This window comes from Tinamus guttatus, unplaced genomic scaffold (genome assembly GCF_059628265.1).
Source record: "Tinamus guttatus ecotype Peru unplaced genomic scaffold, ASM5962826v1 Tinamus_guttatus_pri_ptg000211l, whole genome shotgun sequence".
NCBI classification, from domain to species: Eukaryota; Metazoa; Chordata; class Aves; order Tinamiformes; family Tinamidae; genus Tinamus; species Tinamus guttatus.
Window position 1 is genome coordinate 9439280 of NW_028288745.1, and position 128221 is coordinate 9567500.

The 128221-nt window shown below is 37.9% G+C and overlaps 5 protein-coding genes across 6 annotated transcripts; 1 reads left to right on the top strand and 4 right to left on the bottom strand.

The window, feature by feature from the left end:
- Positions 1–6346: 6346 nt before the first annotated feature.
- On the bottom strand, positions 6347–14908 carry LOC148594742 (uncharacterized). The gene is made up of 5 exons (XM_088524546.1): positions 14807–14908; positions 12655–12826; positions 8951–9128; positions 8073–8596; positions 6347–6537 (listed from the first exon to the last, which is right to left on the bottom strand). The coding sequence occupies exons 1-5, from the start codon at positions 14906–14908 to the stop codon at positions 6347–6349; spliced, it is 1167 nt and encodes a 388-aa protein (XP_088380672.1).
- Positions 14909–25648: 10740 nt separating this feature from the next.
- RPAP2 (RNA polymerase II associated protein 2) lies at positions 25649–61276 on the bottom strand. Its single transcript, XM_088524557.1, has 13 exons — positions 61187–61276; positions 59663–60252; positions 58679–58832; positions 57259–57357; positions 56240–56305; positions 54927–55015; positions 52905–52940; positions 51023–51965; positions 50130–50224; positions 49296–49376; positions 43654–43722; positions 26314–26463; positions 25649–25718 (listed from the first exon to the last, which is right to left on the bottom strand). Coding segments are annotated over exons 1-13 (2463 nt in total). The 3' UTR covers positions 25649–25717.
- Positions 61277–61570: 294 nt separating this feature from the next.
- Positions 61571–78091, top strand: GLMN (glomulin, FKBP associated protein). The gene is made up of 18 exons (XM_088524535.1): positions 61571–61644; positions 62153–62278; positions 63193–63312; positions 63871–63979; positions 64251–64497; positions 64977–65076; positions 66979–67166; positions 67623–67676; positions 68684–68714; positions 69065–69154; positions 70614–70655; positions 70738–70811; positions 71106–71190; positions 72815–72921; positions 74239–74302; positions 76129–76252; positions 77731–77813; positions 77944–78091. Exons 1-18 carry the CDS (start codon positions 61579–61581, stop codon positions 78037–78039), a joined length of 1806 nt encoding a protein of 601 aa, XP_088380661.1. The 5' UTR covers positions 61571–61578; the 3' UTR covers positions 78040–78091.
- A 1012-nt stretch (positions 78092–79103) lies between these two features.
- Positions 79104–85973, bottom strand: CUNH1orf146 (chromosome unknown C1orf146 homolog). Its single transcript, XM_010222892.2, has 5 exons — positions 85905–85973; positions 83974–84067; positions 83313–83481; positions 80448–80526; positions 79104–79241 (listed from the first exon to the last, which is right to left on the bottom strand). Exons 1-5 carry the CDS (start codon positions 85971–85973, stop codon positions 79122–79124), a joined length of 531 nt encoding a protein of 176 aa, XP_010221194.2. The 3' UTR covers positions 79104–79121.
- Positions 85974–97597: 11624 nt separating this feature from the next.
- On the bottom strand, positions 97598–120595 carry BTBD8 (BTB domain containing 8). 2 transcript variants are annotated; one of them, XM_088524537.1, is made up of 15 exons: positions 120457–120595; positions 117372–117461; positions 115112–115192; positions 114021–114117; positions 113285–113373; positions 112968–113070; positions 110899–111081; positions 110075–110212; positions 108906–109035; positions 106382–106443; positions 104680–105316; positions 104233–104320; positions 103506–103645; positions 99851–102199; positions 97598–98522 (listed from the first exon to the last, which is right to left on the bottom strand). In XM_088524537.1, the coding sequence occupies exons 1-15, from the start codon at positions 120528–120530 to the stop codon at positions 98053–98055; spliced, it is 4731 nt and encodes a 1576-aa protein (XP_088380663.1). In that variant the 5' UTR covers positions 120531–120595; the 3' UTR covers positions 97598–98052. The 2 variants fall into 2 exon arrangements, with proteins under 2 accessions (XP_088380663.1, XP_010221195.2); XM_010222893.2 differs by lacking the exon at positions 120457–120595 and having other exon boundaries at positions 114021–114097; positions 117372–117428.
- Between the last annotated feature and the right edge of the window lie 7626 nt (positions 120596–128221).

Consider the following 128221-nt stretch of genomic DNA (forward strand, 5'->3'; position numbering starts at 1 on the left):
TGCTATTGCTTTGTGCAATTAAAAATGCATCATGCATATTGCGTGACTCATTATTCATGGAGCGGCGCCCGCACCTTTTGTCTGCCACGTAACAGTAGAAAGGGAAAGGAGAGACTCTGAGCGCACCTTTGTCTCTGTCCCTAAATTTTTAATAGCGCCTCTAGCTAGCCAGTTGGTGAAGCTCAGTTCCTGCATAAAGGCAGAAAGGCAGAGCCACCAAAAAGACGACTAAGCCCTTCAGGAGCTAATTTGAGCTTGTGTTCATCCGCACCAGCCATGATTAAATTACCTATCGAGTGTGCAGAGCTATCAGGATTCAGGGCATTGAAAAACAAGGTGAATTTATCTGATTGATTTAAAAGACACGGATGGAACAAGTGGGTTAAAAATAAGTAAATAAAGTCTGTCCTGTCTAGATATTATAGAAGTATTTCTTCTGGCAAGTAACTGAACTTGTGAGTTGACCGCAAGAAGTGGTCGTGCTTGCGCAGAAAGCAAAGGTGTTAATTGGAGTCAAAATGTTCCATCCAAATCAGTTAGCAGGCTGGGTTAATGCAGGAGGCAGAAACAGAAGAACTTACTAGGTTCCATCCTTATGGACAGCAGAGATGCTTAAAATTAAAATATGCAAACATCATCTGTGCTTTCTATACGGGCAGTTTCCAAAAGCAGATAGTGACACTCAGATTGGATATTGCAACACAAGCGAGCGACCAGCTCTGCCAGGTCTTGCTCCTTCCTCAAGTAAAACTTTTGTTGCAGTTGCCGGGGAGGGAGGAAGAGGTTTCTAGAATAACCCTGGAGCACACGATTGCAAGACGCGTGCAACTGCATAGCCGCAAGCTGCACCGCTGGTGTGTGTTGATAACGCACTGCTCCATCTTCTACCTTCCCTTCCTTAAGGGGGACGGTGGGGAAACAAAACAGGTCAGTTGTGTCAAATTCCTCTCCAGCAAAACCCCGATCACATGAAGAATAGATTTGGCCTTTATTTATGATTTGGGTCGTACTTGAAATGGAAGGATGAAAGATAGCTCAGCATATTGCCCTTTGAGGGAGTTCTGATTTGGAAAAGCACTGAAATATGTATGGGAGTTGGTGAAGTGCTGCTCTGCTGGGGGCCCTGCGTGCGAGGGAGCTGCCAGCAGTTAAAACCCCAGATATTTCCCTACATAGACCTCGCGCCGCTGCCCGGACGCACCCGGCCGGACAACACCTCGTCACCTGTGGTGGCCGTGTCTCTGAGCGTGCTGGGGTAGCTTTTATCTTCTAAAGGACAAGAGAATAGTGGTTGCTTCAGGTGTATTCTTCGCTAAGTAATACAGCGGTCTAGATGGATTTAAGCCATGTAGATGTCTGTAATGCGTTATATGGGATGCAAAGTGAGGCAACCAGATTTAAAAAGAGATGTAGGCATCTAAAGCCTCAGCAATTTCTGAAAACACACTGGATTCCTGCCCATGTCTTTGGCTGCCCGGGTAGTCCAAATAATAATAAAAATGACATACAAGTTCCAGGTAGTCTCCCGAGCCTGTATTACACCAGCTGGCAATACACACAATATATGGACTACAAATAGAAGGAGCTCATAAATCTGGCAGAAAATGTTTAGTAGATTATAAAAATGCTGGCCACACATTGTTAGAGTAATATTGCCTAACAGACTAGCCTGGAGCGTATGATAAATCTTTCAAATAAGATGAAAGCAAAGCACTTCAGTGTGGTTGCCCCTATATTCTTCTTCTCATCTGTTTTTTTTTTTTTTTAAGTAGAGATAATATGACAGAAGCATACTGAGTAATACAATCGTAGAAAGAAAATCAGGTAATAGATTTTCCACCTGCTCGAGCCCCAGGGTGGACGAGTGTCAGCCAGGTCACTCATGGGGCTGCTGCACAACAAGTGGCCACACTCTTTGCTTCGCCTGATTTTTGTTAGTGTAAACAGCTGGTGTTAGATGGAAATGGAAATCCTCTAGGATGACAGACATTTCCATGAGATGTATCTACTTATGTTTTGTACTTTTTTTCCCACTATGAATAATACATTCCCAAAACTCACCAATAAGGTTGACGGGCAAGTTCAAAAGGGGAGAAAGGTATCAATGCAAGAAGCTGAATTCCCCAGTTAGTTCAAAAGAGAGCATTTATCGACCAGCAAACAGATAAAATAGGTGTTTTCAGTTTTCTATAGGAAAGTTTAAGTATTGCTGTACAGAGTCACAACACATTACTTATGTTTGATCAGATGGTTGTCCAGAAGAGGTTAGATATGCACTTGATCTAACTTTTATTCTCCATGGCTAGTGCTAGCAATCAGCTTACACTGATTTAAGCAAAGGGAAGGTTTGAGCATATGTTATCTGCTAAACCTGCTAAATTTCCAGTTTCAGAAACTGTCAACTGCCTCTGCTGTCGCTTTTGCCTCTCTGAATCACAGCAATGTAAATGGGTGGCTGGAGGGGTGGCCCCTCTCTTCTCCATCCCCCAAGTTAAGGGAATCGGTGAAAACAGTTGTCTTTATGCAGCTGATCCTGCCCTTGGAGCTGCAGCACTAGCCAAGGTGAGTGGTGTGGGCAGCCTGTACCCTAACAGCTCGACCTGCTGGACCCGAGCGCACTGCTGTCGCTGAATGACGCTCACAACAAATCAGGGCGCTGGCGCCTGCAAGTGAGATCACTTGCTCGAGAGCAAAGAGCTGGGTCTTCCTGTGCATCTGTGCTAGGCTTTGCACTAGCACGCGCTGACATTTGCTGAGCTTGGCCATCGTGGTCAGGTGGTTTTGGAATTATTTGCATTTTCAATTGTTTAAACTATCATTAATGCTGATTTATAAGTGCTGGGCCTGACTTTTTCAATTTCTGATTAGCATCAAGAAATGTCTCCTTCCTGTGTGACCTTTCCACGGTGGTGGAGGTGTGCTGGGGATCAGTTAAACCTGCTCCTGCTCCTGGCCGCTCCTCGAGCTGGGCCCGGCTCTGAGACGCCTGTTGATGTTGCTTCCTATGGGGTTTGGCAACCTCTGGATTGATTTTTGTGGCTAGTCGAGATAGCGAGACCGTTTGGTGCCTCTCCTCTGATCCCAGGCAAGCGGGGAGATGTTCCAGCGCGTGCTTCCTTCCCAGCTTCCCATTGCATCACCAGCCCTTGCAGAGGCTGGGAAGGAACGGTTGCCTTCATGGCAGGAAGGGGCCTTGTGCACGCAGATGCGCTCTGTCCTCTGCTTGTCCTCAGAGACTTCTGGACACTGCTGTGCCTTAAAACCTTTTGTGCAGCTACAGTGGGGATGGAGGCCAGGCAGGGAGCCCTGGAGGAGCACGTGCCTCTTGGGGTGTGAAGTGCCTCCAACTGCTGAGCATCGAGCAATTTCAGAGGGGCAGGCGCCACACTATTACTTCTCTCTTTTGAGCCTGCTGTGGTTTGGTTTTAACTGTGGCTTTCTCTACTTGCCATTTGGATGTCCGTTTTGTTTCTCTGCATGTTCGGTTGCTGAAATCTTATGTTTGAGCAATGTTTTGTAGGGCTCTGTGTGATAGAGAAGGCTGTGGTCACCATCGTTACTGATATTCTGGTCAGGTTAGCAACATCGGGTCACTCTCTTTGCCAGCAGTTTGGGTCTTGGCAGTGTCCAGAGAGCCAAGGATTTCTCTGTGAAATGCTAGATGTTGTAAGGAGATGTGAGTCTCAACTGCATAGGCTAGTTGTATCGTAAGGATTCCATGCAGCAATGGGTAGCTCTTATGGATAACTGCTCTGCCTGGGCTGGGTTCAGCTGTTGGTCTGAGTCAGATGAAAGGTTACAATTAATTAGCAAGACTAAGGCAGTAGCACAATTACAGTGAGGTTGTCTCATGCCGCTGGTAGCGGGTTCTCATACGTGTTTCTGCTCTGTTAACTGAGCACTAGCGATGTGCCGGCAGCATGAACTCCTGGCAGGGGCAAGTGAGTCGGGTCTGCTGTGTGGCTGCTGCTGCTTACAAAGAGCCTGGGATGCTCCAGGCCCTGTGGGCTCTGTTCCAGGCATAAAAGGCAAATAAAACCATGTTCTCTTACGCTTTAAATTTTCCAACAATCTGTAGAAGCCAACAGATGCCCAGCGCTCTTTTCCCGCCCCAAAAACTGTTTCATGGCCTTTCCTTAGCCACACCACATGTTGCTGTGGCCGTTCTCTGCTCTTGGCTGTCCTTCTGGGGTGACTCAGGGCTGCGCCATCATCGTCACCCCTTATCTGATGCGGTGTGAGGCAGGGGTTACTCGTGTTGCTGCATGAGACTGAGGCAGTGTTTCTGTGAGGGCTGGTGGCAGATGCCCCTGCTAAGAGCTGGCTCCTGCAGGGCAGCCCAGGGCCTAGGCAGAGCAGCTGGAGGGCCAGGCCTGTAGCCCCGCTCCTGGCCTGCTGTGTGTCCAGCCTGGGCTTTGGGCAGGATTCCCGTGACCATGAGCCTGGCTCACAGCTTTATTCAATGCCCAGAAGACTGGAGTCTGCTTCTGTGGTCAAAAACAAATGGAAATGTCCCTTTGTGTGAAGGCTTGTGGGGGCTAAGGAATTGGGGCTGTAAGGAAGATGGTGGCAATATTAAAAAAATGGGGGTCAGAGGAAAGCATGTTTAATTGCACACACCCATGGCATGAGAAACCTGCAGGGATGCTGAACTGGGAGTGCGCATGTGTCTGCCCTTCTATAAACCCAAAGGAGAAATTTCAAGTGGGGTAATTGCACATCTTGCTAACTGCGGTGCCAGGCTGTGTGTTGTAACGCTGATTGGCAAAGAGATGGAGGAAGCTCCGCGCTGGTACCTCAGAGAGACCGCTGTGTAGCAAGGGCTGCTCTCATCTGGCCTGGGCTACTGGCCAAGTGGCCAGGCGAGTCTGGCCGAGGATTCCCATGGAGATCCAGTTCCTCCAAAGGAAAGCCCCAGCACCATGCCAGCGAGTGCCTGGGGAAACTGGGTATTTAAATACATACTTGTATCCCAAGGCAAGAAAACCTAGACTGAACTCAAATGGCACCCAGTGCTAGGACCGTGCTGGACATCACGAATTAGCTTTTAGTTGGCAGAGGGAAGGGAAACGCTGTTGGTGAAGGCTGGCAATGTGCAAATATGAGGCATGTTGACTCTTAATGTGCCTTTAAAGAGTTTTCTTGGTGGGGGGAGCCTCAAAGTGGCTCTTCTGGATTTACAGTTGCACTACAGGCTTCTGGGATACTGTCTGGGATGCTGATGAAGCCCAGAAGCTAACTAACTGCTTCATCGCTGCTACGGAAAAGTGCCTTTCTAAGGGCTTCTCCTATGTGATGATCAGGACAGCTCCAAACCCCCAGATTTTAGGTGGGATGTGGAGGAAGCCCGTTACGGTAGCGGATGGCATCCTGCCCATCTGTGTGCTCCAGGCAATACCTGGCGACTGCTCCAAGGGCACTGGAGCCTTAGCTATTGGTGCGTGCTGGTGCCACATGCAGAGATTCACCAGAGGGAGAAGACTCAGCGAAACCTATGTCTTGTTCTCAAGTGCTGGCTGGGATGTGCTGTGTACACGCAAGATTATATTAAGAGGAGCGATCAAAGAGTGCTGCTGTATATTTACAGCCCAACAGTTCTAAACAATAATTCTGTTCTGTACAAACTTCTGCCTGTTATTTTCCTTTCACCCAGGGTATGTCTTAGTTGTTGCAAAAATATAAGCCCTTCTCCAGGGTTCTTCCTGTGAATACACCAAACAATTTTGACTTTCTGCTTCTATGTTTGTTTAGCAAGTATGAAAAAGAGTGTCTTTTAATGCTTCTGTGCCGTATAACAGCCCCAAACCCAAATCCCATCCGCTCCCCCAATTTCACTGTTGGACAGGAGGAACCTCCTGAGGTTCTTGAAATGTTGCTGAAGTGCTTTTGCTCTAGTTCCCAGGCTGCTTTCTCTCCTCCACTTCCCATAACATGAGCTCGACAACTGCTGAAACCGCGCTTGAACGATGGTTTTGGTGGGGGAGAGGGAGTAGATGCACAGGGCAGTCAACATGCGAAGAGGAAAATGTCCCCAAGCACTGGAAAACTGAAACAACTTGGACCTCTCAAGCCCCCTCTCCATTAACTTTGGACTTCTGACCTGAGCTGTTCCTATGCTCAGATATGTGTTTTTTTTACCAGAATTCGGTCCTCTCCCTAACAAAGGGAATGAGAGAAGTGAGGCAGGAGCGGTCCATGCCTTACCTTGCTGCTGGAGTAGTGTTAGTGTTTCTAAGAGCTGGGTACTCACCAGCTCCCAGCAGGGCGCTAGGGAATCAGAGCTGAGCTCCCAGTACTCGGGGGCACTCAGCCTTAGTGTAGAGCTGAGAAATTCCCTCTGCCTCTCTCAGAGCTTCTTGGGGCAGGAAGCTTTGGCCTCACAGACGTGCCCGCCGCCAGCCTCCAGCCCCAGTTGCCGTGTGGGAGCGCACGTGCGCGCCCGCGGTTGTGCCGTCGCTGCAGCCTGCGCGACCGGCTTTCTTCCTGTGGTTAAGACCTTTGCTCGCTTCTCAGGATCCGAGCGCTGCGCGAGCGACCCTGTGAGGCAAACACCCTGGGCACCTACAAATCTTACTTTCCCAAACATTCCTTCAGCTCGTGTTTCAAAGATGGATGTATGTGTGTATATGAGTGTAGCACATCTGGTGCAAGCCAAATATTTTCAGTCCCTTGGATCTCGAAGTCAATATTTGCCCAAGGTATTAAAAAGAGAGCCACAGAGCCCTCAGTTAAACAGAAAAGTGCCCATGTTGAGCACTGGAAGTGAAGCAACGTGTGGCAAAGGGAGGTTCACCCAAGCTTGGTGGCAAGGTGCTGGACACTGCCACTTGGGCTGTGCTGCTGTTGGGGCTGGACTGAGGCTGCCTCTCGCTTGTGCAGGCAGGTCTGACTCACCCGCGGTGCAGCGAGGGCCACGCGCCCTCCTTGCAGGTCCTGGGCATTCCCCGCAGGCAGCGAGGCGCAGGGAGGTTCTCACTGCAGAGTTGCCCACACTGGGGCGGAGGCAGTAAATAAATCAGTGCTTGCTATCATGCTCTAGGCTTTTGCACCAAACTGCTCATTTCGTGTGACTTGTGGGTGCCTTGTGCTGCTGTAAGTTTTGTGTGGGCTTCCTGGTGACACACACGCGGTGCTGGCAGTCGCGCTGTGGCGGCTGGCCTAATTCAGAGCTGATTCACTCCTAGAAGTCTGATTAAACTCTGGCTTGCCTTTGGGTCAGCAGAGAATTGCTTGGGCAAAAAAGGTCAAATCTTTTGTTTCTTTTTTTTGCTATTTACGCAGTTCTGTATATATGCAAACTCAGAGCATTTAGGAAAAGACTTGAGTTGCTTGTAACAGATTTTTTTTATTTTAACTGAAATCCGATAGCAACAAGCTGACTGATGAATGACCTACATCTGATCCATCATCCTTAGGGGGTACCTGAGTGCTCTGTGCTCTAAACGGAGTTGAAGCTCACTGTACCTTGCCGAGGCCCACCCCGCGAGACGGAATGAACGACACTTCAATGTGAAGCAGGTTCAATTCGTTTACTATTCTCTACGGTGTAGCTTTATACAATTCTATCACCTGTAAGCGTACACACGCGCTAAGCAACAGCATTCTCATTGGTTAAGCTATAGTGTCCATGCATAACTAGCTTGCAGCTGGCTGACATTCCTTTCCGATGCTCTATTGCTGGTCCTCCCGGATGCTTATCTGGCTATGGCCGGCCTAGTTCATTAAAAAGTTGCTAACGAGCGTTATCTTCTCCGGGTGGCCTTGGTTCCCATCGCTTCAGTTCCCGGTTCTCACCGCCTCAGCTCCTCGGTTCTCATCACTTCAGCTCCTCAGTTCTCATCACTTCAGCTCCTCGTATTCCTGTAAAAGTGCTAAGGCCCCAACATTTCCCTCTCTTTTTTCAAAAACAGAATTAGCGGTATTATGCATCAAGCGTTGCAAGTATTGGCAAAAGCAAGGTAACATAATCACAAGCACGAGTATAACCATCCCGATCACGCACAAGTGGTACAACATTTCTGTAATCCATGGTCCTAAGCCTAACGATCTGAGCCAATCTTCTAATCCCCAACTTTCTTCCTTCAACTTGCGCAGCCCTTCTTTCAAGAGTGCAATCTTTTTATGGATAGACTCTGAATGATCGGATAAGTTTAAACAACACATACCTTCAAAATCCTCACACCCATGCCCATGTGCTAAAAGCAGAAAATCTACTGCGGCTCTATTCTGCAATACTACATGATTTACACTAGCTACATCTTGCGATAGCTGATCTAAAATGTCTGATGTTAAATTTAATTCATTCCTTGTCCAGCATGCTAGCTGTTTCAAGGAAGTCATTGCTCGTGCGGCAGTGCTCCCTGGGATAAGCAGGGACACGAAGATAGTTTTGACCCTTGACCAAAATCTTGGATCCCCAACTTTTGTACAATCTAACTCATGTATCGATCGTTTCTTCCTTTTGGATACAAAGGTCACCACTTGAGATATATTAGGGTGAAACAAACTCAGTCTCCCCAGATAACACGGACCTCCTTGTGGATTGGACGGTACTCCGTTCCATGCCCGGTCTCCGCATATTAAAAACACTCCTGGTGGTAGCCGTTTTGCAGAGAAGCTCGTTAATTTACATTGGGTATATGTGTGAAGATAAACATCATTAATTTTCAGCCCCGAGTTAACTGTTGCCCATTGCGATGTACTTTCTTCAAGTGCACCTTTGCTATGCAGTTCAAAACTAACCCATCCACCGTTTCGGGTGGTATTTGTGGCATTCAGACTTCCCAACAAGTCTAATTCCTCCGGCGGGGAAGTCAGAGTGCCATTCAGACTTTTAATGATTTCACACTGCCAGCACCCGTCTAACTGTTCTGCCGTTCGCTTTGATCGGTAAGAGCACATAGTAGTATTTAATAGAGTATCATTAAGCACAGCAAAATTAGCTACGTACCCATTGAATTCTTGAGGTTGCCAAACAGGGACACCTATCAAACAAGTACGAAAAGGGTCTCCTGGACGTTCCAAGCTAAGACAGAAGGCACTTTGGCCTGTCTGATTAGCTATGGTGACCCAAATGTTCTCCCTCTGCTGAATTTCTGTCTGCCATTTCCCCTGCACTATTCCTGTCACTGTTATCAAGATGATTACCAAACAGCTGAACCTGGTCCATTCTGACATCCTGGTCCATTGAGTGTTCCTGTCTGTTCCGCAACCACGGTCGTACCCACTTGGCTGGTACCCAGGTCGCTCCATCTCCTGCAAGTACACAAGCATAACCCCGTCCCCACGTAATTAACTCGACTGGACCTTCCCAGATCTGTTTCTGCGGCCAGAAAACTTCTACCTGCACCTTCTTCCCTGAAAGATCAGCTGGGTTTTTAGAAAAATGGGTGAAAATAGGTATACTATCATCATTTCGAGGGTTAAGCCAATTTAAAACATAACATGCTTTACTGATTAACTCGTAGGGACTCTTCTCCCCCTCTTTTTTCAAAGCAAACAATAATCATAAGGGATACCTGTCTGATGGGTTATATCTGCTGTCCCACAAAGGCAAGAACTCTTAATTTGGGTATAATTAACAATATGCCTAAGAAGCATGACATATCCATTAAAAGCAGTATCAGCTCCTATAATAGCATTAAAAGCAACATTACCTCCTAAAAGACACAATATACAGCTAATAATGACAGTAACACTTCTTCCTCCCATGTTGTTCTTCCGCAGCCTCACGCCTTCCACAGTTAGGGTACCAGCTGCTTGTCTGCTACGTCTGATGTATGCAAGTTTGCTTCCAGCCAAGGTCTCACCCATCTTGCTGGCACCCATCTGGTTCCAGTATCTGTAACAACACAAGCATACCCTTTTCCCCAGGTTATCAAGTCCAAAGGTCCCGTCCATTTTCTGCTTTCAAACAATTCTTCCACAAACACTTCTTCCACATTATCCACCCTGTGACTATAGTCACTCAAGCTTCGCATGAAATTGTTGAGGTGTTAATATTACATGCCCTAAACATGATGCAGGTAGGCGAGTGATTGCACATTGGTACATTAGACGGAGGAAGTTACAGAAAAGGAAGGGAGTCTAGTTCTACAAGAATATATATACAGAAAATATTGCAGTTACAATAGTAAGTAATTGAGTATAACAAACTTTGTATCCACCCCGTGACTCCAGTTACCATTGTATATTGAAATTTAGTCTCAAATTAGAGTCTTAGTACCTGGGACATCAATTGGGTCATCCACCTGTAAAGGGGTATAAGCGGTGAACTGAATCATCTTTACGTTAATAGCTTTCATTATAGTAGATTTTATACAGGATATTGCTATACTTAGGACAATTATCATCACAACGAACATCACCACATATTCTATCAAACTGAATCCAACCAGTGACACCAAATCCAAACCAACTAAACACCTTCGCCAGCCAGCTAGTGATTCTCAGAGTTCATGGGTGTCTTTTGCCACCTGTCGCATCTTCTCTGATTGGATATCCAGGTCCTGTGTAACATTAGGGATATAAATGCTGCAGTCGGTACTGGAGAGGTTTAGGTAGCCACAAAGTCCATTTTAGCATAACAGCATCAAGTCCAGTTCTGAAGAGCCATTGTTGATGTGGCTTGTAATTGTCGATCGAGCAACTGTATACTAGTATCGGTGGCATTAGCTAATTTTTCTACTTGATAGGCTAGCTTACTTAACCATAATCGCATTTGTAAGACCAAATCCAAAAAAAAAAAAATCCTTCCATCTAAGACAGATCTTGGGAAGTACGGCAATCATTACGAGGCACAAAGTCTTCACTTACTGATTTATATTTTATGCTGCGATTATGGCACAGCCTATTTTTAGGGAAATGTAAACTCGCCAATAGTGTCTGACCCAATTGTGTTGTTCCCAATTGGAGCAATTTATCACATTTTAGCAATACCACAACACTGGCTTGTTTGATACTGAACCGAAATATGTTCCACTATGTCATGGTCCTCAGGATGCAATAGTATGGTGAAAAATTTTGAAAGGTTCTCTGTTTCCATTTCTATTTATGTTTGCATAGCTTCAATTTGGTTTCCTCTCTGTCCAAGGATACAAGTCAGAGTACAGCTCACAGTCCTCCACCGGTGGGGTGGGTGGGCGGGGGAGGTGGGGGGGGGAACACCATAGTCTGAGTTATTCCTGACTTTACCGTTTTCAAATTCTGGACTTACTTGTTGTGATTATTCAGCCCTCTCTGCTGATATATATGTTACACAATAAAGATCTAAAGACCACAGACACAAACAGCACAAACACAATTTCTGTCCAGTGGCACGACCTCACATAGCTGTGCACTCCACTAGTGAGTTCCACTGGTTATCGGCAGGACACTGAGACTGAACATTCTCTCGATTTGGCAGATTAGAGGGTTGCCGATAGGCTCCTAACTCGGCGGGCGTCCCCGCAGAGACAACGTGGGTCTCAGTGTTAGGAGTCTCACCCCTCCTTTCTCTCTGCTCTGTCTGTTTATGCCCGGTGCATCCTGCCACGTAGGGCCAGTACGTGCCAGCAGGCAGACCAGGGGGCGGACAAACTCCGCCTTCAGTCACATAATCTTCCCTCCTGGGTGCACAAGTGCGCATGCCAGTAAGTGGTCCCAGCTGTCAGTCTGAGGGTCCTGCCTTTCTCATCTCCCTCCCTCTCGGGTGTTTGACCTTCAAATTAATTTAGAGGATGTTTGCAGTTAAGTTGGCTACAAGCCCGGTCGAGCAGCCACCTTCAACTGCTTTTCTGAGGAGGTCGGCTGTGAGCCTGGCTAAGCAGCCGCCTCCACGCTCCTTATCTCTCAGCCTGGGCAGGCAAACATCTTTCTCAGGGTCTTGGATTCTATTTTGCACAATAGTTTTATGACTCTACGGATCATACAAATTTCCAGCCTTCAACCATACCTCGTGTCAGCATCAATATACAAAGGATACAACACATAATAGAGATGAACATAGCAAATAGAAATAATAGCCCTAATAACGGTTTCTATCCTCACTTAAAGCATTACAGTTCTTCAACCCCCACTTTTAAAGATAGATCAAATTCCTCTGCACCTCCCCCTTGGCTGTTGTCAAGCCCTCAGCAACATAAGTTTCCTTGATCTCATTCGCCTTCTCTTCCCCAGCCCCCCTTCTCGTTTTTTCAAGGCAATCTAACAAGTCCTGGACCCAGCCGGGCCGTTCTTCAGGTGCGACGGTGTGGGGGGGGGCGGGTGGATGCGGGGGCAGACGGTGCAGGCGCCGCAGGTGCAGGCACAGAGGCAGGCACGGGCGGGGGGGTTGTGATGGATCTCCAAACACCAGCGGTTTTCAGTGGCGTGGCGGTCCCGGTCCTGAAGTGCTCGCAAAGGCTGCCGTGGCTCCGATGGCCACTTTGCTTTTGGCTTTCACATCGGATTTGAATACTAGGTGGGGCTCAGCTTTGAACCCATTCTCTCTGCACCAGATCGAAAGCTTGCAGAGGGTCTGTTCATCAGTAGCTTGCTCCAGGGATTGCACGAGCCTATTCACCAAATTTCCGTAGGACTCCCGCAATCCCTGCTTCACCATCGTAAATGATGGGGTCTTTCGTTCTGACGGCACTAAAAACAGCGCCTGCTTCACAGCATCCACGGCTGCGTTACGCTCACTGCCTCTATTCTCCAACTTCCCTGAACTTTCTGCCGACTTTCTCGCCACTCTGGCCCTTTCCTCAGCCCCCGTCGGTGGTCCTGTCTCCTCCCCTTTCCCTCCGCGGATTGCTTTCCGCAGAGCGGCAGCGACTTGGGCCTCCCCGTGCAATTGTTCAAGCATTAGCTGCACGGGACGATATATTTTCGCAAGTCGACAAGCTTCCTTTGAACCTACTTGCACACCATCCCACAGTTCTTTTCCCACTCGCTCCCAGGACTCGAGCTTATATACCTGAGAAGTTTCTTCTATGAGTTTTTTCTGCTTACAAAACAGCAGCAAGTCAATTAAATCGTCTTTTGAGATCTCAGTTTCAGTCTTTTGAGCGAGCTTTAACAAACTTTCTATAATAGCACGCTCCGTTGCTGATGCAGCAATTTCCATCCTAGTTGCTGATGCAGCAATCCCCATCCTGCCCCTGACTCACCAGGTCAGTCCTGACTCACTAGGTCAGCCGTGGCCACGATCCGCCTCTCCCGGGCGCCCAGCTACTTCTCCGCTGGCTGCAGGATCCCTCGCGTTCTCGGCTCCACTCTACCCACGGTCGTATCACGTCGGGGTCACCAGATGCCGAGGCCCACCCCGCGAGACGGAATGAACGACACTTCAATGTGAAGCAGGTTCAATTCGTTTACTATTCTCTACGGTGTAGCTTTATACAATTCTATCACCTGTAAGCGTACACACGCGCTAAGCAACAGCATTCTCATTGGTTAAGCTATAGTGTCCATGCATAACTAGCTTGCAGCTGGCTGACATTCCTTTCCGATGCTCTATTGCTGGTCCTCCCGGATGCTTATCTGGCTATGGCCGGCCTAGTTCATTAAAAAGTTGCTAACGAGCGTTATCTTCTCCGGGTGGCCTTGGTTCCCATCGCTTCAGTTCCCGGTTCTCACCGCCTCAGCTCCTCGGTTCTCATCACTTCAGCTCCTCAGTTCTCATCACTTCAGCTCCTCGTATTCCTGTAAAAGTGCTAAGGCCCCAACAGTACCTCAAGGCCCCAGCAAATATATGTGCTAAATCCAACTGGCATAATGAGAGCCATACAGGGAATCTTGCTGATGCTGGTGGAGCATCTCTGCTGACTTAATTTGACAGAGATTGGTCTACTGGAGTAACAATGGTTGTCCCTTGGTCAGTGCTGACTGCTGGAAAGGGTAGGTCAGTAAGCGCTGCTCTTCCCTCAGCACTTCCTCTGCAGCTCAGCACGTGCTGCGCTTGTGCTTAGGGCAGCAGCTGCTTTTTCATGCTGCTCTTGCTCCAGGCTGGGAACTAGGGAAACACTACAAACTGCTCTTGCAGCCCCACTGGAGAAAGAACGGGCCTTTAATGACAGCGTGCCAAACTACGGTCAGTCCAAAACTCATTATATTCAGCAAGGAATAGAAAAGCTGACACATAGTATTTAACCTGGGGTGAGGGATTAAGCCCTCCATCATGATCAGGGATTAAGCCCTCCATGATGATCAGAAACTGAACTGGGCAGAAAGGGAAGGTGATGGCGTGGCCGGAGCCAGCTGGCAGTGGGATTTTGGCGTGCCTAGAGGCTCTGTGGTGCAGGTTGTCCCATGTAGCACAGGACACATTGCATAGCCGGGAGATTTTCCCTCCTTCTTTTAGGAGAATTGCTCGGTGCCCCCTTTATTTCTCACACGTGACTCAGCAGTTGCATGCTGAGAGGAGTTACTCATGGAGACCATGCTGTGTTCAGGCCATAGGAGATCCCTCCATATTTAAAAGCTGCTTAAATGACCCTGTTCTCATTTGTCTACAGTTCAGTTAGGCTGGCAGGAGAGGTCCCTTGTGCTGGTGCTTGAACTTTGATGTCGGTGTTTGCTTGGGTTTCAGGCAGTTGCTGTGGTTGAGCGGCCTCCGTGAAGCAGGCTGCGGGGAAACGCTGCCGTGGCTCTGTGCCCTGCTCTTTGTGTCGCTGCAGTTCCCCCTCGTGGCACCCACATGGGATGTCTCCTTTCTCCCCGCTGCCCTTGGCAGGTCCCCACAGGAGCGCGCTGCCCTCGGAGTTCGCCCTGCTTGGTTTGCTGTTGTGCTCTGCGCGCGTTGTTAGCTCTTCGCCTCAGGGCGTGTGGCGGGAAAAGTGGGACTCACGCCAGGGAGAGCAGGTGTGAGGTGCTGGGGTGAGGCAGCGTGGGGTTTCCCTTCGTGACCCTTGGGCTGGACATCCGTTTCCTCATGGGGTGTTGTCATCATGGTCCCTCTCCCAAAAGTGACAATATTTCTAATAATAGCAATAATAATACATGACATCTACATGTGAGCAGCATGAGGACAGTGAGAAGCAGTGTTAGCCATCTGAGAAGACCACCATTTAGCTCTGCATGTGCTGAAGGGAGGATGGATACCTTTCTGTGGGAAAACTATTTGATAAAGTTTCCTATGTTAGGAATTACAAGTGAGTTATTGTATTAGTCCTGTTAGAACTGGAAAGTTGTAATTTAAAAAGTTGTAGTTAAAAAATGGTACAAATTTCTATAGATCTAGTGAGTTTGTGTGATGGAATATGGCTGAATGAAGGGCCTGAGGTATGTCTACTCTGTACTGTGGAAATGACAAATGTCAGGCAGCAATATCCATAACTGCAGATCTGTAGAACTCTGGGTTTTGGAGAATATTTCCATCTAGATGTAAATATCCCTGATAAATCTGAGCTAAGAGTGACTTTTGAGTTGTGAATTGTGCTGTTCTGAACAAGGCATCAAGTTCTCTCTCAGTATGTTTCATTCTTAGAGGAATACTTTGCATAAACTAGAAAAAGTCATTATCAGTTAAAAAAATCCTAAAGCACTAAATAACTATGCTTTAGGATAGTTATTAGCCAGAACCTCATCAGAATTTTGCATATTGACAGCAATACTGCTCTGTCAGTCCATTAGGAGTTTGAGGAGATTTTCTTGTGCCTGCACTCAGACTTGCACCTCACTGTGGTTTTAGGAAGCCTAATGTAACAGAAAGATTAAGTGCTTTCTTGCCTGTGGCTATTTTGCTGGAAAGCCTGGTAATGAATACCCCAGAATAAGCATTCGTGTCAGAAAAGCATGTTTTCAGAGATTCCACCCTGGAAAGGGATGAAGTCAAGGTCTGCATTTCTCTGGTATTATTGTTTATTGCAGCTCTCACTAGAGGATACAGCACAAAGTGTGTGTGTCCTGTGATGCCAAATGTAACCTCTGTGTAAACTGCCTGGAGTTCAGAAAGCTCGTGAGTGGGCTGCTGTGATTGAATCGCGTATTGTGGAAATAGTTAATTCCTGCACGGCACTTCCTTTCATCATCTGCACCATGGCTTGGATCTGTAACGGTTGCACACATCTGGGATACCTGTGCTGATTTCCTGGAGATTCTCCTATTATAGTTAAAAGTTACAGAAGTGTTTGTGCTAAAAAGATGTTGATGCTAAAAATACAATTGTGGCATTTGTAGTGAGGGTTCAAGTGGAAATGGTTATTTAGACCGACTCCTCATCCTCGCCTCCTCATCTCAACCCTTGCTTTCACAATGGATCCAATTGATCAGTGATTGAGACAAGAGCATTCTTATTTTTGTTGCTTTTTTTGGGATCAAAATGATTGTCATGTTATGGCACGTCTGCATGCACTAAGGGTGAGTGGTTCACCACTTCAGCACTTATGTAAAAAGATTATCAGTTGGTAGTTTCAGCATCAATTTCAAAGCTTTTTCCAAAGATGGGTATCCCCTTTTCACAGAAAAGAAAAGTGAAAGGGTAGTGGAGTGACTCAGCTAGGCACGTGGACTATGTCAGCAGCAGAGCCAGAAATAGCATCTCAGCTCCCAGCACCCTAGGCACTGGCCTTTCACTGACACCAACAGCCAACACCTCACTGTTTTGCAAAGGAAAAATCCATTTGAGGTAGAATTTGCATTTTAAGCTCAATGCATAAGTTTGCATTCTTGGTGATGGGTGCTGTTGGACTCCCCTCACACTTTTGTCTAATTTAAATTAGCTGTAGAGTGGACTGAAATAATCTCCATCCTACCCAGAGCTGCAAGAAAAAGGAGTTGCTATACCACATTTTTCCACATTGATTGCTGAATATCTTTGCCTTGGTGTTGCTGATGCTATAAACCTACCCCACGCCAAATAAAAGTGCTAGGCTGAATTGGGCCAGCTTTTCCTAAGTGTTCCCCACCAGATTTGGGTCTTGTTTATAGATGTGCCCATTGTAACCTTTAGACTTAGCCTTTAGACTTGGTTTTCAAAATGATTAAATGTGTTGAGGGCGAGCACTTCAAAGTAAGAGAGACTATAACGAGTCATTTGCTCTGACCTCAATTGTGAATGATGAAATCTTTGAGCTATCTGGACCATTTTTGTGTATGTTGTTGCCTGCCAATAGCTTTTTTGATGTATGGAAAGGTTCAGGTGAGGCAACAGATGCAGGGAGGGGAGCGACTAGGTAAGACGGTGAGATGGGAGATGATCAGGCTCTGCAGACCTTTGAGGCAGCAGCAGAGCAGGGACAGAGGGTCTGAGTCCCTGGCTGAGCACGGCTGGTGGTGGCCACCAAACCACAAGCTAGTGAAAGAAAAGCTGGAGGAATCTTTAAAGGTGGCTGGTAGTTGGCAACAGACACCAAAGGGCACGGGGCAGTGAGCTGGTGAGGAGGGAAGGTCAGTGTTTCACGGTGATCCAAATAGCGTGGTTGCAAACTACATTTAAATATAGCCATTGCATTGCGTTACTTTCGAAATATTGTAATACTATTAACAAAAAATACATTTGCGTGTTCACATAACCTAAACCTACAGCAAAGAGACTTTAGTTGTTCTTTCTCCTGTCCAGTCTGTGAAGAAAAGTGAAAATACAAACCTCTGCTAGAAAAACTAGTAAGTAGACTAAAATATGCTAAAATGTCAGGAAAGCAGTTCAGTTGAAATTTAACTCACATTAAAATGAAAAGTCACTTTAAACTTTTTTTTTTTTTATTTAGAAATGTGAAGTGAGGCATACTGACAACTTAGTTACTTTTCCAAGTTGAGAAATTGATCAAAACCAACCTTTTCCTGCAAAGGTTTCATTTTCAACCAAGCAGGCCTCTTCTGAATAAAGAAATAGCACAAAAATTTATTAAGCGGCTCTGCACATGGCACTGCTTTAGCTGCTGGGTGATTCATAGCTGCTTTAGAAACAAGCTTCGCTCTTGGCTGCGGCTGGACGGGTCCCTAGATGAGCGCTGCTCGCGGTGCCAGCGAGCCGCGAGGGCAGCCTCAAGGCGGGCGCTCCTCGCCTCAGTGGCGAGCGGCCTGCAGCGGCGAGCGGCCTGCAGCAACGAGACGCTGCGGCCCCTAGTGAGGAGCTGCGCAAGGGGCGGCTGATCCGCTGTCTGCTCCCCTGTGCTACCCAACGAGCCGCCTTGGGAAGTAGCCGAGGTTTGGAAGAAGAGGGAAGAGGCAGGAGCCAAGTATGAAGAGGAACCAGGGTGGGGTGACTGGGAGGCCACAGTGCAGCCTTGAAAGTTGTGGTACGTTGCTGTGAGTTTGTAATGAAAGGCTTTCAGTTGCACTAGGTGTAGGAAAAACCTGACAAGGTAAAAGTATCTGTGAAATACTGAAATCAGTACTTCTAAAAACCTGTGGCTCTTGGAAATTGCACGTCTATCTTCGCTAGCTCTCAGGCTATAAACGAGAGGCTGTTCCTGGGCTAACCTGAGGGGAACTTCCTTCCTCCAATCTGTAAAGGAAATAGGGATGTAAAGATAGATATCTTTTCTGTTGCAGTTTCCCCCCAACCCAACCCACACTTCTTAGTACTGGTGGCTTTATCAGCTTTGCTTCAGGCACCATCACTTTCGAAACACGACTTTATCGGATAGAGATGAGCTAGGAAAAAAGCCAGCTTTTGACTTAGCCCCCTTAAAATATAAATGATGTAACACAGAACCCAGTATTACTCTCACAGATCTTTACAGAAGATCAGTGGTCAAGTACCAAAACTGGAGGTCAATCTTTTACCTTTGAATCACCAGGTAAAAATGAGGATAGCTCTTTGAGTGAACCTGCATGGCGATGTCATCATGCAGTGGTATATTGGCAGAGAGCCTTCAAGGCTGCTAAATATGTATATTTGTAGCTGTGCTTTTAAATTTTAGTCATTCTGATTTTTTTTCTATATGCGATGACAAATTATGAGCCGTAGAGATAAGGTGACAGCATCCTGCAAAGTGCGCTCAGTTCCACATTGAAACTGGACACCCAATGAATTAAGAAACCAGCTAGCTGGTCTTGCGCGTCTTTTCAGCATGAAAATTACTGTCCCTGCTGCTTCTGCATGCCACTTTTTGCCCAACACCACTGTGGATCCTTCTACATAACTAACAGCATTACTGCCAAGCCGACTTACTAGTATTTGGCACCTTAATGTCAGACCTTTGTGGCCCCAATCTCGTCCCCATCAACCCCACAGTGCGGGCCTTGCAGCACAGACCTAGAGGTGGAAGAGCTGTGGGTCCTTCCATAGCCTGTCCGTGAAGCCAAGGACAAGTTACTTCGATGCCCTGCACTCAAATCCCTTTCCTCAAAGCAGGGACACTAACGTCCTCTTGCCTTGGAGAGGACTGGGGAAGCGCTGGGATCCAGCAGCCCAGCTTCGCTGCTGCCCCGCTGGCCGGCACTCTTGTGGAGCAATGTGTGGGCTTCGAGACGCGCTGGCCCTGTGGGCCCTAGGAAGAAGTCCAGCCTACCTGCTGGGTAGCTTTGCAGCAAGCACAGAGCCCTGTGTCAGTGCTAGAGCAAGGCCCAATGTAGTTCAAAGAGATGGATTTAACCCTAAGCAAATACAGCGAGTTGTTCAAATTCATCTCCTCTTTCAGTGGGCAACCTCTGCTTACACATGCAGTAAATAAGCATAAAAAATAGGCTATTAAATGTTATGTGATTTCTTAGTGAGAATGGCTGCTCCGAGTTGAATGTGTTCCAGATTCATTCTTTGGAAACAATTTGTGTGATTTCTGTTTTTCTTCAGCACTGCTTGCTGCTTGGGGTGTGTGGTTTGACACTGAGCCTGTCAGTTTAGCATTTTGAGATTGTGAGTTTTTGAAGAGGGCACAGCTGTGGTTATAGAAGAAAAACAAGAAGCATCAGAAGTTCAGCGTACAAAAAAGCAGAGCTTGGGAGGATCTCAGAAGAGAACAGCTAGCAGCGATGACACGTATTTGACCTAGAGCCACTGAAGGTTAATGTATCTGCAGAATTATTTGCAAAGTTTTCAAATGACTTTTGGAAAAAATAATCTTGATAAGGAAGAAATTTTTTAGTTGCATTTCTACTTTTGAAACTTCATTATAAGCCGTAATCTTAAGGATCAAAAATATCTACCTTTTTTCTTTTTTTTTTTAGGTGGCAGCCTGCAGTTCAGAAATTGAAGTTGTCATAAAAGAATGAAGGGCTTTCAAGTGAAGGGCACCTCTTCACAAAATGAGAGATCAAGATCCCTAGACAAAGTATATAATTATTAGGATAAAGTTTACTCTTGTTTGTGTCAATATGAACTTTGTAATTTTTCCTTGAGCAGTAAAACTACTGTCCTTTGCAGGCTGGAAGAAAACACAGGGACTGCAGCTTCATGCCTCATCTTGCTCCTTCGAACTATTCCCATGCTGCAGCAGGGGCTGAGGAATATTTAAGACAGATGGGTCTATGACCAGTCCTTGTCTGCCTAAGTATCAAACCAAGAAGGATTGACATAAGATGGCAGGAGGTAAACTGCTCAGGCAGCTTTGTGTGCAAGTGAGCCAGATGTAAAACTAATTAAAAAAAAATCAACAGACGATCGGGTTTACAGAAAGTACTGTCTGCCTCTTTTAAAATGCAATGATTTCTTTTAGCTTAATCAACCACATTGCTATCAGAAGGCTTTAATAATTTTAAACTTTTTTTTTTTTAATCTTCATTTTTTCTCCTTTGTAGAGACAGGAATTCACCCTCTGACTCCTGGCTATGCAGGGAAATCTAGTGTACAAACACAACGCTGCTTGCACTGTCACGGGGAAGCATTTTGAATGTATCACATGGTAGCGCCTGCTTCCAGAGCATGTAATTCCCCACAAGAACTGCCACAAGAGCTCTAGATATTCTTAAGTTATTGTCTAAACCAGAATTCCTAAATTATGTTTTAACACATCGACTGCCAGACAGGTTAAGATACCTACTCTCTGAGCAACAGCCAGCCTGGCTGAATCAGTACTAGCCACAGATTTGCAGCCATTTAGTCTATTTGTTAAATTAACAAATCACAAGCGTCTCCAACAGGCTTTCCTCTGACGGAGGACAGCGCCTGCAGTACTGTGATGTTTACGGAAAATCCTGCTCAGTGGCAAATCCTGATTAGAAAACGTTATCATTTTTTGCATAATAGGTGAGATAGACATGCCTAACATATGGTTGCTATAAAATACCTTAGATGAGTCAGATCTTAGCTGGCAGCTGTAAGCAGGGTTGTTCTGGCTTCTTAGATAATACTATGTTTTTTTTTTCTTTTACTACTGTACTGTTTAATTATATTAATCTGATTTGTAGACACTCCCATTTGAGTAGAACAAAAAGGCAAGATTTATGATGTAAATGCTGATCTGAGTGTTTGTGGCTGGTTAAAGCTGCATACAAAGTCATCCAAATATATCTAAATTGTAGGACATCCTAAATAAATAGTAGGATTCTGTGAAATTGCCACTGTCCCACTCAAAGCATTTGATTTGGTTATCTACCCTGTGAAATGTAAAAGGCTAAAAAGTGTCAGAAAGAACATTTATTTGATGTAGTTTGTAATGGTACCAATCAATACGGCTTGCAACGGTGCTGCTTGCCTTCCTCTATAATCTGCGTGTGCAGGTAATCACGACTCGCAAAAATGTACTCATAAACCTGCCCATAAAGTGTCCTTAAAGACGTTCTGGAAGGAGCGCGAGGAAGTCTCTAGCAAAGTCTGACTTTGAGGCTTTGCTATGGGGAGGCACACCTACTTCCTCCGACTCGGAGCAGAGGAGGACGGGCTGTCAGGTGGTGGAGACATGCAATTTAAAACACAGGGTTTTACAAGTGCCTAGCCCTGCCTTATATACCATCTGCCACTTCTGGAAACTTAAGACTTGCCAAAGAGAGGCTCGCTCTGTGTTTTCAATATTTAATGACCACTGGAAATGACAATTCACCATTACATGTTACCCTAGTGAGATGAAGCTAAACTCCACCCCCAGCACTGGATGCTCTTAGGCCACTGCAGAAGTGAACAGTGAGTATGGAAAGCATATGGCCAAAGTCTAGAACTACAGTATCATCTCCTGAAAGTACTTTCAACACCGGCGTTGACTTCAGTTCTTTTGGTTATAACTCTTACCAGTTAAGGAAAAGTTGTATGGGAAAGAGTTGTGAAAGGGAAAAGCAGATATAAAAATAAATTAATGATAGGATCAGATGGCTTAAAATTTTTCCTTTTCTGTGTTCAGTTTTGTGCCATGCTTTGCTAACATTTTTCTAGGGCTAGCCAGTGTAGTATGGTCCAAGCTCTTTGATGATTTATATCTGCTTTTTTCTGCCACCAGGGAGTAAGAGGAGAGACATTAACACCACCCACTTCACACAGTGAGTCAAGGTATGACTTGGGGAGCCTCTGCTGAAGGACCTCAGTACATAGTGCGGTAGTTGAGGTTGGATACCTAAATTTGAAAGTATGACTAGCACCTTCCATTTCTCTATTCCTTTTTCTTCTCCCTGGTGTGGGTCAGTTCTTCTTTTCTATTCAGCCGTTGAAGGTCCAGCAGTACTGCCTCATCCTCTCTTGCATTTTGTAGAGTCCGGATTCCTCTGAGCTGGGAAAAGAGAGGCAGGACACACAGATCCAGCAGCAAGATTTGCAGGACAGCCCAGTTAGTGCAGTGGGGGCATGAGGAGGAGTGGTAGCAGTGAGGGGCTTTGTGCTAGAAGTGGTGTTACAGAGCACTGCATTTAGAGTGATGGTGGTTACACGGTCTAGAACTGAACCTTGGGGTGAAAAGTAAGACATGCAAGCTTTTCCTTTACCCATTTTGGTCAGTATAAGACTGCTCTGAATAACAAGAATGGCTGTTTTTCTCTGTAAATGTGGTTTTATTAACATGAGTTTACTTCATTGTATCTGTAGAAAACTCCGTAAGGAATCCAAATCTCCACTCTGCAAGGGGTGTCGTGCATTTCTCTTTTGATGCTGAGACGCTGAAGCAGCACGAAGCAGGCTTTGCTGTAAGCTCTAAACAAAGCATTCTTCTGTTCTTTACCCATTTCATATTTTTGAGGAAGAAAATACCAGAGAAGTTGAGTTTTCTGCTATTACAAGAAACCCTATCATACTGTATTTTCTTGCTACAGGTTCCTGGTCAGACAAGCTTGGATGCCTTGCGTGGTCACTGGAATAAGCTCCACTTCTGTGATCCTTTCACTCCGAGGGAGGTGTCATGGTGGCTTTGCGAACTCCTCGTGCATTCTGCTTCTGCGGTGCTGTCTGAAAGGGGCTTGGATCCCAGCCGCCCTCAGCCTCAGAGCAGTAACATAGCTTCTCCTGCAGTTGACAACCAAGACACTGAAATTCAGCCCATCTCAGATAAGGCTCAAACCCACCACTTAGCCGGGCGTCGCCTATTCTCACCCACTAAGCTAACATAGGAAGGAAAAACACCAAGTAGAGCAGCATGGCCATGAGTAAACAAAGTGCCTGCAAACATTAACCTAAATGAGGGAAAAAAAAAAAAAAAGTGGACTGAGAAAGTAAAGCCTGTTAAGGGACAGATAGTTGTGTAAGAAACTAAGTTTTAAGTTCACAGATGAGGGATAGATTTGAAAATTTCTACCCAGTTAAGCTGCTACAAAATTTGCAAATGCAAACTGGTTGAATGAACTTGTCCTCTGATGCTCATGTTGCACTCTTTGCAGAACAGGCTAAGGCTCATAATACAAAAGAGCCTTTTTAGGCTAGTCTATGGCCTTTCTACTATTCAAAAGTAATGGATATATGAACAATTTCTACGTTTACTGACACATATTTCAATCAAGTCTATAGGAATCGGACTCATTAAGGGTAAGCAAATAAAATACCTTCAAGGTATTTCCAACATTATAAAATTCTTTCTTTTGGATGGGTGAAAAAGGTCATGGAAGAAGAACAGTTTTTTTTTTCTCCCTCAGATCAAGGAAAAGTAGTGAGGTAACAGCACAGCAGCCAAGGAAGAGAGGCAAAAATAATGGAAACTTTTTTTTCTTTTCAGCTGCTGAAGGCAGACAGTGAAAGCAACTACAGTGAAGCCCAATAAAGAGGTCTTTGGCCCTGTGACCTATTCATAATACAACTGTTTCCAACACAGTAAATGCTGAAGAGCAAGCTAAAAATAACTAACAAAATCATACCACTAAGCTGACAGGAAATGTAAAAACTTTTCAAATGAGAGCCATTGAACCTGATGAAACAAGAGTCATATTCCTAGTATGAGGTACCCTTGTATCTCCTTCCAAGTGCAGTCAGTACAGTAGCATTGGCACGGGGCAGCTGTCATCTTTATGCCCCAAGATAAACTGATGCATGGAGCATAACAGGGACTTGGAATCTATAGCAAAGTAATAAATAAAAGAAATCCTGATATACTCAATTTCCTAGATCAGATTTACATGTAAGATTTCAATTTTGCTCAGGGAATCTTACTCATTACTCAGTTGTCTATAAGCTCATCTTTTGGTAAGGTCCTGTCCTTTCGTTGCATATGTAATTAAGTAAGAAGTTTTCCATCATGACACAAAATGGTGCATCTTCTACCTAGATTACATCATGCATTCTTATGAATTTGACATCAGAAACTCTAAATGTGATGGTGTTTTTTTCCCCCATATTACACACTTGGAAAAACATACAACTTCAACTCTGCACTACATGTCTCCCTCATTCTAAACGATTGCTTTACAGGTTAAACTGAATGTGACTTCCCCTTAGAAGGTAGGTTAAGAGAAGCTATGCATCACTTGAAGAAACTGTACTGTACAGTGGAGCTTCCAGGGACAGAACTGCACAGACTAACATGTGAGGATATCAACACATTTATCTCTTGAAGAAATTACCCAGAAAAAAAAAATTACATGCAGAGTTCCCTTTTGGCATCCAAGTAAAAGGCAAAAGAAAAAAAAAATGTTTCCAAATGGAGCAGTTAGTTAAGTATTGCTTCAGTCTTACCTAGTGATGCTATTGACTGCAGACTAAGCCCTGTCAGTTACAGCTTTCCTTTCAAGCTTGTCAGAGTACACTGTGCTATGAACTGAGAACTGTAAAATACACCAACTTAAAACATCACTAAGAATTAAAACTGGATTAATTTTAAATTGCATTTTCTAATTATACAGTTAATAGGGACAGGTCAAAAAAGTCTCTGTCTAAACAAAATAACTATTATAAATGAAATGATTACAAAAGCCAAATATCAAATCTTTTGTTATTAAAAAACTATTTTAAAGCGCGAAGTATTATCAATTAGTGCTTAAAAATAAGTTTTACACGAGTTCAAAAGACTCCCCTTTTTCTTAGAAGTAGACGTTAACAGGTTGTAATCCAGGGATCTTTGGATACTCTTGTCATTCTTGGAGAACACTCTTGCATGCACTGAGTCAACAGGAAAGATGCCAGCAGCAGTGCCCTTACTCCTTCATGCAAACATTATTTTTTCCTTTCTTTCCCCAATTCCTGTAGAAAAATTTTGACTGAAAGTTTAAAAAGCAAAGAAAACAAACAAGCTGCTTTTAAACTGTCAGTTTTCAGACTTTAGCCAGTCTTTATGCACACCCTGAAAAGTGCTCTTTATTCAGTGTCTCTGAAAGATTTTAGGATTTTATTCATAGCAAAGAAATGAATGCAAAAGAGCAAGAAGTACAATCAACAATTTCATTTTCATAAAAAGTGAAGTCCCAACCACTGACGATACATTATTCTTCACACCACCATTTTGGACAGCAGGAGATGTTAAGGTGACCATCTTGTTCTGTGGGAAACAAAGGAATGTGATCGATGATATTAACAACCTAATTAATTATATAATATTATGTTGTTTCCAGTATAAATAAGGCATTTGCTTTTGCTTTTTCAGCCAATCCATAATGCAAAGTAATGATATTCAAAAAAGTATTTTTGAACAGTTCATTTTTTATATCAAAGACTAAACATAATAATCATTTTAATAAAAAACAAAGCTGCTAAGTTAGTTATTGTAGCCACACAGAAAGTTTCTTTTTGTTTTCCTTAAGTCCTAATAGAACTTGAGGAAGAATTCCTCCCAAAACTGCAGTAAACCAACTACATATTATCAAAAGATTAAAGTGATAAGAAATCAGCAATTTACTGTAACTGACAAAATGACAACACTATTTTCCATACCATATATATTTCTTCACTTTAAAATGTACTTTATGCATTTTAACTGACAGATACAATCTGTAGTTACAGTTGTGCTTATAAAACACTGAAAAATAAACACCTTGTTATATAATTTAGTTTTATGAAATACAAAATTCACATTAAAATGAAAATATGAATAATTTAAAAAATATTAATAAAAATAAATACTTAAATTGACTAACCACTCAGGTAAGTTGTCCTTTCTAAATATTCTTGTTAAACTTTCAAGATCTTCGTTTTTGAAATGCAGCTCTTCTAGCAGAGTAGACAGGAACTGTGTATACACTGGGCTCTTCTCAGTATTTCTGAAAACTGGAATAATATGTGACAATCTGGAAAAGAAAAAAAAAATGATCAAGAAAAGAATTTTCAGTATCAGAAGTGAAAAGCAAGAAATTTTATTAAAATGTAGTGAAACAAACAAACAAAAAAGCTTGATTGGGAAGACTCAGCTAGTAGTTGTATGTTGGTGTTAGTAACTAAGACAATTTTCTGAAAAATATCAAAAATGTTTATATAAATACATATAAAAAAGAAATCAATGTTATTGTCTTTACTAAAAAGCTCCTAAACATTCATCTTGTAAAAGCTGTATAGTTCTTTGTATGAAGAAAATAGAGCTTTTAGGCCTTTTATATTTTGAAGCAACCAAGAAGAATATTTTAACTACACATTCATAATAAGGCTCCTTTATAGTTATGCTTAAATGAAAAGTCTTGCACACTGCCAGTTTTCATGAAGACATATAAAAAGTTCCACTCACTTGAAGGACCGTTTCTCACCCTCTATCAAAGAGGTAGCTGGACAGCAAGTCAGCTCGAGTTTAAGCCAAGAGTTCTTGAAATACACAGAAGCTTCTGATAGACTAAGTAATAATCTGAAATGTCTCTGATGCACAGGGATGCCGAAAATATTATCATAAAAGCTCTCCAACTGAGGACTAAGGTATGAATAATCAGAGCAATGCAATTCCCTAGTTTGATAGTGTGTACCTTGAAACTGTATAATTACAATTCTTATACCCTGAACTGTTCATTAATAGACTTTAAGAAGGCTGAAAAATAGCCTATCAATAGAAATCATCTTTTGGCAACCAGAAGAAAATTAATTTCCTCTTGAAGTTTTTACATCAGATACTAAACTTAAGTTTTACAAGTGATACTATATCAAAGACTTGCTATAATCAAACTATTTTCTTTTTTGCTAACAAAGGTGTTTAAAGTATCAAAGTGACTACATTCTTAAAGAGTGATGCAGAAAAATAAGAATCAAAGGGGGAGAAAAAAATCGACTTCTTAAGTCAGTTAGTCAAAATTAGTTTTGAAACTTAAACAGTACTTTTCAGGTGGCCTGTAAAGTTACACTCATCCAAAAAACATTTTACAGAAAAACTTCCATTTGGGCCTGACATTCTGAGGTGCCGAGCAGCATGAAGTTCATTCACCTTCCAGGGATTTTTAAAGCTTACAATGAATGGAAGCTGAAAGCAGTTACTAAGTAGGAGAATAAAATATTTGCATGAGAACAGCCAATGGAAATAAATAGAGGATTACTGTAAATTTCCCAAGCAGAATGTTATTTCTTAAGTGAAAAAGGCAATGTGCGTGGCATGCATTACTGTATATCACACTTAGTTCCAGATTCAATGGTAACGTAGCAAAAAGCAAAATCTTGTAGGCATCCAAGAATAAGCACAAACGCACTGCTGTGATCGGAAGGAGCTATCGACATGCAGATTATCTGCGCACAAAAATATCTGTTTGGAGAGTAGGTGAAATGCTGAACTATCACTTTTCACTGGTTCTTTAGTTTTATCCTCAAGATGTTTTTACCAAAAAAAGTTTCTTTTTCTCATAATATCATTATAAAAACATTGCAAATAAGCCAGGAATGGCTGAATCTACTTCCTATTCACAAATATTAATAACTATCTTTAATCAACAAAAGCAAATATTAAAACTTACACCGAACATCAGGTAACTTCAACATGTTACTGACCAGATCATTTAACAGGAACTCATATCTCAAAGTTTACTTTGTCTCAGAAATATATTTGCACAGATAAACAGCGCCATTGACATAGTATGGAAAACAGATTTTACAGGATATGTGTGAAATGATGTACTTTTAATAAAAAGCCCAAGGCAGCCTACAGTTTTGAAAAAATTTCACAGCTCTCACAGCCTTTAACCAAGTAACAACTGATAGCAACCTCCAAGCATCTCAATTTAGAAAAAGATGTGCATGAAAAGGAAGTTCTTTTAAATAAAAATAGTAGTAGACTACAAGCAAAGGATCTCACAAGACACAATAAATACCACTCCTTAATACATATATATATAACATATATATAACTTTTATGTGTATATATATACACACACACACACACACACATATATATATATACACACATAAAAGTTGAATCATTTTCCCTTTCTGGATCCCATTTCAATATACAGTTAGCCAAGCCCACGACCCAGTAAACCCTGACATGAGGTGAGAAGGACCTTAGGAGAGGTGCAAAGCAAGGGCATGGCACGGCATGACCTTGGTCACAGCAGCCACGGGTGGACTTGTTTTTCAGACTTTGTTTTCAGTGTTTTGTTTTGCACCCCCAGCTGCCATGCCAGACCCGTTTCTTTCATGGCCAGCAGCGCAGGGGCTGCTGCTCCAGCTGGCAAGGCCGAGCAAGGCCCGGTGGGCCCGCAGGCAGCGGGGCCTGCAGGCAGCGGGGCCGCGCGAGCGGGAGACGGGCTACGGCGCACGGAGAGCTCGGGAGACGCCTTGGCCCCAGTCTTCAAGGCACCCTTATCAGGATTAGATAGGTCGAATATGAAAAGCAACTGGGGGCACAAACTGTCATGACTTCCTGAGTGCTGGTGCCAGGAGGCTGCAATACTGCAAAGTGCTATCTCTGCAGTGTAGATTTACATGCATTATTTTACTCAAATCGTCTTCCTCCTGCCTTCGCTTTACAAAGTAATAAAGATGCTATCTGTTTTAAAGGAACAGAAAAGATGTGCAAAGTTTTAAATACGGTTTACCAAAACTAAAATCTTTGTGCCACGAAGCTCGCATGCTAAGCACTCATTTTTAAATATATTTTGGAAACTGTATTTTGTTAAATTATATAATTTCATAAACTACAGATATGTCCCAACAGGCTCTGTTTAATGCACTTTTAAAGAGTATTTATTATAGACTCTAATAAGTAAGGAAAGGGTATTGCTATTGTCACATACATTGCCAGGCACTAAATATCGAAGAACAAACTTCGAAAAACAAACAAACAAAAATGCTCTGAAGTTTTTAGCTCTGGATCAATATTTTCACTTGCCAAACTTTGTTTAAAAATTAATCAAGCTGCTAATTATCTGATAATCAGGAGACAAAATGTAATTTCGAAGAGACTTATGATAGGTTCTATTAACTCTTAAAAAAAAAAAAGCCTTTAGGTGGGTCTGTCTATTAAACATTTGTCAATGTATGTAAAAACACTTTTTGTTGAATAATTGTGTTCTTTTGGCTTTTAAATGATTCTTTAATTTGTAACTTGAGAAGTGGTTACCCACAGGTACTTTTCTACTTTTAAATGGCTGCGTGAACAGAAGCAGAACCTCTGGCCTGCAGCGGGAACAAGCACGAGCTGCCAGTCTGAGCTCAGCCTCATGCTCCTGCTAACGCTGTACATCGTGTATCGGAGACACCGCACTAGGCAGAGCTCCTGCAGGCAAGACGGAGTTGGCCAAAGATGCATTAAAGGCATCTCCTCCTCGCATGAAGTGCTGATTCTAACTGAAGTAAAGCAGCTGAAGTAAACCAGAATTGTATGTAAATACAGAACAATATTTGGAAACAGTATCTAAATGTCACTGAAAGCTGCGAAGACCCTAGCTCTGAATAAATTATTGTAACTAATTCAACTTAATGACATAAGGATTTCAATTCGAGGATTGAGGAACTGCCACAAAATTCTGCAGCACTTTTAAAAAGAAAAGGTAGAATGTAAACAGAAAATAGGATACTTGGGACAGAAATGATAATAACTGGTTATTGCAAGAACAAAAAATTTATATATAGAAATCCTGCTTTCTGATTACTTCCTTTCACATGTTGCAATATTAATGTGGAGCAAATGCTTGAGGACAAACTAAAATAAGGAAAGGTAAAGCATTAAGTAATTAAAAAAAAAGGTCACCTACAGAAGCACTGAAACATAAATGTTACTGTCCACGCTTACACACCCTTGCTTCAAAGGGTTGCCCTCAGCACACTGTTAAAAGGAAACTTTCATGCTCAGCTCATGGAAAAGTAGTACAGTATGATCAGACTTCATGAAACGGTGTCGTTTCCTGCACACCCACTTATACCATATGGTAAACAGGTCTTTGTAAAGTTTGAAAAGTGTTAAAAATGTCAAACTGTATCCGAGTGATAAAACTCTCATTTGCTGGCTATTTCACATATGCTACACGTAAAAAAAAGAAAACAATCAAACAAAAAAGAAATTAATGGAAAGACCAATGAATTATTGCTAAGCTATTAAATGACAGCTGGCTATCACAAAATGTTTACATAGTTTCAATGCTTACACTCAAGACCCAAGTTTTCTATGCATTAACCTTTTTGCAAAAACTTTCGACAAGTATCTGTTCGACAAGTAGACGTCTGACATAAATTAAAACATTTTTAAAAGTCAGAAACATGACACGGGATCCATTTCATAACTGATGGGGTGTTGTGTGCAGTCTGTTCTCAGACCTAGTCGTACCCTAACCAAAACTGTGAATAACACTCAGAAAAGATGGTAGTGGCATTTCTGTGCAGTTCAAAACATGAATTGGCAATTCCTATCCAAAGATAAGAACAGGCATTAAACAACTAATTACACAACTCTCTCCCCATTGAGATTGGGCACCAAGAAATCCTTTCTTGAATTTTGTTTAAAATGAATTCTGTGATCCTCTCTGAAAAAGTTGCATTCTTCAAAGCACCCAACATGATATCCCCCAGTTGGAGATGCCTGAAATAAAGGCCTGGAAACAACGGTAAGAACATAAAAGAGCTGTATTCCTTTCCGGTCTCCAACCTGGCCATTTAAAATTACAGCAAAACTGCTGGGAATTTGAATGTATAGAAATTTATTCAGTGTTGTGCAGAACATTTCTACAGCCATAAGCAAACTCCATAGACCAATTATCACAAAAGTTTGAACAAACAGTTCCTACTGCATTAAAAATAAGCCTCTGCCTATCTCATTCTAAAAGCAGTAGCTTTAAAAATAAAAATCATTGACCATGGTCGAACCCATGGATATGAACATCAGTTCTTTATCTTGTTTGCAGTGCTTGAAACTCAAACAAGAACAGAATTACAAAGCCAAATAAAGAAAGATAACTGCCAACTGTCTTTCTACAGAAAAACTTTGGAATTCCAAACAAAATATAAATATTTTTGCTGATTATAAGCATTCAAGCATTATGAATTACTCCACATCATCATCATAGCTTTTTTTTCCTCCTTCTAAATTTTCTTTCTTGACATTCTAATTTTTAAGTGTTTAAGACTTAAGATCATCATAACCGGGATGACTGATAACTATTTTTCTGCGAGAATGAGGGAGTCTTAGTAACGATCACAAAAGTTTATTGAACATTCACTTCCTGAAATCAGAACATGGAAACAAAGCAAGGGGTAGCAACACTTGTAAGGCAAAATACATATATTTTTTTTCATTCTCAAAAAAATAAAAAATAAAAAAAAAAGAGTCAGATGTGCTGCAGGGAAGGCTGCCAACAAGTTTCTGGTTGAGGTTCTGTAAGTAACCTCTTGCTAAGGGTCCTACCTGCAAGGGAAATCCCATGTATTTTCTTTTGCTATTTTTGCAGTCACAAATTCGACTATGAGAGGACCATCACATTCCTCAGATTACTCAAAGCATTTTACCTGAAGTTCTGGAAACATCCTGTTTACACTTAACAGAAAAATAAAAGTGCATACATGTCTTTAACATCAGGACAAATCATCTAACAGAGCTATTAAAGGTTCTGAGGGGACAATAAGCCATTACAGCAATAGGCTGACTTAAAGTCTAGAGCACATTTGTTCCATTGTTACAACACAAGGCCATTACACCTTGTCAACATGAGTGATTTAGGAGAAATATTGATAAATAATGTGAAGAAATTGGATACAGTCACCAGTCAATAAAGCATTAAACAGAATCTGCTGTAAATTAAAAAAAAATCCTAAAAGGTTAGGAGTATTCCAGGATATCATCCACACTCGGACACAAATGGAAAATAATTTGACGGCAACTCTATATCTAAGCAGTTTACCTGGATCTGGCATAGACTCGTTAGTGATCTTTTTGCGCAGTTGACAGGGTGGTTGTAAAACAGTAGCTTATGTGAATCCATAAATGAGGGTTTCCTCATTGATCACGCTGCTAAGTGTCATAATTTCTGGCTTTTCTGTACTTCATGATTTCCCTGTCAAATTTCCATTCAAAATTCACACTTAAAAGACTACTATGTGTCAACTATTTACAAAAAGAAGTCATGAATGTCAGACGCCAGTTATCATCTTTATGAATTAATCAATACATAGCAGAAAAACATTATGGGGACACAAAAACACAGGACTTCCGTGTTTTTCTTCTCTCACATTTTCTGTAAATCCTTGTACCGATATTACCTAAATATTGATTTTCTGGGGGACTGGCAGGGAGTATTATCAGACTCCTCCCTACTCTGCACCTCAAATTATCATAAATTCACGAGGCAAATCACCTCTGCTTTGATTTTTTTTTTTTTTCAAACAAGCTTTAACATATTGGCACAACTGAGCTCATGAAAACAGGCTACATGCAGCCACTTGTTTGGCAAGCAGGCCTGAAAAGGAATTTTCCTCAAACTCACACTCGGGAGACTAGTAAAAAGCAGACAGCCACAGAGCCCAGAGCAAAAAAACTAAATTCAAAGAACTTAGAGCAAAATTCATCCATCAAGCGGAAGTGTCTAGAAAGCCAATCTGAGGCACAATGTGAGTGTAGCTGTTGGTTAAAGCCGCAATAGCAGGGAGATTAAAAACATACATATCATCTTAGGTATATGTAAGTGGTTACACAATCATTCTGCATTAGTGTACACTCAGAAAATGGAAAATACTACCTGTTTAACATGCAATTTAGCTGTTATACTCACAATTTCCTTTTTTTTTTTCTTAAAACTTCAGTTTGAGCTTGATTTAAAAAGCTTAACATTTCAGAAAAGTCGTGTTAAGAGCAAAAGGCTGTTTCTGAAGTGAACATTTTCCATTAGAACACATTAATATTTGACAGACTATGCTGAACTGGAAACATCTAACTTACAAACAAGATGTAGAAGTATTTAAAGATATCTCTGGAATTAAGTTTTCCGTTTAATTACATGCTACTAGTGGGAAAAAGTGTAGTTATGATTAGTGTCATTTGCAGCACTGGAATGAAAGCGGACTCCAAGGACTTTTTTAGCATATCCTATAGCCTGAAGATGGAAGTTGTCATTCAGAGGCATTTTTCTTTAGCTTCCACAAATCTGTTCACATTTTCTATATTCTTAGACAAATGTTAAAAAAGAAAAAGAAAAAAAACCCCACTAAACCACACGATTTAAACTCACAGAAAAAAGCAATTTTCTTAGGGGGGAAAAAAGCTACTTCTGGTTTAGCTTTAAATATAGCCTAAAGACCTTATTCACATCATAAAGAATTCTGTAGCTAGAGTGCAACCTGTGTCTTATTTATTATTTAACTTTCCTTTCATTACTGTGTACTGACTTGTCCACAGAATCCAGCACAGACACTTTAATCCTTTGATGGCAACTAAAGCTAAATTATTTATAATTTTAATTTTTTGTCCACTACATTTAAATCAATGCTACAAACACTGATTCAAAATCAAAAATTGGAAATCCTACATAATCCAAATATGTTACAAAACTGAAGGTTCATTCAAAAATTAACTTTTTCTTCTTCCACATACACTGTTAATGGTACATATCTGGACATGAGTAAAACTCCATCCCTTTTAACAAACCAAAATGTCACTCATGGTGCTGCCGAACGGACACAACTAACAGCAACCTGTACTAACGAGGCTGTATTCAACCGTTTGATGCTTATTAGCAACTCAAAGGGTCAATGGATTTGCTCTTTTCTAACTCAGTTATTGATATGTGATTAATAGAGTGACTGGCAATGCCGAAAACGCTCCCGCAGAGGCGTGTGAAGCTCTCGTGGCTCTGCAGGAAGGGGCCCGGGGCGCCAACCCCCATGACCCAGCTCCGCAGCAGAGCCCCCCGGCTGCGACGGGGAGTTTTGCTCATTTTCTGCCCTTGAACACAAAGGGAAATGCTCTCCCCAAAGAGGCTCCCAAGGCTGAGGGAGCATTTGTAAAATACCGCCCTGGCTCTACTCTAACGAATCTTTTTAAACGTTAAGCTGTACATTGCATGGGAACTCCAACTTTAAACTGCCTATGCAGGGCAAATGTGTTTGGACAACAAGCTTACAGCTCCTTAACTAAAACCAGAAACTGTGTACTGAAAATGAATTTAATAAAATGCAAAAGCTTTGAGACTTTCCATTTTCCACCTAATGAACAAAGCTATTTGCATAAGTAGCAGGATATACTGATTACTCCACTTTTGATTCCCCTTCCCTGGAAAGCCAGGGCCTGCTCCATCGGTCGCCAGCTGTTATTTCTAACAGCTCACCATATAACTTCCAGTATGCTGCTGTGAAAAGACTTTCATAATAAGCTTGCACTGATACAGTGAGAGCAAGAAAGGGAAAAAAAATAGAGTGTCCTCACAATATACATTAATAAGATAGATCTGACCTTTGATGAGGACAATACACTTTATTATTTATAATTAAAAACACTGTTTACATCATTAGGTCAGTAATTAATTTCATAATGCAAAGGACCACACAAAAGTCTTAAAAAATATGCCACAAATTCAAAGAAACTGTGGTGAAATATTTCCTTGAATGGTGTAGCCATCTGGTATAGACAATCAGTGCTAATTGCCAGTTCTGTAACATTTTATACTTGAAGATAATATGCATTAAAATGTAGACTGCATCTCTAAATTACTGAAAAGATAAACAAAAAATGTCTCAATATTTAAACAAGCATCTTAAACTGTCATTTCCTATAACATACTATTTTACCCCCATTTATTAAAAGGTATAATACAGTTCTCTCAGAAAGTAATGGGAAAATGGCATTTCTTAGTATTATCATCTTTCAGTTCCTTGAGGGTGATACCACAAAAACATGATAGCAACATTTTCGACTGGGCCAAGAAGGGTTCTGAAAGGTTATTGCTTTGTATAATTATTTTAACCTTTGCAATGCAAGCATCTTTTATTTTCGAACAGTATCACTCCTATAATGTTCTTTCTGAGGTATTTTATTGACCATACAGCAATCAAATAGATTCAGTTCCTTCCGTAGTTGTCCAGGAAAGGAACCACTCATTTCAGAACATTCAGCAGGTGCAAAATAAATGGTAATATTTTCTGAAAGTGTTTGCCAGCTTTGTGCTATCCTTGTAATGCCAAGCCCTGCTGGCTTCATCAGAAACCCAGGGTTAACTGTATTTCACCCAGGCTTGGCTTGTGTAATGAGAAAGATGACGGCCAACACCCTGAAAATATTTTGGTGTTACAATACAAAGGTTCAAGGACACATGACTAGCTTAAAACATTTTTGGCAACTCTATTTTCAAACATTTATTTTAAAATGTTTTACCATTTTGTATTGAGAGATATGACTGCAGGATGATTTTTTCAGAACCAAATCCAAGTATGGGACCCACTTCTACATTACCATTATTCCAATTTAATACTAAAACACTAGTTCACAGACACAAAGTATCAGAACTTACACTGTGTGCCATTTAAAGCGCTTCCATTCATACAAGAAGTACTTCCAAAATGTTTCAGTTTAGCTTACCTATCTGCATAAACCCCAGCCAATATAAAGTTCAGAAGAAATCACTATCAGCTGTTTCTTTCCAACAAATCTAAGTTTCTTAGGTACACATTTCAAGGACAGACCTTGTTTAAAGAGCTCCCTTTATTTGAAGTCTGTTTCCTGCTAACCAGCTGACAGATCAAAGGTACTTCTCAGTCCTACCATTTGTTCCCCCTTTTCTCCTCTTTTTCAACTTGGTTGAAATTTTAAGTTATATATATATATATATATATATATATATATATTTAAGATACATTCATCCATTTCAGTCTTCGATTCCTTACTTATGTCCCACAAAGTTTTCCTGTGACACATTAGAATCTATGCTATTGAAGTCCTTGCATTAGTTAATCATGTGAAATTAAATACAGGTACAAGTCTCTGCAAGATATAAGCTCTTGAGAGCATGAACCTTATAAGTATTATATAAAGTTTACACTGCTGTATTAATTATTGTGCACATACAATGGGCAATTGAAATATCCAGTAAGTGTATTTATATACAGACCTGGCGCATTTAATGAATTAAAAATTATTAATATACATACTTTTTTGCAATTGCTGGATTTTTTGGCTGCTACATAGTGTAATATTTTGCCATCAATTCATTATCTTGATGATATGCAAAACAGGTTTTCAATAAACATTAATTTAGATAAATATGTTACAGGTAGAACAGCTACAAAGCAATATGCTCAGGCGAATAACTTGTCAGTGCTTCATTATACATTGTACTCACCTGCACTCAGTTACTATGGAAACGACGATCATAAAAATCGATCACAGCTTAGTTTCAGAACTTTCTAACCATTGTAACTTGATTATCTACTTTTCAGTCCCATATACAGATCAAACACCTGGAATGCTGCAGCTGAGTAAAGAGACACGATAGCAATAGACTTGCTTGTACTGTGTCCAAATTTTTCTTCTTTAGAAGTTAAATATTTGGACCTCAATATTTTTTTTTGCTTACATTCCATGGTTTTGAAAACAGCAGCAGTTTTGGACCTCTCAAAAAGAGACTCTTAAAAATCCCTCAAAGTCCTGCTTAATTTTTTTTTATTTCTGGATCTAACACTGACTTGTTGCGTGATCTCTAGTTACTGGGCTACTCTTAATCTCCATTTTACAATCTCTACAATCAAGAATAGTATTGACAGCTATTTGTAAAGGTACACCTGGGCTAAATGCCTATATGGAAAAAAACCTGAATAAACTGCAATAAAGTTTGATTCTCCATATCCCTTATTCTATTAAAAACTGACTAGTTCGTCTCAGAAACATCAAGTTTTGTCATAAACGAGTTAAATCTACTCAGTGTTTTCATAAAATGTTAACACAGACAGAGCAGGAGAGTCTTAGCTGCATTTCAATGTAACACACAGTACATGTGTAATATATACATAGATGTGAAATATACATCAAATGTACACTATACCTCTCAAAGGCTGAGATCCCAAGCCTTTGAACAATCAGGCATCTGCATTTATATCCAGCAATATGTAGCAGTGTACAGTACAGTTGCTGGACTCCCAAATATTGGTTAGCTATGTTTTCCACCAACTAATTAAAGCATCCCTTTTTTTTTTTTTTTTCCTTACATCATGATATTCAATATTTTAGGAGCGTATGGTTATTTCAAGGCACATTATCTATGTGTTCACTATCTAAACAGTTACAGTCATTCCTGTAGCAACATTCGGTTATGCTCGAGGCAGGGAGACTGAGCATATCAACCACTCCGGTTAACTGACAGCTGCCCCGTTATCTCAAGTACTTGTTTTGGTTACACTTTGCATCAAGAAGAGCCACCTGCCCTCTGGATTTTAAGTGCACTACAACGGGCTGCTCACAGAGTCCAAAGGTGTCATTAGAGCCCCCTTGCTCACAGACAGGCCTTGCACATTTTCCTCTAGCCAGTGACGCCTCCTCAAAGAGGCTGTACTTTCTGCTTTCAATTGTTTTCATTAATATGAAAGGAACATACGTCAGGAAATGCTGTATGTTATTTGCCTTCAGCATTAACATCTGCATTAGAATCAGAAATTAATTGCCACACTGGATCAGACCATTGGGCACCAAACTGTTTTTATTTCTCAAGAAGGAACGAAGTAAGAAGAAAACTACAAAGGGAGTTTGTGCTTTCAATTCCTGCATTATCAGGAAATGAAAATAAGTTTCTAGTTCATCATCAGTACCCCATGCACTGTAATTTATCAGATCAGAAAAATAATTTGTCTCCTTTACATAATTAGGCCTAATCTTCTCCATCCCCCTTCAAATTTTTCATGCCTCTAAATAATTTTCAATTTATCTCTGGTCACTGCAGAATACTATAAACAGATCAACATTCTCCGCCATAACATATATATGAAAACTAATGAAGTGCATCTCTCTATTTCCCCCTAACATGTTTCTGAGGTATGAGTCGCTGAGTAGTTCTGTGGACTACTTCTCTTATCTAAGGGAGTTATAACTTAGCTCAGTGATTCAACTGATTTTCTTTTCAAGTGCATATTAAATTATAAACAAGATTTTGAAGATGTTTTTAATCACTTTAAGAAATATTCCTCCTTAAAAACCCCCTCTGAAAACCCACCTCATAGGGGAAAAAAAAAAAAAGAAAAAGAAAAAGACTGTCATGCCAGATCTGATGCTTGCAACAGCTATCGGACAGAGGAATTCCAGGAATGAAGTACTCTCTTTTTAAATAGCCCATCTTACTGCCTTGTATCATAAAGTTTTATGCTTCATAATCTGTATCATCATAAGAACAGGGTTGATGGTCTTCTGATGATATCAGAAGAGTTAAATAAAATAACACTTCTACTTCAGGCACTATTTTTGCAGTGCGGAGAGGACAACACTTAGGTTAGTTGTGGTATCAGTATGACTCTGCACAGGGGAAAACTTAATCCACAAAGCTGTGCTAGAAATGCTGTTGGTACAAAATACCTGGGGATCAAATTCTAGGAAGCCCTGGTAATCTTTCCAGTGATGTATGCCTCTACATTTTTCTTGGTTCAGAAACAACAAGCCAGACTCAACACTGATTTGCATCTTAAGAAGTTTCCTGTAAGTCAAAAGATGTGTCATGTCCCCAATAAATGTAGGCTGTTCTTTAGAAAGTTTACTAAGATAAAGTTAAAACCCTAAAAATAAAATATACATTTGTGTGTCACAGTCATGTTTTTCTTTTAGCAGATGGGTTATGTTTCGTGATAAAAATATGTTTGCATGCAATGTATTAAGATTAATCATTAATAAGGAAGTTATTTTCATAAGGCTAGAGCTTCAGAATTTGGGTGCAAAGTTATTGCTAGTATTATTTGCTCAGTAGATGAACTTAAAAATACCTTTAAAATAAATTTTAGGCAGCTGTTAACAGTGCTCCACTACTCGCAGTGTCTTAATTGCAGCATCAGCTCAGAATAATCTACAAGTGACCGTACAGAAGCAGAACTAATTCTGGGCTACAACATGACTTCCAATAACTAAACCTGTATGCAGCAATTACGGAGAGAGGGAAAACGTGACACTGAAATCTGCCTAATACATTTACATAAAGATCTTTACAAGAAATAGAGAACTGTTTAAAAAACATCTATTTAATAGGGCTAAGTATTTTTTCCATCTGCTTGATCAACAGGTAAATGGGGCAAGTTCAACAGTGCATGAACTCCACTGAGAGATAGTCCCAAAAAAGAAAGTGTCAAAATGGTAAAACTGTCTATAAAGAGAAACATTTTCTTTCTAACTACTAACACTTCTTCTTCCTCCTCACTCCTCCATTTTATGAACAGTAAATGAAGATTTTTGAACCTGAAGTCGTCACTCATGTATTCCATAACACTGCAAATCCCTCCGTGTACTGTGCTGTATATATTTCCCAAGTAATCCTGGGACATGGCAGGAGGAAGTAAAGTAATAGTGATTTCCTGCAGAATATGCCAAATAGGCAGGTTGAGTGTGCTTAGAAAGTGCTGATAAGCAAGAACTGCTTAACAGAAAACCTGAGTTCATGCATACCAAATGAAAACTTTTAATGAGCAAGAGAAAGAATACATCTTTCTTATTTCTATCAAATGATAGAAACAAGGATTGTGCCAAATTTAAGTTATTTTATAAAGAAAGAGGTTTGGGACTTTTGGACCCGCAAACACTGTTTCAGAATGGAAACCACACTCCTAGATTACAGATAAAGTATCTTTTTCGGATGGAATTCTACTCGCTTTTTTATCATAATTACACTTGCTAAATAAAAGAGCATCCACTTCAATGGTATGCTTTCTTTGTAGGAATAAGTATCTTTCAGACACTGAAAGGTAGCACTCATGTCATTTAAACAAAACCAGAAGACTGCAGAGTACAAGTGTGATTTATACAGCCACTCTGTAAGATCCATTCACATCCAATATATATTTGTACATCAGACAGCTTCCAGAGCTCGAGAACACAGCAGAAATATCACAAACATCTGAATTACGCCGAAAATAGAAATTTCAGTTTCAAGCCATAGCCGTGCTCCGGTGCGCAAAGAGCGAACCCGTGCCCAAACGCTCCAGCTCCTGAGCCGCCATCTCGGGGAGAGCAAACCTCTAGAGTGCATCTCCCCAGGACACATTTACCTAAAGTGGCTGCACACATATAACGAGGGCTTTTGTTTAGTGATCATGGCCATTTTCAGTGTGTTTAAATACTGCAGCCCAATGCTTATAAACTAATCCCAGAACATTTTGAAGTGCTTCAAAGCTTTTATCGGGGGAACCCTCTTGCCTAGGCTGTGCAGATGAAACTGACCACAGTTCACTGGAACCAGCCAGTTCAGATAACTAAAATGAAAGCAGACATTTCCTGAAAATATCTTGAAAGCTTTCCATTAGACTGTACCATGGGTATACACTAAAAACAGCAAATGCCCCTGCTTGTATAGTAACCAATCCTCCCACTGCTTTCTCCATTCTTTCTTCAACTACTGTATGTGCATCTATTTATCCGGTACATTTAATACCTCATAAAGCTCTTTGGTGGAAAAGATATACCTTCTGCATTCTAGTTTATACTACATTAGAAAGCAGATACTACTGTAACACACAATTCTGCTAACGTACTGAATAATGAAACAGGAAGAGGCAGAAATCTGCCACTACCAAAATTATTACAACCACCAAATAAAAATTACCTGTAGATCAAATGCCTTATTTAAGAGTGACGTACACTATCTTAGGAATGAATGCATAGTCTCTTCACTGGCTTCACTGGCAAAGTGTATTCTAGGAAGGTCTGTAACTATTGCTGAATGCGCTGGTCAGAAATGCAAGATTGCCTCAGGCTAGATTTTCAATAATGACTCAGGCTTGTTGTTCATATTTTATATGATAATTTGACTGAATAAATCCATCTGATCACTAAAGAAAGAGGATATGCTCCACTACTGGGATTTCCAACATTTTGTATTTACAGAAAGATATTTACATTGTCTAATTTCAGGCACTTTACTTCAAAACTATGAATCAGAAGCCCGGGTTTCTTAAACAGTCGATAGTTAAGAACTCGTAATCACTTTGAAGGGCTTCTGGAGGCCCAGCAGACTATATACAGAGCCTAGGTCTAATTTAAGCTGCAGTATTAGGCAGTGTGACCATCTTAGAGTCTCTTAAAAAAAGTTTTATTCACACACACCCCCTCACTCTAATGAAGAGAGGACAGCATTGCCATGGCGCAATACGTGCATCGCATTGCGATGACAGCTGGATGCAGCACGGCAGTAATGACGATAACGATGCTGGCTACTCGCAGAACAGAGCGCAGAGACCACAACAAGAGCCAGAGCATCCAGTGCACTGCACGCTGTGTCAGCCCTCCGCGTCCTAGCCATATACGAGAAGGAAGTGGTGAGCCACAACACCTAGGCACAAGATGGGGTGCAAGCAAAGTCCAACAGTTGCAACTGCAAGTCTGCCTACTACTGTGAAGTCCGTCTGCATTAAGATGCTCCATAACATCTTAAAATATCTTAAAACAATTAAGTATGTAAATACTTAGGGCTTATCATATGCAGCAAACATCATTGACATATTTTCACCCATGATCAAAACAGTCACCATTTCACTAAATGTAAAAGAGCTACTTGAAAAATTCATAAGATCTGTTTCACAAATTACCAATTCAACCATAGGAATATATAGTAAAAATGACAAAAGATTTGTTCTTACAGTTGATAAAAAATTTATGCCAAGGCATTCAAGTAAAGTTACTTTCTGTGTTCTGATTTAATGAATCATTTGAGCGGTATCTGGCTGGGTGACATAGATGTAGGGCTCGCTGAAGCCTACTCTAATGCCTACTGGTACAGCCTTCCTTGGGACAGGAGAGCCAGAACAATGTGTCAGACTGAAGTAATATCAAAGAAAGTAAGTGCAGTACTGGGGATGCCATGAGGTTGGTCCACAACACTTCCTGACCTCAGCACGTCTGTAAGCACTTCTCTATCCTACAGGCTCCAGTGACCCAGCAAGCCCAAAAGAAGGAGCAGCAGGGCGGTAATAAACAGCCTCTGAAATAAGATTTTTGCAATCTTGTAATTCAAGCTGAAAGACATAAAAAGATTGCTTGATGGCTTTAACCCTACTGAAAGGTATGGCCTGACACTATGTGAAACCACCAGTGATTTCCTAAAAAGTGAACTAATGTTAAATGTTTAATATGAATTTGTGATAGAACTGCTTTATAAACAGCTGAGGTTTTATGGTGGGTTTTTTTTTGACTTTAGGAATGTACGTTCATTTGCAGAATATAAATAAAGCAAGTTATTTGATGCATATGACTATAGCTTTTATACTTCAACTCTCAGTATAGAGGCTTCCTAAAAGAGAATATAATAAAAATCTGTTAGGAAAACTCTCATAAAGAATTTAATTCTGTAGAATGTAGAACAAAGCTAAGGATGGGTCTAAGCACTGCAGTATCAAAATCTTAAACAAGAACGTGAATTCCTATACACACGCACAAATATTCTAATATTCCTATCAAGAAGTTAGGACTACTAAACCAAAGTTTCCTTTCTCGAAGAGGTTTGCTAGAGTATAGGAAGATAATTCAAACGTAAACATATAGAAGTACACCATATCGACCAAAATAATTTGAATTTTATTGCAAAAGTGTGAAATTCTTCAACAAATTTAAGGAAAAATTGCAAAGGTCATTATAAAAGGTAGTATAAAGTATTTTCTAATTTCAAAAAGTCCATGTAAAAGTCAATTCCTTCCTTCTACCTGCCTTTCCTCTTGCATAAAACTCCAAAATGCAACTTTTTTTAAAAAAACAAACATTACATATGTCCATTGTTAACATGCTGCTGCAAGTGGGACAATCACCTGCTTTGTCAAGAGAAGTTACTTCATTTCCATTACTTTCCCTACTTCTGTCTTAACTAGCTAATTGAGACAAGACTTAAGATATTTGTAAGATATAAGTATTTGACATTTTAGGTACTTACGCAGATAACAAGACAATAGCAATTAGAGTCCATTCAGGCATTTTGTGAATAATATTTCTGTTTGTTAACCTGAAAAACAGTAATTTAGGTACATCAGAACATTTTAAAGTCAGATTAAAGATTTTGACTGCTGAATTTTCAGCTAAATCTACCATTAATATGCTAGATAATAATATGGCAAGTACAACTTTATCTGAGCAATTCACAAACTTTCAGGGTTCTCTCCCATCTCCATCTATAAGGAAGGGGCTGCAGAACTCTCAGTAAGTCTCTTCCTCTATACAAAAATGGGACATGAAGAGTAAACCCCCTGTTGGTTTCAGATCCAGATTTTTTGTAAGAGCTAATGCTGTGGAAACGCGACTGCATTTCGCAAGAAACTAGAAACCGCCCTCTGATGGTTCTTACTATTAACAGAAACCTGGAATTCTAACTTAGTGGAAGCTAGTGCAGATACAAGAGGCGGAAAATGAGGTGTGCATCAAGAACCACGTGGATATTGAGCAAAAGGGCTGCCTCATGACACATTTGGTTTAACTTCTAGGTAGGGCACAGCTGCTTCAAGCCAAATGCAGAGATCACACTCGACCTGTTACAGTCAGTTTTGTGTGAGCATGGTGCTCAGGACAAGTACAAACTTATGGGAAAGTCAGAGCTGACAATGAAACCGCAGCTCTGTGGGCATCCAGAAAGGCCTCTGAAGAGCAAAGCTTTCAGAAAACAGGAAAGTGCAAGTCCTCTACAAAAGTGATTCATTAAATAGATTTAGACTGATGGTGCCACACACAGAGTTATCAAGTACTTCAATGGTTCTTTCCTTCTTGCTCTCAGACTCCTTTCTGTCTCGATGAGTAAAAATTCAGAATGAGAATGAAGCTGCCCTTCATTCACATCCATTTCCAGAGGCACTGGAAGATGGGAAGTTACTTGAAGGAGTGGGAGCAATATTTTTCTGAAAGGTGGTATTTCACCTGCTCTACCAGGAGCTTCATGCAAGGGTTCAGTAAGACACAGTGAGGATGGAGGACACCAAGCACTGCAAGGGTCTGAGAACAGGTTTCCATTGCATCTTCAAGGCTCTCTTTAGGATAAAGGACTTAAGACAGTTCTAGGCACCTCAAAGGAAGAGACTGTTCCTGAAAGTTCTAACCTGTGGAAGCTCATGGAAGAAAAAACAAAACAAAAGAAACTCAAACAAACAAAAAAAAAACCCAAACCAAACCACACACACACATGAACACAGCAGCATTAGCAGCAGAGGTTACAATCATGGTTAGAAGCTTTATCACTGGATCCCTTCACAACACCAGTTCCGGCAATTTTACCAGAGTATCACCAACTAAATGGCACCAGTGGCCACATGATAGAAGTCATCACAAATTATGTTAGCTCCAACAAATGAAAGTTAAGTGTGCCTCTAATTGCTCACTAAATCACAGCTGCAGACAGGATAGAGAACATATCCTTGCTGACTGGCCGGGTACAGTAACTGCAGCTTCAGGAGGAAGACAGCATATTGCTATGCTCAGGGGTTGCCAAAGCACAGCAATCTGTAAACATCAGTTATACATTTAGTGTTCCAATACACTAAGCTATTAAAAGCTTTCTGTTTTTTTTTTTTTTCCCCAAACTCAGAGAGTATGTTGCTTAAGTATAAAATATTAAAAAATAAATACATTGTAACAAGATAATTCTTGTTTTGTCTTTAAATTTTCCAAGAAAGAATATAATTATGAAAAAAGTTTATGAATTATGAAAAGTGGGAAAAGGCAAGTATTTGTGGCACTTGCTATTGTTACAATTAAAATTCTATTAACTTTATGAAAAATTTAATAAATCAGAACAGTAATGGGAAATGCCCAGTTATCAATAATTATACAATTCTTTCATATTCCTTTGTTTCAGAAATATAATAAAAATAAATTCTAAGAATTTTTAACAGGAGTAATGATCAAAGCAATATTGTCCTCTTTCTCCTCAATTTTTCCAACCAAAGTCTTGCAAGCAATGATTATTCTAGTAGTGCCTTTACAGCCCTAATTTTGCTAAATGATGAAAGGAAAAACATGTATCATCTACTACATGTATTGAAACTGATGACTAATGAGAACCAGTAGTTTTGGTACATACAGATTATTTCTGTTATTAGAAGATCCATGCTTACCAATTACTGTTTCAAATAGCTAATGGAAGTACCTAGCAGAAGTTAGTACCTGCTAAACTGTTACATTTTCTGGTTATAGAACAAGAGATAAAACAAAGGCTGAAGGTCTTGACTCAATACTGATGACAGCAATAAACACTAGCAAGAAATGCCTGATGGAATCATCCTGACAGGCAATTCGTATGTAACATTCCAGTTAATCTGCTTTGATGAGACACAGTGGAAGAGACAGCTCCAAATCACCTGGGAAAACTCTGTCAAATAGAGAAAGCAGCTTTATTTCAATGCTCGACAAGGAGCCATATTGATTAGAGCACAGGAAGGCGTCATTCTTGTACACAAACTGAGAGATGCAGTTATTTGTGTCAATTAACTCTTATTCAATGTTCGTATTGATTGGCAAGGTCTCAACACTAGTCACTGCCATCAATATGCTATTTACAAAGGAGGTAGTTGGAAGACACAGATAACCTGCAGGATGTGGCATTATGGATTTGCTGATGTACTGCTGCCCCTGGCCTGGATGAACTGCAGGGCTTCCACGACGAGTAACCTCTCACTACAACACCTGTCCTGAAGCACTTGTGCAACTGCATTGAAAAAGCCATTTTAGGCAGATCAGACTAAAGCCAGCAACCTACAGGTGTGAAGCCTTGAGTAATAAGGAGCAGTGGAAGGGCAGTCACTTTCAAAAACAAGCTGTGTGTCAACATCAAGGCCTCTGAAGAGCAAAGCTTTCAGAAAACAGGAGAGTGCAAGCCCTCTATAAAAATGGTTCATTAATTCTTTGTCTTGCCTCTAGCCAAAACTGTTACTCCAGAACAATCTGTGAAAGAGGGGAGAAAAAGGTCACTAGATTGTCATAAACAAATCATATGGAAATGTAAAAAATGTAAAAATACAACAAAACTTTGGTTCTGCAGCTTGGGTAACAAATCTTTGGGTTTTGCAGTGAAATATTTTTTGTTAAAGGGCTTAACTAAGTTCTCCCTCCATTCCTCACTAGAGAAAGTACGCAATTCGGAAAGCACAGTGTTCCCACCTGGCCTCCTCAAGGCTGGCTAGCTATGGAAGATGATCCCAAGCAGCTCTGTGGGCCAGTGGGTGTTGCAGCTCGCCTCAGCAGTGCACAGGAAGATGCACCGTGGCTGGACTCAGCTGCTGGTTTGTAAAGCAGCACGCTGACTCCATGCATCGGGATCCAAGGCTGGGATTTCAGAGGACCTCAGCTAGCTATTTTTTTTTTTTATTTACACTAAGATGAGAGACATTTGTATTTTAAGTAAGCTAGGTGAGTATAGGTTTATAGAGTCATAGATCTTTAGGCTCCAACTACCCCAGCTTAACAGTAAAAGATAGATCCTCTCCCTTTTCCCCAAAAAGAGGACAACATATTTACATCCTGAGTTATAATCTTATTTGATTATAACTAGCAATGACCTACTATTGTACCTTCACATTCTCTTCAAGGGGAGGCTATTTACTTTGGTGATCTGCTACTTTAGACAGGTCTGCCCTAATGAATGCTCAAGTTTTACATGGCCACAGTAAATGTTCTAATTATGTTAGCAAACACTGTTATAATGTTATATCTTGTTATAACGGTATGCTCAATTGGCAATTCGGGCATGTAAACCAGTTCTTCCCAGTGCTAAAGAATAAAACTCATTAAAAATTTGTAACTTCTATATTTACATACAGAGCCCTGTCCTCAACAAAGTGTTGCTGACTAAGCTAAAACTAATAATTTAAAACTCCAATTAATAAATTTTTAATTTAATTGAGAATTTAAAACTCCAATGTTGAAATCTGTTGGCATGCATATATTAGGTAGCATGCACTGATAATACTAATTGAAAAACTTAACTTTTTTTCCCAAGATAATAGTTAGGACAAAGCTTTAATAAAAAGTTTTGAACACATCTTTAAACAGTAACTACATATATATGTTTTCATTAACAGACAGTTCAGTGTCAATGAGCTCCCCAAAAGGAGTTAAGATATTTGTAACCATAGGGTACAAAACCAATTCTATTTTGTATGTATTTTAGCAATCCTTCTGCTTTTCTTTTTTTTTTTTTTTTTTAAATCACATTCGCAATTTTAATCATTTAGCCTAGATTTCTATATAAATCGATAATTTTCTCTTGATCTTTTACCAAAGTGCCCTTACACGCTCTGGAGAATTATTTGCCATCTCAGTTTTCGTAACAAAAGCTTACAGGCACTGAGGGACTTGGCTTAGGAAGAGCTATAACCATTCTAAAATGTCTCTTGAGATCCCTCTAGTGCATTTCCCAGCAGTGATGATTGAATAAAATGCTGCCCAAAGGAGACTGAACTGCAAGTGTTCCTTTAAAAACCAATGGAGCTGAAAATTGTTGTTGCTCAGTTCACCACATGCTCTTTTACCCTCCTTCAGCTAAGCTCTAGTACTGCCATGTGTTTTATCTGCTACGCTCTTCAGCAAGCTCTTCAGGCTGAAATATTTCTGATATAAAACACAGAAAAGACTACTTGCATTTGTCAGCACCACCTCCTTAAAGAGTTCAAATGCTAAAAATTCTAATTAAAGGAGATCATACACAGTGTTACCAGAAAGGAGAGAAAAAAAAAAAAAAAAAAAAAAGGAAAAAAAGGTTCCCTAACTAGAAATACTACATGCAGAAATCAGTATTCCATGGGTACTTCATCCCTTGTGGAAATGCCACAAGAATGAGTTTTTGAAAGGTATATGTAATCCTCAAGTATGTTAGTGGGAAAAAAGAAAAGTTTTAAGAGCCATAGAGGATATGCAGTTAGCCACTGATGTTGCTCTTGATGACCATGCGTCAGGATGCAGAACCTGCTCTAGGTCCAAGATTTGACAGCTGTGGCCCAAAGAAAATGTAAAAGCATCCAGAGAAGTTCTGATTTCTCTCCTTTTTAGTGCCTCTGTTCCCAAATACCCTCTGAAGTGCTTCTAACTATCTGTGCTGATAAAGTCACTTCTAGATCTGCTTCCCCTTCTCCTTAAAATCAGAAACTGGGCAGGTCAAGGTGGAGCTGCTTCCTAGTTCTGGAAGCTGGTGGTAAGAATTATTAGTGATATTAAAACCATTTAGCCCAGCTATATGGAACACAGAGCAGGAAAAAAAGTGACAGATCTCAGAAACTCACGCTTAATAGGAGGTGACGAGGTAGCAGAACCTTTAAAAGACTCACCATCATCCTCCAGAGACCACTGCCCTAGTTTTTAAAAACCTACAAATAATTCTGGTGACCCAGCCACTGTCAGGAGCAGGGGATGGGGATGACTTGTTAGTCCACAGGGAACGCGATGTTACCTACATAAAGGCACAGTTAGAGAATGACAAACCTGCACTGGGGACATTTCTGCACCCAAATCACTGAACAGGATGTGTAATTATCCAATTAAAAAAAAAAAAAAAAAAAAGAAAAAGAAAAAGAAAGAAAGAAAAAGCAAATCAATACCTACCGGAAAGTTTTGACAAGATTCTTTAGCTCCGTGTAAATATCACCCAGGGTAATCTGAAGAGGGCCCAAAACTGCAGGTAGGCTAGAGGACAAAATATACTGGTTAAAATACTTTCTTTACAACAGCTTGTTTATAAAAATAAAAATGCTCTGCATAATGTTTTGCATTAATGCTCTAGTTCAGCATTAATGCAAAGAAGGAAGTAAATATACTTTTCTACAAGTACACTCTATTAACTCAATGGTTAAATCTATTAACTCATTTCAGCTCTGATAAGACATTCTTTAAAAACAAAACAAAACACAAAACTCAAATAGTCCACATCATGAGGACTAGTTTTCAAAGCCTCAATTATTTCAAATATTTATATTTATTTAGTTCAAAAATTAAAATAGAAAAGAAATTTACACACCTAAATGAGGTGGGTACACAAAATGTTTTTTCCAACCTCAGGTGAATCTATGATGCAAAAAAATGATTCCACAGAAGTAACAGCTTTTATTGTAAGCTGACAGCTGCATTAAAAACAGCAGAGCAATTGGAAAATTTCCAAAGAAAGAGCAGATTGTTTTAGGAAGGCACAAGTTTCTTTTAGAGAATTCATCAGTACTGAGGTTTCAACATCCACCTCAGAAGACTCTCAAAAGTCATCTCTAAAACTGAATCACAAATGTTTGAGAAATAAGGAAGTTCTTTACATCAGTAATGGCTTTATCATATCACCAATGCCACTCAGAAAGGTCAGAACATCCTTGCACTTTTGTTTGTTACTTGAAGTGATGATGAATGAGCAGCAGCTTCAGCCTGATCTTTAAGAAAGTCAGAAATACTTACGCTTTTCTCAGTTTTTCAAGGACAATCCTCTTTCTAATCTGCATTTGTGCATTTGAATCAACAAGTGGGAAGGTGAGATCTTGCTGTTGATCAACCTGTATTACAACATTAAACACACAAACATCTGTAAACTAATCAGATAAATGATAGTCATTGCATCAAAATAATCACATTTTAACAATAAGAGTAAAACCTCACACAGCTCCATACTTCTTTCAGCCTGCAAATCCTGATCTTTTTCCAAGTTATCTCAGTTGCAGCAACATAGCCAAATAAATGATCAGGATCCAGTTTGGAGAAGTTTAACAATAAGTAACAAAAAGTAGTCTTACTCAAGAAAAAAAGAAATCCAAACTCAAGTATGTCCTGTCATGAATTAAAGGAAAAATATTTGTTAAAGTTTTATTTAATGAATCAAAGAGGGAAATAATAATTTTCCCCCTCACCTGAGATCTATTCTCTTTACAACACATTGTTTTTTCTGGTTTTCTGTGGGAACCTTCCTCACCTGTCCTGCAAGGGAACAGAGGTTATAGAAACTTTTGCCATACAGACTCTTAGAAGCCGATTCTGTAGCAGCTTCACCTCATTGCAATTAGGTAACACAACAGTTATACACTGAAGCATCAGAAAGCCTTTATGAAAGGAAAGGGTTCAGTGCAGTAGTTGCAAGTTGTATATTTAATCCTTCTGCAGAGATTAGAGTTTGTACTCCAACTTTCTCTTGCATTACAAAAACTGCATAGGGTTCATCTACTTAACTCCTCCCATTTCACTTTACCAGCATTTCCTCTGCTGGCCTCAGACCATGTTCTGCTCAAGCAGCAGAATATCTTTCATGCTTCACAAACTGAAAGGTAACCGTCAGGACTCAGCATGTGTTGAACACCTACTTTATCTTTGCTGTGATGCTCCTCTATTCGTGCCTGTGCCACAGCCTCTTCAGCCAAGATGCACTTTCCTTTATAGAACTCTTTTACTCGAAGTTCCAGAAATTCAGTTTCTTCTTTTAACTTTTCATAACTAGGCAAAGGCTTAATTCCACCTGAGCCTCTAAATGGTAAAGACTGATTCAAACTGTTTTCAGACCCTGCTGCAGCAACACTAAGATCATCAGGTTCATCTAAGTCATCCTCATCAAGCTCTTCATTCTCATGGTCGGCAGCTGATGTACACTCTGATGAGCACAAAGAAGTGTAGTTTGAACCATAGAGAAACTTTAAAGTTTCTTCAGTTCTCCATTCCATAAATGTTTGCTTAAGTACTTCTAATAAATTGCCTTTGGCAGCCAGGGAATTAACTGGATCCCTCAGTTCATACTTTTTAAGTTCTTTTGAGCTAGCTAGCATTCTTTTAAGCTGTTCTTCCCCTTTTTTGCTCACACTCAAAAAAACTATCTGTGAATCACTACAGGTATTTTCATAGTTTTTTGTAGTATTTGATTTTCCAGGAACGGTATTTTCTGAAGGAGTTACAGTTATTTTATTTTGAACGGAGCAAGTATGCATTTCTTCCTGAGCATCTAATTCACACCTAGATAGTTGCTCAGTGGCTTCTGTCACATCCAAGTCTTCACTTTTAGGGTTGGAATACACTCTCTGAAAAGGTTTCTTTTTGGGGATGCTTTTTCTGTACAATTGTTGTGCAAGATTGGCTGAACTTGACCGACTTCCTGGTAGAACAGAAGAGACAAATTCTTGTTCAGTATCACTACTGCTGTCACTGACATTGTCAGCAAAACCAGATTCACATGGGTCTGAAGATGCCCTAGGATTTTCAATGTCAGAGGCTTTAATTACTTCATCACATAGTTTCACCTCTTCTCCAGACTGACCACTGTAAGAGAAAACACAACATATGGATGAAATAAGAAATGGATATTAACTATAACAGCTTTTCAATATTACATAATTTAGCTTAGGAACGCATTTTCCCCTGATACTAGAAGTGTACTTTTTGCTTTAAAGAATCATGGCTTCTCTTCTGAAAGTCCTCTAAGTCAAAGAGTTGTAAGGTTCTGCAATTAAGAGAGCACATATATATATATACTGTTTAGACAAGAAAGCTCCCAGTTCCTTACTAGTAGTTAAAAATGAATAGGAAAAAAGATACTAAAGAAAGGAGAACAAGATCAAACTTACCACGATGAATTTTAATATATTACAATTTAAATTGAAGATACACATCTTATATAGATATTTTTCATATATATATGCATGTATGTGTGTGCATATGCATAAACTTAATTCTCTGAAATTAGCGAGACAGCAGACCTGTTTCAAGCATATGCAAGTTTGCCCTCTAACGGCCATCTTTTGCAAAACAAACAAAAAAAAATCACAATGTACAGCACTATAGAGAGAGATGACAGAGTTGCATGACTTCAATTTACCTGATACAGATGTTTTCTATTAAGAAGTACAGAAGCTTTCAACACATATAATTGGTACCATTTTGTTTATAAAGAATAAATGGTGTAAAATGTGCAAAGCACAGTGTATGTTTCAGGTTTCAACAGGCTCAATTAAGATATACAGGTCAAGGGCAGCTGTACACTAAATCATACAGATCAAATATGTTGTTTTAGAATCACAAAGGAAAAAGCTACACAAGACAAATAATCCATGTGCAGAGTCTACACAAAGGATTATTGTCATGTTTAGCTTTTGTATAACACAGGAAATCAAAGATTTCACTTTCACCTGGTGTGATGCTAATATTTCTAGCTATAAATGCATATAACAATAAGAACAACAAAATAATTGCTGAGTGTACCTCTGTCCCTCTTTCAGTAGCTCTATGTCCGGTGGTCTGCAAAAAGAAAACGCAGAGTTAAGGTTTTTCTCCTGAATCAAAGCTCCTGGAATACACATTAGTATAGAGAATCATACAATAGGTGATGTTAGAAGGGACCTTTGAAATCTAGTCCAACATCAGCTGCTCTCTCAGCTAGAGGAGACTCATTTGTATTCACAAAGCATGACTCTCATCTGTTTGCAACACAACACTGTTATAATGAGCAACATTTAATAGAATCAGCAAGTCACAGTCAGCCAAAGTGACTTCTAAAGTCACTCCTGGTGACCTCCTGCTTATAATGTGATTTCATCAGCTTTAGATTAGGTCAGCCTCAGCTTCATAAAGTCAAATTTTGGAAGCCTTCAAATATGGAGATGACTGACATCCTTCAAACACTGTCATCTTTTAAACTTTCTTTCAAGTAGCTGTAGAGTGCTATTAGGTCACCCTTTGGTCTTCCTTCACCAAACTTAACATGCTCAGCTCTCTCAACTTGTCCGCTTGGGCCACAAGATTCCTGTAGGAAAAATAATCCTTACATGGTCCAAATTCATAAAGAAACATGTATCTTAATATTTAGTGTGTCTTTACTTATTTGAGATATCACTTTGTTAAAACCAGGTTAGCAGGCTATCCTGATTTAAGAAAGTGGAATCTGAAGGTTTCTAGAAATTGTAAGCATCATCATTAAACAGCTGCTGAACAGCTTCTTTCTAATGGTGTAACTGCAGGTCATGTCTTTCAATTCTTGTCTTATCTAACAAACAGCTAAAGTTTATACCCTCACTTGTCCTTCTCATGAATGAGAGGAAACCCTTTAAGCATGTGCCAAAGTCAAGTCAATGCAGTAACATCTTAAGCTTAGACAGTATAAAATACAGTTTTAAAAAGATGCAAGCTGCACCATTCACATGAATGAATCAAGCCTGAAAACTAAAGGTAGTTAACATAAAATTATTTAAATTAACACCAAATAACGAGTTTTAATTGAAGCCATGCACTATCTGGACAGAAGAGGATGAAGGGGTAATAATGTACCACTTAAATAAACAACGGTGTCAGGTATATTAAAAGTATATGCTGGTGATGTTAACAATAAAGGCAGATTTTGTAGATGTTCCATTTAAAAAAGAAAAGTAAAACCATATCACCAAGTTACTGGTAAACGTCCCACAACATTTCATTAAGAAATCTGATTATAACTACTAGAATCTCCTTATATGAGATCAGGCTGCTGTAAATCTCTTCTGCCATTGCTCAGATATTTAATGACTGATTTGAGCTTTCAAAATGACTTATGGACTTAGTTTCTGCTTGTTTCATTTGTTGAAAACCAAAAGATGACAACAAGTAGTGCTTTGCAGAAAGAAACTTGAATAAACTGTTCAATGTTCTCTATGCAAGCGTTTTTTTATTAAACAGTGTCACCCAGTGGCACAGTTCATGATTTACAAGCTTTTCTTTCCTAAGCTAGTCAACTCATTAAAACAGGGACTCTTCAAAACACCATTTTAAGCAGTAAGAACAGAAAATGGGTAATCTGACATTAGCACCTTTACTCAGGAAAAAAAAACCTCTTGATGATACAGTCTATTTTCAAGTGCAAGCAGTCAGGACCTATCTTGAAGAATACGTCTAGCACTCTCCTTAAAATTAGAAACTGTCTTGTAACAGGATAAAATTAAATGAATCCTGTACACTATCTGGCTTGTATAAATGCAATCCTAACAAATAATACTTTGTTATTAATGCAAACTGTTAGCAATGACTAGTCTACCCTCTAAGCTAGGGTAATTATGTCTATCGTGTAGTCATGAATAGTACTGATTCATGTCAATATACTAATTAATATGGTAACAAATCTTTTAAAATGAACATCATGTTAAACTAACATGTTAGCACCAGGTAATATCAGTTAGCTCAACTTCAACCTAACTGTTCTGACACATCATAACCAATTAATTAGCATTGCAGCTTGGATAGAAAAGTTATACTTGCTTTTCTTCTTCTCGCATCCATACCGGACTTTTGGAAATTTGAGCTTCGAAATATTTAGATGCTCTATAGCAAAAGTTACTGCAAAAACACTGGGAACGAGAGAGATGAATCAGACAAAATATAACTGAAGACATCTTTAATACTCAAACAAAGGTACACAACTCAGGTTTCTAATACCTGTAAACTTCAGGTGTCAATTTTGTTTTGGTCTGTCTCTAGGCTTTTAATACATCACGAGGATTCAAATTTAACAAATAAGTCTACATCATTTCGCACAAACCACTTGCAGCTTTTTCTCCCCCTGTTTTTTTGGCACTTCTATGACACACTGAGAATCAAACCAGTGTCAAATTCTAAATAAATAATAAATAAATAAATAAACAAACATTCAAAAGCCATCTCTAACCCAATAAATAGGTTAGACTGTTTAAAGACATGCAATTCAGATATTTAACAAATTGTAATATGCATTTTGATCAGCACAGATTTTTTTCTTTCAATACCTCAGAATAACACCTAATATTTTGCAGCACCTTTGAGAAGTTAGCTGGGATACTTGCAGCAGGGAACAAGACAAAGTATCCCAATTCTTCCCAGGGTCATGCTTGATAACTTGAGAAAGCAATTACTGGAATTTTGTGTATCTCCAGAGTTATAACCAGAAGAAAGGAAGTAAGGGCACTGAAGAAATCTGTTTCTGAATTTTGAAACATTCATCCTGCAGTTTAAGGTATAATCAAGAGCTGTTCATTGTGTGTCTTGTGAGCAGGCACTGAAGACTGTTACTAAAGTATACCCACAAATATGCTTAAAGAAAGAAATAGATTTTTGTAAAGAAATAGATTGTATACTGAAAAGTTCTCAGAAAAGGAAAGAAAAAAATGGACTAGAAAGGTAACTACAGTATGAAATGCATAGGATGGAATTTGTATTGCACTGTTACAGACATTTCATAATTACAAAAATGTTCACTTTGGTTCCACAACAAAAACTTGTTGACTATGCTGGAACAAAACTTAGAACACGTGCTCAAAAACACGTCTTTAATTACCACATTCAAATGACCTGCTATTGGAGTACAACTTCCCATGTTATGCTTACATTTAGAAAGGGAAATAATAGCTTTTTCTTGCCAAAGACCGTGTTCAGAAACTGAAACACACTATCTAGGAGCTTCATATTCTGGCCATTAGCTAGATCTTTGTAAGAACTTTGTAGCTCCGAGTCAAGCATCTGTATGAACACGCTTACCAAATGTATTTCAGGTCTTGAGAAAGTACTAGATATATTTTAGAAATAGCTTGTTACTGTACCTTTCTTTCAGTAATATCATAAACTCTGTTTGTTTTCGTGGAAATCCTGTACTTCTGTTTTGGCACCTAAAACGATACAACTTCATCACCACCACTGCAATTACCATGACTTCACAGAAAACTCAAATTTTAATACACGTATTTAAAATGAACAATGTACTCCAACTAACAATCTCTAAATTCTCTTGGTATTACCTCCTCTGATGTAAAAGCTACAATTTATCATTAATCATTTACATTTAGCTATCAGTAGAAACAATTTCAGACCCACAAGACACCCTGTTCTGACAGTAAAGCAACGGAACTACTGTTAGGAAAAACTTTAAACCTGTTTAAGCATTGGACAATTACATGCGTCCTTTTTTAGCCCTACTTATCTACAGGTCTGTGAGACTCTATTGTTAGAGACAGTCCCCTAATATAAACACAAATAGGAACTTAGATAAACTATAATATAGCTACCAAATGAATTTCTGTAGGGACAAAAGAATAAACTTTTCTGCTTGAACAGACTTTTTCAGATTACCAGGGATACCACAGTTGGAACCATACCACAGCTTACACAACTGATTCTCAAATTCTGCTTAAGCACATACTAAAGTATCATATTTAAGTGTGCCTATGATCTTTACACAGGCGACACGTACTTTTAGACCAGACGTATAATAATATTCCTGCCTTGTATTTTTTTTTTCACTTCAGCCTTTCTTTTCACAGAGATATGTGGTATCACCGAGGAAGGAACTACATTAGAAAGTTTCTGCATGCACAAAGAAAGGCCACAAAGCTGCTCCTTATTCATGGGATTCTGTCATAAAGCAATGATTGTCAACTGCTCAGGTTTAATGTTTCACTTCAGAAGGACAATGCCAAAACAGAGTTATGGGACCACTGGTCCACTACTTGATAATATTTTAATCTATGTTTAAAACTGTAAATGTAAAATGAAAAAGAAAATGCAAGAGAATTTTAAAAAATTAATAGCCTTTTTATAAGAGCATTAATAAAAAGTAACTTACATTTTCCAGTTTATTTTGACACAGAGGATAACCGCATAGTCTGATGATAGAACGTTCATCAACAATGTCTTTATAGTGAGATGGGGTAATAAGTTTGCCCTAAAATGACAAGACAATACTTCATCAAGAGGTATTATAAGATCAGCTAATTGTTACTTTCAAAGCTTCTCATAAACACACGAATATTGTTAATTTTATACTACTACCTAGTTAATAATCAGTATTTAGAACTTACAGAGTAAAAGCAGTAAAATGGTAAATGAACAGAGAAAGGATGAAGATAATAGCCATTTTTCTTTACTTAGAAATAAAAGCCTGGCTATTTCGTCATTAGCACGATACATTTTCACTATTTTCCTCTACTGACATATTATATACACCTACTTACTAACATTTACTATACTTTTGCAGCTACATTCTTCTGCTCCTCATCCCAGATGTCAAATATTGGCAAAAGGTCAAAGGCAAAAATTTCTGCAGTTTCAGAAAATTTCTTCTTATCTGCACAAGCCCCCCCAAAATGGAAGTATTTTGTGCTCCCCCCATTCTATTTACAAAAAAGCCTTTGTTCAGAATTATGTAGCGGTCTACAGCATTCATATCAAAGCAAAACTTAAAACCACCTCCAAATTTAATGAGTTTGGTGAGGGAAGTTTAATATGAACTATTTATTCTGTAGAAACAGCTTTTAACATGATGAACTGTTTTTATTATTTTTAGAACAAAAACATTTTGTGGAGTCATTTTTAGCTAACAATACTATCAAGTAAGAGTAATTGCAGTTACATTCCTAGGCATGTTCACAAAGCTGCTGAAAAGCTCCACTTTAATTCCCACTGCACAGCACAGTCATCCTGAGTTTGATCTCTCAGCTTCGGCCAGATGAAACTATTTGGCCTGGATGATGCAATTAATTCTCTACTAAATTCACTGTAAGTGGTCATCGTTCTCCTACTGTGGCAAGAGCTTCCACTCTGTGTGCCGTTTCAAAATCGGCCATCGAAAATTAAGCTAAGAAATACACATATACCAGAACTGTAATGTGTCCTCTGCAGAGCTTCACCTCAGGAATCATTCCCTGCAGTAATAATCCTCATACAGTGCTAGCAAAACTATGCTGCCGGATAAACTTCAGGGCAGTAGCACTGTAGAAACATTCCATAAATTCACAGGGGGGATGATCTGGACCTACCATTTTAGTACTTCACCCATCAGCCAGGAGCTCAAGAGGCATAAATGAAGGCAGTGGCAATAAAGTGAGCATTCATAAGAGTATGAATTGAGTTTAAAAAGAGGGCAGATCTTCAGGGCAAAGCTGCTGAAAGTAGGACAATTGTCATCAGATCCTAAGAGATCTGTCGAAACTGCAGAAAATTGTTCCAGGGAGATAGAAAAGGGTATGGAAACTTGCAGCACTTACAGAATTCACAAGGAACTCTTCAGTAATGTTCTCTTCCAGCAGTTGTTCAACGGTATATAGCGCTTTTTTCTCAAATTCAATTTTCTTTCTAATAGCAGCCTCCAGAGCTGCTTTCCTGTAACAAAACAAACATTGAATGTGTAACAGCAGACTCCTGTGAACAAAAACCCCCAAATCCGTTTCTTTTTCTGAAATACAGTAGCTTATTTTTGGTGGGGTTTCACCACAGTGGCCTAACAAAGCAACAAGTAATTTGTCTAGTAATTTGGTAATTTCCACAACCACTGAACAAGTTTCCAACCTTAATTTGCTTTCATCCTTACAGTCAGAAAAAGCATTGACTCTTACTGGCAAAAGACCACAGAAGAATGAAGCAAAAGCTTCAGGAGGGAGGAGAACCACCCAATCAGTAAGTAAACACACTACTGCCAAAAAAGATAACCAGCTGTACCAGTAAGCTTGTTGGGCCTGTGGTACTTTAAAAACAAAGCAAAACCAAATGAATAAAAACAAAGAGCTCTACGAGTAGAAATAAAATTTTTTGTTAGACCTACTGAGGGAATGGGAAGAAGCAGGCACCTTTGTGAACAAGATGCTCTGCCTGCTCTATCACCCCGAACCAGCTCTCCCACAGAAGAGGCTCAGGAAGGCACGAGCCCAGAGCTGGGACTACACTTTTTACCACATAAGCGGGCAGTGATACCTCTGAGCAGCATCTTCTTTCCTCTGCGCAACTGAATGCTTAGTTCCTAGAAGACAAGCACATAAATCTGTATATTTTCTTCCCTTAAAACACATTTTAAGCAATGAACAAACACAATTCTCATGTTTCCATCCTCAGTCACTGTGCAAACAGCTTTATCCAGGAACACACTGCAAACTCTGAACTGTAGGCATAAGCAAAGCTATTTCCTTCGTGGATATAACACCTTTCTTTTTTTTTTCTCCCCTCTTATTCCCCCCACTCTCCCCCTTTTCCCCCACAGCCATTCCAGCACTTTCCGGACAGCCAGAGCTGCTCCCTTTCCCGCTGCCCGCCCCACGGCAGCCCTGGCGCCCCCGCCAGCCCCGCGCACGGGGGTGCAGAGCGCCGGAGACCCCGCCAGGGTCCCCCCCACCGTGCCACGGCTTGGCTCACTCCGCCGCAGCGGCCCCAGGGCGCAGGGAGAGCCCACGGCGCCGCGCGGGGGGATCGCGCGGAGACTACCTGCGCGCGGCCGGCTCGACCTCCCCTTCGCGCCGCCCGGCGGCTTCGCGGCCGCCATCATCCCCGACGGGAGCGCCGCGCTCCCGCCCCCTGACCTCTCACCGGGAGGCGGAGCCGCGGTGGCGCGGCCGGGCCGGGGCCGCCGGCGAGCAGCGGGGTGGCGGCAGGAGCAGGGCCGGCTTTGGAGCGAGGTGGAGGCCGCGGAGCGGAGCGAGGGTCCGCGGCGCCCTGCGCGCAGGTGCGTGGGGGCCGCGCTGCCGGCGGGAAGGGGCTGAGGGGCGAAGACGCTTCCTCGGGCCGGCGGCGGGTGCTGAGGAGCGGTAGCAGCAGCTCCTCGAGCTCGGGGCGGCGTTGGCGGCTGAAGCCGCTGGGAAGGGCTCACCAAGGAGGGGATTAAGCGCTAGGGCCTGAGCTGGCAAATCCTGGCGGCAACTCGGACGTGTTTCTAGGCTATAACTGTGTTGAAAAGTTACTGGGGGGTGGGGGGGGGGCTGAGAAGGCAGGAATATCAGCGTCCAGGGGTGTGTTTAAATAGTTTTGGGGGAAGCTAGTAAGCTGCTGTAACGTGAAGTGCAATGCTAAGGCAGTGTGCAATAGTCTCCAAATTAAAAACACAGGCCAGAGACACGGCTGCCTTGTAGCGAGGTAGAAGTGATAAAATCAGTAGTTGAGAACAGCAAGTAAGTTATTTATTCATTCAGTAGTAAAATTCATACAGGTGCTGTATAGGTTAAGATGAAGTTCTGAGTTTTGGTCAACTGATTTTTGTAATTATGTGAATAGTTTAGGAGTCTTGGCTAGCCTTAGCTAGGGCCAAAACCTAAGGGGAAGAGGGATGATATATGGAGATGTCCATGTAAATATGAAGCTTGGATGTTTTCGTGAAACCAAACTATTCATCCAAGTGACCTGTGCATATATGGTCACAGTGTTTATATAACCATATTTATGCTCATAGAATTACTGTAAAACATGAAGATTGTGACTGCTGCTGTGACATATCATGTGAGAAAATTGAACTTACTTTTATTGTAAATCATGGCCCAGGCTATGCAAAACTTGACATTAACTTAATTATTTATTTTAGCTTGAATTAAGCTCAATTGCTTTAAGCACAACAACTTTAGTGTCTAGAGCTAAAAGGCCACTGAACCAGCAGAAGAAAGAGGTAAATGATTCTACATATGTAATCTCTACACGACTAAAACACTGGTGATACCAAACTGGTGCAGTGGTTGGATGGGGTGTGCGCGCCCCGGCGTCCGATGGGAGCAGGGAGCTCCTCTGGTCAGTGAGTTCACGGGGAAGGGGCGCAGCGGGGACCCCGCTCCTGCCGTGCCGCGAGCCCCGGCTGGCCCTGCAGGCCTTGCAGCAATCAGCACGCAGCGCATGACCACGCAGTAGCCAAGGCCTCCTGGCTTTTTAAGGTAACCCTGCTAATACCTGGAAAAATACTTCCCTGTGCACAGGCTCCATCAAGTACAGGAGGTAGAATAATATAGCATACACTTCTTAAAGATACTCTTCTCCTGTTTTTTTTTTTCTATCATTCAATCTTCATAATATTTGTTTGTATTGATTGCTGTCACTTTTCTGTTTCACATTTTGTGATGATGCGATTATGTGATTATTTTTCAACCTCTATTTTGACTTTTAATAGTTTAATATTGCACTTTTTATAACAGAAATTTAAATGCCAGAAGAGCAAAACCAAACTATGATGGCAGTTGATGAGCTTCAAGCCATAATACAACGATGCGTAAGTACTTCTCATAAGAGCTGTAGATGCTAGCAGGATAGGTTTGTCTTTATACACTGTAATTAAAAATAAAATCGCCCTAAAATGCAGGACAGTTGTTAGCACAACTCTTCACTGGGCTGCTGGCTTTAGCTTTCATGTGTCATTGCCTTATCTTTGGTGCTTGTCCCAGGATGCTTCTGGGATAACTTCTGCCTCTTGGATGAAGATGTGTTCTTGTTTCACTCAGTAGTAACTGCGTGAAGAAGAAAACACTAGCAGATTGTTGTAGAAAAGCTCTTAAGTAATATGCTGTTCTCTAGACTTGAAAAATACTATTGAAATACTGCTTTCTTTTCTGTAGTAGCTCTCTCGTGATTTTTTTTTTAAGTATGTAAAAGATGATGTACAGGGAAAGATAAGTTCTAGTGACATTGCATTTGACTTTGAAATTAAAACTTGAGTTTACTTATTTTTTTAAATTCCTGTTTTGTAAATATGGAGTTAAACATGCATGTTTTCTTTCTAGCAAATTCTGGAAGAAGCTGATTTCAGCGGAGAAGATTTTACTTTATTTCAGGTAGCAGGCCAGAAATGTTTAGAAGATGGGTATGCAGCTCAGTTATTAGAAGTAGTTCAAAATGAGAAAAATAAGGTGAGTTTAGATTTGAATTACATTAGCTGCGTGGTGAACACACTATTAAATAGATAAAACTGTATATGAAGCAGTAAAGTTACCTTTGCTGTAGAATAAGTGTGTGCATATGAGTAGTCAATCAGCTGTGCTGTGTTAAGCATATTTTAGTGTAATTTGAGTTACTATGACTTGTGTACTCAAGTCATGATAATCTTAACAAAGCTATTAATGTCTGATTTCCAGTGAATTAAACAGAAAAGAAAAAGAGAGGCCAGCTCATAATGATGAGAAAGTGATGGTGGGCCTCTGTAGCAGGAGAGTATTTTAGATGTAAATAACATTGCACAGCTTTTTAAGAGCAAGTAGTTAGCTAGGCTGATGCAAATGGAATTGGGGCAGTTTGGGGGACTGGGAAAACATACTTACATTAAATACAGACAAATAGGAGGTCTAAAAGGATGGGATGTTTTGGCAGCGTTGCTTGAGGTTCACAGTCGGGTTATGATCTCAGTGAATCTGAAAAGCAACTGAAGATATTGAAAGGATGAGTTGTTCCATGGACAAAATATTGTGCAACAGTATTTTATTTCCTTGATTTGTCTAATCAAAAAACAGTAAAACTCTTCTACCTAGTCCTATTTGAAATGTTTTGTCAGACAAATATGTGCAAATATATGTTAGTGTGTTTGAAATAATATACTGAAGAAGAAAACTATAGAGAATATACAGCTATGTTGCCAGATATGGGGAGAAAGCACAGTGTGCACAGAAATTTATTATAATAGATATTAAATTTTCAGTGACATTATGGTATTCATTACCATAATAATGGTAATGGTCTGATCTATTGTCATTTTTGACCTTTGTATATATGATATTCTGTATTTAGAGTTGTGCAGTTTTGGTTTATTCTCTGAAAATCTGGTTTGCAGGTTATCATCAAGAATATGGGTTGGAATCTCATTTGTCCTCTTGTTAGATGTATTTTAGTGTATAAAGAGGAAGATGATAATAGAGAACACTGCCTGAAGATACTAGATCTGCTGGTGCAGGTATGACTTTGAAATACATCATTTTAAAACAGAAATTGTAGCAAAGTTTGTTGTTGTGTTTTTTGTTTTGTTTTTAACCTGGGCTCTTTTGCTTATTTCCCATAACTTTTTGCCTTGGCCTGAATTTCATCTGAATTAGGAACAGGGGTAGCATCCTGAGAGATAATTAACCTCTTACAAAATTTGTGAAATTAGCTACTAGATAAGACAAAGAGCTATAAAGCTACTGTGGAGAAAAAGGCTAATAGAGCTCATCTGTTAGCCTTTTGGTAGCCTGCCACTATAGTCAGCATGACTGCAGCCTCTGCCATATCCTCTATGTCTTCATTATGTTCTGATGTGGTAGGAAAATAAGCCTTAATCTGTGTACGTGTATGTACATTCTACAGAAGACATTAACAAGTACTTATCTTAGTAGCATTTCTTAAAGGTTATTTTGGATGTTTGGATCTGCTTTCTTTGATACACAGGAGCTTCTTTGTTGCCGTTTGTTTGCAGTGGGATTTTTAGTTTATGTCCACGATGATAAAAAAAATAAGCATTGTTCTTCCCTTGCAGCTATGTAACGCAAAGGAACTTTTTTTAGGTTTACTTGAGCAGATTGAGCAGACCTCTGGAGAGCAAGTATGCAAAACTGTCATGTTATTGCTTCAGCCTTTGCAGACAGGTAACATTCACTTTCTTGTGTGATTTTGAAAGGTCTTTCTGCTTTAGTAATTATTTGCCAGTATCAATACTTCTCAAGTTAACTGCAGTATATGAAGCTAACTGACTGTATTGGCTGATCTCACTACACTTGCGCATGTCTTTTCAGGTATCATTCCCCTGCCTCCACTGAAACAAAAGACTTTCTTAAGCAGTTACATTTTTGTTGTTGTTGACTTTTTTTCCTCCAGCAAGTAATAATGTCATGTCTTGAACTGTTTTCTTTGTTTCAGTGCTTTTCAAACTTCAGAACAAGAAGGCCTACTCAGTGGGTTTATCTTTGGCTGTGATAATGAATCAGTTTACTCCGTTGCCCGTTCCTTACACGAAACAACAAATACAAGAAGATAAACTTGGTCTCTGTCAATGTTGTAATGCTGTTGTTGACTTTGCTAAACCTTTTGTGAATGAAGTTGTTAAAAACATGGAAAAGTCATCAGAATGCAATGATACAGAGCTGAAGGAAGAATTACTAAAATTGTGAGTATATCAGCTCACATAATTCCATAATGTAACATAATGCACTTGTCATTTATTGCACAGGCAGTAAATAAATCATCTTACTAGTGTTTTATAATGCAGTTGATTTTATATAAACTAATACTGTGTTTAAAAAAAATGCTAATTAGATGAGGAAAGAAGAATAAAAATATTTTTTAAGTATAGGAAAATGGTAGAGAAAGAAAAGAAAAGAAAAGAAAAAGCAGTCACTGTGGTATGGAGCTGATTTACTAGTCTTCTGCTTCTTCTCAAGCTTGCAATAGCAAGCATAATCCCATTCTGGAGGTGAAGTCTAAGCAGGGCTTTTAGAGGAGCATTTTTTTATTCTCCTTGGAATACCAGGAATAGAGGCATCTATTGAGTATAGACTTTATTTCTGGTCCTCAGTGACATCATTATAGTCCATACTTGTGACCTTACTGGTGATTTTAATTAAATGTTGCCCCTTTCTGTTTCAGCTGTATGAAAAGCCTCAAATACCCATTGTTAACAGCTCAGCTTGACCAACTTGAAAGCATTGAAGAACATCCCTTTAGGCGCTTCGCAACTGAAATTATAGTAAGTGCAGTCAGAATGAATTACAGTGTATGCCAAACCAGTTGTGTTCACAATTTCCTACAGTCGGTTCTAGAGAGAATTTACAGGGTTCTGTAAGATAATGCTTACTCTGAGAAAGATTTGGAATAGTTTCAGATTCCATCTCTGGAACCTGTACATCTCATAAACTAAGTTTTACAGTTTTACTTCTGACTAAGCTGCTTTGGGTTACTGTCTGAATCAGCATCTGCTTCTTTGCCATAATTGTGTTTTTTTTTTTTTTTTCTCTCTAAAATGTTTCAGTAACTTTATCCATTTGCTTTTGTTCTCATCTTAATGTCAGCCATTTGAAATAGAATTTGGGGCTTTGGACTTTATGCTGCCTTTTTACCCCTGGTCAGAGGAGGAACATTGACAAATCGAATCAAGAAGTTACGAAAGTCAGAGAATGCCTGGGGTAAGAGGGAAGTCTAAGTTATAGTGCAGGTAGAGTGAGGATAAAGATGGCTTAGAGACTGACAACCTCAAACTGTCAGTGGAAGAAGACTCAGAACTGTGAAACAGGAAGTTAGAAAAAGGGCAGCTTTTTGGACAGTATGCTGGAAGAAATGGTTTCCTAGAGAAGCAGAGAGATTGGGTCAGGGGAAGAAGTGGCACCCTAAAACTTGATGAGAACACAAAAGGAAGAGTTGGAGTGAGCTGGGGTGATGAAAGAACATGTAAAATAAGAGTGTATGCGTATATTTGTGTGTGTATATATATATATGTGTGTGTGCATGTATGTGCAAAGGCAGACTGGAAGTTACCATACGGTATAGTTTTGTTTTTTTCTCTCTTTTTTAATCTAAGAATTAATACACACCATATTTTGTTTACAAGTGTTAAGGTTGCAAAGTGAAGCACAGTGAAGCAAGCAATTAGCAAAACTCTGGGTTATTTTTCAACCATAGGTAGATTTTTCACTTGTGATCGCATCCAGTTTTTTCCCCAGGATGTCTTGGTCAGGGCATTGGATGGAACTGCTCTGTGGATCGAGCAGGGTTGTAAGACGTTTATTTCATTTGATGCTGAACTTGTGTGCTCGGATGGAGACAGAAATTATTAGAAGATGATCTACTGGCTAAGATGGTTGAATGCTGCTCTGAAAAAAATGGATTTTTATTCCTGCTTTTCCTGTTTTTCCTGTAGTCTGCTTTGGCGCAATGTTAAACTAAGATTTTATACAATTTTTTACAAAATACTTTTTTTTTTGTTCACCTGAATTAAATTGCACTAGCTATTTATAGAATTTAGTAATGATAGCTGCCGTTAAGGTCAATAGAGCCACACTTTAAGTATTTGACATGTTATGTAATGCTAATTCTCCGAAAGGTCCAAGCAGGATAATCCCAGAACAGTGAGTTAACCTCATTCTCTCTGCTTCCTCCACAGTCTTTGCAATATGAATTACACTACCTCAAAATCTCACAGAAATGTATGGGGAAAAAAACACTAGTATTTGTGAAGAGCTTGTTTTCCTGTGTTGTGCATCACTAGAAAAAAAGGCATTACAGACTGATTCTACCTTTAAAGCCCATCTTGCCTTTAGTAGATACACCTTGTGTCCCATGTTGAACAATGAAGAGAAAGCAAAACACTAAATGAGTGTTCTGTGAACTGAAAAATGCAGAGGTCCTGGGACATAATGTGATTATAAAACTATCATTATTATTTATAGCACAAGGGCACAACCAGAGCTTTGCAGGACAATTTTGTATTATGCCAACTTGTGAGTGCCTGACTGCCTTTTTGAGTGCCTGATGTATGTATCATAAATGGTCATAAAATATGTTCAGTAACATTTAGTATGTAAGAGGTTTTACTGTAAATATGAGGCTTGAAACTTTTAAAGGTGAATATATGCAATCTAACTTTCTTTTTTAGGACATCTTATGGGATATGAGAGAATTGGTACAATTAGTGTTTTCACATAATAAATGCAGAAGTCAGTCCTGGGAGAATGAGGAGTTTGCAGACATAGAACGAAAGAATTCTGCAGATTCTTTGGCGTGTCTGTCATATCTGATGTTTGTTCAGTATTTTGGTATTGATTGCTTTCCTGTGGTATTTAGGTAAGAGCTATTCTTCCTCAATTATGATAAGTTTCTGTTTTGAAGTGTCTTTTTGAGCAGAATAAAACTTTTATTTAAAAATAAGTATGGAAAAGTGTATTTTTTTAATTTGTTTTATGGTAACATTTATGTGTTTATATTTTATGTAGCTCATATTATATGCATAAGTACATACTCCATTCTGTACATTAGTTAGTTACTACTTAATGGTACACGAGATAGTGTTTTAAATAAAATGGTGGTATTAGGCATATTTTGAAAATTAACATATATTAAAATTTCAATTTTATATTTATATATGGATGCCACATAAGAATTATAGCAGTTTGACTTACTAACTCTCATATAGCACACTAAGCCTATCAAATGTATTAAATTGCTCTATGAAAATATATATTTGTGACCGTCACCCACATGGCTTATGCATTTTAATATAAATATGATTTTCTCTTTTAGTCCATCATACTTGCTGCAATGCAATATGGTACACATTGAAGTCCTACTGAAAAGGTAGGCTTGTTTGATATTTGGTCTTCTGGATAATGTGGGATTCCTTAGTTTATCCTATGGTATATTTCTGTATTACTGTGTGCATATTTTCGTTTTGTTTTGTTTTTAATGGTGCTTTATTGAATACAACTTTGAATATACCAAGTATGCGCAGGGAAGGTTTCTAAAGCAGAGAATTGAAGTGACAAATTGCAGAACAAGATGGCTTTATTTTTTTTTCTGCAGAGCTACGAAAAGTTGTCCTAAGTATTCAGTTAATGTTTTCAGCTCTGCTGTGATACCATTTTTAAAAACCCTATACTGAAAACACCAAATTAAGACCGTATATGCAATGCAAAACAATTGGATTATATATTTATTTGTATTTCTGTAACAATCAGCTTACTATTAAAGAAGACTGTTGTGATAATGATTATCTGTATTTTGATATGATATGCAATCTGATTACAGGTCGAGCTTTCTAGAGGAAACCATATGTTTCCATGTTGTGATTATTTGATATGCTGGAAGTAGCACTGTTGACCAAACAATTTCTAGTACTGCTAGAGAAAGGGTTTCTTATTATGACTGCTTACCATTTCCTGATAAAATTTAACTAAAACTTAATGGCCTCTTCAAATTAGGACTTGCTGTCTTTCCCCTTAGCTTACAGAACTGTGCAAATGGAATCCTCTAGGAAAAGTTTCATTCTCTTTGTTAACTAATAACTTGATGCCGATGGGACGTGAGCTTGTGCCTTTGAACTTTAATAAATATTGAGAAGAAATACTATTTTTTTTTTTACCTTAAAGACATGAGTCAAATTTGCAGTCTCTCCATTAGCCCTGTATATTCTAAAAGTCTTTGAGAGGAGTAATGAAGATGACAGGAAAAGCAAAATTTTTGAGGGCCAGGTTGCTTTATGTTATCTCTTCTGCTACTTCTACTGCTTCTGAAATAAGAGTAGTGTTTTTTTTTTTTCAGTATGCACGTTAAATTTGTTCATGTCTTTTTTTTTTTTTCCCTAGAACTGAAGAATCAGTTTTATCTAAAGGACTTGTAAGTTTTCTTTATTAAATTTTCATGGTTTGAATATTTATTCTTTCCAACTTAAGTATTAGCGCAACTTTCTAATTTCCCTTTCTAGTAAAGGTACAAGTGATAGTTCAGATGATAGTTCTGACTACAGTTTCAGAAATATTTTGAGGCTTAATTAGATGTTCTTCAGCCTTGCAAACTCTTCTACGTTTATTGTAACTTTTCACATATGCATAAATCTTTAAATTAGCATTATCACTTATGTTTGTAGTTCCTGGGAGCTCTGGATACATGAGTAAGCATTTGTAGCAAAGAAATTTTTAGCTTAGAAGTGTTAAGCAGTTCATTTTTTTTTTTCTCCTCACTTGCAGGATCTGTTTGAGAGCGCGTTATTAAGAATGGAAGATAATAGCCTGCTCCACCAGTATTTAGAATTCAGCAACTTTATTACTGTACCTCAGGTAATAAGATGAAGCATCCAGAAGTCTTTAAAGTTCGACTATAAATAATATGTGGCAATTTTTGAGGTGTTTAAGAGAGGACATGCTACTGAGCCTTCATATACATACTTATATTGTCAAATCGAAACCTGTCGTGTCTTGCTATACAAAGCTGTTTGTGGACAAGGGGAATCTGCAATGTGCAATAGTAATTTTACTCTCCAACAGCTTCACACTAGCTCTGGGTCTTCTGCTTGTTCAAATAGAGCAGCAGTACTCATGGGAAACTGTCATGCTCAGAGTGTGGCCAGTGACAGCCTTGCACACTGATATAATGCAACACAATGGGAAAGATGTTAAAACATGAAGAAAAATGTAAAGCAGTGGCAGCTTTTCCTTGAAGGATGAGAAGGAATTTTCATAGAAAAGGCTTCTCTCCTACCTACATGCAATAGGAGTATCACACCTCCTCCTTTTGCTACTACAGCTCTGCCCCAGCTATCTGCTTGTGCGATTGTGAAGTATCATTGCCATAAATAACATTTAAATGGAGAATTCCTTCTCTGGTATCTTAATTGATAAACTCGGTAAAGTTGGAAGCATGCTTCTGTGCTTCCAACTGCCTGAAACTTCATTGCATATTTTAATTTCTTTTAGACCTGAATTTTGAAAACTTAAAAAATTCTAATTGTTCCTCTGCAAAGCAAGAGGTATCATTATTTTTTTTCTGCCATGGATTCGATACAGTGTCGGTGTCAAGTCTTTCATTAAATTTCATTTTCCATTACTCTAACACCAGCAAAGATCTTTCTGCCTTTTGCTGGATGATTCATTTTCTTCTTTCAACTTAAAACAATTGATTTCAAATATAACATTATTCCTTATTTTCTCTGTGAATAGTTTAAATATATCATGTGTTCACAAGCCTTGTGTTTTGTCAGTTTGTCACACTCAACATAAATAGGCACCTAAATCTTACTGGTCGCAGTAAGACTCTGTTCCATATGGAACAGAAAAATAGACTACATAGTATAATGTTTAACTTAAATGGTAGCATATAACATATCAGTAGGCTTCAATGTTTTTGTATGTTAAACTTGCAAGTAGGTCTTTCTTACATGCCAGGGCATGAAATTTCAATGAAAATTAAAATATATTTTGTGTACATATAGGCCACTGAGGCAGGGCAGGCACTGATCTCTTTTGAAAGATAGTTATGCCATCTTTCACGCTTGATATTTTGCCCTTTTCTTGCAATTCTGATACCTCACTGAATTCTTACTTTGCCAGAGCGATAGAAGGGTAGTATTGTTGTATTTCAGCCCTGAGCTTTCAGATGCTAAAGACAACGTTAACTTCTCTGATTTGGTCTTCTTATAGGCGTACTTGGAAGAGAAAAAAAAAAAAGTAGATTTTAAATTTAATCCAAAGGTAGTTAATCTGAACATAATTAAAATTTGTTTTCTTTGTCCTGTTGCAGAATTTGGTGAAAGTTATGACTCTTTGTCCCATAGAGCATCTGGTACGTAACATAACCCATAGAATGAGCTAAGTGCTGAATTTTTTAAATTAGAATAAATCATGTATCTTCTTCTTTTCTTTAGCGGAAGAAAAGTTTAAATATTTTGCAGTTATTCATAAACAAGTTTGATGCAGAGGGAAAATACACATTATTCAGGTATGCATCTGGGTTATTGTAGATTGTGCAATATTAGGGTATGGGATTTATTTATTTATTTACAATTTAGTTCCCTAGAAAGTCTCAGAAATCATTGTGGCTACCTGGGAAAACAGATTTATTATGTTAATTTCTGGCTGAATAATAAGTATCAAATGTGTCTCAAAAAATGCTGGCAAATGTGTCTCAAAAAATGCTGGAAAAAATGCTGAATAAGGCCATAACGTTACCTAAGTTTTGAGCCAACTATTACTGGTAGCTTTCAGAACACAGTCTCTTTATTTTGTTTTCCAGATGCTTACTGAAGACAAGCAACCATGCTGGTGTGGAAGGATACGTTATTAAAAATATAAAAGATCAGATTCACTTAGCATTAATGGTGAGGCTATAATTATTAAAAGACCGAGTTGCCACATAAAAAATTTGTCCATATTATGTTAAGAAAATGTGTATAGCTTGAGCTTTCAGTGATCAGAGAATCATAGAATCATTCTGGTTGGAAAAGACCTTCAAGATTGAGTCAAAATGTAAACTCACCACCCCCATACCTGCTCACCCACGTCCCTCAGCACCTCACCTGCACATTTCTTGAGTACTGCCAGGGATGGTGACTCCACCACTTCTCAGGGAAGCCGATACATTAAAATTAAATATTACTTTGAAAAGTATGATTGCAATAAGATTGGGAAATGGTAGAGTTAAGAGTTTTAATTTGGCTTCTTTCTGCATGTGTATTTTACATATACTTGTAATTGTATGGTCTTGTATGTTAGCAGCAGGTTATTCCCTTTTCTGAACTTGAAATACATGTTCCTTGCCTAAAGAGAAACCACTCAGCATCTGGTTTTATCTTCACAGTTTTTCATTTCCCTAGCATAGTTCAAACCCTGAAGTCCTGACAGACTGATTAAATTTTTAATAGATTTTATAGTGACAGTCAGCATTATAATAGAGTGGCTCACAAATGTTAAATTTATCAAAAAATGTTCAGCTAAATCAAAGCTCTTTAGATCACATATTTTATCATCATTTATACTAGGGAGTCAGAAAATTAATTAAAAATAAATTAGCTCTTTTTTTTTTTTTCACTACTTGAGGCTTTTTTTCCTAAGCCTATTTGATTCTCAGGGATGTGGCCTTTATTTAAATGGGACAATATAGTATATTCATGCATAATTTATATTAGCATTTATATTGTTTAACACATTCAGGCTGTTAATATTACACCAGAAAATAGTGAATTATTTTTATGAAATGATAGTTAACGCTATATATTGAATGGTGCAGGGGTGAAGAAAATAAATATTATGAAAAGTCTTCTTAAAATCAAATTTTCAGACTAGAAGTTTTGGACTATGCAAATTCAAAATTTTCTTGACATAATTCTTTCTGTAGAGTTCTCTGGCTAAAAGATGCATCTTTTTAAAATTTCATCATATAAGTTTGAATATTCTAGGTTTGTTATATAAAATCTTACTGTAGCCCTAATGAAATAAGTGAATGCCAATAGAAACTCTTAGTTTTTCTGCCTAGTTAGTCTTAGCTTTCTCTGTCTGCCTACACAGTTACTTTCTTTGGCCTTAGCATTTGAAAAGCAAAGCAAGGAACGCATGCTGTGACATGGTATGACACAATGCTGTCATGGTGCAAATACACTTTCTGGTAAAGGTAACTCATTTTTCCTTACTTCAGTATAAAAAGGGAGTGCCTAGTACCATTTGTTAAGCTTATGTAAACAAATATTAACTATATTGATGATGATACGATGAAGAGGTGGAGATTCGTTCAGAGGAGTTGAAAAAGAACAGTTTGACATGGAGAAATAAGCTGCAGAGGAATATATCTTCTTTTGAAAAAACTATTTTGATCACCATTAGTAACTAGAAAATACTTACAACTTTTGATTTTTTTTTAATTTGCTTCTCCCATACTATAATTATTATTGCTTACGATTTATATTTTGTACATAGCTGAACATTTTGTATTGTTTTTTTTTTCAAAAGGTAGGTGACAACAGCTGGTTTACAGGACATCACCTCATCTCCCTTCTAGATCTAGTACTTTTGCTTCCTGATGGTGCTGAGACAGATCTTCTGCAAAATTCAGATAGGTGAGCTGTAATCAGAATTAGAAACATTTCTGATTTTTGATCATCCAGAAGAAAATGTTGAGCTACCTTACTAAAATGTATCAATGTGTTTTGACTTATTTGACAACGTGACTTATTTCAACTATCCATTCAAGTGACTCTATCTAAAAAATGTCGCAATCAATTATATTGAGGTTAACAAAGAGAAGGATATTCCTTTTGCATCTCTGTAGGGTGTGGTACCTGATGTCAAATTGCAGAACTAATAGGTAGAGCATAATTCCTTGAGGGGTGTGTGGTTTGCCAGCTTTCTGCAGTAGCAGGAAAGGAACTTTGGCAGTTGGAGAAAGAAGGGAAAAAAAAAAGTGGTAAGTTGTATTAGTGATAGAGAGGAGTAACAGCAATCTGGTACGTTTTGCAGGATGCAGCCTTTTCAAGGCTGTTTCACAAATTGCTGCTGGGAGTCCTGTGTCTCATAAGCGGAAATACAGAAGCACCTGAACAGCAATACTGTCATTAAGAAATAAAAAAATAACTGGAAATGTCTTGAAAAATCTCATGCATAGGACAAGGGTCTTCCTATATTGCGAGTAAAGATTGGGCTTGGAAATCAGCAGGGTCATGTTGTTCAGATGAAGCACACTTACCTCCTTAAAAGCACACATGTACAATCCATAACTGAAAGCAGTGCTGCTCTTTATTTGGAAATATCAATGAGTAGTTTTTGCTAAAAATTAAAATAAAACAGAAGTAAATGGGAAAAAGTACTCACAGTAAAAAATCAGTAATACTTTTTCAAAGAGAGATGTTACTGTTTGGATTGCCAACGATGCATTTCGGGGGGCAGAAGCTGTACATCTTTTTGCTGATTCCTGTTTTTCTGCTCCCTCCGTCATGGTAGTGTGTGTTTCTCACACAGTCAGGAACAAGAATAAGATGTTTCAGCACATATGAGGGGAAAAGAAAACAGAAAGAAAAATCATAGATGCTAATGTGTGCATGAGGGAGAAGGCGAAATGCAGGAAGTTATTAAGTTCTGTATTCATTCTTCATTCTGTAGCTGCTTAAATTCTGAAACAACAGTTCAATCTCTTTTCTTCACAATCACTAGCCCTCTCCAGTCTGCTGCCAGTATTAATATTACTTGTAAAGTGTCAGCTTCTGTTGTGGAAAGGAAGTCCTGTGCTCTGGATCAGACGATATTGTTCAGCAGATGGGTGGTTGCATTTTGTATAAATAGATGCTTTTAGGATATCTGGCTATTAGACAATCCAAATTATTAATACTGTAATGTAAAACTGTACTTTAAATGATTAATAGTGTATTTTTAATTCACAGGATTATGGCATCACTAAATCTGCTAAGATACTTAATGATTAAAGATAGTGAATATGATAATCAGGTAAGTATTTATGATTTAGGTGCTGTATGGCTTTTCAATGCAGTATATTATGATGGGTGTGGTATTTTGCTGTCCAGCTGCAGTTGATGGCCATGTGTCCCTGGATAGTCAAGGGAAAGCTCAGTATTTACATTTCTAACTAGGTCAATTCAAGATTCTGTATTCTAGCAATTGATTTACCATTTTGCATGCTCTGGCCTGCATTGTGTCACACTGGGAAGCCACTAGAACTGTTTATATTTTGTTTTCAGACTTCATTCCACTACTGAAAGGCCCCTTACTCAACTAACTAATGCAAGTTCTGTTGATTCTTTTTTTAAGTCGTTATGTCCCAACATCTCTCTGATCCATGCAATTCAGTTATTTTTTTTATCAGCTGACAGTATCATCTGATCTCCTTTGATTTTTGCATTAAAATACTTTTAAAAATTAGTGACAGTGATATTCTTGACAATTTAAATAAAATTTGCTTTTCTGTCCTCTAAAATAGAGAGAATTGTCTGTTTCACTTTCAGAGCACTTCAGTTTGCATACAAGTTTCCTGTATGCTTGGTGGTGTTACTGGTCTAAATGGAATGAGGATGAGATAATAATCAGTGCTTACCAAAACCATTGTGGGGAAAAAGGGTTGCAACAGTCTTCAACTAATACATTTCTAATTTACTCTTAATGTAATTAGTTAGTATTGATGGACTCTAACCGTATTTCAAATTTATGGAGTGATTTCTATTTAAGTGCTCATCATGGTCCATTCAGTTTCATATAAATTTTGTAATGCCTAGCTCTTTCAAGAGAGACAGCTTCCTTTATTACTTTAAAAAATCTATTCAAAATGCACAATGGCTGTAAGAATGCTGCCTGTTACGTGGCATGAAGCATATCCATTTGGTTTGATGAGAAAATAGCATCGCCGCCTCTGGCTTCTTTCAGCCACGCATGTTCTTCTTACTTGTATTTATTGCACTTCTCAGAGTGCAAATAGGACATAAGGAAGCTGCTTATAAACTACCTATTCTTTAATGTAGATTCAGGTACTTTGAACGCTCTGCAGCCTGTGCTTTTATTAATTGCGTATAAAAATCAGTGTTTTTCTGGAAGGCTACTTTTTCATTGTAGTTCCATTCAAGTGGAAGTAATTACCAGTCCTCTTATTAGACCAATTAACTTTATCATTTGGCATTAAAGTTTGGTGTATTTTCCCCTGTAATCCACAATACCCTTTACCATTGAGAATTGTTATTTTTGTCCTCCCTGCACTGCTCTTTAAGACCATTGCCTGAAGAAAGGAGTTGTATAAATGGCTCTTAGATGTAAAGACACAAAGACTTGCTTTATATTTTTCTTCTACTGCAGTTTTTTAATTAAAAGCTTCTAAGGTGCCAAAGCAGAGAAATTTCCTCATGCTGCATAATTGTGAACAGCCTTGTTTTTGAGCTCCTTTTCTTTGTCCCTGTTGTTTTCTGAGTGTTCTTTTTGGAAACTCCTTCCTTCACCCATCCCAAACTGGAGAAGGGTTCAATTAGCTTTTTGGTTACTTTGCTTTGGATCACAAATCAATACAAAGCATTACAACATTTTTTTTTAATTATGATTCATTAGGGATTTCATTAAAATCTTCCCTCTCTTAGAGTACTAAATGCCCTTTTTTGGTTAAAAAAAATACGGTGAAGTTAAGGTTAGGAGTGGGAAAGCAGTTTGTCTTGCATCATGAAGTCTGTAAGGTAGAATCTTCACTTGCACCTGAAAGGTGCACCTGAAAACTTAGCATTGCGCAGCTTCAATAAGAACTAGTTGGTAAACTTCTCTCTTCTGTTCTGTTTGAATAGACTGGCGTATGGAACATGCTTGCCAAGATTGAGCAAAATTTTTTAAAACCACTGCATGTGGGACTCAATATGTCAAAAGCTCATTATGAAGCAGAAATAAAGAGTAAGAAAGAAAATAGAAGAGGTTAGTTGTTTTTTCTTAGCTTTGTTCTTCATGTTTAGAAACTGCAAATGATTGGTGAATGTTATATAGATCATGTTTTTTATTTAACTATTCAGACTACTCCAAGTTTCAAAGTAATTCAGTAGTTTCTATATTTGATACTATTAATTGTCATTAGTCAAAAAAACCTGAACTTGTTTTATCTCTCATCACAGTCTTAAACCTTATAGAAACTTTATAGACATTGTTTAAGAATAGAATTAAATATAGTCTGTTTGACATTAACCTACCAGATAAAGACATTGCTCTATACATGTGCCTTTGCTTTAAGGTTAGACAGGGAGACATCTAAGTCTCTTTGTGAAGCTGTCCCTTAGTTTTCATAACTATTGTGAGGACCTTAATAACAGAAGAAATAATTCAAACAACAGATAGGTACTCTCCCTGAAGGATTACCTTCTGCTTTTTGTTTATCTGACACATACAATCAGATTCTAGTCTGGGTAAAACAGACATACATATTCTATAGGGAATGAGAACTACAGTTACAGCTGCTTTAGGCCATCTCTGTGTGTGTCAGATCCTCTGTTCCTTTGTGGACTCCAGATAGCCCAAGGAACTTGTTTTAGCTGCCAAAAATGTCAGTAATGCTTTTTACCCCAGTCTTATCCTTCTGTGTTGCTGTAAACCAAGGATGAGAAGTTTTTCTGAAGGCAACCTGTAGGTACCTTTCTAAAGAAAACCATTCTCTAAAAGGAAGCTGGATTTATTTGTTTATTCTTCTTTTTTTTTACAGTCCACTTAAGATTTCTGTGACCTTTGACAAAGAAAAGTGAATTCACGAGAGACTATCCAATGTGTAACAGTAAATGGTTTAGTCTTTCTCTACATTGTATAATTTTTGTATGCATTACAAAAAAAAAATAAATAGTTTGAATGTCAGAATTTTCACCTTGTTTTTCAGACGTGCCCTTGTAGTTCTGCCTGCTACAAGAAGTCTGTCTGAACTAGAAGAGACTGCAGCCTTTACTTAATAAAATAAATATTTAATGTCTGGATGGATCAAGTCAAGACCTCCACTATCTCTTTGGATGTGGCAGTATTAAAAAATATTTCAAATAGAGTGACAAGATTTTATTTCTTTTTGTTTAAGTTGCATTTTAGCTATATAAAACTGTTGTGGATTAGAGGAAAATAGACTAATTGCTGCAGCTGTACTTATTGTATTATGTAACTTGTGTAGTACACCACTTCATAAATGGTAGTGCCAGGAATAGACTGTTTAGTCACATGCCAAACAAAACACAGAGATGGCTTCCAGGTCAAACTGTGCTCCCCTTGAAGTTCAGCACCTCCCTCCTTCCCTCAGCATTCAGTCAATCTCTAGGTTTGCACTTTTAACAGAGAGTGCTAATGAATGAATGATAATGTCTGAAATAACTTTTAGAATTAAAAGAATATGTAGAACAACAGGATGTTTTTTGTCTTTTCTCCTACAGATTCAAACAGTTTGAACACAGTCTGTTCTGTAACTGTTAGTGGGGAAAAGATGCCCACCATGACTACTGAAATGCAGCTTCAGGTAAGTGCATTTCCTTCAGAGTCAGAAGTACTAAAATTTTCTTTTAGATCTGGAGAAAACATGCATGTACAGCTGATGAAGAAAATCATGGCTGCAATAAAAATAACATTAATCTCCTTTGTCATTTCAGGTTTTACGCTCAGCTCTCTTCACATTTGATTTAATAGAAAGTGTTTTAGCACGAGTGGAAGAACTCATTGAAGTGAAAACAAAAGCTGTAACATGAATATATTCGTCTCAGCTGAAACATTTGAATAAACATACTTCTTGAAAGCTGATTTTAGCAATTAGATGTTAATCGAAAAGGAGGCTACCACACTTTAAAGGAGAGTAGTTTAGAAAGACTACTAGAAGAACTGCAAATTCTGCTCTTCACCTGTCGTCTTGCTCTGATTTCTCTTCTTTTTTTTTTCTCTTTTATTGTTGCTCTATGTGATTCATAGAGATGGCCTGCTTACTGAAGTAATCTTTTTTTTTTTTTTATTTTTCAGTCTCACACTTTTTCTGAAGTTTAGAAACTGCATCTACTTAACAACATTTTGTTGTTGTTATCCTGTGGCAAGGAGGCATGGTTGTGCATTTATTTTTCTGTTCACATTTTCAAAACCTGTGGGGTAGTACTTGCTGAATGAAGCACTAAATTATGAAGATTTTTTGAAGTTTTTAGGGAACCATGAATTAGAAAACATTGTGTAAATGTTGTTTTCATCGGGTCTTATTGAGAAACAAACCTCTGTATTAGCAAAAGGCAGTGTAAAGTCTCTTGTTAATACTTACAATAGAGGCTACAGTTAATTGCAACTAGGCTTAAAGAAAAGCAAGCATCAAACCTGAGCTAAATAAGATGCTAAAACATAATAGCATAGTAGATGAAACCTGTGTTTTAAAAAATACAATGTATAAGACTTCATAAACATAAGTCCTGATGCATGGGAAACCTATTTTAGAATTATTTTGATTGTGCTTTTCTTTAATTATGAAAATTTTCCTAAAGATATATTAAGTACTTGGGGAAATATCTATAAGTGGGATAAGCTCATATGTTCATATTCAAGATAAAAGTTCAAGCTAAAAATAAAGAAGACTTCTTAATAGTGCAGTTAAAACTCATTCTTTTTTTGTTAGAATGCATTTTTGATATAAAATCTCAGTTTTGCACTGGGTAGGTGTTTAAATTTTCATTCCAAATGAGTAAGTTGTATGTATATACGGTCTTCGAAATGTAACAACATATTTTTAAAAGTGTTTATATTTTGTTTAAAATGTAGCTGCTATATTTAATGAATAAACAATCAAACAAACACCAAATTAACTACAATGCAGCTGGTACTGCTGAAGCATCTTCCAAACTGGACTCTTTTCTATTATGTGGACTTTTGCCATTGCCATTTTGTAACGAATATCATCTGCGCATGGCTTGGAAGTTACCTTAGAGGGAAGAAAATTATTGTTAGAAGGAGAAAATAACTTTTATATAAAGGAATATTCAACATCTTATTCTTCAAATAGTACAAATGTATTTAAGTATAATAACATTTGAATCAAGTTTTCTGAAGTAGGTATTTAGGCATGGTACAAATAGGGGTGATTTGATGTATCCCATCAGCAGCAAAACCAGAGGAAGTTTGGCACTGCAAAAATAATAATAAATTAATGTAATGGCCACAGATAAATTTGTGGTATGTACTGCCATCAATTCTTACAGCATTCCTGTGTTAAAATCTGTCCTATTCATTCAGAACAAGCAGAGCGCACATTCAGATGTATAGAATCAGCAGTGATTTTAAGAACATGATGTTAATATGTACTAAGAGACTGGACAGGACATATCAATATATTCCACAAAAAGGTTGAAAAGTACCATGTTCAGTGATGTATTAAGCATTTAACAACTCTTGCTGCATAATAACAAGATGGAATTTATTTATTACCTTTTAAAATGATGAATACTCTGAGTAGGTTAATGCTTATCATTTTGAGAGGCCTACTCCAGGAAAGAATAAAAACTAAATTTGTATGTGATTTCTAATATCATGCTGTTTCGATCTTTGGTACAGGGCATGCTGCTGGTACTGTTTTAGTTAAAATCGATTTAGAATTTTTATGGCAAAATGCGTAAGCACTTTTGCAAATATATTGGACTTTTCAGTGAAAAATGTTGATGTGACTAGAATACATCCCATATGCAAAGAACAATACACACCTATGACATTGGTATATTATTTCTGTGATTTACCAGCATTTGCATCATTAAAAATCTGCAAATAATGATAGAATTCAGATTGAGATTTTATTTTAAGAAGCCATTAAATATGTAGAAGAGATTTTGATGTCATGCTGGTTCTGCACTAGTAGAGGAAGTGAAGACATTCTAATTTAGCACCGGTGAATAATATTTAAATATCTAATTTGTTTTCATACATGATACTGAGTTATCTTTAACAATAGTTTGAACAGTTAGCTAAAGAATCTGAGTTGTGTTTCTATCGCAATATATTATGTAGGCTGGGATGAACATGACACACATATTTCTATTAAGGATAAGTATTTTATAGTGACTGATTTTTTTCTATTTTAATACACTTGTGAAATTCTGAAGACCTAATATTTGTAAGTGCATGCTGCTTAACTCACCTTAGCTATAGTTAGCATAAACTTAACAGCTTCCACATTACTGTGAACTGGAATGATGCGTAGATTACTGCCCAGGAATCTGCACATCAAAATAATTTAAGGTTATTTCTAGCATGTACATTTAATTTGTTATGCCACAGAATTAAAGAAGCCTTCCCATCGGATGCAAATGACTCTTCTAACAGTGCTTTCACCACATATGCACATAGGATTGTTTTTTATCTTTAAAAGCAAGTGCAGGGTCTATGATGTTTGTACCCATCTGTTTCACTTCTACACCACTCATTTATCTGGGATTTTAGAGAGACTTCATGTCGGTGAGGGCTCTTAGGAAAGCAATCTTTGTGAGTTCTTAAGCATGCATTTGGTGAGAACTAAACATGTAAACACTCTTTTGACACACTGCTGAAGACTGAGTGTCCTCAAAATGCCAGCAAAAAAAAGGGTATTTCTGATGGCTTTGGCAGAACACAGGAACAAATCTGAAAGCGCTGTTCTAAAAATACTTTGACCCGAATCTCTGTAGATACCATCTAGATGAAGCAATCTGTGTATGAATTAGAAGTAATTAAACCAATAGGATAATTCTGAAAGAATTTCATCTAAAGACTCGGACATTCAAGTAATCTATGTTATTCATAGCTCTTATGAGTATGTTATTCATAGCTCTTATCCTGAGAATGGAATCTGAAGTCACAAAATATTAGCATGGTACTTTATTCAAGGCAGTCATAGAAGAGGTGAGCACAGAGCCTCTCTCCTTAGACTTGCACCTTAGTGTGTTGTGACTGTGACAATAGTTTAGTATTGCTGCCTTTTCTATTGTGGACTTAAAACACTGTAGCAAGGAATAAGGAATTTTTGAAATAATGAAAAATTGAATGTAAAGAGGGACCCAGCTTAATTCTATACTCCCTCTGACCTCTCCTTGTGCTAATCACCTGTCTCTCCCCTCAGTCTAATTGATGGTTTGGACTTGTTCATGCCATGTTCCTTGGTACTTAGATACCTGCTGAACTTGGCAGCTTATTCTTCTAATCAGCAAAACTAAGTATTGCCATCCCCTAAATTAGGTAGCCAGGATCCCTCTGAGTTTTCCTAAAATCTAGTGCAGTAATGAGTTTGATTTATCTTTCAATACCAGTTTTAGGATTAGGAAGATTAACGGATGAAATTTTGCCAGTACCAGCTGTTGGCAAAGCAAAGCATGAACTATGCACAATCAAGCAATTAGTGTATCAGGGTAAGTACATGTAAAATCCATTTTATCAACAGTGTTGCTTCCAATTCTACCAAGTCTGAATTTAGCTTGTTTTATTAATTTTGATCAATGGACAGAATACTGGCCTTTATAAGCATATGACTGGACTTTGCTCTAAGGAGGGTAAAAATCAATGTGGATTTATTGAGGGTATTACTGGAATGCTCCTTTTCTGAAGCTGTGATGATAAAAAATGTTTCTCCCTCTGACCCTAATCACATATACAATCCCATATAAAGTGTTCATAGTGTTGAACAAGAATCGTACAGTACTCCTTTAAGGGAAGCTTTTTGTTTTCTCCTCACTAATTGCAACAAAACTGTAGACAAGAAGGGAAAAAAAGGGCGGGGGCAGTAATACAGACCTCTGGAAACTACCAGGGGCTTGCTTTGTATTTTTAAAAGATCGAATAAACAAAATTTGAGAGTATGCAGCAAATTTAACCTCCCTGCCCCCAATGCAAAAACGCATTGATTTATGTACAATGACAGAACTGATAGTAACAAGCCACATGCATTCAAAATATAATTGTGCCTTGTCAGCATCAGTTTCTTGTGGCCTACAATGGCAAAAATGGAATTTCAGTAAAATTACTGACTTGGCAAATGGGTTGTATTTGCAAAACACTGTATTTTTTAGTTTTAGCAATGCATCCTGGAAATCAAGTGTACAAAGAAACAGAAGTAAATTGAGAATTTTCTCTGCTGTCAGATGAATTGCATGTTCTTGTTGAATGGTGGCAAAGCCCTCTCACAATATGTATGGAATCTTCACAAATGAGTAACAGGAACCCTACATTTCATCCCATACATTATACCACTCATCAGCAATTGGCAGTGTGCCCAGGACTTAACTGAATTGGTGCTAATTTCAAGAAGGTAAAGACCACAGACCTGATTAGAATAGTCACTTGTTGGATGTCAAGAGTGAAAATCAAATGCAGCAGTGCTACTGTACCTACCAGAAAGTGGCTTTGACCAGGGACGAAGTAGGGAACACAAGATTTGATAATGTTCTCAGCAGCTACATACTGCAACATGGGAGTTTTCAGGCTTTGGTAGAAATCACAGATAATGTTTTCATGTTCAGTTTTACATTTCTGGTGTAAAATAATACTCGTTACTATGTCAATTGTTCCAGCTCTTCACGCAAGAGATGCTATTCCAAGTAACCAGATGTTAAAAGCTGGCAATGAATGTCCTTTAAATTAAAGCCTTTTTGTAGAATGAAAACTTTTTTTAAAACTTACTATAAAAATATGCTGACAGAGCTAAAAGAATTAAGGAAAATTGCATCATTTTCCAGTGTGAGAAAAAATCTTCAGTTATATTACATAGTCCTGAAGTGATTGAAAATAATGTTATTTGCTATGGTTTGAGGAATGTCCCCTTTTGCTGAGTTGACTATGACACATCAGGTTGATTCACTCATCATTCTTTTCATTTCATTTGCCATTAATAAGATAGGTTAGTATGAGAAATGTATCCTTTGGCTAATTTCTCATTGCCTGAGCAAACTAAAACTCACAAGAATATATGAATGTTGAAGAAAGTTATATCTCATTTCTTCATAAAAATATATTTGCTTTAATGTCAAATCCATACCTTCTCTGAATCCTAAACATTATATTCCATTCTTCTGGACCGTGAAGGGCAGCTGACAAAACTAAAAAACTATTCCGATGAATGTTAATGAACTTCTGAATTCTCTCTAAAAACTGCTCTTCTCCTGTCCTAGGCAAGTCTTGAGTGTTTGCCAGTATAAATGCAACCCCTGTTGGAGAAGAAAGTGATTACAGGTGTACATGTGGACTTCATGGCAGTACTGAGATGCAGTCTTCTCACTAGAACTACCCCATCAGGAGGCAGAATTTCTGCTCAAACATTAGTTTAGAAGGCAATAAAGCAAACTTGTGAATTAATTCACACATCTTGACAATAATATGCAAGATCTCGATGGCTGTCTTTCTTACATTTTAGTGATACCTCGGTGTGTTTCCTCAGTTATAGCAAGAATTTACTAAATAGTTCAGCCAACAATCCTCAAATCCAAGCCCCTGTTACAAGAGTCCAATGACAGTAAAGACCAATGTTTTAGCTTCCAAGTTCTCCATTCTGCCCTCAGATTTACGTGCAATCATGGCACAGCTCCTTCCATGCTTCAACAAGGCAGCTTTATCCAATTTAGTGTAGCCTAAAACAGGGACTGTGTACCTCATTAAAGTTTTTGAGTTTTAAAAAATAAATAATTTTCAAAACACTATACCAGAAAGAGAGAATATCACGGATCCAATTTCCACCGAATCTGAATATCGAACTCTGTGCTGTTGTCTCTGCAGAACTGTAGAAATCTCATGGTTCTAAATAAATATTAAAAGGTTATTTTAAAACACGTTGTCAGCAAAAGAAATGAATAGAATATTCTTAAAATGTTGTCTGAAGGATCATAGATAGAATTTTAGTATTGTTTAGAAAATATTCTACCTGAAATAAAAAAAAATAGTAAAATGCTAACAACTTTTTCAGTTAATGAAATTTTGAAATATTTGTATTGGATGATATCAAATAATTGAATCACTATTTTGTATGCATACATTCATTTTGCCAGAGGAAACTCTTGCATAATACATCAAGAAGCTCAAACATTTTATGGTCTTTTTACAGATGTGCTAAAGGGAGATTTGCAGAAATGAGGAACATAGAGTAGTGTCTTTCTATAACACCAGTTAATTAGACTACATTCATTTTCCCAGATGTCAGCATTTCATTCGGCAGATAGTTCAGAAAAACTGTATTGGGCATGATTTTCATTAAAGCTTTTTGACTGAATACAATCCATTCAGGAAAACAAGAACATTGTGCTGTGCACCATAATCATCTATGGAGCAGAGTGCATTGGGATATATTTTTCAGCCTGCAAAAAGCATTTTTACACTGAGTTCCATCAAAATTGCTCAAGCTTTTTTTTTATGTAATTACATGTCTTTTAGTTTACCCATTTAAAATGCAACCAACCTGCAATATAAGGAGGAGGAGAACTGAACCCTGAAGGAGACAGTTACCAGAGAGTTCATGTTTCAAATGGGATCTGTAAAGGGAAGACTCAATGACAGCTGCTTATGAGGTGTGGCTACAATTTTTGAAAAATTCTCTACTTCAAAGCCAGTGTTGAGAATGAATTATTTAATGTAGGCTGCACAGAAAGAGAAATAATGATGCAGAAGTAATCAAACGGATACAAAGAAATACCTTCATAAAATAAAAGTCTTTTTGGAACTGTATTGAAGCTGTTTCTACATCTTTATTCCCAGAAAGTCTTTACCAACGGCAATAGCTTTGAGTAGAGTTAGGTTTTGAAGAACAGAGCTATACACTGGTATAGCTGATGAGGTCACCACCCTCAGATGGCTCTTAACATACTGAGGATTAAATTGCTCTTGAAAAAGTTCCCAAACTGGTACAATTTACTGGCTGTCGTTCTGCAGCAAGCGGGCAGATAAGAACAGGCTTTACAATGCAATGGCTCAGGATCTGCTCCAGCACCGTTCACCCAGTTGAACAGCAGAGATGGGGTGGTAACGCGGTCAGCCCCGTTAATGTGAGCTGTCCCTGCCTGTGAGTCAAACCCTCGGTCTCTAAATTTGCTCAGACTGGCATGAAAATGGCCTCAGTGTCAAGAACTAATTCCCAGCTCCTTGACAGCCTCTTTCACAAGCCTGGGCTTGTGATATTAATAGATAAAAAGATACATAATTATCTCTATTTTTAAACTAAATTGCACACTTACCCCAAAATAATCTACCTCAGTGTTGATACTGTACTCCAGAAAATAATGTGTTTAAGGAAGACATTTAGAATATAAAGCACCTCCCTTTTACAGAATTATTTTAGTGTTTGTTGAAAGCAGCATCAGGGCAGTGCAGAAATGATGAGTCAGGAAGACCATCCTGAACGACTCAGAATAGCGGATAGCAAGAATAATAAATAGGTAGCCAAATACATACAGAAAGAATTAAAACACACACAAACATTCAGTGTTATGGTAGGAGCAAATTCAGGGCTAATGCCTCTGTTTTTTCCTCAATATAATATAAAGTTCATTTATACTGCATGATATATTTCAATGTATAGAATATAGGAAATGCTTCTTTCTGAGCTTATAGTAAAAAGTGCCTCTATTGACAAACAGTACAGTACCTGCAGAGCTGTACTCATAATAATAGTTGTTATCCACCTTGACTCTTTCTGCCCAACACTTTCCGTCATTTTTGTAGGGGCTTAATAGCTCTGCAGTGAAATATCAGCTGCCACCTTCTGAAAAATGGGAAAACAGCAAAAGAAAGATGATAAATATTAGCTGTCAAAAAACATTGATGAAATGCTTAAGGCAAAATGACCCACTGAAGATCTCATCAAAATCAGCAGCTACCTAATTCTAAAAAAGAAGGTATGTAAGTGCCTACTACCACTGAACTAGTATGTATAAAATGGCGACTAGGTGTGCACTCGAGAGGTTTCCACTGTAACGTCTGTCAGGGCAAGAGTGCGATAATGAATAATAAATAAATGACCCCATGAAATCATTTACAAAAACATTTAAATGATTAAGGAACCACTGTCCTGTTTTCAAATGACATATTTACACCTAAAGCTACACCTTTTGCAACAAGATGCTTGGGTGAGGGCTGCCCTGGCCTCCTGCTCAGCCTGCTACAGCCCCCCATGATTTTGGCCAGAACAGTAGCTCTGTTCTGTACATTTGCATTTTCACTCTTTTAAAAATACTGCTCGCTATCCAGTGTGGCAGCTATTTTCTGTTTCAGTAGGGCTCATTTGGTGCAGCGGGGGGCACATAAGCTCCTCGGCAAAAGTGCCAGACGCTCAGACTCCCCAGGGTGCCGGCGCCATGGCCCCACCTGGGTCAAAACGACACAAAATGGCTCCCGGCCGGGTAGAAACCCGGGCTGCGCGAGACCACCCTACTCTCGGCTTCCCCGAGCTTGGCAGGATCTGCCCCTATCTGCAACTCTCCAAGCTCATCAGTTCCTTTGTGGTAAGCAGTCGGTGGGGCCGCCGGGCGAGGACTGCCCGGCCCTCAGGTGCCGCCTTCAGGTGCCGCCCTCAGGGGCGCCGCCGCGTGCCGGGGGCTTCCCGCGCTGCCGCCTAAGGGGCTTCTCGCCCTCATGGCCGCCTCATCGGCTTCCCCTGCGCAGGGCAGCTCCGTCACCTTCTCGGACGCCGGCGGAGCGAAGCTGCCTGCTCCTCACGACAGCCTGGCAGCCCGCCGTCCCTCCGAGGCAGCCCCGGCCTCCCCGGCCCCAAACGCGAGGCCCGCTGAGCGAACGGCCCGGCCGGCTCCCCCTCCTGCTGCTCCCCGCTCTGCGGCCCCGACGGGGTCTGAAAGACCTGGCTGACATCACGGTCCCTGAAGAGGTCTCACAGAAACCCAGTCTCCTCCCAAGCGCTGCACAACTGTGGTAACTTGACGTTTTCAGCTGAGGAAAAGGATGAAAAAAAAAAAAAAACATTGTGGAGGGACCCCAAGGCTGAATGAGCAAGTGACATAAGCCATAATGGTAATTAATTTATTTCTGCATAGGGGAAGTCTTCGTGGATTGTTTTTAAAGGATGGTTAATTCTGCAGCCATTTCTGAGAAAGAATATTCCAGATGCTTCCCATGGTACTCCAAATATAAGCATTTATACAAGCAGTGCAAGAATTTAAATGCAAGAAATAATGCCCCTTCGAGTGAAGAAAGGGGTAGTGAGGATGTCGGTACCTCCTCTTTCATCACATGCAAGAAAGCAGTTCTGCTTTAAAGAGTGAAAGAGAGGTGTAGTGGAATTAGGGGAAAAAGAAAGGGAAAAAATCAGGGACAAATTTAATTTCTGTCTTGATTCTTTAGCTAAACTCTTGCTTATTTAATGAAAACTAGTTTTATTGAAGAAGGCAATGTCTTTTTTAAATATATTCATATATATATATGTATATAAAGCAAGTACTCTAACCTACTCAGGAAGAAAGAATTAGACATTCTAGTGATTTAAAAATGACTTTTCTCTGTTTTGTTTCAGGCAAATGAGAAACGGATGCGCATTGGATTGCCTGCTTCTGGTCAGATGCATCAGAATATTCCAATTAACCTTCAGGGAAAGGGAGCGGAAAGGTTGTGCTATGATAGTAAGTCAAATATTTCTTGTGCCTTTTTTTTTTTTTTTTTAATTTCCGGGGAGCATAAATGGAACACAACAAATGTAGGCGGTAGCTGAGCTCCAGTTCTGTTCTGGATGACTATGGCAGGACCAGTGAACTCTGGGGTCATTTTCTGCAGTGGAACCATGAGCCTTTCTGAGCTCTGCCTGCATAAAAAAGTCAAGGAGTTGAGAAAATGAGGAATTACTTTAAAATATCACTATAAAGTAGTGAGTTTTATAATGAACCCTAACCTTAATGTTTCACCTGGACTGAGTTTATGCAATAGGGAGTGATGATATCCCAGACTGAGGATGGCTCAGGGAAAATACTAGCAGCAACCCTAGTTCTACTGCAGTAGCCCTTTTTGAGCTTTGCTTTTGCTGCATATCTCAGCTTTCACATTCTCAGAGCTCAGTGGCAGCTGTTTTCTAGCTGCTAGGAATCTACACAGGCAGATAGAGAGCACTTCCTTTCCTTTTGTGAGTGCTGCAGTGCCAAGCTTGGTGCTCATATGTGTGCCACAAAAGGAAGATGACCCAAAAGACTTTACTGAAGTGCTAATTGATAATGCTGTGGTGGGAATGGACCCAAATGTCCTTAGGGGAAGGTCTGTATCCCAGCCCTGTACTTGTTCTTTCATGATTCCTAAGAATGTATTCCATTTCCCTTCTTACAGGTTTAATCAGTTTTGCATTAATAGATGATTAATTAAAAATACAAACTGATGCGCTTGTGTTTTAGAACAATAAAACACGAGTTTTTGAAAAACAAATTACTATAAAGATTTTAAACAAACTGGGAGTAACATGCTTTAATTTATTAGCTTAGAGTTGAAGGGTAATGAAAACTCACTTTTTCTGTTGTTAAGATAGTTGTATTCTGTCATTTCAGCATTTTCGTTCCCTTCCCAATTACCAAACTACTACCACTTTTATTAAATGGTTAACTGAGAATGTGCCTGCATTTTTCCAGTTGCTGCACTTTTCTCAGCATTCTTCTACGCAGAGCTTGTTTTCACCTGCGCCAAAGGAGCTGTATTTTAAAAACAAATGTTTGGTATGAACAAACCCTCACTGAATTAAATTAAAATATACCATTTTGGGTAAAGGTTGCAAAAACTAATCATACAGAGAAATTTCGTTTCTGGAGCAAGTAGAGCATGCAGAGTTTTTGCTGATGTGGGTGCCTAGAATTGCACATCATGTTTGGTCCGTATTCAGGAAACATCTGAATCTGTCTGGGAAACATCTAACCAGATGTAAGATTGCTAATAATATTAGGGTTCTCCTCAGAACATGTAGTATATTGAGGAAAGCAATATAGCAGTGCAGTTTATGATATCCACAGGAGTCTTGTTTGTTAACAGGCTGCTTGCATCTAAAAAGATACATTTGCTCAAGAAATGCTAACATCAGTTTTCATTCAACATTGTAAAAAGTGAAGAACTGACAAAATCAGTAAGTTAAGCCAACTACTCCCCAGAGATGCTCATTATTACATATTTATTAGAGATCAAATGTATCTTAATATATGAGAAACAATTTATATATATATACTGACTAGGTTTTATTTTTGGAATGAGACATATTTGCATAATGGAGAAATATAAAATAGACTCCCATCTAAGTTGAAGGTTATTTAAAGATAGAAGGACTCAAAGACAATAGAAATTTCTGGACTGCATGTTCTTTGGAACATTCTCCTCCCCATAATCTCACTTTTGAAGAGCAATTTTGAGGGATCCTCTGCTACCTGATACTGTGAGGTAGATTCTGCTTCGCTTCCCGTATCTGTGCTCTGTACGTGTTGATGTGAGAGAACGTCTAAGAGCCCCATTCTCCTTGCTGAATACTCTGTGATCACTCCTGGAGCCTTGAGACTGCCTCTAACCCTGCAACATTGTGTCATTATGCAGCAGAGATGGAAGTCTGTGCTTATTTACAGCTGTTAATTCAGCTGTTTATCCTTCAGGGACATGCACAGAGATTCTTGCATAGGCCTTCCAGAACCTGTCCCATTTGCAGTGGTTTTGAGATAAGAGCAATCTAAGATGACCTTTAAAGTGATGTGCTTTTATATGGAATAGGAGTTAGACTCATTTTACTACTTACATTCATCTCTTCTCTGAAGATCTCTGACATTTTGCTAGACTTAGCTCTGTCTTGAAGCACATTCATTTCCCATATACCTACAGGATGCATTTCCCATACAGGAGAAGCTGCAAGAGGGAGAACAAGAGAGTTCTGTGTCTGCCAGCATGCCAAGTAATGCTTGAGAGCAGAGTTTAGGAGGAAGAGAAGGATCCTGGGATTGAAACTCCCATATGATGAAAATAATGGTTTAAGTGTTTGGATGAATGGGTAACTTATGACAAGATTTCTCAAAAGTAGAGTTTCTTTGCGCTATCTTGCAATCTTTTGTATGTGTTCTAAACCACCACTATTTTTTGGTGTCCAGTTTATTACAGCAGTCACAAAGCCAGTCACTTTCTTTTTGTGTTTTTGTATATGAGGCTCATCTTCATACACAGCACCTATGTCCTGTTCTCCACTAACCCAAGAAAGAGTATTTTCTTCCCTCTTGCAAGAGAAAAAAAGGTCTGAAGTTCCAACTTCAACTGGAAAGGGAAAGTAACTTTTTTTTTGCTATTAATAAGCACAACTAAAAAACAATACTTGGAATGCCCAAGTTCAATAAAGTACAGTGACTCAGCATGTAAGTTACATGTAGGATTTATTTCCATCTGTCATACACAAAGCAGCTAAGAGTCTTCAGTATGTAGCACTGGAAAGAAAGTTTGTGGGATTATGAAACCATACAGTGATTCTGAAAACAGAAAAGTGTGTTTGCAAGGAATCATTTGGAAATATGATTAGTTAGGCACTGGGGTGGGGAGGAGTCTTGGAAAAAAAAAAGCAAGCAGGTAGAAAAAATGCAAACATTCAATTTGAAAGCATACCCCTCTCCCCTGAAATGACTGAGCAGTCAAAATACTGACTCAAACTTTTCTCAGGATGCATTCTACTATATATATACATATATATTTAGGATTAATCTCAATTACTACAGCACAGTAATCCAGAAAATAGGGATTTAAGTTTGCTGCTCAACTACAAAAATAAAACTGGATACTTTTTTTTTCTTGTATGGTAGGAGGTTTGACACATATGTAGTTATCAGGTTCATAGGCATGAAAACTACTGGATTCTGTGAAGGTAATACAAAAAGATTTGACACTATCTGCATAGTATCTGGAATGTACATATGTTTGTTCTGGTTCTACTGAGTTTATGCACAGGGACATAATTCTACTAAGAGGCAGAACGCCATGCCAACTCAAAGGAGGGTTATAATTAGGAAGTAAAGAACTAAAATAATCTCATTAAGCACAAGTTTAAGAAAATCACATATTTTTCTGATCAGAATAGACTCACCTAGAGGACTAAATAAGGACTATGTAAATGAGGATGCTGTAAAATTTGTTTTTTTTTTGGTGGAAGCTAAGTTTCACAACTGGCTTCTACAGTTAGAAAAGAACAAGTACATGTATGAGTTACATGAGCTAAAATTGTATTTTTGGTACCAATCCTTCTGCTCAGACACTTATATAAAAATATGCTGATTTTTACAAATGCAGCTCTGATACCACCCCCACTAACTTCACCAGGAGCTAAGAAAGTTAATTACTTTTGAAAAGTCACTTGCTTTTACTTGTATACCTTTATATAAAACCTGACAAACTACTTGTGTCATTGGTCTCAGTCTCCCACAGCTACAACCATGCAACTGATTTGGAGAGGAGTATCTAGCATCCTGTTCAAAACTCACAGGACTGCACCTCTGTTACATTCACTAGACGTGTACTCACTGCATTCCATTTCAGTCTCTTAACATACAAAAAGTGTTTTGATCTCTAATGTCCTACTTAACTGTGTCTGGTTTTGATGTATAGTCCTCCTTTCCCTCGCTCCCCCCGAATTTTGAGGCTTCAGTTATTCAAGATCTGTATTCATATTCAACAGTACAATAGCAAAAGTTCTTTTGCTGTACATAATGCAAAAAGTTACATTTCTCAGGGCTTTGATTTCACTAATGGAACTGTCTTCTGAGCTGGGAAGAACAGCAATAAGTCAAGGCAAGCAGGGTAGCAACCTAATGGAATTTCATTATTAATTATTTCATACTTGAATTGTATCCAGATGGTTCGTCAGGATTAGAACCTCATTAAGTTGAGTACTACATAAAAACTATACAAAAAATATGTACAGTGCCTGCCTTCAAGGCCAATTCCATTACCCTTTCTGGGAAGTGAATGTTAACCTGAAAGCCAATTGCAAATGTTAAGCAGATTCAATCACGTTTGCAGAATTGTTGCTTAATTGACTATCCTGCATAGACAGTGAAGCAAAGTACAAAAAGATGGTTAAACACAAAAAATCAACAAATTTTTATGCATGTGTGTGTGTGCATAAACACTGTATGACTCTGCACTTACTGGTTATCAAAGGTAGAAAAAAAGTTGTTATAAAAAGCATTTTTTCCTCAGTTGATATCCATATTTTACATAATAATTTTCTACTGTCACAGGTATAATTTCTTTAAGTATATGTTGTAGTTGCTGATAGGAAGCTTGGTTTTAAATTAGGCAAATGGATTTTAGCTGGATTTTTCCCAAAATGGAACATACTGAAGCTTATTTGTCAAAAATAGCATATTTAGCTTGTGTTCAAGAAATATACCTGCAAAAAATAGGAATTGCAAGACATAATCTCATAATTTCCTTTCCATGAAATATCTATTTTAACAGAGCTTCTCCCTCTGATTCTGTCTTTTGTCCTCAGTTCCTGCTAGGTCCTAGAAAAAATGTCATTTATCAATGTACAGCTATTAATCATCCCTATCATGATATATTAACAGAATGCGCACAGTTATGACTCTTTAAGTCTTTCTAGCTGTAATTTTTCACATCTATAATGGTACCATATTACAAGTTAGTAGAGTAGAACTTAGAGAACTATGAAATACATATATTGGAAAAACAGCATTTCTAGTACATGCATTTAATATAGGTAGGCCCTGAACCAGCTGAGGTCTAGAGGAGATTTTCCTTTGCTATTAGCTGAAACAAAATAACTAATTTTTAAATGTCCTGGTTCTGGGCAACACATTAACAACAAAATAGCAGTTCTTAATTCCTCATGCAAAAGTTCAGATTTTTCTGGAACAAAGAATAAGCATGCTAGTAATTACTTCCAGATGGCAGTAACATATATTTAAAGGTTTAAAATAGTCTATTGGCAGTTTGCTCTTAGAATAGGAGCATTACTTTTGTTTACATATAATCTGAAAGAAATGGTGATAGACAGTGTCAGGGGAACTGATCCTGTAAACAGTCTTTTGTGTGAGAAACATGGGGAGTTCTCTTGCTTGTCCGTTCCTCCAAAATAAAATTTACAAACTCAGAAATTCAAAGAAATTTTGAAACAAGTAAAAAAAACCTTAAAATGTAAAATGTTGGACTAAGATTATTGAACAGTCAAGCCAGGTATCATCCAGAACTTGGACATATTGTAAGCAAGCCGTATTTCTTGTACTTCATGATTAAAGTTGCCTTTCCTGACAACATCCAGAGTTATTTTATTATAATGAGATTTTTATCTGTAATACTCCCTTTCCTATGAGCATCATGTTACTGCCTACTGACTTGATTACCATTCTGTGTGCCACAGGCCCTAATAAGGCCCTAGCAACTGATCTGACTTTGAAGTGAAGAGCTGACTTTCAGCAGGAGCTTGGAGTAGAAACTTCCAGAGATCCCTTTCAGCTATTTTTTTTCTGAGATTCTTTTATTTTTCTGATTCTACAGCATGCTATTTTAAGAGAAAAATAACAAATACATGGAGTGCCCTTTCCCCTACTCTTCCACAAAAGCGTTTCTTGCTCTCTTTGTGCTCTGCTGTAATACCACTATCAGAGCACACACTCACCTCATTCATGCATACTTGTGCCTCTCTCCTGATCTTTATTTTAGGTCTCACTCTCATTTCTTTTGCTACACATATGATATATCTCATGTCTTTAAATAAACAAATCAAAATATACTTAATGAACATGTTTTTTTCTCTGTTGCCTATCCCTTTCACCTTTAAGGTTACTTTCCTTCCTTCCCAAATTGGTATCCGTCCTTCATTCCAAAGAAACCAAAATCTCAGTCCCTAAGAATGTTTTTTTTTTTTTTTTTTTAATCTGTCTCAAAATGATCCTTTATCCTTATCTGGTCTTGTGGGCCATCTTCAACAAAGCCAGCTGTGCTTTCTTTAGAAAACCTGCCATCCTCATTTGATTCTCTTCACTGTCTTTGTTTATTTCCTTAGCTTCCCTCATTGATGCTTTGGAAGAATCTCCAGTGTCCTCCGTTTTCTGTATTCTCAGTTCCTCTCTCTTTTCTTTCTGCAGTACATCTGTTGGCAATTTATTTCACAATTTCAGCTACTACCTATATACAAAAAATCTGGAGATCTGCTTCTCTAATCCAGAACAGACTCCTCCCTTTCAAGCAAATACATTTTGTGTATAAACATCAGCTTGTAAAGGTCTAGTCTATCTTTAAGATAGTACATTTAAAGATTTTTCCTTATTCTTCACTTTAGTAGCATGTCTTTACATGTAGGCAAAAGCAGGATCATTATCTGCAACTCATATCTGAGTCCTCTCCTCTAAATTGTTCTGATTCTTTATCTTCTGTAAGCTGCAGACTTCTTTGTTCATGCAGCCCAGTGTCTCATGTATGCCGTCAGCATTAACTCTTGACTACAACACTCCTTTCTCAGGGTTTGACAAAAACAACTTTACCATTCTTACTGTTCAAAATACTATTGCAAAGATGAATTCCTAAGCATTTTCTTTTAACTGTTACATCTCTTCACCAATCCCCCTCACTGTTTCATTAGGAGTAAGTACCTTTGCTTTGAAGATCATTCAGGACCTCCTACACACCATTCACTTAGCACCCATGACAACATCTTTAATTATTTGCATATTAAGTTTTCAAAGAAACTTTTGTACATTCTCCCATATTTTGGAGAAGAGGTCAATAAATGTTCACAAAACCACTGTCAGGAAACATGACCAAGACTCTAGAGAACATAGGTAGCTACCTATACCAGTTTAAATCTTGTATGCCCTTCTGAAAAATGAGGGACTGCTAAACAGGATAAAACAGGCAGAATTTAGATGGCACACAGGGCTGGTGAGGAATATAGATCTTGTAGAGCAACCTTATTATCTAGTCTCCAAATGTCTCTCCATTTCCCTTGTCATAAGGCATACGAAGGAAAAAAAATGACAATATTTAAACTGATGTTATGCTGAAACCATTCCTAATTAGCTAGACAAATATTGATTCTCTCTCATTTTTGCTTTTCCATCTGTGTTTTTTATCTTTTGTCTTCACTTGGATCGTAACCACTTTGTGGGAAGTCTTTGTTTTTGTTCTGTGTTTGTACAGTGTCTGGCCTGTGGGATGCCGGTTTGCTAAAAATCACAGGCACTCCAGTAATGCAAATTCATATAAAAATAATACTGTTTTCTCTCAGCTACTTCTACATAGACCATGTGAAGCTGCATTCTACAATTACATATGTATCGGCTGAACAATATACCAAATACTCCATTTGCTCTAGGGCAAAATCTCATGAAGGAAATGCAACATCCGTGGGGACTTGAAAGAAATCTGGTTTAGCTTTCCTAATACAGCTACTAAAGTAAATAAATAAATAAATAAATAAATAATAATAAAACTAAAATCCTATAGTTGACTATATTCCTTGGGACACAAGTATGGAGTTCCGTGTGCCACTTTTCGGTGTTACTTTCTAAATTCAGATGAACTCAAAAACAGGTAAAACAAAAACAGCAACAAAAAAAACCCCACTCTTCTCCATTGTGTCACTTGTCCTAATTTTGTATTTTTTTCTTCCATTTTGTTTTCTTTAAGTATTAATATCCTCTGCCTTCTTTAAAAAATTCTCTCAAATTTTTGTCTTTAGTTATCACCAATTTATCCAAAAGATTATTTACTGACCATACATCTTCTAAACCTGGAGGTAAATTGGAGGTAAAACACAGGTTCTTTTGATGAACTTACTAAAGGTGCATCTGCCCCTGCTCCCCGCCACCAAAGGCTGGGATAAGTATAGCATATTAGATTTTAATAATATTAGATTTTAATAATTTTAAATTATAATAATCACAGACCGTTTATACTGCCAAAAGTTAAAGGAGTAAGGGAAGGGTCTTCTGAGACTGAACATCCTTCTTCCTTGGGTTCTGATTCCTTTCTCTTCCTGAGCATAAAAAGGAAGGAAGCCTTTCTTATTTTATTTTTTTTCCATTTCTGTCTTCTTATTTCCTCCTTTAACTTGGAGGAATTAAACCATCACATTTACTTCTACAGGTGGCTTGCTTGAGCAACTTTGAGTAAAAGGTTTGCATGAGCTCTCATTACTATGTCAAGTCCAAAAGTAAGACTGGTATACATTTATTAGCTGTATGCTATGGCATATTTCTTATTTCAACATAATTGAAAATTCCTGACTAGGAACAAATTGAATGAAGTTTCTAAACAAAATTAAGGACACTATCAGTAATGTGCAAAAGCTTGCAAAACTGATCGTGTTATCTGTGGTTATGGCTAGTGTAAGTTGGGCACTTATCTTACATAGATTTAATAACAACAAAATCAGTATCTTTTTCCTGCCATCTGTTACCCAATTTTGATGATGCTACTCCTTTTAATGACTAAGAGGAGGTAAAACACTTCCTCTATAGCTGTGTGGAAGGTAAGGTTTACTATTTCCATAACACAAGTATCTCGGAAGGCTTTTTTAACCTTTGCTGAGGGAGGAAAAAAAACCAAAACAACTCACAAACCTGATTGTTTCAGGAAGAGTTTTGACTTACAATTGTTTTCTGACTTCCCTCTTTCCCGTCATGTCAGTCTTGTCCACGCACAACTTAATAGGCAGAAACAGCAGAATGAGCAACACTGAGAAGTGTTTTCCATTTTACTCTCCTTCATCAGAAAAATCGTTAACACTTAGTCTACATATAAAAGTTACACTTGAAAGATACTAATGAAGATGGAAAGATAGAAAAACCCTGTTTCCCTTACAAAAATGTAGCATATATGAAAATAAACAAAACTAAATCCATGATAATTTTGCCCTGCCTCAGTCACAAAAGAGTGCAAGTGTAGTGAACTGAAGCCCAAAGATACTTCTCATGCAAGTCAGATTTCTGATGTAGCAGGGACCAGATTTTTTCTATCAGTACTTCAGAATGAAATACACTTTTGGAGATACTAACCCTATTGTCTTTAGAACAGAGTCTGCATCCTGCCAGCTCCTCTGAATACACGCACTGTCATTAAAAATATCATTAAAATATGTACTTTTCTAAGAAATGGTGTCCTTCCTAGATTGCTGAAATCTTATTTTTGAACAAAAGACAAATTAAAAAAATTATTGGAAACTTCTAAGCAAAAAAACCCCCCCAAAATACAAAAATCAAATCTGGAAGAGAGAGACGGAACAAGCTGCTCATATTAATAAAGCCCAAAGCAGATTCATATTCAAACATTCTCTGTAAACACAACTATACCTTTCTGTTATTTAAAGCAGTGTTGGCACACATCACCTTTTGACACAACTGTTCTAAATCTTTATTGTTGTAAAATCAAGTCACCATATAAAGAAAAAAAAAAGGAGGGGGAAGAGCTCTACTAGTTCTGGAGTCATCTTTAAATTCTTGCTCAATTAGAACATTAAATGGCAGAAAGGAGTATAAAAGGGAGAGGAGAACCCTAGATTTTTCTTTCAAATCATCTGTTTTTTCTAACAAGTCTAGAAAATACATGCTCAAAATTGATTTTAGAAAAAGACATACATTTAAGCCTTGAAAAATTATGGTACTTGTGATTAAATCTAGTTTATAAATTAATGTATTTACCTCCTCACATCAGAAAGATTGCCTCAGTATCAAGAATTGCATGTTCTTGACTGATGCAGTATTTAATTATTGTATGGAAACAGCACATCAAAAATAGATTTGGGAAATGGATTGGAGTCCATTTGCAAACATTTAATCACCTTAATGATGGGTTTCCAGTTCAAGGATTGTCCATTCCCCTTGAGGAGAAGAACAGTCTTCAGATGAAAAGCTTGCCACTGTAATGCTTGCTGAAGAATCATCAAGTGGAGACATTATTTCAGTCCACCTACTGAAAGTGTCAACTTGTGATGTACCCTGAGGATTCGAACCATCTCTTGCCAGAAACAGTGTCTGATTGATAAGACATTGTGCTAAATTAAGGTCTTCAGGAACAGAGTTTTTGAAACCTATATTTGAGTCCTGCTCAGATAATAATTGCCTGAGAAGAGTCCAATCCTGTTCTGCAAATTGCTGATCTTCGAAATCCACATCTAGATCTGCTGTTTCCGAATCCATCCTCTGCTCAATTGCTTCTCCAACATCCATCTCATATATTGGAGAAAGGGTTTTTGGAGGTCGATGTTCATACATGCAGGTTTGTGCCATTGTGTCATAATCATCTATGTCTCCTGAAATAATTCACAATACTGTACAATGTAAAAATTGTGGATGATCTTCCCCTCAGGGCTGTGTAGAGCAAAATTTAACTCATTCAGGAAGGTCATTCCAACCAGGTTAAAAAAAGGGGAATGGGGGAAGTAATACAAAATAAGACAAAAATTGAGGCAACTTATTTCCTATATAAAAAACAAAGCACGGTTTATAAATTAAAGCAGTAATCACCACTGGTAATTAACAGTAAGCCTCCATTATAAAGTTTCTGATACAGAAAGTGACAAGCTATGTAAGTATACATTTAATGCACATGAAGTTTTTCATTTACTACACAAATTAAATTTGGACCAGCAGGTGCATGGAGGGAATTAATAGAGAATGATTACTGAATGGTGACTTACACTATGTCAGCTTAGAAAAGAATTAAAAACAAAATAATTTATTGACAGGCTATTTCTATACTGCACATGCAAGGGCAGCTGCAGGCAAGAGCAAGCAAACAAAAAAAATAGTAGAGCTTTTAATATCTTCTTCTGTAGTGTAGCTGAACATAGGTCATCATCAGCATTTCATTACTCTTGAATACACAATAGTTATCAGCACTATTGTATATTTTTGGTGGGATAAACTGAATTACTGATACAAAGAAGACAAAACACAAACAAGTAGACAAGTAATCATCTATGTTAAACAAGTTAGAACTTTTCTGTATATAATTATTAGTTCTAAGTATAATCTCTCTTTTAGGAAATTAGCTTTTACTGGTAAAATTTAGAATTGTAAGACACCTCAAAAACACTAAATTAGACTTCAGACCTGCTCCCACTGATGTATATGGCAAATATTCAATTATATTCAGCGGGAGAAGGATCCAATTTTGTGTATAATATAATATATAAATAATTTACAACAGTAATGCATATAGCTGTTAAGTAAACAGTTCAGTGCGCTTTAGTTAAAGATTATTACTGTAGTTATTGCACATCCCATTCAGACATACTATATGTCAAGCGACAAAACAAATACTGAATTTCCATCAAAAGTTGATGCTGTCATTGTTAGATTGGATCAAAAATAACTGAACTACAGACAACTGTGTCCAGTCTTCCTTTTAGCATTACATAAAATCTGTTGTCTTGTAGTAGTCAAGTTTCTTATTAACAGCTGGGTATTTATGGATATTTCAAACAGACAAGCCTTCTGCACTCATGTGAAATACTTTAAAGTATGTAATGTATTTTTTCAACCAAAATTACTTCAGTTCAGGATTCAGACAAACTGCCAATGTTTTCCCTATTAATTTGCTTTCGAATGACTGAATGTTTCTATTTCTGTACATTACCTGGAAGTAAATCAGTATTAGCGTATTCAGTAGTTGCTGGTTGACTGTCTCTCACTTGACCTTCCTGAGCCAGTAATTGATTCTTATCGGGTTCTACAGGTTTTATAGAGCTGCTCTTTTGCAGATCAGAATCAGCATCTCTGTGATGAAGATCTAGATGACATGGCCTTTCTTGTGATTTTGCATCATTGTCTAAGTATTTATTGCACTGCTGAAATTCACTAGCCAATTCATTTTTCATATTTACTTTTTGCTTTTCTGCTGGTGGACACCAACTGGCTGCAGAATACCCCTTCTCTGGACAGTCTTCTCCAGTCATTGAAGCACCTTGATTCTCCTTTCCTGGAATCTCAGTATCACAAAGAAGGGAACTTTCACTGTTATCCAGTCTGTTGTCTCTGTCCTTATGCTGTTTGCAGTCCAGGAATCCATCTTCAATCTCCAATGAGTATCTTGAATAAAAAGCTGGCCCGTGATGCTCATGAGAAACACTGTCAAATACATCTGAAGGAGTAAGAGAATCTACTGAATGCTGACGTGATGTAGGAGCTTCTAGTCTATCATCTGATCCCAATTCTTCACATTCATCTACTGAAAGTAAAACGGATCGTTTGAAATTTTTACCTTTAGAAAACTCCTGACTTGCAGTATTATTTTCTGTTGCATCTTCAAAAGCCAAATTATCAATTCCTTGAAACTGCTGAGTGGGTACATCCGATGAAGGAAAGTTTTCTGTAACGTTTTCTGCTTCAGACCTGTCCTCCTCAGTTTCATCAGCAGAAGAGGAAACCTGGTCTGTTTCCTGAGTAAACTGTGCATTGCCAAAAGTAGAGCTTTCACTTTCTCTAGTATTGGTCCTTCTTGCACTTTCTTGATGTGACCAGATCTCAGATCTTTTTCTTGGTATTTCATCATCACTTGTTGAATTAACACGGAATACATCAGAACCCTCTTTTTTCATTTTCACTTCTATTCTTAGGCTGCTGTCATAAATTTTTAATTCCTCAGGTGTACTTGTATCACTGCTGCTTCTCCCAAGAAAATCATGGCATAACATAGTGCTACATTTGGAAATCCCTCTTTCATTGGATCCTTCATCATCCTGAGAGCCTCCAGCATCATAATCTTCTGATCGTGGTTTTATATCATCAGAGGATGTGGTTGCACTGCCAGTATCTGATTCAGGACTCTCTTTTGGATCGAGTGTCCCTGTGCTCCAGTGGTCCACAAAGGGAATTTCTGCATTTTCATGGTTTTCTGGCATTTCTGTAGCATCTATAGGCTCTATGTAATTAAGTGAACATTTTTCTGTTGCTTGTTCAGTGGTACATTTTGAAATATCATGTAAATCTTCTTTAAGTGATTTATATTCAGTCAAGGCTGATCTATCACATGACTCATCAGCTGTCAGAAATCCCTTTGTATTAATTTGAGATGATATTTCATCCTCTTTATTGGATATCCTTTTAGAGAAGTTTGGTAAAATATTTTCACCCTGGGTAAGACCCATTTCTGCGTTTAATGCATTACTTTTTTCAGCATAGACTTTTGTTGCTTCTGAATGTGTCACCCTTTCTCCTGAAGCAGCAGCCTTTTGATTGCTTTCCTTGGAAAAGTCTGAGTATCCATCACTAGTAGACTCGGCGTGACAGTGAAATTCAGGAATATTCCCATCTGTTTTTGCATCTTTAAGCTGTTTAATTTCAATTGCATCTCCACATATGTGTTTTGCTTCCACTTCATTTTGGACAGAAACATTCGTTTTCAGAATAGTTTGTTCGGTAATTAGAGGAGAAGAAGAATCAGATTGTAATTTGTATTCCCCACTGTCGGGAGGATTCAATAATTTCTGTTTATCATGTTGACGGGATTCCGAAAGTACATCTCCTTTGCCTTCTGCCACCAAAGACTTCACACATTCATTCTGCTTTGCAGAGCTGCATTCGTTATTATGAAGCTGAACAGCATCAGCCATATGTTTTTCAAGTTTCTGTCCTGAAGCTCTGTGCTCAGAGGTGTGAATAGTCTTCTGGACAACAGGAGATTCACTTCTTGAATGTTTTTGGGCAGAGGACTGTGATTTTAATAGAGCTTGCCCAGCTGTTTTCAATTTTGTGTCTTTATTGTTCATACTCTCACCATGCTTTGATGGAGTCTGAGTTTTAGACATTATTATTTTTGCAGAGACTTTTGCTACAGGTGTTTGCACCTGTTTAATGCTCTTTTTCTTAGTTGAAGGATTTTTTTCTGAAAGTGTTGTCTGAGACAGATGTTGTATAACACATTTTTCTTCATTTTGTTTTGGAGACATTCCTGATTTCAGTGAATTTGGTGATCCCACCTGAGATCCTAACAAATAGGAGAAAAAAAATCATCAATGTAAAGTTTGTACATTTCAGTCAAAGTGTACAATTTATGTCACTTGAGTAATAGTTATTTAACTTCTTGTGCTAATGGATTTAAGAATTACGAAAGAATTAAAAATTAAGATCTTAAATACTAACACTGGACAAAAATATCATCTTTCATTTATATGCCATCTGGGAAACTAAAGCACTGTACAGACTGTACACAAAAGAGTTACTTCACCTGTCACTGACGCAGTCATCACTGGAGTAGAAAGCAGCAACTATCTAATAGTGCAGTTTAGCACAGGAAGTGATGAGCACTGTATTCAATTTATATTGCAGAGGAAATGAAAGTAGGCAGAATATAATTTCATTAGTTACAATACAATTAGAAAACTAGAATTAATATCCTTGCCCTGTTAGAAAATGCTGCAAGCTCTTTAATGACCACAAATTGACAGGACCTGTGTTTTATATATCATAATACATTTAACTTGAACACTTTTTCCCCCACCTCAGTCAGTCAAACTGATATTAAAATGGTTAAAAACGATTCCATCCTTAACATTTTGCATTGTTTCACAGCAGATCATTCTCTGTAGTCTAGAATATAATTTCCCATACTTTTGAAATCAAGAACTAAGTTCATGGCGTAAACAAGTAACAGTAGAGCTACAACTAGGGTGATCAAAAAAAAAAAAAAAAAAAAAAGAGGAAGGTATAATCTAACAATGCAAACAATGCATAAGGAAATTAAATTCTAGTGGTAGTTCCAACAATAGAATGATTCTCTTGACTGTAGCTTATGTGCTTGTGTATGACTGATTTTAAAATATTTGTGTAGATTACGTCTTCTATGTAATTTTATAATACAGTTATTGCAACTACTTCCCTGTAACAATAAAAAAAAATAAAGGAAGCATTAAACCGGTACACAAGATTCTTTTTAACCTAAATGTTTATTTAGAAAGCTAGTGGTGAATCTTTAATACTCTACATACTATAAATGTTTGATATATAGAATTACTATTGAACTCAGTGGTGGCTCTAAGTGCAGAAGTATCATCAAAATGAAGGACTGCAGAGCAGATTAGAGGCAGCCTTCACTGCCAGTTGGTGGATGTTTCTGCTTGTTTAATTATTATGAAGTTGACACACATTCATTTATATTTTACAGTTTAGGGCTGTCAGCAAAAATGAAACATGGAAATAAACAGAATTGTTCAGAAGATATTGCCAAATTTTTGTGCTAAAAAATAGTGCAAAGCTTTGCATAACAATGGAGCACTGTTTTGCTGAAACTTTACCTTGGTTTTTGGGAGAATTGATAGGTGTGTTCTGCGCCTTTTGCTGAGTTACAGAATTGCTACTCACAGTCCCTTTTTTCTTCAGAACAGTTTGCACGTTTTGTTCATTACACCCTTTTCCAGTTGATTTTTTTGTCACACTGGGAACAAAATATATGCGTTATTTTTAGATTTGTACCTTAAGATCCATAAATGTTTCATGAGATTTAAACAATAGATCTATTTTAATATGCACAAATATATAATGAAAATAAGGAAAATGCAACCTAAGATTAATAATTTCTTTTCTCTTTTGAGAAGAAATGCATATATACGTGTTTATGTATACGTGAAAATAACCAGTTTTACAAGGTCTCAACTGTCTTCCTGTCCAGTGTTTTTGTAATTCAATCTAAGCTATTCCAGAGGTGACAATTTTACAGCCTTGTATAATCAGAACAGTCCAGTATGTAGAATTCTGAATGACCTATAACAACATCAGAATGATTAGTATCAAACAAACACAAAGGAAAACAAGGTTTTATCTTTACAACAGCGTTTCCAATAGCTCACTAATATTTTTGCTAGCAATGTACAACAGACAACTGTTCTTAGAAGTATTCTTAGGTTAAAAAAAAATAAATTAACTTAGCAGCAAGTATAAAAGGTCAAATGAGGAAAAAAAAAAAACAAACACCCAAACCTTTCATATACATACATATAAGTAGCATACTGAATTGTAACAAACCTGCTTGCTCCAACATTAGCTTCAAGCTCAGTCTTTTTTTTGTTGTTGATGAGTCCATTTGATGTCTTCAACAACGACTTTGTTTTCCCTATAGTAAAGTAAAGTCAAAGTTAAGGGAGAAAATGTATGGCATACAAATACTGAAGAAATTCCAATATATATAAGTGAGATATTGAAAACTGTAGATGCTAAACCTGGAAGACTTCACCATGTTACATGGCCACATGCTGATGATAGACTTTTTCAAAACATCACAAAATGAAGTTTAATAGAGGAGAAATTTAATATTCTTAATTGAAGTTAATATTCATTTATACGGGAAGATGGGAACGCTACTAGTCTAGAATAGTTCTTTGTTTCCTGAATTCCCTAAGCTGTATTTCAGCGTATGACCAACCTGTAACCAGACGGGATTAATACTTTTTCTTTTTTTAAATTTTAAATTACCAGTATTTCTTTTTTCTTCTTCTACCGATTTATCCTCTTTCTGTTCTTCTGTCTGTTCACTGGCAGTCTGGATATCCACGCTTGAATGTGTTGATTTGCTGGAAGCTCCTGCTCCAGCTAGGGAGGAGGGAGATTCCTTCCCTGTGGTTTTTTTCAGTGGTTTGATTTTGACCTGCACACTCGAGGTTCCCGTCAGCACTTTAGGTCTGGCACCTGCGATTTTCCCCTCTTGGTTCTTTAGTCCTTTGCCACTTCCTGAATTTTTCTGTCCACTTGCAGATGATGCCTTTTCAACATCTTGCTTGGAAAGCAAACTTTCAGCTTTTACATTCCCATTATTTTCTATTTTTGGCTTTATAACAGCTCTGGCCTTTGGTGAAGAAACTTTTTCTCCAGGTTTTGAATCTTTAGTAATCTTGGAAACTGTTTTTTTGCCATCTTTCCCCTTTACATCCTCATTCTTTGAAGCCTTATTAGCAGTGTTTCTATTGGTGCTTGATGTATGTCCAGATGCTCCTAATCCATCAGATTTCATTTTATCCTGATTAGTGGAAGTATCTCCCCAGCAATCTTTCCTGCCTTGTTCTGTCCAGAATGTATTCTTTATGCCAACTGATTCACTAATGGATTTGTTTAGCTAGGAAAAAAACAACCAAAGAAAGAAAGAATGGAGGAAAAAAAAAATTATTCAACTGAACCATCCATAATCTTTTGTTTTTGAAACACAGATAAAATTTTGGCAGTATATGAATCTAAAACAAGATTGGGCATAGACATTTTTACATATATATAAAATAAATTTATAGACATATATATGTGTTTCTTTTCAGCTCAGATTACAGGCTTTCGAGGATAGAAACTAACTGCAGTGCCCAGTAAATCTCTTGTGCGATACGGCTCTATATAGAGGATATGGAAACGTGTGAACAAAATCCCAATTTTACATTGGACAGATTTTTCTGCATTATTTACATGATTAGTGTCAGCTGAAAGAAACTTTTTTTGAGTTATATATACACACATTTCCAAAAAAGAATAAATACTATGAATTATAAACACAAAATCAAAATTTCATTTGAAATATATGAGATACAGGGAGTTTTTACACCGTTACTAAAATTATCCACTAGCTACTGCAATTTGTTCTGCATTTCTCAGGTAATTTATGGAATTCAAATTATTAAATGAATGAAATGAAATTTTGTGATACCAAAAATAATTACATTGCATCCAACCCTTATGATCAAATCATATAAAATCCATACTATTTTTTCTACCGAATAGTTATGTATTATTTAGAATGAGAACACTGAAATGTATTATTTCAGAGCAGGGAGTATCACAGATTGTGCTGTGATGCTTGTGACAATCCCAGAGATTCATTAGCTCAGCACCAAACCATTTGCTTTGGGAAAGAGAGATCAGTTTCATTACGTAGCAACAGGGGAATGTGAGTTTCTGAACACAAATTCCTTTTTGAACTATTTATTTGGGCTTGTTCATTTTAAAATGTAGTAGAGCATAGGACTGTGTCCTCAATAACCTTCCAATAATGGACATTACCGATTTCAATGATTTCTATGTAAACTTTCAAAAAAATTCCATTAATATGAATTATGAACATTGAAGTAAAACGTAACAAGGAAAACAGTAAAATTTACAAGCATTTAAGTACTTTTAATACTTGGATGTACATGTTTACCTGTGAGCTGCTGAATACAGGTTTTTTGCCAAGTCTTCGATCATCACCTTTGTCAAAAGCAGCTATAGAAGGGAAAAAAGTATCTTATTTACTATTATGCAGAAGAGGAATGAGACACAGCCAACAGTCCAGCCTACTCAATTAATAGGATCTGAAACATCGAAAGCAATTCTTTAGGCCCTGTAATTATTCTGGAAAAGCTATTTTTACTGACATGCAAATGTTAAATGGAGAAATACGTGTTTATGTTTAGCACAAAAAACGTGGTGTCTGTAGTGAGGTCATGCGACCATAGGCAAGTCGTTTAACTCTTCTGCTTCCCCATCTCCATGATAAGCTCCACTTCTTCCTCAGGCTTAGTTCACGCAAGGCTTGCAGTGAACTGAGGTCTTTGAAAATGCATACAAAATTTACCTCCCAAAAAAAGAGACTTTCAACCTTTGCAGAAGTTCTAAAGGCAGATGTACATGATAATATGTCTTTAGTCAGCATACAGCTTAATGCCACGAGTTATCTTATGATTGTCATGTGAAATTTTCAAGGCAGTGAATGCCCTTTTTTTTTTTTTTGACTGTTCTTTGGGAGGGAAGCGATTTCAATTTTAAAGCCTTTGAATCAATCATGCTTGTAGAGTACAAAAAGGATATTTATAGATACTGTACAGACCCAAAATCAATAAGGATTCTTTGTTTGTATTAATGTTCCAGTTGGAAAAAGGTTTTACCAAAAAAAAAAAGATTAAAAGGAAGCACTCAAGTCTGTCATACTCTGATATACCAAACATACATACAAAGACATATGCATGTATAACAGTAAGAAGAAAATTCTGCTGAATTCTCATTTGAGATACTAAAAGTGATTTTATATAGGTCCATAAAAATCACAGAAAAAAAGATAGGCTGAAAATGGCACCACAGGGATCTAACGCTTTTCCCAACAATGACTCTGCACATTAATGCACGCAGTATGTTACACAAAATCCATACAGACTTGTGCCTGGGACAACATAAAAAAAATGTTGTGAATGAACAAAACCATAATATTTTGTCATTTTTCCTTTATAGTGTGCTAATTCTATATAGGCTAAATCCTTAAAGAATAAACCACCAGTAGCAATCTGTAAGATGAAAGTTGATTTAAATTACCCCGGACAGATTTCACCTGAAGATTAAAATTAGTCTGACAGTATTGCATAATCCCTTCACCTACAATTAAAAGTAGATAATTCATCCAAACATTCCAGTCAGTCTGTTTACAAATAAAATGTATCACAGTTCTGAGTTATAATCTCAATGATAAAATAATTTCTGGCAAGATGGAGTTCAGACAACTAATGGCAAACCACAGGCTTTTTTTTCCCCCACTCCACTGAAAACTCTAATGTAAAAAAGCCTAAACATAATTTAGAAGAATGATGCAAACAAATTAAAAAAAAAAAGGAAAAGAAAAAAAAAAAGGAAAAGAAAAACGCCAGCTTCTGAAGGTCTTTATAATCCAGGAAGAAATCATAAACCTGTTCTATAAAGTAGCAATGAGCCTCGCTTGGCTACACCCCTAAATCACGCTTACAAAGACTGACACTGTATCTTTCTCCCACATGTAATTCTCGAATAAAATTTTAATCCCCCTGCAAGCATAAATCATTTTATTACTATCAATATTCTAAATGCTTATGTCTTCAACAAAAAGGACATTCAAGTGTTTACCCTTTCTTTGAATCAAGTCATTTGAACGGACAGAAGTGTCCAGGACATTTTTTTTCTAACAAAGCTAGTACTCCACCATAAACCTAATCCTGTCATCTGTTCTGCACCCTCAGAATATTTGAGTACTTCAAAACAAAGAAGTGTTCAGAACAAAAACTCCTTTTTGCTGGAAGCTGAAGTACTGCCTGTTCAAATTTTTAGAGACCACGATGCAGCTCCTTAGGGGCTCTACGGCAGCAGACACAATATCACAATACCAACCAACTGTGCAGTCCAGCCATCTGCATATACTCACAGCCCACGAGATACCATTATGTGAGAGACAAGCAATATTTATGCAATTATATAAAAATCCAATAAAAAGTAGAAACCGAATTCATAGAACTGCTGGAACTGATAATCAGCTTTGTGCAGACTTAATTCATCCACAGTGCTCATCTCCTTAAAAAGGAGGCAGATCTCTTTAAAAAGAAGGCAGGTTAAGTCCTACTGCAATATTTTCTATAATTTAGAGTAGCTGTAAACACGAACTGAATCAATCTGCATGTCTTTAGTTGCTATTGTATACACTCCCAGGAGAGGGGAAAAAAGGAACAGACAAGAGAGACCTATTCACCGAAAATGAGGTGCTGATTTCCCTGTCTGCAGCTAGCTAAGCACGCTATTTTGCTTTCAGTTCTGAAACTCCACTTCAGAAATTAGAATTCGAGTACCACAAATCTTGCCACATTTTTTTCCTAGCTCCCCCGATACTGCCTAATTTTTGTATACTAAACAGATTATTAAACAGCTATAATGCCCTTGGACACCGCACATACCTGCCTCTATTTTTTGTTGATGATCTGGCTTCATCAGCTTCCAGCTTTCTGTGTGACGAACAGCATAGAAAGACTGAACCAGGAAGACCCAGAGCTTATCACGCAGAGCCTGGATCTTGCACGTAAAACCCTGTGTTCAAGCAACAAATCAGCAGCTGGCGAGAGGCACATTGTCATAGCAACCAGTCATTATTCCTTTCAGAATCTACTTACTCCCTAAGCTAGATCAATGATGTCATCACTTACATTTCATGATGGCCTGGTAGATAGAGATGCTGTTTTTGAAAGCATATTGCCCATCACTGTAATTTTTACAATACTTTGAAGTCAAACCATGCTAGGCATGCTAAAGCACTGAAAAAACACAACATTCCTTTTTTTTTTTTTTTTTAAATGGACTCCTTAATAGCACTTTACTATCAGCTATGTCACAACAAGGTCAAATACTCTGGGGAAAAATAATGTATCTGATTAAATTTTCATTGCTTTTACCAAGATGATCTACACCAGCACCAGATTGCAGTAATTCATTTTGCATTTATTTTTCTTTTTTTCTGCTGATAGTATCATTCTGGATTTTAATCAGTGTGTCATATTATTCATAAATTATTTCCCGCATTACATTCAGCCACATCTTAAATATTATTATTCATTATTCTAATTGTGGAAAAATACACAGCATGTTACCCAGAGACAGACACCTCCCCCAGTCCAAAAATACAGACACCAGATTAAGACACTCCCTTACTTCACAGGATGGAATTTTAAACAAAAGCAACTGTTCTGTGTTTTTTACCCAGCAAGGAAAAAGAGACAGACAGACAGACATGCAGACAGACAGAGAATAAGCTCTCTTCCCAGTAGGTAAGAGCATTGAGCATCTTAGCCTTCCCGCATCACAAGCTTAAAATGACAGCAAGGATCAGAGCAGGTAGGGCTTAAGGGGAGGAAAAAAAAAAGAAGAAAAAAAAAGTGCAATTATCCATGAACTACCGCCCATATTTTCTGCGGTTCCAGCAGGACTTTGGACTGAGGCTAGTGCCTTTCTCTGTTCATCCCATTGCAGGACTGAGTCACCTGAGCTCAATCTGCGTCATCTGATTTGAATCCTTACACGAAACAATACCAGTATATCTTTTCCTTCAAGCACTTTGTATTGTAATACCTACCATCTCTTTCACATTTGTGGAGTTCAACAATATATCCACAGCTACAAGAAGCAAGCAGCTATTTTCAGTATTAATACTTCTTTCAATTGCATTAAAAATTAGTTCTAGAAGGTCAGGTTCGCTGCTCATTGCCTGTGCCTGAGGAAACAACAAAGGCAGCCATTTAAAACAAGCGTGTACTTTGTATGCAGAAGCCCTGCTGAACAGAAAGGGCTGCTCTCACATCAGTGTGGGAAGTGTGCCAGAGGCCCAGCATTTTCCTGGGTACCTATTCCATACCCCTTCCCCCTCCAGACCTCTGGTTAACCCAAACTTGAGGAACATACAGCCTGTGATGAATTTAAAGCTACACACAATTCTGAATCCAAAATGTTTTAACAACTTCATACTTAATATTTCTAATTTGCTACTTATTAAAAATTGTTCATGGGGAAAAATAACTTGGCAGATGATTAGGTGAGTTCTAACTGTCATTTGGGGGGGACTCAGTGTTATGGAAACTTGTGGGAAGCTTACGCATATACTTTTCTCTGTGAAACACAGAAATTGTCCCACTAAATTCACTGGAATTTCTGCATGCCTTAAGCATATATATGAACGCAGCATTAGCCCTTAATTTACTTCAAAATATCACTGATAAAAATGCTTAATTCTTTATTAAATTTCCATTTAAACATACCTTAGAACAACAAAAATCTGATTATGTAGCAGCCTGAACTACCAAAAGTGTAAATACATTTTTATTTTTATATGTTTTTTATGCATGCATTTTTATACAGGCATTTTTATTGCACCATCATACAACAACTTGGGGGGATTTTTACCTGCAAAAAACTATAAAAGCCTTCATTTTTCACTATATGTAGGAAGTTTGCCACAATAAAGGCTATGCATTCTTCCTGTAGCCTAGATGCCAAGGCAACAGCTTTCTCAGTCCATTTCACTTGAGGAAGGCTGCAGATCAACCGGTCACTTTCCATCAAAAGGAAAGGAGCATTCTTGTGGTTCTTAAAATAAAAAGAGAAGTTAACCTATTGCAGAGTAACCATGTAAAGAATTGCTGCTTATAATACCAGTTCTGTTCAGTTACACAAATATCTAACCATGTATTAGTTTTCTTTATTTAAATAAAAATGGATTTTGATAATTCAGGACATTATATCTACACTTTAAAAGCTAAAGCAAAACCCTGGAAATCTAGTGCTTCCATTTTGCCTGCTGAAGATGGGCGATCAAGCTCTCAGTAGCATTTATGGTATTTTTCAACTATGTGTATATTGCAAACCTGAACACGAAATGCAAATCAGACCTGAAGAAACTGAATGGAGAAGATCCTTTTATGTCCTAGAAAAATACAGTAGCTTGTTTTAGAAAATGAGAAGCAAAAGGCTCATACTATTTAACTGGATGTAACTACTAAGTTACAAGTATTAAGTACAAGTTATACAACAGACGACTTTAAAAGGGATTGTAAAACATATAGTAGCCCCTCTAAAATTAATGCTGGACCTTTCTTCTTTCTCTTTTGAGAACTTGAAGCGTTTTTGCAGATTCTGAGTTGGAAAAACTACACAGTAAATTCTACATATTTTTGGACTTGGTGCCACAAGGCCTCAGAGTGAAGTGTTCAGGCAACAGAACTGTTCTGTGGGCAGAAGAGGCTTTGTTTTAAACTTGCAGTTCTAAGACCTTTCTATGCATCAGTCCATAAAATATGGGTGGATCTTGCGAAGACCCAGCCACACTAATGTTAAACTAGCAAAATGTCTCTTGACATATTATAATTGGCAGAGAGGGGAAGAGAGGCCTAAGGTGGCTTGGCTTTAACTTTATGCTTCCTGACAACTGTCACATTAGGGTGATACTGGAGCTGCATCTACAGTGCACTGTCTTTACATTACATATCTGAACTACTTGAGCAATGGTGCTGGCGCAACCACGAAGACTCATATATCAAAATGGATTGATCTGCGAGAACCTGAACTGAAACTACTCTAGTAGTTCAGTTCTACTACTATACATGATGTAGACATATGTATGGCCACAGAGGTGTATATATGCGTACATATAGTAGGAACAATGTAGTGTACTGATCTATTATAATAGCAACATACTTTGTTGTAACAGCTATAGCTACAGTCTGCCAGACCAAATTTTCTGTTAATGGGTTAAGTTCAAAGCAGTTGCTTTAAGTCAACTTAGTCCACTCACATAGCAATCCTTAACATGATTCAGAAATAAATAAGTTTAGGTAGATCTAAACTGAGATTATAATTACATAAGTATATATAAATGTACTACAAAGAGTGAATGATTAGCTTTGAAGGATAAATTCAACATCATCATATGTACAATAGAAAATATGCATACATGCACTGTCCTGTTACTTTATTTTGAAAGATTAGCTTGACTATGAATAGGTGACTTCTGATCAGTGGTAGTCAATGATCACTTGAAGTCTACAAAAAAACAAAAACAAAAAAATCCACCATCCTACCTTTCCAGATCAGAATATAGGTAAAGAGGAAAAGGGAATCACAAATGCTACCATTTGGCACCCCACCCTCAATGTTACTGAAAAGAGTAAATTCATGTGCCTGTGTGTCCGAATACACGATGCTGTGCTATGACAGCACAACTGTATTTACTAAACTGCTTTGTATTATTATGCTGGACTTGTGCATGATTTTCATTAGACTATGCTACATGAAGCATAGCAACTACATCTGCACATCAAAATCTGTTCTTAAATTGTTATTTTAATGAGATCTTTATATACCATAATTAATGTACTACAAATTTAATACTGCATTTATTATCTCTTGAATTACTCTGCAGAGCTAAAAGCAAAAATTTACATATTTTTATATGAAGCACACCATATACTACTTACCAAAGACTGAATCAACATAACAAGACAGTTGTTTTGAAGTTCAGCAGGTAAATTGGCAAAGCTTCTCTCTGACAAACACTTGGCAAAATGTTTTTGTACCCATCTGTTGAGGGGAAAAAAAATCTTTTTCAGGTAAGAAACAGATGAAACAATTTTCGATCTTCCCTTGTTAATGTTAAGTGATCTCAATAAAATATTATGAGAAAAAAAGTAAAAACCTTGAAAATTTAATAAATTCAATCTTTCAAAATAAATTGATTTTAACTGTGAACAGAGAAATAGAAAAGATAAACTTCATTTTATTTTATTTTACTTACTTCATGCAAGGAGCATATAGGTTTTCCACTCCCAATGAATGAGCAATAGCCATGCATTCAAGTACAGGTTGCGGTTTTCCAGGAATAGGCTACAGTTGTTTGAAAATTGTCACAATTATTGTACATTCTTACTTATACAAACTGTACAGGAGTACAAAATCTTCAGATCAGTCAGAAGTACTGAGAGCTACCACAGGATTTAAGTTCGTTTGCCTTTGTGCAGAACAGGGAAGTGATCTGCCAGCATACACGTCAAAAATGTAGCATTCAGCCTAACGAGCCTAATGCAGAAAAAGGCTCAACTTTAAACAGTTGTATATTTTTAGATTCTTAAATTGAACAAAAGTATTTTAAAAATATATGCCCATTACATCTGATACATAAATATACAGTATTTCCATAATTGCACTCCAATTATGAACAAGTTATATATGCACCGGACTGTATTAGAGTCCATATAATTTAATACAAGTTTAAGTGATGCAATGGAATACTGCTTTTCATCAGGGGCAGATGGCAAGTTCCCGTAAGGGGAGGATATCCAGGCTTGCTCTCAGCTGCAATCTCAGTGAATGTAACAGCTCTACACAGAAGAACAGGGTCTGCTGATTCAAGCTAACCCTTGGCCGCACAGCAAGTGATCCCGTCACTGTGATCTGTAACTACAGAATCACAGTTCTTCCCTTTGGCTTTGTGGATGATAAAGTAGCATGAGAATTCATAGATCTAGACTTACCTTTTGGAAAAAATTGCAGTAATCTCTCTTCAAAATGTAGATAGCTACTTCTTTCAGTCCATCTAGCCCATACATATCTGCAATACCCAATATGTGGCTAAAGAAAAAGCAGTAATAAGAGGAATCAAAACCAAAACAAAACCCTACATTTTGATATGTACATTTTGCTTATAAGACAATTCACACACTATATTTCACTTGTCTGTTCAATCAGAAGTTAGTACAGGCAATAAACTGGTAACCGTGTGTGAAACTCTCCAAAGAAGAATCTTCAAACAGGGACATTTATCAACCTAAAAATAGTCTACCCAACCACTGATTCCAATCAACATAAAAGTAAGCCTCAATAACTGCTTGAAAAAATGTCGAGAAGACTCTCACTTTCTCTTTATTTTAAAGAGAGCAAATGAAAGTATATCTGTACTAGCAGTTTTGGCTTTTCATAATTTTTCTTTCTAAGGGTTACATAAAATGTTATTAATGACATAGTATCTGAGAATTGTATCACTTCTGAATACTAAAAATGCTCAGTGAACAAACTATTAATTTTATATACTAATCAATAGCATAGAATTATTTTCTATATCAATTACTGTTTTAAATGTTGACACTGTGGTGCATTATAAACACTACTATATTTTAGATAAGCTTTTACTAACAAATTTCTAAAATTCAGAAACTGTAGGGTTTAAATATTTTGCAAAGTTCAATAGATGATATATAAATTATTTCAGGAAGCAGTTATACATTTCAGAAGTAATTTAATTGGTTTAGAATTACTGTAGATTAGAAACTTAAAAGATTAGAAACTATGGCAGAAAAAAAGTTAACAGTTACATTGCTTGCTACTTTTCTCATATAATATTCCAAAAATTACTGGCCCACTTTTTCCAGTAGCTGCTGAGTAAACAAGATTTCTTCAACAGTTTTATTTTTAGAATGTCCTCAAGTATGCTTAGATATAATGATCACATTTGACATCTTTGTCTTATTTATACTAGATGTTTTCTAGAAGTCTTCTTTTGATATAACTGAGAGAAAACAGAACAGGTATAAACTGCATCTAAAAATAACTGGAAGTTGACATATACCCAGCATCAACTTTGTCTGGAAAGTCCAGAATACCTCCATATATAAAATGCAAGATGACACTCATTTCTATATGGTTTATGCTGCAAAGGAAAAAAAGAAAGAAAAACATCACTGGAAATAAAGACATATACAGAATAAAAGCTATCACTTTTTTAGCCAAAGTAATTGGTCAAAGGGCTAATACATCATAAAGCCTTTCAGTGAATGGAAGGTAAACGACCTGATAATTTTACATTGCAGTAGTCTTGGAGGCAGGAAATACTTTATCTAAGGGATGGCATTATGGGTTGTTAGCTACTCAGCAGTCTTGGTAAAACTTTACGATACTTTAAATCTTTGAGATTAGTCATAAGCAAAATAGCACCATATACTAATAATATCTGTAATAATTACCTAAACTCTAGATTATTTATTCTGATTATATGGAGGAAAGTCTCTTTTTTAATTAAATCTTCTTTACTAGTAATGACTGAATTGTTAAGTAACTGTACATCTCAAAATCATTCTATTATTTTAATTCTTGGTTTTAGGAATAGATTCAATAAAAATACACTTAATAGTTCTATTACAGTGCTAAGGAGAAAAGTTTCATCTCAGAAGAGAGACAGTCTCTATGGCTGTATTCAAAATAAATAAGGAGAAGAAACCTGAAAGCACTTCACAAAATTGCCAGTTGCTTCTCTGCATTGCTCCAGCCCCAGAATGGACAGAGGCCCAGAATATGTATTTTTACATGATGGACAATCTTCTAAAAGTACATCATTGTACTTACATATGTATATCTCAATGTGTAATTTTCAATGCAGTGTACATTAATATAAGCTAGCCAGGCAAATCCAGCTCAGACCCTTCAAAACACTAGCTACGTTTAAGCAACAGACATTGATGACTGAAAACAAAAGAAAAAAAATGGTTGCAACATGCTAAGCAGCAAAATCACCACAGTTGTCTCTCTATATATTAGACACAGGCTAGCCATAAAATCTGCAAGGAGGAGTTTCCCTGCTGTCTTGACAGCTGTTATCCTATACAGAATTTTCATTATTTCAGAGTAAGCCATATGTACTTTATTTATAAGTGTTTAAAAAGACAGGATGAAAATATGCACAAAGCAGAAAAATGAACTAGAAAAGTTACAGTCAATGGAGATGAATCTTAATATTGGAAATTACAAGAATTTGGCCTGACAATATACTTGTATAAGGATTAAGTACTTACAGGAGAAAGCTTTTACTGGAAAAAAAAGATTAAAATTTCTTTGATAAATATGAAAATCAATTTCAGGGAGAGAAATACCAGAATAACCGTTGACCACCAACCTCTAAAACACATACTGCATATAGCATAAAAGCTAAGCAATCTATTACATTTAAAGGGTATTATTTTTACCAGCATTCAAAAATAAGCAAATCAACCAAAAAAAAAGTTATGATTCTACAGTAATGCAATAATAAAAATATGACAGAGAGAAGATAATGAAAATACCAGAAAGAACCACTTGGCCAAGCGATTTTATATTAAAATAAAGCAAACATTTTGCAGCATTGCAAGGCACATGATTCTCTGTGAAAAAAGCTGAATTGACCAATATCACACAAACCAAAAGAGCTAACATTATTAGCTTGCTTTTACTGGAAAATCAAAATCTTTTGATTGATTTTTGTGATATTGAAAAGAAATAAATTGATCCCCAGTTTATCTACAAAGTCCTAAGTATTCATCCTACACTCACAGCTCAGTTATTTTCAGTACTTGTATTCAAAGTCACTAGAAACAAGCATGCTAGTACTAAGTATTTTGGTATATGATACTGAAATATCATTATTTAACACTATTTACGAAATACGGATGTTTGTCATTTTGTCATAAATAGGATTCTCTTATTTTACAAAGAGCCATGAAAATAAATTACACTATCCAGTCTTTTGTGGTACTTTTCCACAACATCTGTGACATGAGGCAAGTAGGAGAAGGGCAAAATAGTCTGTGAATACTAAAACGTGCTCTATAAAAAGGGTAGTACTCTCTTTTAGACAAAATAAAACTTCTTTCCTGTTCCTTCTGACAATATTAACAAATGCATTTTGAACATTGTTTTGTACTGAAGTCAAAATACTGTTCAGGAAATATATCACCCCGAACAGCACGTCAAGGCACATTAATCTCCAGCGCTCTGTAAGCAGCACAGTTGCTGTGTATTTGCAGTGATTTTAAATCACCTACCTTTGCTCCCATGTGACTTGCAAAGACAACACTTACCCTTGAAGAGTGATGCGCTCTTGGGAGCTTTCAGCCCAACTTCCACTCAACATCGCAGCAAAGTAACTAGATCTGGCACATAAAATGGCCCTGAGAGAGACAAAAAGTAAATATTATTCCACTAGATACAAATATTTATTATGAAACTCTTTGATAATGTTGACTTAAATCTTTGCCCTCTACACATTAAGCTGTCATTGCATACTGCATGCCTTTTCTTCCAGAATGTTTAGAATTTCATAACATGCTAAAGAAAAGAGAAAGGTTGGTATGCTAGATTTCCCAGTTAAAGCTTGCTTCTAGTGTGACTAACATTCACAGAGAAGCCTATTGCCACAAGCATTCTCTTCTTATATGATATGAAATTGCAAATCTATTTATCCCACTTTATTTACAAAATAATAGTATATATCAGCTGTATATATATGCACATATGTGTACACACAGCACTGTTTTAGCTTTATCATTTTAAGCTCTACCACAAATTCCATTTGTACTAAAAAAAAATCTATTTATTAAAATGAAAAGGTAAGTATTAAACTGCCCACCTAACTGGCACATATTAAAGATGAAATAAACTTGATGCTAACATAACCAGCAGTATGATTTGTTTCCAGCCCTATTTGAGAAGAACTTTCAAATACCTTTGTTCAGACTATTACTCTGTATTTCCATATTCAAAAGGCATAACAGGATATAAAGAGGCTAACCTGATTTACTACTACTTCCGTGAAAGACAATAAAGGCCAGGAATTTATCTAGCTCAACATCTCTATCAGTGCTAGATTGTTCAAGAGACCTTTGCGGCAGAGACTTCTTTTCTTGAGGTAGAAATAGAAGAGCAAAAAAAAACCTGCTTTTGATTTTAACCTTGCACATTTTTACCAGTGACAGTGTCAGTCTTTATACATTCTATTTGGCCTACTATAGCTGGAGATGGTATTCTCATACATGCAATTTTTTATGACACCTACTAAGCTTCTGATTATTTATAAAATGACTTCGTTACTTATTTTCTGTAGTAGGTAAATGTTCTTAAAAAAAAGCTGCATGAGAATACTCTCTTTTAGATGTTTTATATCTGTTGGTTCACAAAATATATCAGAATGCTCATTTTTGTATAGGAAGAAGAAAATTTTAACCATTTTTTTTCTATTTTTTACTCTGGGTTCTTTTATAACTCTCCTTTCTTCTTTGAAAGTCTCAGTTGACATTTCTCACACATCACTCCAGTGACTCAGCCAGCAGTAATTACACTTGTACAGAATGTTTCACATCGGATTTAAATATGTCCATGCTTACAAGAGCATTATAGCACAGCTCTGGATATGGGAAATTCTGCACTTGTGCACACACGCACTTTCTTGTTCTTACAAAATGCAGTAATAAGTATCATGAAGATGTGAAATACTGTGTCTCTAATATTATCAGTCTGCTACAAATTAGTTTAGTAATGACCAGGGTTAGATCAACTATAAGGATAAGCATAATTGAAAGGAATATTTCAAGAATTCATTTTAAATTAAAAAGGCTACTCATACTATCCACAGGCATGTAACATACAACAGTGATAAAATAATAATTTATAAAATAAATCAACATACCTAACATGAACATACCAAATGCCTGAAGTAAAATTATCTGAACTTGGCAGAATTTGTGCTACAGATTTTTTACTGAAGAAGTTGTATTGCTAAGTACAGACTCTTTAGACATTACAGCAAAGCACTGATGAGACATAACTCTCTCATATCATTCCTCCTTGTACTATACAGCATCTCTTAGAAACTTATAGGGCTTCACGGAAAAAAACAAGGACTACTGAAATAAGTGGTTTAATACTTTATGCATGTATTACATCCTGCAATATGAGAAACCTCTCAAAATAAATCAATCATGTAGGTGTTGTCACCACGAATATAACCAAAATTAGCCTTCCTTTACCGATTCCTACTGCTCACATGATGTGGTGCTCAAACAATTAAACCTTGCATCTGTTTCAAAACAGCCTGTAAATCTCTGATTTACTGCCATGATATTCTGACTAGAATAGCTACATTGGCTGCAGGCAGTAAGCGGCCTAAACTGAAGAAGCTCTGTTCACTGAATATTCTGATGGAGTTTCTTTTTGCATTGAAGTATTTGTTTCTCACAACTGTGAAGCTGAGAACATGCCTTCCTACAGACGAGAGAGAAAAGTGCCATGTCTGACTGCAATCCATTTTGGGAATTCTGAAAATATCCCCATCTTATGATTAAAAACAAAAGCAAGCTCACCATTATGATCACTATGTCCCCATATCTTCTGTAGGGATATGTGTAATGTAATTAATATAAACCCTCCCATGGGTGTGCACTGAGAAAACACTGAAAGTGGACTTTTTTTGATCAGCTCTCTTAGTTTTATAAATAAATGCAATATAAACAAAAAAATTAGCTCTCCAGTTTGCTATCTCAAATACAAACATCAAACATACAAGTAAGAAAAAAAAAAGATATTGCTTCTTTAATTTGCTTTCTTAGCTAGAAATTACAATTTTTACATGGTGTGGAACTTTAGAGCTAATAAAGACTGCTGTCCTCTGAAGAAAGAGCTCTATTACATCTGCTTGGCTGGAGTAAAAAAAAGTAAAATCAGACTGTGCGCACGGATTCTGAAGAGCTAAAAATATTCCAATTCCTGAATATTTCTAAAGATATGGTAACCTTATTTAGAAATAATAAATATATGTTAATTACGTTTTTTTTGTTTTCTCCAGAAAGCACAGATCTTTTAAAATGTTAGCAAAGAACACCTAGTATTTATACACAACTTTATACTAATTACATGAGCATACAAGCCTTAAAAGTACTAAAACTCAATTATTTTCAGAATAATTTCAGCTAACAAAAGAAATCTGCATTAGTAGCAAAGTATGTCCACCTCTGAGATAAAACCTGAAAAATGAAACAGTTCACACCTCTGAACAGAACATCAGCAGAAAACAACATTGGCAATAATTTACTGGATAGATGGCACCAGCAGTGTTTTATTTTACAAGGATGTCTGCTGAAATACTTCATGCTAAATATTTAATGAATGTACCTGTGAGCTTGAAACTCTTTGCCTTCTACACAAATAGTAATATCTGGACAACAACACTTCTTGTAGAGCATCATTAAGTCTTCTCCTAATTCAGATGCAGTTTCTAGCTTGGAATTACCTGCAGGTGGCAGGGGAAAGAGTTATTTTTAGTTCTTCCTGTGTAGACGAGGCTACTGTCAGAGCATAGATGATTTGAAATATTTGACTCTTACGAATCAAGTTTGCTGAATTACAGAGAAAAGTTTGGACTGCTGCAGATATAAATGCCCAATGTCTGATGTGGTGTCAGGTTTCTACTGGTCTGGGAACTACTCCAGCCAAACTTGTATAGCAATTCATTTTTTTCATGATGTGAAAGAATAAAGTGGAGCACAATATATGAATATCCGTAGTAGTCGGCTTACAACAATAGCTGTAACCTTTTCTCACATTTTTAGATCCATAACAGTTCTGAGAATATTTTAAAAAGAAAAATCCAAACCCACCTGTTCTAGCTTCCTCGCTTTCTGCATTAACTACGGGATTTTCTTCTTCAGTGCAAGGCAAACAAGCAATTTCTTTTGCTCCACTTACAGAATCCTGCTTAGCAGTTGTTCTTTTGTTATCTCCAAGACAATTTACATTTGTATTCTGAGTGTTCTGAAGAGCAGCATTCTCATTTTCTTTTATTAATTTGGGTCCCAGTATTTTTTTCATCATAGCTACTTCTTCAGCTTCTTTAAGATTTATATCAGATGAATATACAAGCCTGGAAAATGACACTAGGTTTACTCCTGTAGCTTATATTTGACCACAACAAAAGATCTCACTCAAAATGACAACATTTCTTGTTTAACAGGTTAGTGAACAGAACAGCTGCACTGTACAGTGGTGACAGAGATTAATTATAATGATTTAAAAATTCTTTAAATGCCTCCGTGAAAGCAAATAAATATTTCTGTAATAGTTCACAAAGCACACTAGTATATCCTAACAAAATTCATCATCAGGTTGCAAGGAACAAAGTTAACTTATTTATGTTTTTATTTAACAAAATTTGTCTGCTTTGTATTGCCCATCTGTTACAATAATCTATTGGCAACAGCAGAATCAAACCCTTTGTTTTATTAATGACAGCTCAATGATTTGTAAATTTCAGTATGGCCAAGAAAAAGCATCCAATTGTCCTTTAATATCATCAAATTTATAAAAATGTTTAAAAAGCTTCTGACATCAAAATTAAAAATACAGAACCATAAGAAAATTCTGAGATTTCAATTTCAAAGGAAATTAAATGCATGAAAGCTTGAAAAATTGCAATCAAGATTACCCCAAAGCTTTCATTTTCTGCATTTAGTAATTCCAGCTTCCCACTTTCCCATCTGTCTCACCAGCTTATTTTTGGATCAAGATCTGGAACCACTAACAAAGCCCGCAGTCTGCGACTGCAGCGATCTCGTATTTATAGACAGATACTGCACTTCAGTAACTTAATGGAGTCTTAAAATGTGAATGTATAATATGTTTAATCAGTGATTTCATACCAGACAGATGAAGTTAACAAAATTTAACAGAAGAGCTACAGTTACTCTGTATTTAACATGCACTTAACAGATTTGCATTTAGTCACTTATTCCATGGCAAAGAGGATTTATTGTTAAGGCTGGGGCCACAGGAACGAGAACGTGCTGTTTGAACATTGTCCTCTCAAAGGGCAGAGAAAAGATACAAAGAAGCAACCTTCCTTCTTAACAGCCTCTATTCAAAGGATTGGGTTAGGTAGGTTTCCTTTGTGTAATGTGAATAAGAGTCAGCAGCAACAGATGAATTATAAGAAGCTGTCAAGAAGTTTGGGGAATTGGCAATTTTGAAATTCTTTTCTGCTAGATTTATAAAGCAAGGGGCAGGAATACGTGAAGAGTGGGGAAACTAAATTTCACGTTGAAATAGTAAGGCTGGTGTCCCTGCTACTCTCTTTGCTTAGGTTTTAGAGACTGCTGTATGTGAACATGCTTGTAAAACTTCCAGCCTGTGAACCCGGCCCAGCCCTGTGTTGGTTTTCCAAAGTACAATGCTTTACAACCCAGCATAAAAATACCACGAGACATCAGAGAAAGACAAGCAATAACACAACAACAGGTTACTTGGTGGACTACAGATGTGTTGTGATTCTTTAGAAAATCTAAGACTATGAATTCCAGACAATTTCCCACTTGACTTTTTCTCATTTGGAACTTCATTTATTTACCCCTCCTGTCTTTGGAATCTGTGGCATATTCAACATGTAAAGACAGTACAAATTCACTTTGCTATTTGAGGAGGAAGAATGAGAACTAAATACACTGCTTTGCTCCCAAAATCATGATTTTAACATTGCTGTTTTCTCACTGCCAGTAAAACATATTCATAGGGAATCTGACAATACCAATCTTTGAGACGATCTATATCAGGAAGCTCAGAAACACAATTCTACTGCCACTAGGCTTACGGGGCACCTTTACCAAAACTAGAAAATTTGAAGGGATCTACAAGTAAATCAAAATGACAAAGTAATTGCTTTGTAGTTATTTTACTAAAAAAAAAAAATCAAATATGTTTTTCCTTTAAAGAAATATTAAATGGGACTAACTTAAAGAATCCTGTCACAGTACTGCTTAATTACTTTCAAAAGTTAAGCAAAGTGTATGTGTATGATATGAGAGTTCTGACTTGGAGAGACTGTAAATTTACTAATATTTCAGTTGGATGGAGCATATATGTTATTCTATTTCCCCGACACCAATAATATTATTAATGAACACTGCTCAAAGGCGTGCTATCTCCGTTAAATTTCTCTAACTGCTCTTTCGAGGAGGGAAGATTCTGCAGTTTTTAAAACCCATGACAGAAACCATTGCTTACCCAACATCCTTTATTTTAGGGACTCATTTTTAAAGACAGAATGAAGTTTTCTAGACCATCTTCTACAGAGAATCAAATTATGCCATTCTAAGTAAAAGCTATGGAAATATTTCATACACAGCAAAATGCATAGCTTGGCTATCAGAGCTCTAATGTTTTCATGATTATAAATCCGTCTCTTTAAAGCACTGTTGTAAGAAACACGGACCTCTGACATGTCTTGAAAACATGTCTCATCAGAAGCACAATCATCTAATTTTGTTTTCAAGACAACCAAAGAGTCAGGAATATTGACTAGAACAAATAAGTCTTGTTTACGCCTTATATTCTCTGTTTTATTATCCACTTAACAAACAAACGAACAACAACAACAAAAATCCCAGGATAATATTTGAGTTGAAACAGAGATCTGGTCCCCTTCTATTGGTCATCTAAGTTGTTTCCAAGTGCATCTACGCTCTGTTTTCTTACTGTGGGCCACATCCACTGTTGGCAGATCCCAAACAGAAATGTAATAAAACACCAGACCAGAGAAGACACAGGCGAGCAAGGGAGGTGAACAGGTAGGCTTTATCTTAATGATAACGCACACCTTCTGTGTGTGTGTTGAAATGATGCTGTTTTAGTGAAACTAAACTGCTAGCACAATAAAATGCCAACATAAAACACAGATCTATTAATGTTTGCTGATAAATAACACTGAACATGCAGAAAGTCTATAAACTCCATCCCACTGTTTAAATGTACTGATGTCCTTAGCAAATCCAACTGTAGCAAATATTAAGTGTGCCATACTCAACACTGGTGAACTTGCTACTCAGCAAGTTTCAGCAACACACTTAGAGCAGCAAAACTCTGTTAGCACAAGTAGCATTGCTACTTGTGCTATCCCAATCCACCAGAATCACTTAAGATCCTTCCATTTCCCTTCAGATTTGCTGAGAGAGCCATCTGCTTGATTTTTGTAGTTAAGATGGTTGATTTACCATAATTTATTTCTTGAGAGGAATATTTCAGTAAATTTCTTCTCATGAGATGCAACATCAGGTTCTTCACTGCCTCACACAGATGCCAATTCAATTTTTAAAGTCCTCATGAAAGCCGTTCATTTCAGCAGAAGAATCAGGCCCTTAGGCAATCACTACTCCAGTGAAAGATTTCTGCCTTTTTCACAGAAATCTGATTTCCTTTATTTATTTATTTGCATAAATTCAGGGCATTAAGATGCAATGTTTTCCTAAGCAGGAGATTAGTATCACACAAATACTGAACATACTGCTACTTGGCAATTTAGCTTCTCAACTTTCCCTGTGAAATTGAGGTTACATATAAACATGGATTAAAAATGCTATTAATAATAAAAATCTATGAAACTAAAAGAAAAACTCCTTGCTTCTGTGTATGTGGAAAGGAGATAAAATTGTCAGTTGTGACTGTCTAGCATGTGTTTGAAGCCTGTTTTCGCTGAAAAAAAGTCATCATGAAGATTTTTCCTTACAGGTTATGACATGAAATTTAAACTATAAGCTTCAAGTAGCATCTTACTTATTCCCTCTCTCCCATCTTACTTGGAAAGGTCTTATTCTGCTTAGCGCCTAACTTACCTTATATTTATACTAACACTAAACGAACACGATGCTGTACAAAAAGTTAGGCAATAGAATATGGTGATATGAACAAATCTATTAACTTAGAATAGCTTTCCTTAATCCCTCCACTTGGGAAGCACACACTTTGGTTTTTGTTCCTAACTTTCTCAGTCTTCTCTGTTCACTGAAAATAAGCCTTAATGGAGCATTTTCATTTCCACAATCCAGCATTTATAGTTTTACAAAGTTTAAAACAGTCAAATCAAATATTCTGTATTCCCCATATGTATAATGCAGCGCTTGATAACTCCACTTGCTCTGGGATGGATGATTTTTCTCCAAGCTGTTACTCAAATAATGTTATATACAGGATCATCTCATTTGTATCTCTCACTACATATGAATATATTTATCAGCATTTTCAGAATTTCTTATTGACTATTTCTTTTTCTTCCTTCCAAAATTGATCTTAAGATTTGAGAGTATATTAAAGATAGTACATTGCTACCATTTAATATAGAACAGAATGCTCAAATGTTAGCAAGTCTGGAGACCTAAAGAGAAGATAGTAGCATGCCATTTAAAAATCTATTCCTCATCCATGTCTTGATGTTTACTTTCCCCCTTCTTCATCTTAATCTGATGACAATAGAACAAGGAGAAGTCCAAAGACTGGCAACAAGGATGTGCCATAGTTTACATTCCAGAATGGGATAAATAAGCTCCAACTCATCAGTCTGGAAGAGACACAAATCAAACAGAAACAGCACACTTGACAGTCATAAAATAAGTGCCACAAAGAGAATGGAGCAAGAATATTTTCTCATTCTCTCTTCCAAATACAAGAACATCAAACTAAACTGCATCAATCAAATTCAAACAAACGGGGCAGGGGGAACATGCAGAAGATCTGAGCTGTGGTCTCCTTACCAAACTTTCAGCGTCTCTAGCATCTTTTACAGTGGTTTGTGCTAGACCAGGTAGTCACAGAAGTCAAATCTGCAACTCAGGACATACAAGTGGAAAGGGACTGAAATCTGGGAGCATAATGAGGGAACTAACATGTATGCTTTTTCTGTTCTTAGGTATCTATTTTTGACCACTTCCAGCATAAGGCCCTGGATCCTAACTGGAACCTCAATTTTCTCATTTTCTAACTCTTCTTCCTGAACCACCCTCCACAGTCTTCATCTGAGCTCTTTCTTGCAGGTTTAAGTGATGCTGCAGTGCCTTGCTTCAGAAACCCATTTCTAGCCAAATAGGTTAGCCCGAAGACCCCTGTTTTCTGTACCCCACTTTCAGATACTTTCTGTATATGAGCTCTTCTATAAGAATTGCTGCATTTTTGTGGTAACGCACTGTAAATTAGTAATACTTATTCCTTTATGGGAAGGAAGGGGAAGAATAACTGTTAAACCAAAAAAAAGTGTACCAGCAAGAAAACCCTTTTTGCAATTAGCTTGCTTTCAGGTTATGTGAAGCACTTATTAAGAGCAGATGCTTTTCGCCTGATTAAGGAGCTCACCACATCAAGAGGCACAACTGACACAAAGATAAAAGCATCATGTCAGAGGAGACTGTATAATTCACAAAAATTCAAAAACACACTCTTTGAAAGACAGACTGGTCTACAGTCATAACCCATGACAGGAAAATGCAGAATTCTGTATTTTAACAGAACTGTGGCTGAGGTGGAAGCTTAAAACAATTCAGAATACATCTGCAGAAGTCCCACTTTTGTTTCTGAGATGGCCTGTACCTAACAGGGACAGTGAAAGTAATTTGCTAACAATTAGGATCTTTTGCAGACTTTGTTTAAAGAAGTACTTGCCATTTTCCCTATTTTATAATCCAACACTATGAAACTATAAATGATAACTTAAAAAAATAATTTTCAAAAACAAAGCAAGTCATGCTGCATTTGGTGCAACAGCTACATGCAAAAGAAGGCCAAGCTAAAAATAGAGCTAAACCATCATCTTCTGTAATATCAGCCTAATGTTGACAGATAGTCCACCTTCTGCTGGATCCTTCTTCCTTCCACATAGGAAAGATTCTAACAGATGTGAGCAGCAGTGAGACTGCAATAAGTGTGATTAAGGGACAGGTGAAGCTGGAGCTCTGCTATAGGATATCTGTTTTATTAATAGTGGTCGCTACCATCTAAAATGTAGCCTAGAAAGAGCATACATAGAGTACAAAAAGAAGTTACCTGCCATGCTTTCTAGCAGTTTATCTTCAAAAATGTTTTTGGCAGTATTTAAACTAGATGTGGCATCCCTGTACTACCCAACAGAGAACTGCATAAACAGAACAAGGTCAAAGCCATGGCCAGCGAACTTTGAATCAAGTACTGATGCTACAAATTAACCCCCATGGCAGTAATTGCCACAATGACAATTGTATTCCTTTGCATTTGATCTATATTTATTGCTTTTTAACTTCATCTAACTGTCATTAGGTCCTTCTCTGTCCTTCCTTAAATCAGAACCTTTCAACATACATATCAGGAGACAGTATAAGTGATAACTAGATTTTCATTTCTAAGCTTATTTTTCCAGACTGAAATCTCATTTTTTAAATAACTGAATCAGTGCTGAACAAATGCAGTGTAATTTAGCCATACAAAGCTTAGCATAAACATTAGACATACTACCCAAAATAATAAGCAGTAGTAAAGAGATTTTTCTTCTGGTAATACAGTGAAACAAGTATTTTAGTTACTTATACTCCCCCTTTCCACCCATACCATAATGCAGTAAGCAATTAACCACTTTGTTTATAAAATGTTTTATGTTGGCTTAAACTAAAAGACTTTCTAACAGTATTTTAGTTTAAAAGTATAGTAGTATTACAATGAATTGGAGAAAAAAAAATCCAGTAAGAGCTACAGAACTGCTTATGCAGACCTGAGACCAAGAATTTTCTTAAGAGCATGTATATGTTGTCCATGTATTCCTGCTTTAAAGTTTGTAATCCATAATACACCTCTGCAGAATTAATCTCATAGATATGACTCACTCTGTATTATATATATAAAATACTTAGGCTTTGTTTTATTTCTCCTCCAGAGATGTTAGAAAGAAATTCTATTTTGTTTTAGTTATTGCCTCTAGCAATATATATGTAAGTGGTAAGAATTAATAAAAGTAGGTTCCAAACCTATAAAGAAGAATGATTAGGGTACTTTCTCCTATTTTAGCAATATCAAGAAATAAATTCCCCTAACACACGTTAGTTTACAATCTACCCTCACTACAAAACCGAAATGTATATTTTCTACATCTTTATATAAT

Coding starts and splice junctions, on each gene's coding strand:
- BTBD8 (XM_088524537.1), bottom strand. CDS start 120,530: ATGATGCTCTACAAGAAGTGTTGTTGTCCAGATATTACTATTTGTGTA. Junction 105,317..106,381: donor CTGTATTCAGCAGCTCACAG/GTAAACATGTAC, acceptor TTTTTTTCCTAG/CTAAACAAATCCATTAGTGA. Junction 104,321..104,679: donor AGAAGAAAAAAGAAATACTG/GTAATTTAAAAT, acceptor ACTTTACTATAG/GGAAAACAAAGTCGTTGTTG.
- LOC148594742 (XM_088524546.1), bottom strand. CDS start 14,908: ATGATGACAACACCCCATGAGGAAACGGATGTCCAGCCCAAGGGTCAC. Junction 8,597..8,950: donor CAACCTCAAGAATTCAATGG/GTACGTAGCTAA, acceptor AAAACGGCTACC/ACCAGGAGTGTTTTTAATAT. Junction 6,538..8,072: donor GCGCAAGTTGAAGGAAGAAA/GTTGGGGATTAG, acceptor TTTGCCTCACAG/GGTCGCTCGCGCAGCGCTCG.
- GLMN (XM_088524535.1), top strand. CDS start 61,579: ATGCCAGAAGAGCAAAACCAAACTATGATGGCAGTTGATGAGCTTCAA. Junction 67,167..67,622: donor TGCTTTCCTGTGGTATTTAG/GTAAGAGCTATT, acceptor TTTCTCTTTTAG/TCCATCATACTTGCTGCAAT. Junction 69,155..70,613: donor ACTTTATTACTGTACCTCAG/GTAATAAGATGA, acceptor GTCCTGTTGCAG/AATTTGGTGAAAGTTATGAC.
- CUNH1orf146 (XM_010222892.2), bottom strand. CDS start 85,973: ATGACGGAAAGTGTTGGGCAGAAAGAGTCAAGGTGGATAACAACTATT. Junction 84,068..85,904: donor TTATGAGTACAGCTCTGCAG/GTACTGTACTGT, acceptor ATATTTATTTAG/AACCATGAGATTTCTACAGT. Junction 80,527..83,312: donor ATGTTTAGGATTCAGAGAAG/GTATGGATTTGA, acceptor TTTGATGTGCAG/ATTCCTGGGCAGTAATCTAC.
- RPAP2 (XM_088524557.1), bottom strand. CDS start 61,276: ATGCGCTGCGTGCTGATTGCTGCAAGGCCTGCAGGGCCAGCCGGGGCT. Junction 50,225..51,022: donor AGCATCACAGCAAAGATAAA/GTAGGTGTTCAA, acceptor GTTGTAATACAG/GTTGATCAACAGCAAGATCT. Junction 43,723..49,295: donor AATCTTGTCAAAACTTTCCG/GTAGGTATTGAT, acceptor ACTGTTTTTCAG/GTTAACAAACAGAAATATTA.